Source organism: Anopheles gambiae, chromosome 2, assembly GCF_943734735.2.
Source record: "Anopheles gambiae chromosome 2, idAnoGambNW_F1_1, whole genome shotgun sequence".
Lineage (NCBI taxonomy): Eukaryota > Metazoa > Arthropoda > Insecta > Diptera > Culicidae > Anopheles > Anopheles gambiae.
This window is the reverse complement of record NC_064601.1, coordinates 39,256,553-39,400,731: the sequence shown is the minus strand read 5'-3', so window position 1 is coordinate 39,400,731 and position 144,179 is coordinate 39,256,553. Positions and strand designations below refer to the sequence as shown.

The window sequence follows — 144,179 nt, the reverse complement described above, 5'->3', positions numbered from 1 at the left end:
ATTGGCCGTACTTAAGAAAAAAATATCGTTATCCATGGTATCCGCTGCTAGTATGCCCCAAAAAAAGCATCAAAAAGACGTATAAATTAATCCCGCACGGATCATGTCAGCCGGTGGTACCATAAATGAAGCCATGTTTCTACTTAATTAACGATCGCACAAAACCTTGTCGATTGCGCGTAAATTAAAACATATTCTTTGCTCCCAACTGGGGGCGGCAACGAGATGCAGCAATTTATTTATGCAAAAAGCACTACAGCCACGGGTGGAAAGTGTGAAACGGGACGAGTTTTGGCGAGGAGTAAGTAACATATAAACAAAACAAAAAAATACCTGTGCCATATCAACTCGTCGCTTGCCTCGTTTTAATGCGACCAACGCTTACTTAGTTACGTGGCATACGAACGAGTCCTGGCAGCCAGCAGGCTACGGTTGTTTGCGGTTCCATCGCTCCTGGTAGCGCAAGTGCCGTTCCCGACGCATCTTTCTGGCACTCCCGTCACCCGTTGGACGGTTTTATTTCTTCATTCCATGGTGCACGGCGAAGCGAAATAGAACCGTAAAAAGCTGTATTCGCTTGCGTCGTATGATGCCAACCCGTTTGACATTGGTCGATCGTAGAATCATAAACGATGATTGCAGACAAACAGCGCAACGTGTGAGCGAAGGACACACCGGCACAGTGCGAGCGGCACAGATAAACACATCAAGAATTAACAAACAACCAAAAAAAAAGCAAACGCTCATGAGTTAACTGCACCGTCACAAAGACGGATGGCGGCGCACGACGGGTGTTGGGGATGTTGTTTTCTCACCATAATGCAGAGGAGCGGTAGCAGAGGAGATCGTTATTGTTTGCCAGCATAGCCGCCAGCACCTTCGCCTACCAAACCCATCCTACTTAGATCCCCAGCCACATCCCTTTGTCGAGAGTTGTTCGTTTATTTCCTGCTAAAAATACATAAATCCACCTAAATGCTGAACAAAAGCGTATGCAAAGCGCACCATCAACTGCGATGGCCGGGGCGAGCGTCGAGATCGGCATCAGAAATCGGACCAAATGACGCTAAAGGAAACAGAAAACCAAAACCATCAAAACATCAAACGAAGCAAGTGAGTGTGGCGGGAGGTGCTGGTGCGCGCGGGCAAGGCGCGAAGGGAAACGGAATACTTAAAACGATGCTATGAGCCGTTCTTGCCGGCTTGAAAATATCCCACCACAAACCGGGCCCACCATCCCACAGGGCCACCGAAACGCGGGGCGGGAAAAAAGTAGAAGCGTCACGCCGAATCGCGCACATGACGCGAACGCGGCAGCACAATGGAGGAATGGTATTATAATATTTCATCATTTATATATCATTATATATGTGCCCATCATCATAAAAAAGCGGGTTAGCGCTGTCCCCTGCACCACCCAACGGGCTGGACGACACATAATGATATGCTGTGCTCCGCTCGGTGCTGTGCGCCGCGCCCGATCGTTCAACACGCGGCCATCTCCCGGCTACTACTCTCGTGCGCGCCAAATGGTGGCCATCTTAGCGACCCCGACAGGCCATGAGGTCAGCCTGCCCCATTGCCGTCGCCATGTTGTGGGGTGGTTTATGTGATTCCTCCATTTCCCTTCTCCAATGTTGGCTGCACCTTGCTGCTGCTGCAGCCGGTCCGGCCCGGGTGCTTCAACCTGTCACTCAGTCACTGTTCCCGCTGCTGTCCGGGTTTGCTTGCATCAAAAACCGTAGCCATTTTGCCCCACCCGTCGGGAAGCGCGAGGGTGATTTATTTTCTTGCCGTTTCATCTCACCCCATTCAGTGGCATGTTTGTGTGTGTGTGTGTGTGTGTATGTAGAGTTTTTTTTTTTCGTTCGACGAACCACGCCTCGATCCAGTCGAAACTGCCGAACGTCGGACGGTACGGATCGAATCCGTTCGCTTGCGATCGCAGCACGGCCCTAGCGACGTGATGAACCGTTTGTGGGTCCCTCGTGTTTTAGCTTCATTTTCGTTTCTTTCGCTTCCCGTTTTTTTTTTGCTGCTAAGAAGCGTGTACTTTTCCGGCCCCCGCCGCACAAAGCAAGAGGAGGGCTCGAGCGAGGGTTTTTGTTGTTTGTCGACAGGCGTCGAGCACCGCCAGGGCCCGCTGTGTCCGAATGCCGAATTTGAGCGCGATGCGTTCCGATGGCGGGCAGCGACAACAATGCGCGACTGTCAACCGTAATGTCGCTGACATACCCGCAGTGGGCCTATTAAATAATTAAGCTCAATTGAAATCAATTAGGGAAGGCTTCGAGCGTCGTGTTCGTCGTTCGTCGTTCACTGTCACGCCGCAGGTTCCCGAAGTCCGACCGTACCGACGCGCCGAAAACGGCGGGTGGGCCGCTCCGGCTCAGCGCTTGCTGTCCCCGCGCGTTGTTTTATGGCGTACGCCGTGTACGCCGTGGTTCTGGGCCCCCGAAGCGCTCGATGCCGAAACATCCTTCAGCGGCGTCGGTGGGATCACGTTGCGCACCGGCGGGGGCTAGGGCTGGGCGGCCGGTGGGACAAATAGTTTCACATGTCTTCGGAAACACACTGCGATGGTGAAACACGACAATGGTTACGGGTCAGCTGACTTTGGTGGAGATAGGTTTTTTTACCCTCTCTTGTTGGTACCGTGGTGGTTGCGGAAGTGCAGGGGCACTGGTGGAACGGGGTGAAAAGAATTGCTCCTGTCAAGCGGTCGTGTTTCTGCGCGTGTGTGTGAATGGAGCGGTATGGTGTAAAGGGTGTAGTGAAATGGATGGACTCTTCAGAAGAGTTCAGCGTTCAGCGCTAGTTCCATGGCTGGTTCCTGCTACAATCCGCTTGTGATGCTCCACGAGAGAATAAACCGGCACAGTTTGTGTAGGAAGGGTGAGCAAACTTATGCACTTGTTGTTGAAGGTTGAGTTTCGATGTGATTTGTATGTATTATAATGAAACAAGAAAAGGAAAATTCAATAAACTAAATAAAAACATATGTGTTTTCAAACATAAACAAATTAGTGTTGAAGTCAATTTATTATTTATGGTTTGCAAGTAAAGTGAATCATGGCGACCATAATACTCGCCATAATTACTTCTGTAGTAGATTGACTCATTTTTTAAATATCTTAAAGAATAATACAATCACAATTCAAATTGCCTAGCTAATCTTGGATTGTCGCCAAATGATTAATTTGTGTTCTTTTGTTTTAATTCTCATACATTTCTTCAAAACTATAAATATTGCTTTAATAGAACATAACATTTCAGAGCATTTTTCAATTTCTGGTTTATTTCAATACACACTTATAGCTTAGCTGAATTGTAAGTCAATTATCAAAATTTACCTAGAAAGTATTTCAACATTTGAAAAGTAAAGCATTCGACTATTGTATTCCGATAGCCAGAGTCTTTATAAAATTATAAAAGTTCTTTTAATATAAATGTAATGAATTTGATTATAAATAACATATTTCGTCCTTACAGTCGATACGAAAACGAAGTAGTAGTCCGAATCTTAGTAAAATACACAAAATACGGAAAGCTTTATTCACTACGAACAAACAAAGTTTAGTTCATAGTTAACACAGGCTACCATTAAACCATGAATATTTTATCAATAAAGATGCTTTACATTAGTGAGTATTAGACTGTGCGTGTTCAAGCGAGCTCAAACTATGATGTTTACAATTAAAATATATTAATTGTACAGTAGAATGAAGCTTTCATAACGTTCCATCGTTTCTGCGCGATTGTTACGCAGTAGAAGGGGTGTTTGTGATAATACAAAACTTTACAGAATAAAATATAGCATCTCAATGTGTGAAATATATTCACTAACGTGCTGGATTGTGATATTAGTTGAGTATAAATTTGATGAGAAGCGTGCACCTTAATCGCCGGTCTGTCTGCAACTGTTTATTCGTTTGTCCTATAGTTCATTACATAATTCATTACAAACTTCATTCGTGTAGTTCGAGCAGTTCATGTCATGCAGTCCAAATTAGTGAAGTAGTTTAATTTATATGCTGTAGTTTAGTTCCTTCTACTACATGTGTGTTTTCTCATTTGAATACATATTAGAAATATTAACTGTATAAATACCAAATCCAACACAATGTTCACATTCATATCAAATTTTATGTAATGAAATTTGACAATTGGCGGTGCAATTCTAACTAACATTGTAAAACCTCCGAAAGATGCATCTATCAATTGGCGCAAATGGTTCAAGCTCACTGCTCGTAATATTTACGCTTATATCGTCACATCGGGTTGATAAATGAATTTTTACTATCTTAGTCATAAAGCTTATGTCAATTAAATGTAATGAAGAATGTGTATAAAGTGCTGAATTTATTTTTTGAAATCTCAACCATGAATCTCAAAATTACTTCTTGGTTAAATCCTTGCAAATATAACAAAAGTCAAAGTTGAGTAAAATTATGCTATAACTACCTTGATAGTGAGTCCGTTGAGGTATCTATCAGAATGGCAAAGGCATACCTCTATTATGTTGGTACATTTAATCCTTTTTGTGGAATTTTCGATAGGTGATTACAGCGTAAGACATCGCAGGTGAGCTTAGAATCTAATGAACCAACGTATTGGATCCTAATCCTTACTCTTGATAATCTTCCTATTGTTTTGCATATGTTGTTTTTCAGCTTGTTGTTTCCGTAGCGTTACATCTCAATCCTATTGGGGTTTTATTATATGCTGTATTACTGTCGTCTGTCTTTTGTATTCGGCTGTTCAACACCGATACAATACATGGAACAGGGAAAAAGCGCCAATGTGTAAACTTATAGAGCTTTGACGAATACGACAGGGCATATGAAGCATTCTGAGCTAATATCACGCCTCGCCACATCTTTGCTCACTCCGACCGGTTGCAAAACGCCATTTTCTCTGGATATCCCGTTGTGCGTCCATTACATTGGTTTCTTCCCAGGGACCGACCGACTGGAGTGTGCTACTTCACTGCTTGATGAACACAACACCCTATGACCATGATTGTAGGCTTACGTTTCGTTCACTTTCGCTCTATTGTGTCATTGCATTTTTAGACTACTAGCCGCTCGGGTCGCGGCATGTATGCGACTCTCCCACTGTATCTTTCAGCCGCTTCCACGCCGTGAAACGTCCATTCGGAATGGCCTGCATTACTGTTGCGGGCCGTTGTGGACCATTAAAATCTTCCATCATTCACAGTCGGTGTCCATGATTGCCCTACGCCGACGTCGCACAGGCCCGGTGCTTCGGTGGTAAGCGGCGAAGAAGCATTGCCAGTCCGTGTCCGGACGGACTAGATGGACGACATCTTACTTGCGTACTCGTCCAACAGCGATCCATCGCTCCGGCTGAGGTGGAGGGAGCGGTGACGATTGAGCTCGGTATAATAGATCTTTCCAAATAAATTAGGAACATTTTCTTCATCGTCCAGGCGCACACCCGGTGGCTAGCACTGGAGTAGTCCTGCTGTGGCTAACAAAACGGCCCCCGGGTAGGCCCTTGCTATCTCCCAGAGGTCGTCCAACATTTCGGGGTAAAAAACAATCTGACCACACCGCTATTGTCTTCCCGGGCAAGTCGGCAGTTGGTTTATTTTTTTTTGTGTCTATTTCAGCCCTGCGAACTTCATCGCAGCTGTCGGTTTAGTGAGACTGGCAGTTCGACGGTTCCGAGGGCCCCGGACTCACTGGTGGGTAAATTTCTTTTTGATTTTATTTCACGGTTTTCGCTACCGCACTCACCAGCAGTCGAAACGATGTGCTCTTGTGTGTGGGTGTGTGTGTGTTCATCAGAAGCGGTGAAAGAAACACCGACAATTAGTAGTGCCTAGTTGCCAGCATGGATTGCCCATAAATATCGCATATTTCACTTCCTTCTCCCGGCGATGTCCCGGGCAACTAGCGCAGCGCAGCGAATGGAAAAATGTGTACGTACACACATATACTTACATACGACCGCAGGGAGATACAACGTTGACAGTAATGGATGTAATTCATCACATTACACGCTCGAGGTAGCGTGCGAATGCTTCTATGAATTACGTACGTATGATGGTAGTATACATTTTAGTGACTGTATGGTATGGGAGTTAATTTTTGCTTGTTTTATATGGTAAGGAAAGTTCTATCAATTGCAAGAATTTGATTTTTAATGAGAAATGAAAAGTTTATCTGTGTTGAGCATATATTTATGTTGTGAATTGCATAATGCAGACATATCGTTTTCCAATTTTTTTTTTGCAGATGTTAAATGAGATTATGTTTACATACGCTTGGTTTACCATTAGCTAGCATCGATTTTTTTCAGTTGACCCTTTCATTTGTGGGATATATTTAAACAGTGAAATTTTCTGCATGAATAGAAAATGCAATCAAACAGAAGTGAAACGAAAAATCGATATTTGATGGTACATAATGAATAAAGATCAACATTTTCAACCAAATCAATTTAGTTGTTTGTGAGCATGTTTTCAGTAAATCGAAAACCTCATGCTAATAGCTGGTCAGAGTCAGATGAAAACCGCAGCTCGCTCATAGTGGCAAACGTCAGGCCATGGTCAGCAACCATGGGGCTGTGGGCATTTCAATTGCAAAACGATTGCACGGGGTGACACGATGTGTACGCAATTAAATTCTTCCCTTTATTGGATTATGACGTGTTGCCGGGTTGCGGGTTGAGTTAATCAGCTCAAACAGAATAACAAAAACAAATCGGTTTCCATTCGGAACCGATCGGAAGCGTGCACCGCCAAAACAAAACTAATAAAACGTTGCTAAAGGATCGCCATTTGGCACGGGTAGGCAAAGCGTTTGAGTGGTGCAACTAAAGAGCGGTGCGCCAGATGAAGCGGAACTCTGCTCCCTGTGGGAACCATTCGAAGGGACGGAAACGTAAACTGAAAGCGCAACAACAGCGATTCATAAATATTGTTCCACCAATTGGCACTCATAAACATGTCCGCGGTTTGGTACAATTGAGCCTGATTCACCCGAAATGGATTTTCGAACTCGTAATTAAATAGCTGATTGCTCTTTGCATCGGGTGTTTCCCGGTGCAACGGCAGACGTGGACGCCACGATTGAGGCTAACCGCAAAAATCATCAACACCAAAAGGTGTGTGTGTGTGTGTGTGTGTGTGTGTGTGCGCTGTGGAGGGCTGTGTGTGCGGGTGTGTGGCAGTTTTATCCATTGCACGGCGACACAGTTAAGCCGAACGGTTGTCGATAAATACCAGCGACACGTCCGGGGGGTTTTGCGGGAGCTTGTGTAAAGCTGGCCACCGGTGCATAAAATATGTTGCTGCAGGACCAGGGCCACCCTATCGTCATTGTTGTCCTGTTGCACGTTTGGGTTAAGCAAAACAAAGCACAAACAACAACCGTAGCCGAGCGTGTCCGGTGCAGCAGTGTGGCGAATTGTTTGCTCGGTGATGCTACGGTTTTAGTTTCGTACACTGCCAAATGTGCTGCTGACCCGTGGTCCATTTGGTGGCTGTGATTGCGTTTAGATGGGAGGAGGGCTGGGAGCGAGCGAAATACCGGAAAATCGTGCAACCAAATCGAACCATAAAAGGGCGGCTCAAGCTCTTCAATCGAACGAGGAATCGAAATAAATCGAGCTGAATGGTTTGGCATTATGATGATAATGATAATAATGATAATGGTTAGGTTAGAGTTGATGACAATCCGTTGCTGGTGCGTGTGTGTGTGTTTGTGCTTGTGTGAATAAATGCGTGCAGTGAGTGTGTTTGCAAAAGCTCCCTGTTTGTCACAAGTGGCGTTAGTTGCTTTTACATTTGAGCATAGAATTGAATTAATGCTGTGTAGACTGATGGGGAATGAAAACAATAGCTCAATGGTGTGTATCGATGAATGAGGGAATTGTAGAACATTCAATGCTTGAGGATATCGGTGATGATGTCAGTTTGTATGGTTTCATGTCACATATGACAATGGAACAAATATAATGGCATTATTTTCATGGTGACGTGATCTTTGCCTTACAAATTCATTTCAAAGAGATGTTGTTTGCTGATAAATATGATAAATGTTGCTAAAGCTAATTATGATTTTCGTTCTAAACTGCAAACATATTTTTCATTTGCTTTTCTGTAATTTTCAATTGCTTCCGAAACTTTCTATCAATAGATAGCTTCAAATGGTTCAAAATGATGATATTTTTTCAAATTCAGAAAAGTGCCTATATTAAATCATATTTCCCTTTCTATATAAGTTTTACTCATTAACTGAATCCTTGATACTTATATGAGTATTTGTAAGAATTCCAAAAAAACTGAATCACGATATAATCCTTTAATACTAGTGACATGTTTTCCATTTTTGTTTGTTACTGTTTTAATTTCTTTTTGAAGATGCTGTAGGTTCCTTAACGCGACGGAAACTCTCTATATGACTATGTGTCCCCAATAGCTTGATCTCTTCTTACGGACCACAGCTAATTGATTCCAGCTATCTGTTTTCACCACAGAAGATGAAAGCGTATACGTTAAATTTTAATTCCATTCAATACGGATAGGAATTTGACATGTTCGTTTCTGAAGTTCAAACTAGTGATGTGTAATCAGAGCCGTCTCCGGCTCTGAAAAACTGAAGTTGACTCTAAATTAACAATTAGTAAGCAACTCTAGTCGATTCTAAATAATTTACAACACATATGACTCTAGACTATCGAAGTCTGTAACAGAGAGAGTAAGCCTCTGAATATGCTGTTTCAAGTAAGTGTATGAACAACATAGGAGGATACATCCCCTCTCGTCAAATAGAAGAAGAAGAGGACTCTAAATTAAACCCGGATTTCACTACGCAATTTCAAACAAATCCGTAGTAATCAGGACCATTGTTAATGAAACTGGACTCCCCGGACTCCCTCGAAATTATACGGACTTCCTAGAAGAACCCATACGACTCCGTACGAGATTCCATTGGTCTGGGCTAACGAGCTGGATTTAAAACAAATAGCTTTTTTGAGTCGAAACTAGCCGCTTTAGAAGTTAGTTTTTAAGGTAAGTTACTAAATAAAGTGTTATTATTATTATTATAGTTATAGCATCTTCCATCAAGCCGTTTCACCCGGAGCCTTTTGAATTCAAATGTTCTCAATCGCAGGTGTACAGAGTTGTCTCAAGTCGTTCGGAGTTATCTGGAATTATTCAGAGTTATCCAAAGTCGATCGAAGCAATTCAGATTCAGGTTCAGGTGCATTCAGATTCTGAATATTCTCGGAAACGTGTTAAAAAAACATAAAATTATGACAATAATGATCTATTATGATTAAGATACAGCACTGTAAAAAGCATTGTTAAAATTAAAAACATTAATAGCATGTAAAATCTGAACAGTAACACTGTTATGGACCTATTTTGCATCTTCATCAGTATACTTAGAAAGCAATCTGAATCGATTTGAAACTTCTTCTTTGATTGATCTAACCCATAAACAAAGTGGTGAAATTGTCTTATCCAATTGAGATTGAATCTGTCTTTGGGTAATACCTGATCAGCTGAAACCACAGTTGTCGTGCACAGCAGATTGCGCCCATGGCACACAGCGTCCATCTTTGAGATTGCTCGAAATGGGATTTTCCAAACACGGGCACACTGCACGAACTCGATGACGGTGCAACATTAGACAGTTATTTATCATGCTTCATACTCCACGCCATCGCTTTATCTGCAAGCAATTTTCCTTAATCAACATTTCCTTCTCCACGGAATCGGAATCAGATGAAAGCAGTGTTCTGCATTTTTGCAACCATTTTCAGCCACCGCACCAAGCTGGCCTGCACGTATAGCTTGCCGTTCGTACAATCGTGCTTAAGCAGCACACTTTACCATCCCCCCCTACCCATCACAAAAGCACCAAGGTCACCGACCATACCTGACCGTATGGGAAGTGGCGTAGGGAGGATTGCCGTTTGTAATGGCAAGCCTGTTCGGGTGGCCTTCGCCCCAAAACAAAACTAAAACATTCACCTGGCAAAGGCAAAGCGGCAGCAGTGATGTTGTGGTGGCTGGGAAATAAATCTTTGAAGCAACGTATCAAAACGTGATACAAATAAATGATTTCCTTCTCATACCCGCCGGTACGGTTTTGCAGCACAGGAAGCACAGGAAACCGCTCCGGATGCCCTGGTGAGGTGTATCAGCCGGAGTAGTCGCACCGTAGTGCGGACAGCTTGCTGCCATCATCGTTTCCCGACTTTCCGTGTGTTTTCCCGGTGAATAAATGAACACAGAGCAGCACAAACGAGACGAACACATCTTGATTTCTTTCGATCGTTCGTTTCTCTTTTTCACCGGTCTGGTGGGGGTTTTGGTCGGTTCGGAGGGAAAGTTTTGCTTCGAGCAGGTTGCCTCACTTTGCTGTCGAGCCAGTCTGGTCGTCCGTTCGGGTGTCTTCCTGGGAAGATGTTCCCAGTCTGAGATATGGAAAATAGCAGGTGAGCTGCATCTTACCCCTTGGAAGCATTCTTTGCGCACCGGGGTCGTATTTATACGCCGTGTCTTGCTTTTTCCCCTAGCTGCCGGAGCAGCACTGTGGGGCCACCATTCGTTGGCCGGACGATCCAACACAAAACAGTGCTCGGAAATGCAAAATGCATCGGAAATTGCAATTGAAGTTCAATGGTGCGTAGTCTGCCCCGGGAGCGCTAGAAGTTTATCATTTCTTATGATAAAGGACACCATTTCCGGTGGAGCAATCACGGTCCATACACACAATCCGAATGTCATCCCGAGCTTACCGTGTGCCAGCGAGCGACAGTGCTTTGTGCCGTTTGCACCAAACCGTTTGCAGCCAGCCTGCCACTAGCGCGCGGATGTGCGGTAGTGGCGGTTGTGTGAACCAATAGGGAAGAAAGTGATGGATTTTTTTTGCTGTATTCCCGCTACTGTGGTGCTGTGCTGACGCTAACGAGGCTGCACTGAATGGATCGTCTTGTGTTCCGTGAACTTTGCAGCTATTTCAATAACTGCAGGCAGATTGCGAAGCTTCATCTTGTCTTATCGTGAAGTAAATGAACTTTCCGGGGGAAACACAGCCACTGATACACGCTGAGAGGATAATCGAGACCATTTCTCTTGCCTTTTTATAATGTCAGAGGAATGGAAATAAATGTGCTGTGCGTGGCACAAGCAGAAAACGTTTTAATAATTATTCATTTTGTTTAATTGAGGCAAACCATCACAGCAAAAAGCTTTATGGCAGCATTATCAATACCTTGATATACATTAAAATGTAGCGATAGTGAAACTTCAATTTTAAAAATTCCAGCAGACAAAGATGATCCACGAACAGATAACTCAATACGATACCATGGATCGAAATAATCAATCGTTTCGGCATTGGGGCATTTTTCACCCCTCCGCCAACAAGGAAAACTTTCCTTTGATTCGAAACAAACCTCATCCATTCTCATAGCCTCTCGCTCGGACGGGCGAGGTAATAGAACGGTCAAGCAAATGAACCGTATCGTCGAGCGCTCGTCAGTTTCTTCTTTTCCTCCCGGATAGTTGAAGCGTTTGCTTGCGCAGCTAATGATGCTCAACAAAATTTCATCCATTCGCTGACTTTTCCCGCCCCACAATTTCTCATCCGCTTTCGCCTGCCCAAGCCAACGGGCCAAAGCTTTCGATCATCGCCTGCATCATCAGCATCATCATCATCATCATCAGCTTCGGCTTTCGGAGCATGGTCCAGAGGCGTGCTTTTAAGTTTTTCGTTTACCATCACTCTATCTTACTGGGAACCGTTGTACCGTGCAGCCTCACAAGCTACACATTTCCAAAAGACTTTCATGTTGTGGGGGTAAAACTTTCTTCCATTCCCTGCTTCTATCGGGAAGATTTGACTGGCAGCACCGCTTACTAGCGGTGCGACTCCACTTCGCTGCGCGGCTGTGCGTTCCATCTTACCAATGATTTAACAAAGCACTAAATGCTCAAAGATGATGCTCTCCTTTTAGGCAAAAAAAAGTCCCGGCAAAGGGGCGCAATGAGACGACCGAATGCCTTACCCGTAAGAATGAGAAGTTCCTTAGGGCTGGGCTATTTTTGCCAACGGCATCGTCGCGGTCGTCCTGTGCGCGGTCCGGTGCAAAGTTCGACGTAGTGCGATGAATCCTGCCGGCTGGAATTGTCTGTGGGAGACCTGTGGTGGGGTAAAAAATTGAAGAACTATTTTATGGCCGAAGTATCATGCTGTGGCACTGAGGAACGAGGTCACTATCACGCTCTTTAGCAGCAGCATCAGCAGTAGCAGTAGCGCATGAGTAGGGCAATCGCGAGCTGGGTGTAGAAATTGGCTCCATCCACCATCCACCAGGAGAACCAGGATTCGAGCTGTTCTGGTTGTGGTAGTGTAGCGTGTTTATATCTTACACTCGAGAGCTGGCATACAGCCTCGGTATGGTTAGCGATGGTGCAGCGAAACACGGGTGGATGCTGTTGGGGCAATTATAATAAAAGTGAAATATATACGTTGGTGCTGCGGGACGCTTGAATATGCTGGCTGAACCTCCCCCGACTGTGTACCAAAAATCAGTCGGAGCAGATCCTTTTTTTACCCTCTTCTTTTCCAACTTACCAGCGTGTATGTGTCATGTTCGGTGTGGTGTGCTTGTAGATTGGAAGTTTTCAATTCCACTACGCTCTGATGCGTTCTCCAGGACTGCAACGGTGCAATGAGATGCACATTCATCATAAAGTATTCATGTTTATCGAGCACTCTTTCGATGCTGTGTGAGTGGTTTTTTTCTTTCTTGTTTTTTGTGTGTGCTCTTTGCTTCATTTTTGACTCGTTTTTCGTAACGATTTTCTACGCAAATTCACGCCCTCCCAAAATGAAGGCCAAGAAGTTGGTTCATAAATCAAACCGTGCACTGAAGACGAGGAGATTGCATTGGGTTGTGTTCGCTGTACCGCTGGACTGTGACACAGTTAGGAGGATGTACGTTTGCAAGTTTTGTCGGATAAATCATCACACGGCCGGATGGTTTGGTGCAGGTTTTGGGACAACTGTGTGCCGCGACGAGTGTCTTAGTCACAGGGTTAGTTTAGTTTAAGTTGCACCACTGTGCATCTGATACACATCGCATCAAGATAAGTTGACTTAGAATACTCTGTCGACGATGGGAGTTAACGATGGAAGTTTTATGGTAAATACAAACATTACGCTTGAGAATAAATAGGAAAATTCAATGAACTTGTCCTAGCGAAAAAATCAAACTACCCTTTGAGCATATTGAATAGCAAATGTAGTCAAGATTGAAACTAAAAACAAGCTTTACAGTTGAGTTGCTGTACGGGAAATGCAGAAAAGATACACATCACGCTAGACAGCATAGATGTTTCTGATGTAAAAATGAATCATCATCATGGATGATGCATTCACGCTGAAGCTCAACCGCCACCACTGACAGATGCTACGCTGCAAATAATTTACACGCTAACGGATGTGCTGAAAAGTATTGATCGAGCTTCACTAGTGGCGTGTGGTGTTAAACTAATTAGTTTTACATAGTAACGAGTTCCGAAGCAAATAACACTGTGTATCGGTGTTGTGTGTTGTAGCAAGTGTTCCCTTCGACTGCAGTGCAATGTTTTCTCTCTTTTCCTGCTATCGTTAGAACCGTGTGGATTGTTATATTACAAGGTTTCCACATGGAGTTATAATTGTTTCATAGCTTTTTATCGAAAATAAAACAATCTGTCGGTATGAGTTTTTGACTACAGTGTCAATAATAAAAATAATGGTAGTAAATATTCATAAACAGTAAATATTCATCTTGACATTGGAAATATGTTTTTATTTAAGTTCTTTTTAAATCTTGTTGTCAGTTCAGGGTTCTCCTTGAGTTCATGGGCATAAAAGAAAGCAAGCGTAGAGTTGATTTTACTCAACAGTATTCCGGGAATGATTCCAAACTAGGGTCTATGGTTGGATAACCTCTATGTGGCCTACCGCCATCCCTCCATGCTTTTGAACATTGACTTAAGGAGCTATGGAATTCTCTGTGCATCCCAATGGGGGAAAAGCTGTAAAAGGTTGAAATAACTGTTCTCCTAGTTTCCAAACCTGAAGGATATGCTTTACAGGCTAATAGAGATTGCTTTCGTTTCTATATAGTCTAATTTATTATACTTTTTTATCTTTATTTAAATTTTGTTTTGTACATAATTTATATTTAGTCAGTTTTAACCATGTTCCATTGTAGCTTGTTTGGCAATGGACGCATAAGATTTTGGGAACGTAGGTTTAATTTAGCCAAATAAATAAGTGTATAAACTATTTTAAAATTGTTCTTACACCTAATACAAAGCTCTGTCGAAATGAAGGTGATACGAGCTGCATCAACTATTCTGTTTTTAATATCGCAACCTGTTGTCTGCCTACGCTGTTGCTGTTAGCCACATTTGCAACCATCAAGCAACCGAAACACAATTTAATGTGCTTGATATTACCTTAGCCATCCCAGCTCACCGTGCGCAGGGCATCCGTCTAAAGTCTAGACCGATTAATTATATTTTAATTATCGTCGGCAAATAGCCTCATACCGAAAATGGCACCTCAGCACTGCCAAGATCTGCTCAGTCTTTCGCTTCCAGGTAAACGAGAGGAAAACTTTGCCAAACCAGTTCGCAAACACTAACCTTGTTTGCCACCGACCAAACTCCAAAACCCAAAACCAAAGCAAACCAGCACAGTAAGGGAAGCGATGGGGAGCGATGGGGCGAGTGAAAAGTTGTGCGATATTTATTTTGATAATTTTCACGTTTTTGCAAGCGGTTTTCGCGCACGGGTTCGGTTGGCTAACTTCCCGGCTAGCCCACAAGCTCGGTATAATTAATGCACTGCGCTAGTCGAGTTATTGCTCGCGCGAGTTTCGCGAGAAAGTCCAAGAAGCAGAAACTTTGCTGCAGCTCGCCAAGAAGCTCGCCCAATTGCTGCCGTGCCGTTCGTCTTTGTACCATGGTGACCGTAATTTTGTCATTAAATCTGCAGCGCTCGCTCCCTGGTCACGACATCGACGGATAAGTTCCTGTCGTCCTGTGTTCCGAACGATCGGGTACGTTCGGGGTTAGACCTCCCGCTCGTTCGACTAATGGGGTGTTGCTGCTGGTTTCCACGCAAAAGTCAAAATTGGCGAAGCGCTTTCGTCAGTGCTCGTCACTTGCCAGCCAGTCCATCTACCTGTTCCGGCTAAACCGAACCCAAAAGCAACCCAGAAAGCACCTGTCAGCACGTAACCTTCGTTTCTGTTTCCGTGCTGTCGTGGGCTGAGCGCTGATTTGTCACCATACGTGTGTGTGTGTGCTCGCGAGGGGCGTTTTTTGTCCTCTTCCGGCACTGAACTGTCGCGTCCTTTTAGTCACGGCGAGGCAGTGATGGGATGCTGATGATGCTGATGGCAAGTCGATTCGGCGCCAACGATGATGCTGTCATGCATGCGACGATGCACCGGAGGCGATAGCGACGTACCGGAACGACGTATCTCCCGTGCTGCCGGGCTGCCGTGCTGGGTGCACAGCGCTTCCCTGGCCCATGTGTGCATTTCCATAAATTTAAAGTTGTTGAATAAACCAAATCCGATGCACGTTCCAACGGAGCGCACCGGAACGGTCCGTGGCCTGGTTGTGTGTATGCAAAGTATCGTGAGTGTGTGCGTGTGTGTATGTTTTTTTTTCTATCGCTCTTTTTCCCCCATTCGGCGCCATTTTGAGTACGGTTAGAAGTATTGTCGTGTTATCTAGCGAACGCGCGTGCACTCACATTCTGGAAGGCCACTGGGTGGCCAAGGACCCGGATAGTGGAAGACGCGGGGACAATCTGCAATCGCGCGAGGTAACTCCCGAATGGCGCGTTGGACATGGAACGTGGGAATAGAACGCGACGCAGCACATATCAAAGCAATGTCGGCAAGCATGTGCCGGGTGGTGCTGGGCCGTGTGTGGATCCACACATCCGTGCGCGCATACACACACACACACTCTCGAGTAATGATGCGATGATGGTAGCGAATGTATTGCCATCGGGTTGACGGTTGGATCCGCTGCTGGAAGGTGCCACTACGCCTCCGCCAGTACTGCTGCCGCTGATGATGATGATAGATGATATACGAGTTGATTTGTTTATTCGGTTCTGTGCTTTTTAGGGACGTTTCCTATTTCCCGTACGGGGTGGACTCAGTGGCACAGACATAACACACACACACACGCGGAAGCCAAACGGTTTTTCCAGCAACCTTGAGTATGGTGCACGTTACGGGTTTCGGCTAGCAGTGAGGGCGGAAATCGGTGGGAGGGCTGTTTGCGTGTTGGCACACTGTTGATGCTTGTTGGCTTGCTAATGTTCTTTGCTTGCTTTGCTGTCTTCGGGCTGTCGGTTAACGCCTTCCCTTCTCGTTGACACTATTGTGGCAATATTTTTCGTTGGAAATTTCAGTAAGCTGAATGATTAGCGCCGAAGCGATGATGATTTACGAGACTGTCGCGATTGATGTTGTAACGCAGTTACATGTTTGCCAATGCCGCCGGCTAGGTTCAATGGCATGAAGTTTATCGTAGTGAGTTTTAAAATTATTTCACTTACCTCGTTTGTGTATTCTTATGTTTGCAATCAAGAGGTGGTTTGTGATGAAACGTTTTAAATGAATTTAGTGTACCGTTGTGATTGAAATTGTAGTCACTTGAAGCATATTTTGCCTTTGATGTTATAGAATAAAATTATGTTAGCATGACATATTAATTTACCAATAGAAATTTTGGAAAATAATGAGGTTGTTTAAAGTAAAATTTTGTCTATCGTTGAAATTTCGTCAACACGATTGACGATTGACATATTTTTTATTTTCAAATAATGTGTTTATAGTCTTTTTTCAAAACGATAGCAGGGTGAGCTTATCGTTTGTCGGGTTGCTATTGTTTTCTCTTGTTTTTCAGTGTACATTTTGGTAGGTAGTATCGTACTTCGGATCATCCCCGCTCGGTCGTGAAAGCATTTTTCCCTTCTTGCTTCAAATATCGTTGTTTTAAGTCATCACTATGTACCAAATTATGTGTTTATTATTATTATTATTTAGTTGGGACGGCTCGGCTATATTATTTTAACAAACAGTGTTATTTAAAACAAATGGTATTATATGAAAATTATGGCTTTTTGTTTTTGAAATGTACAACAAGGTAAAATATTTGCTTGAAATTTCAGTCAAAATTACATGGGTGGTATTGTGTGCAAAGTTTAGTAGAATATTATACGTTTCACGTTGATAGATTTTTTTTGATTACATGTAACCTAATGTACCTATTCTGGATACAAATGAGTTTATGATAAACTTTGATTGGAGTTGGTTTGTAGCTATAACTATGAGTGCCGCCGGTGGAGTACTGGCAGAATATTTTTAAATAATTTGGAATCTTGGAACAAGACAAACAAGACAATTGGCACTTCTATTCATTAAAGTTTATCAAGAAAATCATGGTAATATTAACCAATAAAAATATCAGAATTTGAAGTTGTCTGCCATCCAAATCAGCGCGGTACTAACGGTAACTTTCCCGAGAAACACAAATAATGCGTTGCGGAGACATTTTTTCAACTAGAATTTTTGCGTACCTCGAATATGAGGTTTTTCCAGACATATTTTTGTTAACAAATGGCTATTTTGAATTAAGTTTAGTTCTGTTATGCCCTTTATTACAAATTGAATTCAAACCGTACAGAAAATTTGATTATTTCTTTCGTTTCAGCGATTTCAAACTTTCAACAATAACGCCATTTCGTGCATTTGACAATTGTTGGAGAACATCGTACAGATTTGACATATTAACTGGAAAAAATAAAAATTCGTGTAACTCGAGTGCCTTGTAACCGGTGTGTCGTGGGGACTGTAATTATTTGACTGTATTTTAAAGGATGCATTTTGTCAATTACAACAGATACATCAAATGAAGTACGAATGTTCAACCAAATTCGTGTTCCAAACCAAAATCTTGCCAGATCTTCATTTCCCAATCGCTTTAATGTTTCTGTTAAGTTGAATTGAAACTCATCGCAAAAAAGCAGACATAAAATGAAGAGATACTTCCACGAATGCACACAACTATAAACTTGTGCTCAGTAAACCACTCTTGCATGCACTATCTGGAGTTATGAAGCGAAATGGAAGGATAAAGCTGCAACCGTACGAAGAATGGAGAACGCTACAGCAAAGTAATAAAATGAAATCGATGGTGCATGTTACACGTTGACCGCCATATTCCACTAAAAGCGTCTCAGTATTCCACCCCACCCCGTCGGGGGTTGCCCCTGAGTAAGGTGGATGATGTCGTGTTGAGATTGTCATGGTTTGTCGGTAGTAAAGTCCGTAGATCCGGGGAACAGGATGGGTCCGGTCCGGTAGGGTAAAACAGCAGTAAACAAAAACAGCTCCAAGAAAAACGATTTCGAAACCGATTCCTCCCCCACCCTTTCTTCCCGCTCTTCATGAGGGACGTTTCTAGTGTTCGTGTGCCGATGTGTGTGTGTGCACCCGTCGCATCAGCCAAACGCTTGTATGGCCACACATCCGCGTGTGTTTACGTAAGGGCCACTGTGTTGCTTCGGCCTGCGTACCCGCAAAGTATGCGGGACTTCAATTAATCTTAATCAATTTTAATTGATTGCATCTGTGTTGGTGAAGGCAACGGAGCACCGTGCACCGGGACAAGCACAGCGCGTGGTTTTGAATACCGGAGCGGTTGGGATTTTTTACGGTCATCGTTCAAACGGCCGGACGGACAACGTTCGCATCCGCTATTGTCGTGCTGTTGTTGCTGCTTCTGTTGCTGCTGTTCTGCTCTTGTGTCGTCTGCTTTGGACGACGAAGTTTGGACGATGGCTAACGGCCGACGGTTAAAGCTTGCAGTATTGTTTTTTCTCCTCCTCCGATTGCATCCATTACCTTACTCGGGAGTGAAAGGGTCCGTAAAAAGTACCATCATATTTGAGCAGTACTCTGTAAAGTCTAGCATGGATGCAGCTACGAAACATGGAACAGTGCAATGCAAGGAATGAAAGACACATCTTCTTGCGGTGCTATATTGACGTATATGCATTGTACTTTCATCTCGATTTCGTATGGAATTGCTTAATGGGCCATGGTGTGAGGATGGACTTCTGGAAGGATTAGCTCATTTATTTATCGTTCGGTGTTTTTCTATTTTGCAGTCGTAAATCTGATGAAATAATTGAATAATAATTTAGTTGAGGGTGGATCTGTGTTGTCATTTAATTGTAAATGAAATATTTAGATGCCGTCGGAAAAATGACGTTGAAGTTTTCTTGGTCAGAAATGGTTTTTAAAATGCAACAAAATGTAATGGAATTTATCGTATGTAGAATTGTAAAGCAGTACGGATGCAAAAAACAACGATAAAATAGCAATCCAACGGAGAAAACAACTGTGATGTCTTCCATTTTGTATTTTGATTAAATTTTTTTCATACATTTTCTCTAAAACGAATTTTAGAAGACACTGGACATCAATATCATAAATTCAACAAAACTTGGTTATTACTTTAATCAAACTAATCACATCAAACCATGTCAAAGAATTAACGCCATAACGCGTCAAAGCGATTATCTGCTTGTATTTTGTTTAATGTAGAATGTTACACATTTCAGTAAACATTGATAAAGGCACGTACAGTATTTATAACATATTTTAAAAAGTCTAGTCTATTTGTGTTTATGTTTTTTGGGTAATAGTGTTTCCAGAAAAATATTAACGATAGCATGTGCTTACAAGCGTTGTGATTTAAGGAAAGGTTTGTTACGAAATCACTAGAAAAATACTCGATCCGATATATTTGGAATTTCCTTCGTGTTTTTTCCGTCTTTTTCACAATTTTTCGTAATGTTATACTGAAATATTACTCATCCTTTTAAAAGAATTTGTATATTAGCCCTTCTTATTATTACGAACCCCTTATCAAACACCTTTCGATAGATTACTTTCGCGAAAGTAATTGTGGCCGCTTTACTGAACATTAATTTAAGCACTGGCCGTTTTCAAGCCAACGCTAACCGTCTGTTTGAGGCTTTCCTTTCGCGTGCTCCTTGCGTTTTGAAGAAACGTTCGCGTACACTGGCGCCCGGCCCGGCAGTTATGGCAACCGTCAGCAAAACGGATCCCTCTCGTTTTCCGCTCCCCAAACCCTTGGTCGGCCGGACGGGTGAAGAATTATGATTATTATCACTTTGGGCAATGATTATAGAGTACAAAGTCGTATCGTAAAGCATCGATTTGCAGCCAATGCGCCATTAGGGGAAGCCTTTTATTTTAGCTCCATTAGCGAACTGGTTCGGGGCGAGGAAGTGGCTTTGATCTCGATAGCCATTTTCCGTGCGGACGGTTTGGAAGAGAAAAAAACCGGTACGGGGAGAACGGAATGGACAAGGGGCAAGAATTTTTGCCAAAAGGGTTCTCTGAACGGTAATCAAGCAGGATGTTAGACATACCGACCAGGGGCACCACTCCCTAGCGTGTTCAGTGGGTTCACTATTCATCCATTCGTCGATGTTATTTTTTTTGGAAAAAGCGAGAAAAAAAGCAAACGGAACACGTAAGGATAAAAATACACTACATTAGCTCGGACAGGTTTGCCGCCGGTGCTCCGGTCTAGGTTCATTGGCTCGGGACGAAATTTAATCACGGCTCGGTGGTAATTCTTTTTATTAATGCATTGCCCGTGCCCTTGGTCGTCGAAAGCCAAAGTTTCCGATCCAAACGATATGCAGACAATTTCGGTATCGTATCGACCAGCAACACGGACGGTACACGTTCGAGGGATCATGGGGGACCAAAAAACAAAAAAAAACAGGAAAAAGTGGGAAAAACAAAAAAGTTGCCTACGTACGCTAGATCAAATCGCAGCGAGTATATGGCACCGGTGTTACTGAACATACAATTTACGTTCATTGAATTACGTTTGTGTGGGTCCTTGGTCAGGGCACTCGGAATGTATCGACGAAACCAAAAAGAAAACAGGCGAACCAAAGCGAAGCAGCAAACGATCGTGTTTAAAATTTTGCATTTTGCACGGTTGACACAGTGCGGTGCAATATGCAGTGCTACAAAATATAAACCGTCGCCACATAAATACTCCGGCTCGAGAGTGACTCCACCAGCCAAACGGTGGCAAACTTCGTGTAGCTGCGTCGGACTGTTTCTTGCAACAGCAGCCCAGCCCAGTGTGCGGGCTGGCTGGAAGTGCCGCTCGAAAACTCCCACCATTAATAAAGATTAGAAAGTAAATTTATTATCATTTTTATCAGTTTACCTATATTAAATTCTCCGACCCGTGTCAACGGCTCTCGGTTGCTGCAGGCTTCTCCGTACGGCGTAACTACGGCGACGCAGCTGAGAGAAAGCGCTCCAGAAGAAGCTTCAGCCGCGAACCGAGAAGGTGGCCGAAATCCTTCGAGATGAGCCTTTGGCTGGTGGGAAGCACACTCTGTGCCGACGGTGCGCGGCATTGTACCGACCAGCCCATGGAAGTGGGTTAGTTTTAGGGACAAAAACTTTTCACCGGCACAAAAAAGCATACCATCGTTTGTAAGGCAAAAAAAAGTAAAAGGCGAGGAAAAACTAATACAACTAACAACTTTCGTTTGGCGCGACGTCCTTCTAAAATGCCGTGGATATTGAACCTGACCTGTCCACCCTGCCGGCACTGCACCACTCACAATGAGGCGAGAAGCGGGATGTTTATCCTCCATGTGTCTCCTGTGTACAGCTACAGCAGCCCTGCTGTAGAAGGATCATCGCCACCGTGTGCAAGCTGTGCTCGGGTGCACGAGATAGGTAAAGCTACCGATTTTATAATGACACACCGGCAAAGGAAGCTCGCGCGCGTCCTTGGGGAAGTTTAGCGAGATGCTGGCTTGGGAATTGTTGGGGTCGGTCGATGAAAAACCAGGTCAGAGCAGAGCAGACGGCTGAAGGTGAAACGGCGGAGACTGGTGTTATTTTTAATATTCATAATTTGTGTTAATGGCATCAGCGCGAAGGCCGGTCACGGAAAATATTGCTAAGCCAGGCTAGACACTGTTTGTCCCCCTGTATCTCTGTGTGTGTGTGTGTTGGTCTGTTTTGTCGCTTTTTTGCCATGCTCTTATCATCATCAGTTCGTGTCGACATTGCTTTGAAGGACCTGCCGACCTGGTAAGACTGGTCGCGTAGCATTTAAGCTATCTGAATGGGAGTTTGGATGTTTCTGATTTAACCCACCCAACCCACGGAACCAGTTGGTACGCAAAAGTGAAGAGCAATTTCTTAGCACGCCTTCAGGCCCGGAGGGGGAGGATTGGCGCACTATGACCACGGTGATGAAGTACTTACTCATAATGGATGCCCATTTTGCCCCTATCGCTCAATTGTGAGGTTTGGTTGGGAGAGCAACACCTTGGGACCTGGTTTTTTCCGTGCCTTGCCGAATCTTGCAGGACAATAAAACTTTTCCAATCACCACCGGCCAGTCAACCGGATTACCGGGGAGCACTTTCTTCATTGAGGGAACGGACGGTAAGCGCGGTGTGAAAAGTTTTCCGGTCAACGATCGTTTCCGATGAAATTGCTTGAAAGTTTCTTTCGACCGGACCAGGGAACGGCTTGCGACGACCGAATGAAAGATTGGCCCGCCGAGGTGGCTCGTGCGCGTTGTGACGCGCCAATGACAACCGACAACCGACCTATGCTTATCGGGACGGCTGGCAGGCAATCTAGTGAGCTTAGGCATCGATTAAGCAGACACGGTAGGAAGGCGTACGATCTTATCGCTCGCCGCTCAGACCGGCTGTAGGAACGGCACGGGCGGTAAACAGTATCTTCGATTCGAACGTGTCACGGTAGCAATATCGTCTAGCATAAAGTGTACAATTTATAATCTCGGAAGGCTCATGCTAGGGCGCTACCTCCTACGACGGGCCCTCGCTCCAATTTCGACCCTGTGTTGTTTTGATTCGTTCGCTTCACATGCTCAATCGCTAGTCTAATCACATATCATTCCGAGCGACGAGGCACTGTGGGCGTGCGGGAACGAAGGGAAGCATGGTAGGAAATTTGCCCCAAGCGGCCAATCGTTTTGCAAAACGATTCCAATGCCTAGACAACGGACTAGAGCGCGCACTCATACACACACGCGTGAGCACACATGTTGGTATGTTGGAAGCATGGGGAATGGAGGGTTAATCTTATCGCCCATTTCTGCAACCAACTGAGGGTTACCGTTGTTTTGTGTTGTTTGTTTTCTTTCTTTTTGAAGCCTTATCATATTAATCGAACGTTCCTGTATTTTGTGCACCTGGTCGAATGGATTTGGGGGAAGTCGAAAAGATTTTCGGTATAAATAACAGGTCGAGCGTCTTGGAAGGGTTTCAGTAGTTTGACAGGAGTTTGTCCAGAGTGTGTTTGTGTGTGTGTGCGTTGATTCAAATTGAACTAGAAGGAGCAGAACGCCCAAAGCTTTAAAATGCGTATCCTTTCACTGGTGGCTTTCGGGCTCGTCTGCGCCCTAGCATCGGTTGGTGGTTACGAGACGGAGGTTGAAGATGAGGTGTAAGTGAAGCTGGTTGTGTGGTTTAAAAGTGATCAATTTAAAGGTTCTATCACAATTCAGAATTAAAGAGTTATGCTTTTCGATAAAATTTCAACAATTAGAAATGGTGCTAGTTCACTATTTGAGAAAAATAAAATCAAATTGCTTCGTCTAATCGGTTCTAACTCATTCAGTGATTGGGCTGAGTGAAACTTGGGTAGGGTTTTTGTTCTCCGTTTCGATTCACTCGTCGCGCGAGGAGGGAGTTAATACAATGATAATGAAACCTTTTTCACTTTATATTTCGTTTAAAGTAGTAGTTTCTAGAATGAATTGAATGTAGTAGTTTCTAGAATGGATATGAATTTTGTTCTTGTACTCACCCTTTGCCATTATTTTGTTATTGAGCTGTTTATTTTCTCAAAATTGAGGGATTGTGAAATGATTGATACAGAATAATCATTGCAATTGATACTGATATTTTTCTACAATAAATTGAGTTTTTATACATTCAGTCTTTGATATTTGCATAAGCGTGTAGAATTGGGAAATAGTTTAGCATGAAAAAACCCCTCAATTTTAAGCATTTGTTTTTAATCATGCAGCATTGAAACAACACTGGCGTTACACGTTCGACTCGAGCCCATGGGTACCCTTTGAACGACGTACTTAGATAAATTAAAAGCGATAAGATTAGACCAACGATCCTTTGTTATGGGGATATCAGTTGGAATGGGAGCAGAGGATGGATTAAAATGTTCACACCTGGTTGAACGTAGGTGTAATTAGTAATGAATTTTCTGGTCCCCTTTTGGATGCAGCAAATGTGTAGCATTTCAATCGGGATTACATGTTTTCAAAAGAGTTTGTAGATCCACACATGAATGAATGAGAAATTGTGAAAAATCTATTTTTTACATGTCATTCATTCCGTAAATAATATCATTGAAAAGATTCACAATGGCTGCAATGATACATGAAAAATCAATATGAAAAAAATGTTTGAAACAATACTTTTTAGTTGCTTAAATATTATATAAAAAACTACTAATTTGAAATAGTTGTGTGCTTATGTCGTGCAACTTAATGACATTATTTCATGAAAAATTAAGAGTAGTTATTTTTACAACAACTTATCAATTATGGAATATTTAATTTTAATTCACAAATGTTGTTGAAAGAAAGGTTTGAAATCATAAAGGGTAGCTTTTATTGGGTTTTGTTACCCAAATAATAGCGAGATTATTTCAGAAACATTCTCTTATCATTGCCATACGGAGAATCCATCTTCCCGGGCTGCGAATGTATCTGATTTAATGTTGCTGTCTGTATTACACGGTATTCCTCCTCGTTTCCAGGCAACGCAACACCGCTATGTCGGCGAACATGAACAACTACATCGACGTGGTGATGATTCAAGTTGGACCGTGGATGAACACGCATCTGGTTCCCATGGCGCTGCCCGATGTGGTCGAAGGATTTGAGCATGTACGTATAAATTGAAAAAGAATTGCCCTGTGCTTTAGTTTTGGCTGTTTCCGTGAAATTTTTTGCTTGCTGCTTCGATAACACGTTCACCTTCTGTTCCCGTGTAGCGCCCAATCCTGATCACCTACCATGGCGAGCTGGCACTTACCAACGGCGTGTTCCACACCATCCACAGTGTGGGCCGCAATGGAAATGCGATGATGCACTACGACCGTCAGTTGCTACGCGTCGCCGTCGGAGCCAACATTCGACAGCTCGGTGTAAGTATGGCGAGGAATGTGTACTGGTGGAATGTGCAACGAGGAAGAATTGTTCACCAGAATTTGGTTAACGTCTGGATTGGTAGTTGGGTCCGCTTCTTGGAAAGTCGCTCGGTAGGGCGTTGAATCAGTACAAAGTGCATGAGGGCTGACGAAAAATGTGTATGGTTGTTTGAACCAGGCATGTAGCTCGGAAATAGTATGTGCACATGTATGTTAAATGCGTATGTGCTGACCAGGTTAGGTAAATTACCATATTTTATTTTCTTGGTACACTTGCCAAAAACAAAATTAAAAGTAAAATCGTTTATTCTTTTTTGATTATCTGATTATTGATTACTACCTAACGAAGAGTCGCGTAAATTATGTTTGAACTAGGTTTTTTGTCGAACATATTTCCGTTTCACTTCGGTAGTTTTTTTCATGAGGAGTCATTTATTTCCGTGTGACGTTATAGAGTGAATGAAAAAGTGTATTAATTTACGTCCAACAATAATTTTATCAATCACCCAACTCGCTCTGGCTAAAATAAAAAAAAAAACAGTTTTCTCAGCATAACGGTAAAGTCATAATAACGATTCTCTGCGTAACGCAATGATTGATACATTTCTGAGAATGATTTTGATTGATAAAAATATGTTGAGTGATTGATAAAATATTGATGAAACAATGCATAACAAAAGCAGTATACTTAATTCTGGAAGGGAAAGGTTTACTTGACCTAGATTTTCCGTTCAACTGGATATGCAAATGTCGGATTCAAAAATATCTTAATTATTTTTTTATGGAATGAACTGCTGATTTGCCAACCATGCCTATAACGTGCTTGTTTTTGTTTTGTTTTTTTGCTTTGTTTTTAATGATAATATCGTGATAAATACCAAAATATAGTTAAATAGGACTAAAATACAATTACTCTAAGTATATCGTTCAAATTGAATAATATTTGTGATAAAATGTTGTAATCATTGGTAGCGATAATAACGAATGGTTTATCTCATTAATCCTAAGGAATTCCAAAAGTTTGAACACATATCAGAAAATAATGGATTTGTTTTTTTCCAACTGAACTGCACCAATTAACGATCTTGAGAAAATCTTTAGTAAAAATCTTAACAGGATAAACGTTTTTATTACTTCTAATTAGCGGTTTGGGACGTATTTTAGAGCACTTAAACCACTCTTGCCTACCAGCACTTTAAGGAAGTGTACTCTGTTATAAAATCAACGAAACGGAAACAATAATTTGGCCAATTCCTATAGATTTCAAACGACAGTGCTTTAAGCCGGGTTATGTCGGTCGAGGCTTTTGTAGTCTTTACTTTTAAAGGCCTTGGATATTTGTAGCACAGCCGGTTTATTTATGTGACAATATTGTATCATCCTTTTATCATTCATTGGAGTAGTCTTACTAAGTTGGGAAGGGCATGTTGTTTTGTCGCATGTTAAGTCATCTACCATGTTAAGACTCTACCAGGGGTCGAAAGTTTAATGATTCATGGTTGAAGACGTTAAGATGAAATAATTTGATTAACGAATGATTAGATTTTTTTATAGATTTTTCATAAGCTAGCAGTTATTCTTTTATTCTTGCTAAAGTGTTCTCAGCAAGGTTTGATTGATGAATTGGAACGAATCGCAGAAAACCTTCAATCCCACTGCTTTGCAACGAAAATATTTGTATGATAATACTGCAAGTAATAGTATGATAATCTCACGTCAAACAATACAAACCACAGGCAACCGGTATTGCAGTGAGGCGTAAAATAAGATTCAATATCGTCAACTCGCCGCCGACGTGGTCGTCAAGATGTACCAACGGTGTGCCTCGTTAAACAGGTCCTCCCGTGGTGTGCTAGCGAAATGAATTATTCAAAAAGCAAGAAATTATTCTTACGCCCCCAGAGGAGGCTAGTGCGGGTGTGCATTGACGACGCCACGCCACCAGGACCGCCCTAGACTATACCCAAGGTGGTGGAGCTTCCACTCATCCTCAATACCCGTCGTTTGGCAAGGGTTTTTGCAAGAGAATCCTGTGCGTGGCGAGGGTTAGTGCAAGATCTGGATCGGTAAAGCTTTTCGCTGTATGGAATAAATGGAAGCATCCACCGGAAGAAGGTGTATATGCGAGTGTGATTTATTCAACGAGCAGCAGCAGCACCAGCACCTAGCTCGCGGGAACATGGAACGAGTGACTCGTTAGAAGGGTACTCGCCTCGGGACTGAGAAATTGAGTCACCTGCACCGTGACACAACAGTTCGTCAAATGCGAATGAGACGAGACTTGCTATTTCCTTGTGCCAGATTCGTGGAAAATTCTTGCGGATAACGGGTTCGGGTCTTTATTGCTTGGCGATAGGAGCGAGCTTTTATGATGAAGCTGCAACCATAGCACGGTACCACTCGCCCTCCCCGGTGTGTTTGTGTGTGGTTCGCCGGAAGAGGAAGCTGAAGAATTTATATGTTTTTCTTATTTTCTCTGCACCGAACTCGGGCTTTCCTACATGCGGCGTGTGCCGTGTCTGGTGGGAATTTCCCCACTACCTTGCGTTGGCTCCCACTGTGTTGCATTGGCTGGAAAATGAATTTGTCTAAATTTATCATTCTAACGACTTTCCCACAAGACACAAACACATTGACGTGCGTGCGTTCAGGTGAGTATCGCAGATGTGGTGCGTGCTGATACCGTCCTCAAAGTACCTCCCGCTCCATGCTCTTCGGTGTCATGTCGGGGGGGGGGTGTAAAAGTGCGTTAAAGTACACCGCACGGAGGAAATTACGCACAGTGGGTTTGTTTTCCTTCTCTATTTTTTTAAATGAAAGTCCCCGTAAAGTGATGGCAAGTTTCCCCACACCGCGAAAAAGGGATGGACCGAAAGCGGAGAACCTTACCGTGCCGAAGTTTCTCCGTGCCGAAAGCCTGCTACTACTAGACGCGGTACCGTTTTACCACATTCGTCGTCTTGTGATTAAACAATGCTTGAAAATTTATTACCTCGGATATGCGATACCGAGAAACGAGTCACATTTAATTTGCTTTTCATCGCACGCGTGTGTGAGTGTGACTTTTTTTTTTTGGGTGTTGGCTGTTGTTGCCGTTTCTTTGCCTTTGAGGAAAGCCTTCCCTTGGCGCGACGGAACCGGTTGATGCGGTGGTGTGCTCCGGTATGGCCTACGGCGTTGTAAGAAAGCAGGGGGAAAATAGGGGATTGTGAAAGAAACAACAGTATGGGCAGAGAGGGAGATAGAGAGAGAGAGAGAAAGAGAGAGAGAGAGAGAGAGAGAGAGAGAGAGAGAGAGAAAACACGAGGGAAAGATGTTGTAAAAGGTGTCGAAAGTTGAGCAAGTCGGCAGGTGGAGGACGCAAACCAAAACGCCATTAAAACCTGATCCGAGCAAAACTGGCTGATTGTGCTAGAAGGAGGTGGAATGTTGAGTGCCCTGTGAGAAGGAGTGCCCCACGTGTTGGGGCAAGATGTACCCGAAATCTTCTCCATGCTCCTTCCCACTTTTATGCTGGTAGGAGGCGTTTGTACACCCATGCCGAGGTGTTGGCGAAAGGTGAGTGGATTATATTTTTTCCGTAAAGATACGGTTGACGCCCCGGCCGAATGGACAGATGTGGTTACGCGCCTGGTGCCGAAGAGTGGCGCACCGACGTTGGCTTATGCCCTCCAACACTCCCCCTTGGTCGCTTATCCTCTGCGCATGCAAAGGGTGCCAGCTTTCCGTGTTTATTACGCCACAGGTTTTGGGGGAGCAACCGGAAGACGGGGTAGGGCTTTCCTTCCCAACTTGTGCCAAACACTTTCGGGGCAATTATTGTTGTTGTTTGTGGGTTGGTGTTGTCGATTAAAGAGCGAATTGGAAGGTAAGGGTGGGGAAGTTTTGTTTATTCTTTCCCAAACGCCCACATTCTCCTTCGAGTGCGATGGCATGCAAGGGAAGAGCTGATTGTATGTGTGTGTATGTATGAGGGTGGGGGGGGGGGGGTGAAAGGGGGTGGGGGGAGATTGGAGGCAGGAATAACAAAAACGTGAATCCCACCAAGGTGTTTGCTCTTAACGCGAGTTTTTTCTCCGATCGCTGCAAGTTTCGCCGAAAGGAACGACCTGGGTTGACAGGGGAAAGGGAAAATCTTCTCGGTAGAGATTTGCTGGTGCTTCGGTGGAAGAAATTATTTTGCCCACTTTCGGAAAGTTTTGGACCACCATCTACCCTCGTGTGCACACCCAAACACCACCCATCGTATGTGAATACTTCATCTCCTTGCTTCTGCTTTGTTTTTCACCCCCCTTCCGTACTGGCTGCCAGTTCACCTACGACTACTCCGCACACATCATGGACCTGGGACCGACCGGTTTCGTCGACGTCGATGTAGCGACGATGACTTTCACCAGCGAGTTCATCATCGACTTGACGGATTTCTACATCTGGATGCAGGACTTCCGCCTAACCAACATGGGGTAAGTGTTCGCCCTGTTTGTTGTATCGTTTCTTTGGCTTTTTTCGTTTTTCCGCCCTTTCAGCACACTCTCATCTCTTTGATCACGTTTCACGTTTCTCATAACATTACGACGGGGGTTCCTTTCCCGTCTATCATCCTTTCCGTGGAATGGCTGTACCTTCGAGTTGAGAACGATCGGAGCGGTGTGTGAGTTATTTGATCGGCAAAGTTGCAGCAAAACATTTAATTATTAGCGGAGAAGTTTATTTTGAGTTACTTGGAAATGTATAAGTGTATGTGTATGCGTCTATGTGAATGTGTGTTTTCTTCTCACATTTGTAAAGTGATTCACTCTGGAAAGTTTTAAATTAACTGGCACTGAAACACGATGGAACGAGTTACTTTTTATTTACAGTACGATTGAATAACATTGAGTGCTGTTTTATGGAAGCGATGATACTCCTAAAACTTAAATATGTGTGTGTGGGCTTCTAGTACAGGCGTCTTACAACCTTCAGCCCAAGCAATCAATTTCACTCTAACTTTTATTTGCACCGATACATTTCATACATTTATTGTTTTCAATCGTGCGTTACACTGTTTGAGCCAATATCAATTTGTGAGTGAAATGAGTGTCTTGGTTTCCAATATTTGGCTCACCGGATATTGTCACCGTCACCGAATCAATAGTGATCGTTCAACTTCGGCATGTGCGTGCGTGTGTGCCATGTGTGGCAAAAGCTCCCGGCAACGGGTTGTTCACGTTTCCATACAGTTTGATGGAAAGTGTCTCGAGTGCAATTTTGTTTTGCCTGTTGAAACTGTTAAGCTGTTTCTTACATCCAACGTACTCGCTCTTCCGTTTGCGTATTGAGTTTTGGTTCACGGGGAGGGAAGCGGGAGGAAAATGGGAGTGACAGAAAATGGATGTTTTTTAACGACGCAATCTAACGCACCGGGTGAAATCCGGACGGTAGACTTGATTTGCCTCGAGCCAAACACTCAAGCCATACGATACGGGTGGTAGATTACCGAAGGAAAACCCCCCCAGACAGGACGGAGACGGCAGATGCTGTCACCGGGCTCCAGTAAAACCTGGACCTGGTTGTTCTACCATTACACTCATTGTCTTTTGCCTGAGCGTGAAAGAAAGGGAAACAAACATATCGTTCTCCGGTGCGGAAGCGATTTCTTTTCCCCAGAATCCCGGAATCGTGTGAATTTCATTTTCCCGAACAGCTAACGTAACAATCATCGTTTCCTCCTGATTGGATATCATTCAATCGTGAAATTGTCACTACGCTTTGCTGCTGCGTTGAAGCTAATTTCAAACAACGGCCGGATGGCCAGGGATGAGATGAAAGTAGCAGTAGCACCAAACAGGGGGTCAGGTTTTTATTTACCGATCCCTATCGGCTTCTGATGCTTCCCCAGCAGCTCGGCAGTCCATTGCGTTAAAGCTCCACCCCGTGCTGCACGCTGGTGGTGGTGGTGGGAAAATAATTTAATATTAAAATTCGCCTGCTTTATTTACTGGGCGATCATTTAATCCCACTGGAAAAAGCGTCGAGTTAAAGTGGCAGCACAGAGCAGGGACCTCTGTGCCTGTTTGGCTGCGCATAATGGAAGCCGCCAGCGTGTAGTATCGCCCCTTCCGATCGCTTCCGGGGCAGTGATTGTGTCACCAATGGGAAAACTTCCGGGAAACAGAATGAATAAACAAGCATAAAACTGTTAAGATAAGCAACGCAAATGTGCACAGAGCCACCCATTGGAGCGCACACACACACACGGGCTATATACAGAGCGATGACAGTGGAATCATGCGGAACCGTGGTTCCTAATGTTCGCTGTACACCGCGGTGCCTTTGTCGCCCTCGCGTGGCTTTGTGGGCTGCAATCGAATTAGTAAGATTTTTATTTCATCCACTTTTTGTGCTCGTTTGTGATATCAATCTCACTCCCGGGACGGGTCCGTGTGGTGTGGCCGTGGCCTTTTCAGCGCGAACAATAACACGCGCCCGTTCGCTGCATTGTTTGGTGCGAACGAGGAGCGCGAATCCTTTGGGCAAATACACATTGGCAGGAATGGCTGCCGTAACCCCGAGCCGGTACATGTGTATGGGGGTCATTATCGGGAATGTTTTGTATGCATAGCATGGCTGCCATACAATTTTATTTCCTCCCTAGTTACCCGAGTGATGAGCGCCATTGCCACGTATGCTCAGCGTTTTAAATGCCAACAAATTGATTAATCCCCTACAATGCGTTCCATTGTGATTGCAACGCATTACGCTGCAGGGGGGATGGAAGGGGCAAGTTTTATGATTGAATTAATTGGCTACGTGGGTTGCCACCGGTTGAAACCAATTATTGTACTTTAATTACTTTGGCAACTCACAGGTGAGAACGTGCTGGGGCGAAATGGTTTCAAATCCAAGTTGCTGATATAGATTAAAACAGATAAACTTAAAGAAGTGTTTAAACTATATTACTTAACAAAAAAGGGAGTGATGAGTCGAAAATAGTAAACTAATTATTAATTTTGTTTTAGAGCTTATTAAAGCTAATAACAGAATTATGTTAAAGGTTACTTATTAATTTATGTCGTGCTAAGATAGAATACAGTCAGTATTCATTGGTTGAGCTTAGATAGCATGCCAGTTGATCTGTTGATCTTCGATATGGACCTAGATCTGTTTTAGATAATCTTATTTTTTACCTAGTAAATACGAATCAAGTTTGTCTTACAGGGTTTCCCACGATTTTTTGGTCAGTTCCCATGATTTTTTGGTGAGTTCCCACGAATTTTTGGTCGTATCCCATGGATTTTTAGTTCGTTCCCATAATTTATTGGTATTTTCCGAATGGATATCAATACAATTGGACCAAAAAAATCTGGGAAACGGCCAAAAAATCGTGGGAACGCACTAAAAAAATATGGGAACCAACCAAAAATTGATGAGATCCAACCAATAAATCGTGGGAAACCCTGTAAAAGTTTGTTTATATGAGCTTTTTAATATTGTCGTCTTTTGCATAGTATGTCAAATTAGAAAATGTACAACTAACAAATTGCGATTGTTTATTTTGCCTTTTACTAGATTCAATTTACATTACAAATAACATGATTTCTAATGACCATTGAAAGAGTCTTGCATAATGAACGAAAAATCAGAATTTTTGATCATCACACAAAATAAAAAATATATAATCAAAACATAACAGCCTTAGAAAAAATGAGCAATAAAGCCTTAACACTTTAAGCGCCGCGTCATATGAAATCGCACGACGGCTTTGTTCACCGCTCAGCTCTGTATCTGACGCTCACCAATTCTCTTGATAACGAATGAGGTAGGAAAGAGAGAACGAGAACGACATGTGCTACGCCGCTTATCGAAATGAAACAAAAGAGTGATAATAGTCGCACGAACAATTGTCGCTCTCATCGCTCTCTTGTCATGCGCTACGTGCTCACTCCCAAACTGTGACGTCAGGCCGGCGATCAAAGTGTTAAAAAAAGAAAATATTAACTCAAAAACTGCCATCATTCGAAGAAGGCATTATAAGTAATTAGTTGTGAAAATTGTGTACTTAAATTTTATGTTCATTTCTCAACTTTAAGAACTTTAAAGATTATTTACAAGACTCTTTAGATAACATTCTGAATACATTCAGAGCATGAGGTAATGTTGCATATGTCGTGCATGCATGTTAATTGTATGCCATTTAACATCATGATCAGCAATAAAGTGTTTTTTTTTCGATTTATTTATCTCGCATTTAAGAAAAACGCTTTTACCAAAAGCCGAACAAAGGCTCATGAACAAAACCACGCCATCGCATCGATCGCCCGGCAGTGATGAGTGTAAACTTTGATTGTTTAATTTTGTTCGTACAACCGCATCCATAATTCACGCTCCTGTCAATAATGATCCCGGGCCCGGGCTGCTGCCGGCTGATCCTGTGGCCAATTGCTTTGGACAGTCATTATGAGCGGCATCATAAAATATTAAGCGTGGGATAACATATTTATAGTGGCCACAGACAGCCACATATGTCACCGAGCTCGGTAAAAAGCGGTCAGTTGATCTGGTCCTGCCTGTTAAAGCCATCCGAGCCCGCTAACGAGTGGCCGCTTTAATCGCCGTACGAAAACCCCGGACCGGGCGTGTGAGCTGGAGGGATGCCGATGCTTGCAAATAATGTACGGACACAGACACAATGCGTCACACTTGACACTGGCAGTGCGGGCACAATCACACAAAGCCGAGTGGTTGTTGTGCTTTTGAACGGGCTTTAGCATGCTGTTAACCTGATTGAATGGGCATAATTGAAGTGAAACCCTCTTTTTTGTAGCACTTAAGTGATCGCACCGCAACGAGAATCGGAACAATATAAAGCAACTTTTCTAGACAAACCTCTGCAATGGTTTCAAAACGTTATGTTTCATAAACTAACCGCTCAAGTGCGATCGTGTTTATTGCGTGTTAAATGGAGATTTATTTAAAGTGCGCTTAAACGTAGCTGGCACTTCCCCAGTCACGGTTCCCAGTGGAGGAACTATTCCCATTTTGGTTATCTGTATGTGTGTGTTTTTTTTTGTCGCTCGCTTAACTGACGTTCGAGATCGAGATAAAAAAGTTTTCCAGCCAAAACTGCACCGTTCAGCACGTGTTAGTTTGGTAGCGGGCGAGACCGGAAGTTACTGCGTCCGAGCGCTGGAAGGGGGGGGGGGGGACTGATGCTGGTTTGGGTGGCATAAAAAACTGTGCCCCCCAAAACTCGTTCGCCTTGCAAAAGTTTCCGTATTATCGACAGGCGGAATCTCGCAAGTGATGGAAGTGCCCATTGCTGGACAAACGTGATCTTTAGCCACTCCGGTCGGACTGGATATTATCGGGGAAGTTTATTTTATTGTTCGTTTTATTTACTTTTCATTGGCATCGGTGGAAAGTGGAAGAGCAACACGAATACGGAAGTGAAGCTGCTTGTCGCTTTTAGTGTGCGAAAATATGCTACCGATCACGGAATGTGTTGTTCGATGTGTTGTGGTGGTAAAAATAATACCACTCACTCATACATACATCCAAACATACATACACGTATACAAACGAAAAAACAAACACACACATACATGCATCTCTTATCCTCTTTTGAGAGCATGTACAACAGTACAAATACGGGCACGAAGTGATGTCGATTTTTTCGTCATAAATTTTTATCCTTTCCTCGCTGCGGGCCAGAAGTGCTGTGCTGTCGTACGTAGGGCAGATTGAAAAGCTCTGCTTGGTTGGAATTCGAGCAATTCGTTCGATAGTGTTCGTCTAGGGGCACGTCTGTCAATCAGTGGACGAGGAAGCATTCCGCGCGTACGGGGTTCGTTCCCAACGAGTGATAAAACTGCCGGGGCCAAATAGCAAATGGGTAGCATAAAGGACAAATCATCGTCGCAATCGCCATCGTCATCTTTTCGTCTTCACCTTTACCGCAGTACATCATTCGGGCCAGATCGGTCCGTCAAATTGCAAACGGTTTCGCCCAGCTTGTCGCCGTTGATCCCTGTTGAGGGCGTGTTTTGTCGGGCCTCGAGCTGCAGCGTTTCCGTTTGCTCGCAGGGTTGTACAAAAAGCTTTCCATTGCTTGACGTTTGGATTAAAACAAAATGCTCCACAAATGGGTTGTCGCTGCCGTTGGTTCGCAGCTAGCAATTTCCAGCTCCATCCATTCATTCGTGTCACTGTTTCGACACTGACAGTGTGATTACTTCAGCTTGTCATCGATTATTGGGCGACCGACCTACCTACCGAAAGGAGCTAACACTGTTCTGTTACGATGCGTTCCATTGCAGCAACCTAAACATTCGCTTCCGCGGTAACATTCTCGTCGACTGGATGGCCAACATTTTCGTCAACATCATCACGACCGTTTTCCGCAACACGATCACGAACGTGGTGTCGAACGGTATTCACGACTTTATTCAGGCAACGCTGGACGAGATGAATGGACGGCTGCGTGGTCGCGCAATGACCGAGCAGGAAGCGGCTGTGCTGATTGAAAATCTGAAGAAAATGCTTACCAACTAGAATCGTACCGGGGAGGGGAAAGGGAATGTGTCGCTTCTATGCACGTCAGTTGCTTCGTGGTACATTTCGGGTTGGTTAAATGAATGGTTGAGATGACTGTTTGTGTTTTTATTTTCTTGTTAATAAAATTGTTGCAGTAGTACTTATGCTTCCCCCGTACGTTGCCAATGTATAGTTTCCGTAGACATGTGAAAGGTAAGTATGGTTTATTTTTATTGGGGAGGTGTTATGAATTAAAAAAATTGTCTGAAGCTTTTATAATTAGACCAAATTTGAATCAGCTAGAAGGGCAGAGTTTGTGCTACACTTATTTCGTTTTAATAGCAAAGGCAGAGTTAGAGCCTTTGATGCCCTTTGCTAAGCGCCTAAAGGTATGCAAGATTGTGTTACTCATTTGTGTTTTCTTGACATTTGTTGTTTTACGACCTTTTAAATGTTCTAAAAATTGTAATGTTACAATGAATTGATTAAAAAAAATTGTATGGATACACCGCTTCGTCTCACGCAGCACACACTGGAGACCGTTGTAATGATATGTACCGGAATCGTTTGGCACTCTTTTGAACATTAGACCGTTGGAAAATATCTCATAAGAATTTTAATATAGTTTGACAACGGATCACAATGTGTGTATACATTAAAATATTAACAAACACAGTGAATATGAGAGTCAGAGCTTGTGCAAGTAATTCGAACGTATTACCCCCGGGAGGTTATGCAATGCAGTGCTAGCTTTTGATAGATCTAAGGGTGCTGTTAGAACTGCATTGGAGCCATTTGGCAGACGATGTGCCTTCTGAACTTACCTTTTCTGAAGCAAAACACGTCGTGTTGATGATCATTGTTCTGTCATCTCGTATTAAGCTCACAGTGCAACGAACATTTATTATTAAAATACTTTATTTACAGGTTTGGTTTTGATTTTTCAGCTTCCCTTCGTAGGTGTAAGATGCAGTAATGTGGAAGGTGTTTGCTTTCCGGTGTATCGTCAATATTGTATAAAAAGGAAATAGAATATACTTTCGGTAAATAAATAAACTTAACTGCAATTTTTCTACCGTGACACTTTCATTCCGACCATGATTTCTTTTCATTTGCTCTTACTTACAAATGTTTTCCTAAGATTTGTTTTTTTTTCTCTATTCATTTTTTTAATTTAAATTTACGTTCCTATCTTTCCACCTGCTTTGTATTCGCAAATCCGAACTATAGTTTACAGGAAAATACATACAGACAGGCTATTCACGACACGTTCTGTTCGACAGTGCAATCAGCTCCTTAGAAATCTCTGCCATTTGTGTTTAGGACAAACGTTCTTGTGTAATAATGTTGGTACCTCATCTTTGGCAAAGGGAAACGGTTTCGAATTTACTGCTTAAGCGGCACTCTTTTGCTATCATTCCTTTCAGAACATAAAATTTGTGTATACTGTCATAAATGGAAAAGAAAATAGGTCCACTTTAAAAATGTTTTCCCCAATATGAGAGGTTTTGCTTTCCAATTTGCATGTTTCACGCGAGAAAGTGAAGCCTTTCGCTTGAAGTTTGTTGTTACGAGCAAAACGCGTTTCCCATTGCGCCGTTTGCGTGGTTTTCATTTTGCTTTACCCTGATTACCATTTCGAAATGGATCCATTTGCTGGATCAGCATTGCAACGAGGGCGTACCGGTTCGGTTTTTGCGTGACAGACAGCTGTCAGACGAGTCGTTTCGGGATACACTTTTGGCAGGTTGGATGGCAAGAATGAGTTTGGCATGTGTGCCGCAACGATGCTCGCAACACTGTGAACCGCTCAGCCAAGGTCCAATCGGTAGCAGTGCTGGAGTTGTCTCAACACAGTTGCAGTGGTCTGGACTGCTGGGAGCTTTTTTTTGGTTGATCACGCGGTACAGATTACACTAATGATGATTTGACGCTACCTGTGATGTCAACCTATCTGTTACACTTACCTTACAGAATGTGAGTTGTGTGTGTGCCAAAGGAGTTATAGTTTTCAGTAAAAAATAAGGGTTTCAAAAACAAATCTCTTGGCAAACGTTTCCTGAATAACCTCCCCGACGGGGTCCACAAGCAAACCACCAACTACCATTGGCTGTGAGTGCTCGATGAATTTTCCTACAAATTTCAACTAGAACCCCTACACTTCTGCACGCTTCGCATCATTACTTGATTTACTTATCATACATAAATACACCCACCAATAGTCGCAACATTTATACAGTTCTGTCACAAAGATTCGTGCAGCAAACGGGCAACACACAACGGCTTGTTTGCTGACGAAGTGCCATCGACATCGTTCCACTTGGCTTCCTTGCCGCTGTCGAACCCTGTCGTCGCTTATTAGATTGTAATTAACAATTTCAAATTGCACACAAACGATTGTTTTCCTTACACGCACACACACACACAAACATTTACACGTTGTACGTGTCATGTGCGTGTGTACTTCCTCTGGGTCACTGGTCACTTAAAACGGGTTTCAATTATTGCCTTCTGCTCGATGCACCATGGGCCACCATTTGGCATGCTGACCATCGCACCATTTTCCATTAGTGGTTTGTAAGAACTATTTTAATACATTTCCCTTCGCTCCTCCCCTCACACCGTCCACTGGATGGCCTGTTTCATTCGCGCTAATTACGTCCTACGAACTAGAGTTTTTTTCCCTTTTAGTTACAGTTTGGCTTACGATAAAATTCGAACAATGACAATACAACAAAACTGCACCACCGCACACTGTAACGCATGGCGCGGGCTCTGCAGTAGCATGTTGTGCTGTACGATCTTTAACCTACTCTAGTGGGAGGTGACCCCTCTGCCAACCTGTGAGACAAAAAAACAGACACACACGCGCGCACACACACCCGCAGCTTATCCCACTAAAGCTTCCTCACGGTACAGCTTCCAAAGACCGCGCGGCTCTGATGATGCTTTCTTCACGCCGGGCGCCATGCCCCCCTTTCGCGCAGGTACGCAATGACCCGTCACATCTCGTGATGCAAACACACACACACATACACCCACCGAACAGTGGAACCAGTCTTGTTTTGGACAAACGATAAGCTCCCGGTTGTTGACGGTTGCTCGCAAATGCTAAGCGTCATCCCCTGCAGGATCATGCCCCGCGCCAACCACCTAGCAATGTCTCACTCGTTAGATTGTGCTTGGCAGAGGGCGGACTGTGTTTTGCCGTGCCCGTCCACGGATTAGTCCGGCAATGTTCCGGTCGTGCGCGACACATTTCATTTGCGCTCGAAACGTGTGCCGCCGGTCAAGAAGGTTTTGCCGTTTTTTTGTTGGTTTGCTTGTTTTGTGTGCTTGCTTGGTTGGTGCGAGCGAACGAAGTTTAATTAGCTTTCGCAAACTTGTCTCACAGATACACCAGATCTTTGTCCAGCGCGCTCGTCTCACCGACCGGTGGACGGTGGAGCGGTAGTGTGGCTGCGGCGGCGGCGGTGGTAGTGGTGGTGGTGGTGGTGTGATGCTTCCTTAGCAGGATTATGCTGTAGTTCTAGAAACAGTACGTTCGATTCGGTGGACACATGACGATGGTGTCCTCCAGTTCACTGATCGTTGGTTCCTTGTTTTTTAGGATGGATTGCGGGTGTGGCGGTGGTTGCTGATGATGCTGCTGCTGCTGCTGCTGCTGCTGCCCCGGATGGGTCGAGGAGGAGGAGCAGATTGAGGAGGCGGATGACAACTGCTGGGACGGGTGTTGCTGCTGATGCTGCTGCTGCGCGACGCCGTGGCTCTGCCCCGTGCCGGTTCCTGGCGGACCAGACGTGGCGATAAGCGCCGGCTGCGAAGGAACCGGATGTCATCCGTAGTAGTACTGCGCGTTGGTCGCTCCTCTACTGAGGCTGCGGGGTGTGTTCCCATCGTGATCGCTCGACAGGCGGCGTAGCGTTTGCGTGCCAATTACCGAGCCGCCGAGGAAGCCGGGCGGAAGCTGTTGCGATGGCTGGTGCGGCCTCGGCAGGGTCGTCATGGCTGCCAGTGGCGTCCTTATCGTACCTGTTTCCAGTGGAGAAAGGGGAATTTAGTTGCACTCGGGGGTAGAAACAGAAGGAAAGCAGAAGGAAATAAAAGCGAACAATCTCGTTAGGGTAAAACAAAAAAAAAGGTACACATTATTTCCACCATCTTCAAAATCGATTGTTTCCCCATTTGTAGCCTGGTAGTGTGCTTAGCTCTTTAAACCCCGGTTTGCTTTTTGTGCACACCCTTTTGCGTCCTCCATTTTTTTTTTATGGGGAATGTTTTATTTTGCAGCCAACATTCCAGCGTTTCCAAATTCCCAACCCTTTTTAAACCAACATTCTTCGGGAATTTCGGGAGACAGAAAATCCCCGAAGGCAAGGATGTGCTGGAGCCTGGAGCATGCTCGTAAACTGTCATGCCTATTCACCTTTCGGGAAAGGCAACCAGCCCGCTAATGCCAAGCCCTTGTGCATCGAGCATGAATTTTTAGCTAATTAAAGCATCACGCCCCAAACACGCGATGTTTGTTTCAGTGTTGTCACACACACAACAACAACAAAAAAACAGGAAAGGGAATATTTTCCTCCAAAACGACTTCCACGCTGCTGATCTAATTAAACAGCTATGCTCGCTAAACAGGAAAAAAGTACGTCGCCAAAAGTGCTCGCAAAGAGTCGACAACACAAACACGGCACTGCAAAACAATGCTTAGCAGCTCCGCAGCCGCTCGAGGCGCACGGACGGGGTGAGAATGAATTAAAATATTATTCTAAGCGAGCGATGAAAAATTAAAGTCAAAGACAGCCCACCCGCCCGAAGAGCGGTCAAAAGTGGTGTGTCGGTGCGTGTGGGCGTGTATGTTTACCGGTAGCACACAGAAAAAAGGAAAGCAAGAAGGTAAAATTAGTATTACAAGCATCGTAACACCGGTAGCGAAGGTCTTTAAAGTATGTTTGAGTAGCGTGGGAGCGAGTTTTATTGTTGGCGTTGAAAGGTCGGGCCACACCGGACGACCCAACCAAGAAAAGCTGGTTGGGCCAGGGTAAGCTTACTCAAGGCGGCTTTCGGTGCCCATTTTCCGGCCGTGTAGGTTAGCAAAATTGTTAAACATCACTTTTGGCTGTGCTCGAGTTAAAGTCGAACTTTGAAGGGTTGGAGGGTGCATTAAGTGTGCTTGTAGCAGAAAATGATGTACATAATTTATCGACAGCCGTAGGCAAATTCGTTACAGCGTTGCGTTACACCGGTTGTGTAGTGGTTGTTGTGTTAGTTTTAATCGGATGAGCGGTGTAGTCGGATGTAACTTTGTTGAACATGGTCCAAGGTATAGTTGAGTATTGTGCGAGAATGTTGGCTTAGTGCTAGAGAGATGAACTAGCTCAAAGCTTCTTAACACACCTGAGGGGTGGAAAAGGGCAGATCGACATCGATGTAACATGTCGATGTTTTAGAATCAATGAATGGTACCTTTTCTTCAAGCTTTACAATTTACACATTGATTGTTGGTTAGCTTTTTATCGGAAGTTAAAGATATATGCTCTTTCCATCAGTTCCGTACGGTTCGGTGATTAATTATGATATTTAAATTGTTTTGAAGAGAGATGCAATGGATACATATTTTAATGATTTTTTTATTCAGGTAGAACGGCCTAAAAGGGCCTTATTGCTATATTTTAATGATAAAATAAATAAAAATCATAGAAGAAGTGTAAACAAAAGTGACAGTATGGTAAAAGCATTCGAGTAAAATGTCTTGATTAGGCTCTAACCAAGGAAAAATACGCCTGTATGATTCAAATACGCCTCTTTGTTGATTGCAATTCAATTTAAAAACCATTTTCTAAGCATTCATCTTCACGTAACATTGATCAGGATCTTCAGAAATGAACCATTTTGCTATTAAAACCGAATCAACGTGAATCACATGTGAAAAAAAAATAGCAAAACCTTCAAACCATTTCCCCAACAAGCCCACCAACACAACCATCATCAAAGTAAATGAAATGCATGTCAATTGCTAAAACAAACCCTCCCGCTGTAACCCACGCACATGCCCCCAGCAACGGGGCAATGGGGCAATGGGGCAATGCTGGAATGGTAAATGGCTATTGCCGGAACGAACGCACTCACCTATGCTGGAGCCCAGCTGTGACGGCATGATGTTGATGGGCCCGCCGAGATACCCGGGCGGCTGGGAGGTGCTCATGATCGTGCCCATCGAGCACGGCGGCACCAGCATCGTGGTGGACGTATGGGAAATGTTCGACGGTCCGAGATTGCCGTACGGGCCGGGCGACGGCGTGTACGGTCCGTAGCTCTGCCGGGTGGCAATACAGTCGTTCCGTGTCCGTGTGGGCGCGTTGGTCGTCGGGCGGCAATCGTTGAACAGGCGGCCGGTACAGGCAGCCGGAAGCGTAAGCGCATGCAGCGAACATGTGAACGGTAGACAGGTTTGATTAGACTATGGCAACCTTGACGGTGCCACACAACAGCTGATTCGTAAAGTGTGGTGGCACCACGCACCGCATCGTACTTACATCGCTTCGCGAGACGCTCGGCACCGGGAGCGGCGTCTGCAGATCGATATCGGCATCGATTTCCGATATGTCGTCGGTGAAACCGTTCGGCAGCGTCGTTTCGCCGGTGTTGGAAGTTTGGAATTTATCGTCCCCGTCCTTCGCTGTGCGGCGCCGCTGCACCACCAGCCGGCCGATCACGATCGACACGCAGAGCAGGATGGCGACGGTGACGGCCACGATAAGGTAAAGGTAGAATTTTTCCTGGTTTTCTGTTTTCCGGCGTGCGGCGTGCGTTGCGGCGGATGCGAGTTGCGCCCGATTGTCGTCAATATTTTACGTCCCGAGCAAGCACAGATGCCACCCACCGCCACGATGAAGTACAGCGGAACAAATGGTACCGGTAGGAAAGGTGGAGAGAAATAAATAATACACAACAGTTAGTGTGAGTTTTCATGGAAGCCGCGGTAGCTGGAGAAAGTGGAAAAGTTGTTAATGGAACTGAAAAGGAACTTTTCGACTGAAACGTTTTCAAATGAGACATCTTCTAAACAGCTTAAATGTAAAATTAAATCAATGTTAGATAAATCTCACATCACGCGCACATCGAACATCAAAACGCTTCCTTTTTCCAATCATCTCTTACATTTTCATCGTCTGCTGATGGAAATAAATAGCAATAGAATGTTTATGACTGGTCGTATTTCCTTTTTGAAATCGTTTATCGTACGCACATGAACAGGCGGATGAAGTAAAGTTATCGCTAACGCACTCAACCATTTAATCAAATAAACTGCGCCAGCCGCCGCCATCGTTCGCTCGTTGCGCTGTTGTGTACAGGTGTTTTATTACAACGGTTGATTAATGTCGGGAAGCAGTGCAAAGGGATGTTTCACGAGGTTCGATTTTTCCACTACTTTCCAGTCGGAAATGTTTTCGATTTTCTGCAGTATAAATAGTGCTCCATAATGGCTTCTCGTTCCTTAATTAATTTTCAGCATCACAAGTCATACAAGTGCTTAGAGGTATGAGCTCCATTTTATCATATGTTTGTAGATTGAAGATTGAATCCCTTTGAACAACGGCTAGCAAAACGAGTTTACATCCTCATCTCCCATGCGTTTAAAGGTTTAATGTTCTACAATTTTAAGAAAGCATTCGGAATGGTATCTGAAATGTGCTTTAAAGTCGTCACGAAATGATTCCGTGCACAATCACACCGTCGCTTGGCTGTAGAAATTCAATCTTATCAGCAAGTACTTACGCTCCACAAATAGACGAATCTCCCACCAAGCAAACAAAAGCGGATAATCGTTTCGATCGCTGTTGGACGGCTTCGGCTCAATGTGGCGTGGGCTATCGCCGTCGTCGGCCACACCAAAGCCTCCGTTGCTAGCCTCGTTTCGCTCGGCCACACCGGGATGCTGCCTGGCGCCCGGCAGCGTCCCCACAGGACCGGTGGACGAAGGCGTCGATGGTGGTTTGGAAAAGACGACTAATTTCTTATCCGTTCGAACCCGAAACGTCGAACTCGGTTCATTATGTGTTTCGGGGAAAGCGATGGGATTTCGTTGATTGGCACGGTTTCGCCCCTGGTCAGCCGTCCCGTTGCTGGGAGCGACTTCGATCGATCGTCCTTCTTGCAGATGCATGCAGGGGATATGTTGATGTTACAAAATGGTAAGAGGGCTATAATTCTACCGTCAACATACGGGTGCGTGCGTGATTTTAGGTGTGTCCATTCCATCGAGTGAATGAGAATAGGTTTGACGAGCAAGCGCGCGCGCGAGCGCACGTATTTCATTTTCGCTGTGAATTGCGTGCCAGAGCATAATATATAGTACGGTGAAACAAATAAGCAGCAGATTGTGTGTTTGTGTGTAAATGTGTGAGGTGCAGATTCAATTTACTACTGATTTCCCTCTGTACTAGGAAATTCGGATGTACTTGCTATTAGAAGCGACACTGCGGGAAGGTGTATAATATAAGCAAATGCACTGTTTACAACACGCCGTAGCAAATTCCCCGAATTGATCCCGCTAAGGTGTTCAATCCGTTCAGTTTCAATGATCCAAAACGTGACGAGAATAAAAGTGAGCAGACTTTGCGAGAAAGTAGAACAATTTCACATTGATGCACACTCCTGGCGGGTGCGGTTGGCGAAAAACAAGTGAGGTGGAAATTTTTAATTAATCTCCTCGCCTTAATTGCATCATGCAACCGAACGAGTTTGGTGAAACCGAACTGCAAAAAAAAAGTTGCCAAGCTGCCCCAAACCATCAGCCAACACCTCGTATATGCTGTGCTTTTTGTGTTGTATGTCTTTTTGCGCAAGCTCTTTCGCTGGCTGGTTCAAGACAGACTTCATTCCAGTGCGTTTCGTTGTTTCTTTCCCCCGTTGTTGTTTCCGGGAATAGGCAAAACGGAGAAACAACTTCACACCGTGGCTGATTATTTTCGGTGAAACTGGATCCCGAGCAAGCGCCAGGTACGGGCGTTGCTGTGGGAAGGCAAAACACTTAGTAGAATACATAACGGCATTACGTAACCTGTCACGTAGTACATCTTCAAATTAGCCTGGATTTTCCTCTCCGAAAGAAGATCCTCCCGGACGGCAGTGTGCGGTAGGGTCGAGCGCGCAACCGATGCCCGAGCACTAATTGGTTTATGCTCTCGCTGGGCACGGTCGGTTTTGGAAGCATGTTAATTTACTGCGACGGTATGCAGCCGGTCGGGGACGGGTTAAGTGTGCGGAAAAAGTACACACTGAAGAATACGGGACCGCGTTCGCGGTGCGAGTACGTGCGGAGCGGGAAGAGTGCTAGAGTGTGTTGGTTGGCCATCTGGTTGGAGTAGTAGTAACGGGCGCACGTGGTGAGGGTTCTTACTTCGAGGGCTCTTGATGCGAAGTTGACCGGCAGCATTGTTGCTGGTCAGCCGAAGTACGTGACCCAGTGCTGAATGAGTGTAGACAACGGGGCAAAGGTAGAAAAACGGCACTCCCAACAAGCTGGATCCGGGTTTTTGTTTTTCATCTATTTATTGCATACACGATTCAGTGAAACGGGGCAAAGGTAGAAAAACGGCACTCCCAACAAGCTGGATCCGGGTTTTTGTTTTTCATCTATTTATTGCATACACGATTCAGTGAAACGATGTTTTGTGCACTACATATTTTAGATAAAGGAATGTAATATTATGGAATTGTTAAATATGTTGGATGGTCCCTGGCTGCATCCCATCCATTTAGACACTCGATCTGCAGGTCTTGCTTCACCTGATCCAGCCATCGAGCTCGCTGTGCTTCACTGCGCCTTATGCTGAATTGGGGATCATGGCGGGGCATGAGTCCGTCATTTTCATGGGATGCCTCATCGTATCCTGCCAGTCTTGGAAAACCGTCAGGATGCTCAGTTCGTGGTTCATCTTTCTCTTTCGAACTCCATGCTCGAACACACCCTCAAAGATGCTCAAACACTCCCAAATCGTTTTCATCTTCGAATGTTCCAAGACTCGTGTCCATTGAGGCCCTCCGGGCGAATCAATGTGCGATATATCTCTCATTTCGTGCGGCCACAAAGTCTTCTGCATCTTAGCCAAGTGCATATCAATATTTATTCACATATTACCATAGTTGCTTTCAATGCTTCAATTTACCGCTGTATCTAATGTCTATCAAACAGCTTGTATCTATTGACGTACATGATTGACGTTGCCGAGTGTTGTGCTAATGACATACAGCCTACAGCCAAACGAAGCTTTATGAACGGAAATAAAAAATCTTATTGGTATCATACCGCACTTCTAGCTTAAGTGCTTTGCAAATAGTCAAATGATTGATTTGTTCTGGCAGTTGGATATTTTGCATCAGGTACAATCACCATTGATGTTTTATTGACGTAGTGGTTGGTAGCTTCCACTGTAAGATTTTCATTTCATAAACAGTTTTGTATCATATATGTTCTGCAAAACATCAACCCTTATTGGTTTGTTATAGCTTTTATCTACTCAGTATTTCACTGCGCATGTTTCTTGTAATTTTAAGGAGCTTAATTGATTACTTCCGTCGACTGTTTTCCAACTGTCTTAAATTACTTTTTCATTGAACAGTGCAGCCTCTTTTCATGTTCTGCTTCCCTGAGCAGTCATTAATCGTTTCACGGTGCCGCTGTGAAGCAAAGACACCCCCCCCCCCCCCCCCCCCCCCAAGTAAAAGAAGCTATTAATCTCAGCTTTTTCCGGAGCAATTGAGCAGATGGTTTTACTAACAGCTTCACCACTGCTCGGATAATGTATGTATCATTAGCTCCATTTGCCGCTGTCGGAAGGTGACTTATGCTTTCGCCAATAGTACGCTTTCCAGCTTCCCAGCCGGCCGCAAAGAAGAAATGGCCGGCTGGCTCTTGTGCTTCAACTACACTCTCGGCTAGCAGTTGCACGGCCGGTGGGGAATTTTAAAGCAAATGTCAAACACCGGTCACTGGCATCATTGTCACACAGGCACACAGGATGGTGGTACGAGGGTAGTAGAGTTGATTGTACTGGGAATGGGCATTCGCTTACTTTCTCTCCCTTTCTCTCTCTCCGTCAGCCGTATGGTACATCCCGACAATGTGGCCAGCCGTTCCCTCTGGCTCATGTCGTTTTTTTTGTTGTTTTGTGCATCTCTAACAGTCGCCAGCATCAGCGGGTGCGGGAATTAAACACAAACTTGCCTACGAAAATGGCCGAGGACGAGAGCTCAATGAATGTGTGGGGGAGATAGCCACACTGGCCCATTGCAGGAAGCTGGCAGGATAAATGGTTTTCCGGCCGCCTGTTTTCAGTCCCAAACCAGCCCCGGCACTGCCGCTTTGGCCGGGGTCTACTGCATGTATTTTTTTTTCTTCTTCTGCTTGTTATTCTGTGCTTTGTTTGCCACCGGCAACACACACTGGTGCGGGGTGGCACAGGATGAGACAATTTATTTTGGCCACCGGCTACAGCAGCGGCAGCACCAGCGACTTTAACGGCTTGCTGGGGAATTTGCTGCACCTAGCGGAATGGTTATTTTTCAGCTGTATAATAGCCTGCCCGAACTGTTGTGGTTGTTGCTTGACAGTTGCTATGTGCATGTGTATCTGTGTCTGCGGCACTGTGCTTGTTTGGCCCATTTTCTAAGCTTCCTGTTTGGCGTCCCGAGCCGAGAACAACGTTCGCTCGTTTGCTTGCAGTGGACAGCATTAATGCAATCGGGCCAGCGGGTGGTGGGTTTCTGCCCGTTTTCCACGCCCCAGTCCAACTCAATCACTGTATTGTTGCTAGTATTGGCTTCACTCAAAGATCTACATTCGAGATTTCTTTGCCGTGGGCGATACAATGACGAAAGCGAACGGTGGAAACTGGAAGTAATTCAGAAGAAACACTTTCAAGAGGTGTTCTCCGCACGGCAACTATTCTACCGAAGAAGTCGTGTAGCGTGTAGAGTAAAGTACAGTGGGGAAACTAAATTACCGTCAGCCAGGCTGGCTCGGTCACAGGCTTCGGGAATCACTGCAGTCTCTGAATTGAAAATGCAATTCGCATGGTTCGTGGTGGATGTTGGTCAACTACGAACGCTAACAGGCTAACCGGTGCAATTGTGCGGTGAGACCAATTCCTTTGCGAAATAAGCCACCCGTAATAAGATCCAAGGCCGAAAATTTTATATTTAATTCAAAAATAAGATTCTACAAATCAGCTTGCGCATCTAACGCAGATTTAGAATTATAACGAATGTATTAAAATGCTAATGGAGACGCCTGGTGTTTTGTGCGAAGCAAGTGGCGCTCACGTTTCATCTTCAGTGCAAGAAGCGATAGTTGAATTTTACTGAAATAAAAGTGTAGAAAAAGCTTCACACCAATCTTATTAAGAAGCGTGATGAAATAATAAGTGTCAAATAAACTGCCATCTTCGAAGAATGCGACATATACAAGGAATTCAATTAGATTCCATAAAAAAAAGGCGTTTCCGAGAATTGTTTACTTCAATGCGCACGTCATACGCGTTTCGAATCGCTTTTACGTCATTTGAAGAGTGGCTCTACTGCGAATGATTTTCCAGGGCTTGTTTTGTGAGTACTGTAACGACAGCTGTGCCTCGAGAGATGAGTTTTATTTTTATCTTAGGCAAATGCAATAAATTTAACGAATCTTCTGTTTGAAATTGAATATCCTAAAACAAATAAAAAACATAATATTCTTTATTTGAATGACGAACTGGTCTCAACATCATCACTGCTTCCTCTAGAGGCTTTGATTGTATGCTATTTAAATTCAAAATAAAATTGTACTTTCCGGAAATTTGAAGCGATTTTCGCCATAGTGTATTATACAATTTTATGCAAATGAGTAGAAACATAGCGTGATATCACATCTCAGTGCAATGCACATTTTGAACACAGCAGTTGGTGGAACAGCCAATGGCTCCAATTCGTTCGACGATGGTACAAAACTCCACCGTCACCATCAAAGCGCATCGACAGCCTAAACCATTCCACTTACCTCCGAACGAAAAGTCACTATCGTCCATAATGTCGTGGATGGAGCGGGGCGGTGAAGCGGGCGTACTGCTGCTGCTCGATGTGCCGACGTAGCCGGGCACATCGGAAACGCGACCGTTCGTTGGGCCACCCTGCAGCTTCGGTGCCGGTCCGGGCGGTGCCGCGTCCGACTCGCGGAAAAACTGATCCTCATCGTACAGCTCGTCCTGGTCCTGCTCGAGGTCACTCTGCAGCGGTTCGTCCGGTTCCGGTGCAGCCTCGAAGCGATCCTTCAGCACCTTCCTAGGCACTGTGTATGCGGTACCGAGAATAAACGAACGATAAGTGCACCGTGCATGATCGTATGTCTATGTGTATGTTGTGTTTCATTTAATCGTACTGTGCGATTGCAACTGCTCCCGGTTTTTGCAGGGGAAACTGTATGAAGTTTCATCAGCTAGTTTTAGCACCATCATCCATCCTCCCCCCCCCCCCCCAATAAAACCAGAGCAGTGCAACGAATCAACCATCTGGTGCTGACCGTGTCCAGTGTTAATACTAACCGCATGTGTAAACAACTTTTAAATACATCCTCGAGTCGGGCCGGCACGGTTTGCCGAATGTGGTACTGTCCGCCGAGAGTGTGCACTTCCGCCGTCCGTGACACTTTTGCATCACCGTTTCCGTGGCGTACGAGGCGAGACAATCTGCAGATAGGGAAGGGAAGGAAAGCGTGAGCCAGACAGCGAGAAAGCGAACGATCGAGTTAAGGAAACGGTTGGCTAGGCCGCCATTTTATGGCTATTCCGCTGGGATGTGTTACCGCTACCCGAAACACAGTTGCACATTTATTGTATCGGATTGCGGGAAACCAGCTCGATGCGTCCCATGTACCTTCCACCACCCTTTGGTTTCTATGTTTTTTTTTTTCTTCTGTTTCGCTCTTCTCGAAAGCAGATAACGATGGAAGTACCTGACCGGAGGCTATCGGGTACACGGTAGTGTCGGTGGCAGCAGTGTTTCGTTTCCGATTAGCTTTGGTGTGAAAACGGTCCCCAGGGGGAAAAGGTTTTCCAGTGTCTTGTTTTATACCGGTTTGAGCTTGGTTTGTGAAAAACAGGTTTGGGACCCATTTTGGCTGTCGGCCGCTGTAATGCGGCTGCCTTTATCCGGGTAGCATCCTTTTTCGGGCGGCAAACCCCCCCACACACCTCGAACGCCGCCCACGCTAGATTAGTGTGCGGGAATCTTGCACAATGTTTCGACTTTTGAAATAGGACACCGGAAAAAGTGAGTTTCGTTGCTGGTGCCCAGAGTGCCCACCAGTGGCGTGGCGATACTTACTTTCCTCCTTTACACCCTGCGGCTGCGCGCACTGAAGACTCTCGTACTCGGTTCGGCCGTAGTTTGCGCTGTAGATTGCTATCCGGGAGTATGGGTTGCAAATTAATTGAATTACATCGTTTTCGCAAGCGATTTTGCTCCGGAACTCGTCTGTAATTGAAGACGTGAGGATGTGGTTAGCGTGTAGTGTGCGAACAGTGCGAACGCACCGAAAAAAAGAAGAGGAAAAATACAATGGCACAAGGTTCCGGTGGTGCGAGTGTGTGAGTATGAGCAAGCGAGTGAAGCACTAATTAGGTGGCAGCGCTTGGAGAATGATTTTCCATTGTGCACAGGAATTAATTAATTGATTCGTCAAATTTACGGTGCTGCGGGATTTTCTGGGAAAAGTAGAATGTTTTTGTCCTAATGAGCAAGCTTTTGAATTCCTCAGAAATAGTGAACAGTAATTTAACTATGGAGGCCGGTCTCGTAGTACAGTCGTCAACTCGTACGACTTAACAACATGCCCGTCATGGGTTCAATCCCCAAATAGACCGCGCCGCCATACGTAGGACTGACTATCCTACTATGGGGGGGAATCAATTAGTCACTGAAAGCCAAAGCCCACAAGTGGGTACAGGCAGGCCTTGACCGACATCGGTTGTTGAGCCAACGAAGAAGAAGAAGAATTTAACTATGGTTGTAAATCAGATGCTGGAAGCAATACATCGAAACACAATAATTAATTGTTCAGGTGATTTAAACACATGATGTTTGTGGTAGTGATAATAAACTTTAAGCTTTACTGTGGGCTAAAACATAGCTTCCACTAATTATTTATTCACATGCTTCAGCATACAAGCTTCCATCTTCAATCCATCCAGACAATAATCCTATTACCACCGCATCATTCTTGGAGACATAGTTGCTGCCAAACGATGGACTACACGCTCCATTTTACAGTGGAGGTGTAATTATTTAAATTCCCAATGGACCACGCCCCATGACTGGTGGTGACGGGCTTTCGCATGAATTTTGCATCAGCTGGCTGCAGCCCGACCCGTGGTGCGGTGAAGAAGGAACATCCCATTTCAGTGCCGGAGACATTTATGAGCCCGACCTGATGACAACTGATAAGAGCATCTTGCTCCAGTTTCGGGACGAACAAACGTACGATGAACGGTCGCGGCAAAAGCGATTAATGGTGGCAAGTTCAGCGAAGCAAAAGGCGCACGACATATGAGCTGGTGACAAGTACCGAGCACCCAAGGTGGTCGGTGTTGATGTTGGTCAGCATAAATCTGATCGGCGTTCCATTGTGCTTGAGCAGTTTGTAACAGTGGTAAGATTGTGCCTGAAGGGCCAGCACGATTTGACCTAAATATCAGACTCCCGTTCTTACCCCCACACTAGCAAACACACACACACACGCATCCAGGGAACGGGGCGCGCCGTCATCCGGCATCATCCTCCTTTGGCATGCCGTCCAGATTTTATCGTGTGTGAAATTTATTGAGCAAACGATGGCGCAAAATAGGTGTACTTACACGGTCGGCACTTGTAGGCCACCTCGACGAACTTCCGCTGGCCCGGGCACGGATCGCCGCCGAACGTTTTGGGCGAGGCGAGAAACTTGCAGTGGCGCTTCTTTTGGCACGCTTCCACGACGGTCTGAAGCAGCGAGTACTGTAATGAGTGGAAAGGAAATAGAATTAATGTGGGACGAACAGCGCACAGTTTGTGTGAAAGCGAACGGAATGGGTTGTTTCTTTTTTTCTTCGCATTTCTGGTATTGCGTTCAAGAGAGCACAATTCGGATGCATTAGTTGCAGCACGGCGCAACGCCAAACATGGTGCTAGCAGAAAGCAGCAACGTCGCAGTACTAACGACTGCTACTCTCGTTGCGGTTATTTCGAAATTGAAATTTATGTCACATTAAATCTGCCATTGCTTATAAGGTTCCTTTTTCTGTGCGCTGCGCATCGGCGAAGTTACCTTTTCTTTCATTTTGAGTTATCGTTTCGGTTCACAGCACATTAGCCTGTGTTGCAAATTGTTTTAAAGCTGCAACGAGAAGTGAGGTCGAACTGGATCGGTCGAATCTCATAAAATACCACAGGTGATATTGTCATCCGGGTCATTGGGCCGGTCTGGTGGTACAGTCGTCAACTCGTACGACGTAACAACATGCCCGTCATGGGTTCAAGTCCCGAATAGACCGTGCCCCCATACGTAGGACTGACTGTCCTGCTATGGTAACAATAAGTCACTGAAAGCCAACCTCACTTCATTAGTAGATACAGGCAGGCCTTGACCGACAGCGGTTGTTGTGCCAAAGAAGAAGATATTGTCATCGTTTGGTACCTAAATGCATTTCAGTTGAACGGATCGTAAGAAATAAAAATCAAGTTGAATGAGCTGTATTTAATTTATTTCATAGGTTAACATAATTGAACCGATCATAACTCTGGAGTCTTAATTATCAATGATGGCTGCCCTATAAACGGCTCATCTCAGTTTTCTTAGGCGGGATATACAGTAGGTGTATGATTAGCATCTGACAGCTTGCCAGTTTGAAAATCAAAGTGGCATAGCTTTGTCTCAATTATATCTTTACAGAAAAAAACAGCAACTATCGCTGGAACAACCAATCATATTGGTTTGCTTATGTACACTGCTTGACTTATAACTTCAAAAGCGATTGAAGTTTTATTAGCCACATATGCCGCTAAGAGATTTAATTGAAGATAAGACATTCATTTGAGGGAACAATAGCATCGAATGTTGAAAGCATTGAAAACATATTGATTGACCGCAGTCTGACCATCCTTGACTTAGTATGAGTTATATTACGAATTGTCTATTGAATCATACATTAACCTACCAAAACATATGTTTATAGTCTTTCTATCCATGTCTGAAAAAAAAAAGACTTTCTCGAGTGCTTTTTTTACAAACACGCACATATACCAAAAACCGTTACAGATTGGAAAACTTCGTTGGTCCCGTTTTGTGTTTTTTTTTTGCTTTTTCTAATGGACTGAATTCCAAATGCTTTGCATGACTACATCTTCTTTCCATTCAGTACTAAGTGCAATATAAGATTTTGTTAATTTGTTTTGAGTGAATTCAAATACAGTCAAAATGGTGGTTAGGTTCCTTGATAAAAAAGGGAATTTTTTTATCACTAACAAGAACTTTTGTTTTGTTTTGTTTGGACCTTCTTGCAAAATTTGACATGAAATGGCTACGAAACAAGTATTTTGGACGCCTTTCCATTGTGAGCTAAATATAAATGTGTTAAAAAAAGTTCTTTTTTTCGTTTGACTAAACATGCTACTTACAAAGCGACAAAGAATTCAACACGGAAATGTTATTAACACTGCTCTCGGCGATTTCATATTTCCTGGAAACTGTTACGCCTTTTGTTCGTGGATATTTTCAGTCTTTCAAACCACACGTAGAATTCTTCTAAAGCAATGCTTAAGATAAGTGAATTGCGTTAAAGTATTAGCAAATGTACCACCTGTTTTCAATTGATATTTGCAAAACCCGGTAGCTTGCAACCGATTACTCAATCAGGTGAATCTAAGCTGGTACTGTCTGTGCACAACCAAACCATCAGGACCGTATCATCAAGAATCATTGCCGGCAGCCTGTGTAGACAGCAACATGGAAACACCAGCCACAAAATGCTACGAAATCACTGTACATTTGCTCAATATTCTTCGCCACACCTTTGCGTTACATTTCTACTACAACGCTCCCCGTGTCTTGCGTGTGACGAAAGTGTTGGGGTGCGGAGCGTGTTTTGGTCGCACCTTGGGAGAGGGAGGCTCGCGCGACAACGATTTCACATGACACAATTTCCGTTGACTCACGTACAGCCCAAACAGCATGTTTTCGGTATGTTTTGTTTGCCAGTGCTTTGCCCGCCTTGGCTTTACGGTTTCGTCATTTGTCGCTACAATAAACCTCACACGATCACGTTTTCCGCCAACAACGCGGGCAATGCCGTGTGGCGGTGACGATGTTGTTTGCACCGGTTCTGGAGGGTTCCCCTCTGCCTTCCTGCCTGACGTGGCCGCTGCTGAAGCTAGTGTTTGGATTTGCAAATCACCCACACACCACTCGGTACATTCCGCAAGGTATATCCTGGAGCAAGTCGGCCCTACTTCTTCGGCATGCGAAAACGGTTTCACTAGCAGCCTGCCGACACGGAAACAAGCAAACGGCAATTTAAAGTAACATCTTGGGCTCTGAGCCTGCCCGACTTTGTGCGAAAAAGTAGAGCAACCAACAATTATTTGGCAATAAACAACATGGCCGTGTGTGCGGAGCGCAGTTGCTTTCAATCGCAACGGCAACTTAAGCGGGGAATGATGATGCGGCAGCACCGGGCCCGGGTCCTGTACGTTACGTTAGCGAATCGAGCGAACGCTACCACCCCGAGCTGTTCCATTGGCGCGGCGGATTATCCGTGCCACTTGCTGTGCTCTTTTCCGCCGACCATCGCCGACCCAGCTGTTGACAAGATAGTACTAATTGAGATAAATGTTTTTCTCCAGGCGTTAAACGAAATGTTACGGTGTGCAGTCGGCGTGGTACGGGGGCTTCGGCGTACCCCGGGCTTTCCAACGAAACCATAATTCTACTAGACGCAACGGCCTAGGCCACCATTACAGCAAGCGTTTTGGTTTGGCCGGAATGCTGCAAGCTAATGTTCGGCCCGCTTTCTTTACTTGGTATCAACGGCGATACTCGCTATTGCGAGAGGAAATAATGCGAAAGGATAATAATGCTTTAGGATGAACTTTTCGCAGAAAGTGCTACAACATTGGGCATGATGAAGGTTACTGGTATTGCCGACGAAAAAAAACATGCAGAGAATAAACTGTTTGCTGAATAGCACTGTATAATTAACTGTGACAGTCTCAATCTTCTTTGCATGATATACAGCCAATTTCGGAGAACAAACTTGACGAGCAACGATGTTTCACAACCATTATTCCAAACGTGTCGTAATGAGTTATGTCCGGCACATGTTTCTTTATTTTAATTTAAACTGAGTAGCAAAACAAAGAGCAAAGTATTTGCCTATTGGCAATAGCAATCTTCTTAAGTCGCTATTGTTGTTTTAGGCTGTAACAGTGATGTGCTCTCTGGAGCGCACCCGCGACCCGGATCGGACTCCGACTATTGTTTGTACGATTCCGACTCCGGGAAAAAGAAAACCACTAGTTCCACCAGGAGTCGGATTCGTCCGAGTTTGAGTCGTTCGGAGTCGTCCGTAGTCGTTCGGAGTCGTCCGGAGTCGGCCTGAATTGGAGTCAGCCGAAGTCAACTGGCCGTCCGGTGCAATGTGCTTGTGATCAGGCATTTCATTTTGTTGGGTTTTGTTGTCTTTCACTTTGCGCGTGTACTTTATACTCAGACCTTTGTTTCTATGGCTTATTCTGGATGGCTCCAAACGACTCCGGGCGACTTCTGACGACTCCGGACAACTTCGGACGGCTCTCGATGATTCCGACTCCAGGAGACTTCTGACAACTCCGAACGACTCCAGACGACTTCATGCGATTCCGGACGGCTCCTGATGATTCCGAACGATTCCGGATAATGCTGGGCAGACCTACCTTCCAGAGTCGATTCCAATTTTTACCAATTTTACCCAGGACTAGGCTGAATTTAATGATGTTAATTTTAATAAAAGTATTACTTACAAAATGATCTTACAAAAATGAAATGATTAATTATATAGAAATAGTTCAATATATAATAGTAAATATACAATAGTAAACTTCAAATTTTAAACTTTAAAAAGCTAAATCAATTTAAAAAAATTAGGTGACTTAAACAATTGAGATTTGTATGTAGTTCTTTTAGGTTCAATTCTAGCTAAAATAAAGTATTGATTGCCCGCAATTTGTAAAGTACTGAAGAATTATTTACTGTACTGAAAAGTACTGAAGACCGATTTACTTTTAATATTATATTCATTATAATCATACTTCGTTGTGCAAGACATTAGCTTAAAAATAAGATATTAATATACGGCTTCCTCAATTTCCAACAGCTTTCGAAAATGAACATGTCTTATGCTAATCATCTTCGCATACACCTCGTATTACAGCTCCAGTGGGTGAATGTAATTTTTCTGTAAGCTTTTAATGCGATTATTGATCTTTTTTTCCTTCTTTCCTTAAGCAGTTTCCTCGACCGAAATAATAACTGCGCTTTTTCCCACCAAAGCATTCAGCCTTTGCTGCTTCCATTACTTTTTGCTTGCCTGGCACTTTTTTTTCTCCTTCAAGTACTTGGTTGCTTAAGCGAAGCAAAGAATAGGTGTTAATATGGAGAAAATTACTCCTTTCCGTTTCTTACACCGCCCGCTTCCGTTCCCAGCTGCCAACGACTTAGGCCGTCAATGATTTTCTTTATCTAGGGTGCATAACCTCCTCAGCGTCTCGTTATAGATGCAGAAAAGCTCTCTCTTTCTCTCTCCTTTCTGCTTCCCACACACACACACACACACACACACACACACACACGCACACATATAGACGCATTGCTCACTCAGCTCACTCGCACACGGTTCCAGCGGCATCGAAACAAAGTCGGCTCGGGAGCCACCAACCAACCAAGAAGCTGTGCATAATTTAACAGTTTCTGAAAGCGCATTAACGCTGTTGTGATTTGACCAAAGTTTGTGCATTTTCCGGCAGTGCCCAGCTCCAACCCGGTGCTGTGAAGAGTTTTTCTCCCTTCGCTGTCCGAACCACTTACGCGGTTCGGGGTGTTAGATTATATGCCACCCAGCTACTTCCCCCCCCCCCCCCCCCCACACACACACACACACACACACAAACACACCAGCACACAAAACTTCCACCACAAAATGGCCGGATGTTGGTGGGAACGGTGGGTGAGACGGGAGCGGTGGGAGTGTTCATTTGGTGCAACTGGCTGCGCCCAAGACCGTGGTCCGTGTTTGGGGACGGAATTCATGATTTTCATATCTGTGGACAGACATACCGGATGCTTCATGTCCGGATCCGGGAAATGACAACGTTTTGGACTCTATCTGTCTCTCTGTCTCACTGTCTCTTTCTTCCCGTTGCATTTTCTCTCGGCTGTAGCTGTGGCGACGGTTTCGGTATCACATCGCTTGCGATGGGGTCGATTTTTCCATTTCAAGGGTTGACTTTTTACTTGTCCCGGTCTGTTGTTGTTGCTGCTGCTGCTGCTGTAGCTCCGAGCCAGCTGTCAGACACAGAACGGATTTGTCTAACGAGGTACTAAATGGGTATAAAGTACCATGCTCCACCGGAAGGCTCTGGATTGCATTAGAGCCAAATGTGCATGCTTGCCAGTGGTCCGAGTGGTGTTTTGTGTCCGACCGGCAGGGATTGTGGTGAAACAGCATGCACCAAGGCTAATATTCTACCGGAGATTACACACATCGTTGCTGTTCAATTAGATGGATAAAAGTTGTTTGTAAAATGTGTGCCCGTACGTCGGTGTACAACGTTTCAAGGTAAGCGTAAATCAACGAGTGTACGTCATAAAACTTTCACTACGCTGCGTGCAAATGATGGTGTGTACAAAGTAATTTCTAAAAAAAAAAACAAAGAACAAGCTCAACAAGTTTTGAACAGCAGTAGTACCGTGTTGATTCAATTATTCCACTAACGAGCTTTTTTGTTTCATAATGTATTTCAGTTGATGCAATCGTTTATTCAATATAATCGTGGCTCACGTTTGCGCCACAAGGCGTGGCCGCCAGCGAGACGCGAGCGAAACGAAACAAACGAAACAACCGCACGGACAACAGTTCTAATTGAAACGGCGAAAGATCGGAAATGGAGACAGAATAACGTTAACGAACAACATTTTCCGTTTCGCGTTTGCGCTTCCCACTGGCAGCTTTAATGACTATGTTCGAAAAAGATTATCGCTTACGTGTGGGTCGCGGCACGGCGCAGCAGTGGGATGGAAGCAAGCGTCTTTGCATGATGTTTGATCCAGTCGGCCAATTACATGACACCATGCCTGCCATTTGCTAAAGAATGTGTGGAAAGCTTTCGCTACATTTGACTACGTTTCACCACATCAACACTCCAGTTCGGTGTTCTGTGTCGTGTGTTTGCGTTGTTTGATTTTGCTACAACAAAGTAGAAATGGTTTCGAAAGAAACCGGAAACCTGTTACGCTGGAGAGCGCTTTATAAATTAACGAAAATGACAAACGGGAGCAAAGCGGGCAGCATCCGGGAGGGGAGACGTTGGTGTCGCTCGGCATTGAATGTGTGTTATGCAAACCGAAAAGCAGCTGGGGATGAGGAACGACTCTGCCAGCCAGCCAGCCAGCCATGTGCTGCAAGGAGAGAAGGAATCAAATTATGTTGGCATCACCGAGCGACCGACCGAATGCTTCAACTGGAGCGCAAGAATTGGAGCAGCGCCTCGCTAGTACAAACGACACAGCCTGGAGAATGGAAAGCCAAATTCCTAGAAGGGCGGTTGAATGAATGGCACACCACACTGTCTCATCTTCTCGCTCACCGGCGGCGTTCGCGTTGGGAACGCTCACACTTGCGCACGGTTCGGCAGATCGAAATTGTCCAATTTGGTATTCATCAAAGTAGAACATCACGTCCCACTGTCCTGTCCGCAAGTGCCGGGAAAGTGGTTGATCGTATGTCTTCTTTTTTTGTCTCCCACTGCTCGTAGAAATCATCACCTAGCCGTGGCATCGTAGCCGAATATTTATCCGATTAAAATGCGCTTTCTCGAGTTTGTGCAGTGTGTGTGTGCGCGCGGTGTCCCATCCGTGCGATGCGAAGCTTTGCAAGTGAAAAGCAAAATTTGATGCAATGAAAACGAATACGGAGGAAACAAAAAACGAAACAAAAAAAACAGATGAAAATAAAAAAAAGAACGCGATCAAACCGGGCTGCGATGACGCATGCGAGAGAAAAGTAAGCGTCTGGTACATCGTTATACCGGCCCGGAACGGGAAATGATGGCACAACTCGACGTGGCGGAGTGGAAATGGATGGTGTGAACCACGGTTGGATTTTTCTTCCAGCATTCCCAGCGATGCAAGCTTCTCATATATCGCACAAAACTGCCAGTGCAACGGGAGTTTGGGGGTTGTGCAAAACTGGGATCTAATGCGATGATTGTGAGTCAAACGAATCGGTCGCCGGCACGTCCGAAGAACACAATCTTGTCATAAATCGGACACTTCCGTTTCGCCGGCAACCGATCCGTCGGCGTGTGTGTGTGCGCGCGATAGGACGGATTTTTTTACGAGACCCGGGTAAAACGAACACGATAATAAAATCCTTGCACCCTGGTTTTTTTTTGGAGATGGTATTGGACATAGCTTTTGCCAGAAAGCTTGTCCAGGATGCTCACGAAATCGTACCAAGTTGCTGAGGGAGCAAAGCGTTTCCACGAAGATCGTCAAATAAAAACGGAACGTGAGGGCGAGGAAAAAATTGAATAATTTCCATAGAATGCAATGATGCATCTGGTGTATGTGTGACTGTGTGTGTGTGCGTGGGTGAGCTTATCGTTCTTGATTCCTTTTGCACTCTCTCTCTCTCTCTCTCTCTCTCTCTCTCTCTCTCTCTCTCTCTCTCTTTATTGCTCCCATACACACTCTATCTCTCTCTTCTCTCTCTCTCTTCTCTCTCTTTCTCTCTCTGCTTCTTTTGATTTCTATCTGAGCTTCCCAGGGGTGCCACTTGCGCGGATGGATAAATGCTGAATCGTGACGATAATTTGATTTGGATTATTGGATTGAAGTTGATTTAATAATATTATGTACGGATGACGCCATGGTGGATTCTCGCCTCCCCCCCGCCTCTTCCTTCCCTGTCCTACTTCGTATTCCTGCAGCAAGTGTGATATTTTGTGTGACGTGCTTAGAAGTTTTGTCTGTTCCATTTCACATCGGTGTTTTTTTGGGGAGCGCTCTGTCGGTTTGCGAAATAGCACGAGCTTTCGGACGGATAGAATTTTGCAACTAAATTCAATTCGATTCGACAGCTTGCCGGGCGCAATGTTTTTCGTGTGGACCTACACTCGTCGCTTGTTGATCTTTTTCACTCGAGGGTTGGGGGGGAGGTGAGCTGAGGGTGTGATTCAACAATCTTTTACCGTTTGAATACTGGCCATGATTGGGTGACGATAGTTGATGCAAGTGTGCTTTCTTTGTAGACACAAATTGTGTGCCCGCTTTATGCAGAAACACAACCAATCGATTGACGCGCTGGATGTTGAACACTGGAAGTTTGTTAATTATGGGCCTACTATCTGAATACGCTGTAGTTCAGGGAATCGTTAAGATTGAATGCAAAAGTATACTTCACATGAAAATCACTTTAGGGATGCTTTTCATACTTCCCTGGATGCACGATCGAAACGCAATAGGGTCAAATTTGTGGCTACCGCAAGCAGCTTACAGCGCACACCTGGGAAAGCTCAGTATCGACGAAACCCATAGCAAGTTGTTTCTCGCTTCGATCGATTGTAGTGCAAGTACCAAAGTCCAGAAGTACCAGAAGTAGTTTGCCCGCAAAGCGTGCTGCACTTGGCCCCAAGTGTTGGCACAATTTCCTCCCCTCCGCGCTGCAACTTTAGTAGTGCCGCTTAGTAAAGCATTTTGCATGTGAAGCACAAAACTGTTACTGGATTGAGTCATAATCCCTCGTCCTAAATCTGCTTCCTGGTTGGATTACGATGCTTAGCAGTTACGAATTTATGTGCGCACTTTTCCATCGATATTTCACTGCCTGGCGTTTCCCCGGCAGCCGTTATACCGGTGTGTTAGTGTGTGTGTGTGAGAGTTAGTGTTTGTGATGGACCGCTGCAGGGGTATGGCGATGGGAGAAATAAATTGAAATATCGAAACTCTGCTTAGTATCACTGGCATCGCGGGTACTGGATCTACCGGGCGTGTACCGTCGATCAATCGTAACCGATTGGGAGAAAATGGGTAAACCGAATTTACGCTCCCGCCCTCACAGTGTGTGTGTGTGTGTGTGTGTAAGATGGATAGGAACTGATGCAGTGTGGAAGAACGGTTGATAAAAGTGTTGCATATTTATGGTTTACGGAGCTCGGGTGTGGTTTTTTTGTCTGCTCCTCCCGTAACCGAAAGAAACGATTTTGATGTTGGTTGCCGCGACGGCTTGAATGCGTTACGCTTTTTTGAAGGTTTCTTTGCAACCCAAGCACACACACCACACACACGCTCACCATGGGCAGCCAACAATCTCGACGGATTGGTGGTTGTGGCAGTGGCAAAACAGATATCCTGCACGGGTTTTATCCGCTTTTTGCAAACAGGATCAACATAAATTTTGTGCAAACCTAGAATCGGACCGTTTGCAGGCGCAGCACGGTGCGCCGTGACGGCGGTACGCATGCAAAAATGTAAGATATTTGTTGAATTTGTTGAATGGGCACGGTAACGCTTTTCAGCGCCAGCTTCTTGGAAGAGTTGAACTGTGGCGAAGGATTTATATGAGGTCCGTGCGCGTGATCTGCTATAAAAGAAGCCTGTCTCGTAATAAATGTGTAAAGGGGGTGGAAAAAAAAGATGAATAAAGCTCCGTTCCATCGTTCGGTGAAGGCAGCATAGCGTTCTAGAAAGTGGCTCAATGTATTCGGTAAAAAGGTAACGATGTAATATATTGTAAATAGGTCATCATTTCGTCAGAATCAGTCGAGATGTGGAGGTTTTTTGTTCCTTTTTGTATCGGCCTTGTTATGATGTTTGGTAATCTTTTTTTTGTTTTACATTATGCATCTTTGAAAAATCTCTTTTGCGTAATCTAAATGATGCTGAGTAAAAAAGTGCTTAAAGCTATACGCAATCAAAAGAAAATTCTCACTTGTTGAGTGTGGCATGTAGAATGTGTCTTTTCAAATAAAAATTAATTTGATTTTGAACTCTATTCCTTTTCAATTATATTATATATTAATTATATTATATTAATTATTATATTATGTTCAAAGCAGCATACATCATCAATTTGATGAAAATTATGAATTCAGTTGAAAATTTCGAATAGACTATCATGAAATTGTTATTCCAGCAATGAACAAATTCTTGAAAAATACTGTTATAATGAAAATCTCTTGTTAAATGTTAAAAATTAAACACATTAAACTTATAAATGCTTACAGAAACTCATTCACAACATGTCCAAAAACGATGTCCTACTTTGAAATAAGTCTCCTGAACACATCAGTTCATGTAAATACATCGCAAAAACATTCAATAATTTAAACAAAATTTACACTTTCATCTTTTGTCTGGATATGCTTTAAATGCTTTTGGCGCTATCTTGCAAAGACCATTTTTCTCTAACCACTCACACCTGCCCAACCGTACACTACACCCACTTACTGCAAAGCTCCATATGCAAAGCACGTTGCGCCCATTAAAGGTGTGAGGTAGCTTCGTTTTAGCATACATATTTCGCTCATCCCGCGAAAACAACCGCGGCTGGTGCCTTTGGGCAAACGATGCGAATTGCATTAGCAAAACTAGCGCTGGAGAGGTACAAAAGCAAACGGCTTACGTTAGCAAATCCTTACCGAAATAAAGCATAAAATTTTAATACACAGATTTAGACGATCTTCTTCACGCTGGGTGGTTTGGTTCGGTTTATCTGCTACAGCGTATGTTGTGTGTATGTGTGGCCATGTGGTTAAAAAATAAAGATTTTCAAAATGAAAATGGAAAGAGTTGCGCGTTCTCCGGGGATGGGCTTTAGTTAGCCTGGTAAGGACAATACGGTGTGATAACAGTTTGCTACTAGGGCGAGCAATCTGTACCGAGATGTTCGCGTGTGCAAAACTGCCAGCCGGTATCTTTCAATTGCTACATTTACTTTGCAGGTAACCACATTTCATGCACCGCGCAGAGATTTCACCAGAGAATCGTTCAAGCGCTACAGCTCTTCCGTGGTATTTTACGCAAGACCATGGGGTGTTTTCATCCCGGGGACGTTGCATTGTACGTAAACATTTCACAAACCCCATAGCCCGGAAGGAAGGCGCTCGGTTTGTGCTTTTGGTTCGTGCGTTCGTGCCACCGGCGGGCATTCATCTTTGCGACGGAGCCGCCCTTTGGTGACGGTGAAGTAGCTGTGTCTGCGCTATTCTCTGTTACAGTTCAAGTCCAGCACCAACACAGTACGCCCACCGTGCGGATTCGCGAATGGAAGCTTTGTTACAGCACCGGAAGCGACTGGCTCAAACCCTTTCTGTCTAGGTAGCGCAGGCAAGCACAGCACAGCAAAGGCAAAGGAAGATAACATCAATAAAAAAAAGCTGCCAGCCACTCCAGGACGGTTCTGGTGGTTGAAGCTGTCGTCTTTCGATTGTCAATACAGTTTGCCTACTGTAGCGTATGTTTGTGTGTATGTGCTAACATCCCTGTGTTTAAAGGAAAACTGCTCCAACGCCGTAAGGACAGACGAACTCTTCTCGCCAGTGCTTTCCTTCAGTTACTTTTTGCATTTGTTCTACTGGCCTGGGTTGTCCTGCAGTTGGACGGACTGTAATAAACAAATCGATAAGAGAAGGATGCTACCGAGCTAGACACAAGCCCTAGTCGAGCGATTGTGGAAAGGTCAACCAACAGTAGCAATAGTTCGTTTGAAGGGATGTCGCTCGAACCGAAAGGAAGCTGCAAAGTAGTTCAAACAGTTTGCCACGGTTTACCGTTGACCTCGGGCATGACAAGCACCGCTACCTCTACCGTCACCCTCACTTTGACACCAAACCACCACGCGACAAATCCGGTTCGCGGTGACTTTATCTAAACCTGCTTCCCTAGTAAAAAAGTTATGACATTGCAACAAAGCTAGCTGGAAGAAAGAAAGAGAAAAAAAAAACCCGTCCAGCTACAGAAATGTGTTGCTAAGATGCCAGGAACGTGCACTTTGTATGGCATCCGTGCTGGCTTGTGTGTATGAGCTCGTTCCATTGCTGTGTTCCGGTACATGCACGGTACCGTACGGGGGAACCATTCACTTCCGGAACTGCAAGTGTTTCAATTCTCTACACGATGTAGTGTTCAACTGTAACTACACAGTTTCGTTTTATTTCTATTTCTCTCTCTCTCTCTCTCTCTCTCTCTCTCTCTCTCTATCTCACTCTCTATCTCACTCTCTATCACATATACACACGCAAACACTTGTCTCCTCGTTTTCTGGTATATTTAAAATGGACGACACACACACACACTTACCAAACACCGTCGTTGAAAATGGTTTCGAAAGGAATAAAAAGGATTTGAAACATTAGCTTTTATGCACCCGTACAGAGTCATTCAATTTTCCACCTCGGCTGCTTGGGTCCGGATGTGGTTAGTTGATTTCGGGACCATTTTCCTTTCCGCTTTCAATTTTGCATCGTACGGGGAAAGTGGTGTGCAGCCAGTAGGTAGTAATGTCGTCGAATGGCGATTATGTAAGGATAGTCACGGCGTACCACTCAAGACGTGGCAGGAAGCAAATGCCGGAGCGAAAAAAGACAAACATGAAACTGCTAAGAAAATCGAAACCACCACTTAACCGGAGGCACACTACACAATTTGACCTTGCCATAAACAGCGCGTTGATAGAAAATAACAGTTTAGTTCAGCCCAAATTTACTGCTGCAACCGCTTACACAGTGGTGGTGGTTGACAGTTGAACGGCGCCCTTTTGTGTAGCGTTGGAAATTCCAATTTTCCACCCGCCGCTATATGGTTAATTTTTCAATCAGCAGCTGATGAATAGACTATGCTTAAGCGAAGCAAATTATCCGACAGCATCCCGAACTCGGGTGAATGGTGGACGATTTATGCATACGAATTTCCATTAATTGCGCTACGATGTGCAGCGTCAAACGAGCATTATCATTAAGACGCGATACCGGGGATAGGATATTCGTGCTGTACCGAATGCAATTTCATTCAAAACACTCAACATTCGCGTAACGTCTATTAGAATCACATTACGGATGCAAATTGAATTTTATGCCGTAGGTGAGAGTAATTTCCGTATCCGGAGGGAGGGAAAGGGAGTCGTTTGAATTCGTGCAAATTAGAAGAAACTCAATTGCGTTCGATAAGATGTTAATGTTCGTGTAAAGTAATTCCAGTCTGATATTTTTATTCATTGGGTATTTTGCTATATGATAGTAGTAGCAAAAGTGTAGAGGAAGTATTTGCAGTGGGTTCAAAATCATTTGATTTGTGAGTCTTTCTCTTTGTGGAACAGAACTTTTTGAAACACATCTGGTTTTATGGTAACATATCTGGGTTATCAACGAAGCTGAGCAATACATGAAGTAGTGTTTGTAGCATTTCTATTTCCTTAGTTATACTTTTAATTACGCAATTCCATTTTTCTGTATCTTATGTAGTATTTAGTTAATTTCATGTTTATATCTCTCTCACTCATGGGATTATATTGCCAGATGCCAGATGTTTTGAAAACACTTACCTTATCAAACAAACCTAAGGGTAAAAACTATATTTCTTTTACTCCCCGTTTCGGTCTAGCTCTTGACTCAAACTTTTTTGTCTCAGACACTCCAACTGTTACGATTGAAGTTACAAAACACCAGTATAAAATAATACTTTATAATAAGAAGTAAAGCTTGCATATTCTGTTCTTTTAATATTTAATTTGGCCAGGTTACAGGGCAGCGTTAATAAATTTCAAAGATCCCCTTTACTTTTAAGAATACGCCAAAATGAATGGCCTCGAAACCTTATTAAAATAACATACTTATGACGATTCTTTAAGAGACCAAACATTAAAACAAAACCTGTACTGGTCCTGACACCATACATTCCATATTATGGATCAAGAACTGCACATGCCATAATGCTGGACCTGTATCTGATTCTGAATCTATACCGGACCTGGAACCGATCATAAACCCATAAAGGTGCAGTAATCAACACTGGTAAAAGCGATCCAAGAACTGATCATGAACCCAAACCGACCATGGCACTAATCATGATCACATACCGGTCCTGTAATCAATCATGAACTCATACTGGTTCTGAAACTTGTCATGAACCCACACCGGTCCTGGAACCAATCATGAATCCACACTGGTAATGGACCCAATCATGAACCAATACCTGCCCTGGAATCGATCATGAACCCATACTTGCACTGAAACCTATCATGAACCCACCCCGGTCCTGAAACCTTTCATGAACCCATACTTGTCCTTGAATCAATCATGTACCCATATCGGTCCTGGAACCTGTAATGAACCTACATCTGCCTTGGAACCTATATTAAACCCTTGAGGGTGCTCGAACCCATCATGAACCCATACCGATCATGGAACTGATGCTAAACCCATACCAAACTCGGAACTTACATTAAAGTCATACCTACCCTGAAACCGCTCATGAATCCATGCTGGTTCTGGAACTGATATTAAACCCAAACTCGACCTGGAACTGATACTGAACCCATACCGGTTCTGTAACCGATCATGAAACCATAGCGATCCAGAAACAGCTCCCGATTTCACATATTTCCCTGAACAGTACATGAAACTTTTCCCTATTCAGATTCGTAACGATACTTGAACCGATACATTTCTATTTTCTGTCGACAAATCATACTTGGTAATAAATGTGTAGCGTAAGAATATTGTTGGAACTACGCGTACGAAATAGTGTACGAAATTAAATGGAAAATGTATAGTGATTTGCCTTGAGTCCTGCAAAGACCCAGCAATGTTTTCGTTACATTTTCATTACAATGTGAATTAAATTGTATAAAATACGCCAAGCTCATGAAACTGTTTCAATTTCAAATAATACATAATATTTACAGAATATGCACAATTATCCTAAAGTGTACAATAACCCCGATGTATCCAGCCCAATATGAATATCACCTACGCATGAAGCTTTATTGTGAACTTTCTTATTATTTTTCGCAATTGAACTGAATTGAGTTGGCATTAGGTCAAACAAATTCTGCATTATTTCACACAAACTCACACGAGCAAAAGCCATTGTTGCGACAAATTTCTCTCATAAACCCAATGTATTGTAAAATTCAAGCGTGTTATAAAATGAATTGAACTGTTTACTGGATGGTAGAGATGACGGAGTGTTTCATTCGTACATCTGTCGGTAACCTTGTATTGTCAGTCAGCTTCAAGTGAGTGTGTGTGTGTATGTGTAGCGAGCGTTAAATCGAAACGTTCATCTTCTTCCACGTCAAGCTGCTGTGCCATGCTGTGGTGGGTTACAGTTTTCCCCTTTTTCCAGCCCGCCCCGATTTTACTCGAGCAACTCGGGCTCGACGCACACGGCGATGACGACACGTTGACGAAATTTAGTAATACTCTCTTAAGGCAGCGAAACCCGGCCCAGCTTCTTCGCCCGTCCATCATCGTCCGTCGGACCGATCCAACGGGCGGGCCGCCAACCGCCGAGGTTTGACAATCAGTCACCGGGAGTCGAAAGAAGGACGACCGCTCTCATGTGGCCCGTATCAAATTGTGCGAACCCGGTGCTTTGAAGTGAGACAAAAGGCAGCAGGACGGCACTCGACGGAGCAGGTAAGCGAAGCGAAGAGAGGTCCTTAAATTTAACAACCTTTCGAGATTCGCGATCCCTCCCGTCCGCTGGGCTGGGTCCTTTTTCTTTCGGGCGCAACCCGATTTGAGCCGCGTACGAGCACATTAATCTTCTTCAGCGTGGCCATCGTTGCCGAGGAAAACAGGGGAGGGGGCTGCAGCAGCGTGTAGAGTGTGTAGCTGACACAGGTTTCACTGCAATCCCTCGTTACATCGTGCATTCGGGTTGCCACGGGTCTCGGAGAAAAGCTACCTCCGCACCCATCAGCGTCACAGTTCCCGTGTTCCGTTTCAACGATCCCTGACTGATGTCCTTTTTTCAAGGGGTCCCAGTAGGGTCGGACGGCCGGTGACAGGCGGTGGGTGTAGGGAACGAAACCTGGCTGAGAGAAATGTAAAACTCGCATTCGGTGAAAGAAAAGCCCGGGTGCAAGTTAAGAAACAGGTCGCCTTTTAGTGGTGCCCGAAAAGTACCCCAAAAGGGAAAGATAAAAGTGTCACATTTGCTGATAGTTACATAATTCATGGCGTATGGTTTGGGGGGTGGTCCTCGCCAAAGCTCACTTTTTAAGCATTTATATATGTATGTGTGCGTGCGTGTGTGTGTAAAGTTGTTAGTAAATCTCCGGAATTGGTTCAGTTGACATCGTCCCATTTCATTTCTTTCACATTTCGTTGCACGCCCATCATGCCTCGCTCGCTTCGTCAGGAGGTTGAAGGTTTCGTATCGATTTTGTGACAGTTCCAAGAAAGCCAATGCCAAATTGTACCTGCGAATGTTTCATTTCGGCCCACTATCTTTCTTGTCAAGCCACTTAGTAACGAAGAATTCGCAAGAAATGGGGAAAATTTGTTTAATAAGAAATAATGATTTGTATGACAAAATTTCAAAGAAAATGTCATTCTCTTTAGTTATTAAGTCATGAATCGGCATTAGCTTGACCGATCATGATATTTGTGCCAAATAAGTACAAATTTGATATTTTCGTTTGGTGATATTATTACAATATTAATTTGTAATAATAAACGTCCGGTAGCTTGAGGCGTTGGATTTAATAACCAATGACCTTCAATTAACTCTGATTAAATAGCTATATTATTTTCAATCATGACACTAAAATAACCGTTTTGCATGATTGCTTTGGACAGTATTTCACTCAAAATACAATAAATTAGATGAGCAAAGGACGCCATAGTGACTTATGTTGAGCAAGACTTAATGTCGCTCCGCAAAGCGCTACTACAAAGTGTGCTGATGCACTGGTAACACGTGTAACACGAGCGAAACGTCTACCGGCAAATAGTATGCAGCACATTTTTCAAAATTACACCATTTTCAAGTTAACACTCTAACACCACTACTGTCGCCGGTGTAATCTGTGCATCGTACATCTACAGCAGCATTTCAACGCCTTCTTGGAGGTCAAATGCTGGCAGACTTGGAAGTGGAACCGGAACCGGAAAAACAAAGTGACCGAGGGCAGGGAAAATATTTTGCCCAACTGTAGTCGACAAACTCGAGCGGCAGCCCGAGACCACACAATGCACCGGTACTGGACAAATGTGGAGTTTTATTGGTAGGAATACATTCATCTAGCAAACCGCGCTCACTTCTTCTAGGTCGGCACAGGCGGCTGCCTGGGAAGCAAGCTGGCGTCATTCGCTACCCGTTGAGTGTGCACGTGTGTGTATGTGTGTGTGAAAAACACTAAACAGTCATTTATATGCATGAAATATGTAGCATTGTCGTATAAAAATGTAGAAAAAATATCCTCACCATCGTAAAACTGCCTTCTCTGCAAGGCGATGTACTTGCTTACAAAGCCCTCATTCACAACCCACACACATACACACACACATGCACACACTCACACACTTCATAGGACACATACATACGCTCACATAGATTGCATACAGCAGCAGCTTTACCATACGGAAAAGCCACTCCTCTTCCCATACGCTTTGGAAACCGAGCAAGTGCCGTTGGAAAGGCTTTCCCTTCTAATATTGCTCTACTCCTGGTGGGACAATTTCCAGCGCCACCAACCAACGCGCTAGCAAAAGCCTCCCAAAATACGCATGAAAATGAAGATGACATAAAATTGCACGTTAAGTTAGGGAGTGTGTATCTCACAACAGATCGACGAAACCAAAAACACCCCGTATGGTGAATCCGGCTGTGATGGGCGATGACGGCTCGAAAGTACCAAATTCTTCAGCCCTTCGGTAAAGGGTGTTTGGTTTATTTTCTCTTTTCGTTTTTTTTTCTTTCACTTGAACAGATCTTACTCTGCTGTACATTCTTTTTGCCCTCATCCTCCGTTCAGCCGGAGCTAGTTCATTAGATGTACCACCAATGCAGAGCGAATGGTTGGGCGCAAAACGAGGAAAGCTATTTGGCTGCACAATAAAATCGACATTAGAATAAACCGAAGCACAGCGGTAGTGCCAGCAGCAGCAGCAGCTGTAGAAAGTACTGCCTTTATGTATTACAATACGGGTGGTATTGCTATTTTTTGCGCAGGCTTTTCTTTCTGCAACTGCTGTGAATCGCATATGGCGAGGAATGCATAGCAAATGAAAAGAAGCTCGGTAAGAAACTTACACACACACTGCGCTCCATTCATGGCGCATGGGTCAGTTTTTTTTCTCGCATGTCTGTCCATCTCCGGTGCGAACAGTTGGCAGCCTTTCAAGCGTCACGTCACTTACAAGTGATATCGTTGGTCATTTTGAAATATCTTTTCAGCATTCATCATATTGCGTTGCTTCTTGCTGGTTCGCCCCGATCTCGCCCCAGCATGAAGCCAAACAGCTCCCCAGCAGATAGGCAGCTAGGGGCATGATACAAACAAAAAGTGCCCCGTAATGCGGTGGTCAGTTTGAAGAGGGTACGCTGGGCTTGGGATATCGGGTTTGTGAGGCTCTAAAAACGGAAGAAGAAAAAAAAAGAACAACAACTTGACGCTGGGGAGCCGAGCCGTGGGTCAGTTTTATGGACTCTTCGACTGTATTATTTGCGCTTGAATAAAACATCGGCGTAAAGCTGCAGCGCTGCGGTAGTATTTTCGGCAGCGCTTACCGGGTGAATTGTTCAATCGAATTTCGTTTCCGCCCAATTGGGATTGTATTGCGAAGAAGAATGGGACGGTATAATGATACGTCAAGTCAATGATGAGTTCCTTGTAAATATGACAACTTGAAGGGTGTAAATAAAGCGGAAGATTATGGGGAGGCTCTTACTGTTAGGTCCGGGGCCAGGTGCACATTAAATCATTAGAGCTCATGTTAGGATTGATTTCAAAAATACTCAGTCTAAAAATCTGAGTTTCTAACGAAGTAAAATTACCATTGATTAGTAGATATTTCATACGATATTATATAAGAGTTCAATAATCCTTCGATGTATTTTTATGTTGTACATTTTGTACATAAGTATTTCGAGGTTATTATGTTCAAACTTACATCCTCTTACAGACTACAAAGTAAACTGTAGGGCACTTTTCTTACACTGTAGCTTTAAAATGTATCGAAAAAATATGAAAAGTATCAGTGGTAAGAAATGCTGTCTCAAACATTGTGAACGTTTTTTTTAATCCTGCTCCACAAATCACCGATAACAATTCAACGGCAAAACTTGTTGAGAACGACCATCTTCAAAATGGGACAACCCCAAATTTGAAGGCAATGCAAGAAAGTGTTCGGTATTTTTTTCCGTCCTACTACAAAACAGACAATAAAAGCTTACGATGGTTCATTGCTCCTGCTCAGCAAATATGCGTCCTTCGGGGGCCCTTGCATCGTCTTTCCTCAAAAAAGCAAACACAGGGGAGCGAATGAACGAGAAGAAGTAAAAATAAAACGCTCTGTCCGTTACACATGTACCGTGAGCGAATGGTCGAGGTGTGCAGTAGTTTGTTTGCGTTATTCAAAAAGCTGTTTGTTTGTCTGTTTGTTTGATTCTTTCTTTTTTTTTATTCACTCTTTGTATATGTGCTTTGGAAGGGCGAAAAGCTTTCGCCTTGAGTGCAATCAAGCGCTGCATGGAACGGCATGAAACCGAGTGCCAGAATGGAAACGGTACGATGAAAAATTCAATATTCTCACTTGCTTCACACGCCCAGCGGTCGCGTTATGCCACATCGGGTTTTGTTGAAGCTGACAGAGTGAGATATGCCGGCATGGTTCGGACAGGCGGAGGTGATTGTAATTTTCGTGTTGCTGTAGGGCTGGGTGAGCAGGAGAGAGCGGAATGGCAATGGCAACGGGAACAATATAATAATGTAAGTTTTTGCTGTGTGCTATGTGGGGCCAGGAGTGAGGGAGTGAAAAGCGTGGGAAAAGCTTCCACGATGGTATAATATTGCTTCCGTTTGGAAGGAGTACCGAAAGAAGGAGGGAAAAAACACACAGAAGGTTTATACATTTTTTGCATTTACATTTCTATTTCCGTCATCCCGGTGGTTGATATGTTGGTTAATGGTGATGACGATTTTATTTTTAATTTCTGAAAAGTGAAGCTTGTTTTTTTGAAGCTTTAATCCTCAGGAGAACGCAAGGACGCAGATAATTACAATTGCAGCATAATTTAATATAATGTATTTGTTTTTGTTTGTGTGTTGGTAGTGAGCTTGACAAAAATGGTGTTGATTTGTTTTTTTGTAGCTTGTTTAAATAAAGAATAAAAACACTGTTATTATACAACATACCAGCAACACAAAGCATTCGACTTCACACATACAAACAGCAAGGGGGGGGGGGGGGGGGCAAAACAACTTTTGTTTTACGTGCATTCCATTCACAAAGCTTCGGACAGAGCTAAAAACACCGACAGAGAATAGCGAACGCTGGTGAATGGGTAAGTTTGTGCTTTTGTTAGCCAGTATCGTTCTACTTTTCACGTGTATGGACGTGTTTTCACCCTGCTCGCTCCCTGTTTCCAAGGACGCACGATCGTCTGTCTTGCGATTCGTCAGCAATCAGTACGAATGAGATGTTGTTCTCCGATGCAGCGTGGTATGTGCGTTGCAAAGCCGGCATCGTCTGTAAAAACACGCTCCTATCGCAATGTGCAGCGTGCAATCATCTTACCCCAAACCACGCGAGATTAATCGAGATGCAAGATACAGCAGCAGAGGCCGGAAAAAATAAACTTTCATCCTCCCACACTCGGTGGGCACGTGTAGAAAGTGAATGGTACGGTACACAACGCTTTCCCGACATTGACATCCCAGGCGATACTTTTTAATGCACACAGAAGCAGAGAAGCACAGAAACCAACGAAACTGGCAGGCACAATATACTAGAAGGCACTACAGTCGTCAGGAAGCTTGCGTGCCTGCATACGGAAGCAGGCGTACGGCGACAGAATACGTAGAGCGTATTTGTGTGTCATCTGCGCCGGTTTGGTAATCGCTGGCACAGGAAGACCGCTCCAGGGAGATAGATTGTGCGATAGTGGGTAGGTTGTCGACACGGCAGCCTGCATCGGTTCGGCGGGGAAGTGGGCCGCTAGAGTGACAGCAGAGGTAGTTGAACGGTGGTGAAGCAAATTTAGAAATCGCTTCACTTTACCGACCGTCGAACGAACGAAGGATTCCTACACCCCCGGGGTTGGGTGGCCGGGGCGTTAATACCGAAAAGGATTCTAATTTAATCAGAGTAATGAATTCCATTTTTGTGCCGTGCCATTTTTCTAGCCCCGTAGTTGAAACCCACCCGACAACGACGACGATGCTCGGGCGCATAGTCGTGGAAGATAGCTCCCGGTGGTTTCTACCGGAGCTCGAGAGCACAAACGTTTAATTAACATTATTGCGCCCCGGTGTTATTTTCCGAACTGCGCGCAACGGAATGAGCTGTTTATACGGGAATGGATTTTCTATGAGTGGGAAGGGTGTGGCGCATTGGCGGCGGGTGGACGGCCACACCGAGTGGATGCAATGGCTCGAACTAGTTTTGCCAAGTGTGCCGAGAGTGGAAAATGATGGTAAACGACGCTTTTGCCCCTCGGGAATTAGGAAGCGACAGAGTTAGAAAAGGAGAAGGAAAGAGAAGGAATGAGAAATATGCACAGGAGCGAACGGTTTGGGGCTGTCTTGCCTTTGATAGCTTGTGGCTTTTACCGGTATGTGAAGGCCGGATTTTCCGGGTGAAATTCCTTTGCGCGGGAGGACGGAGAATTTCCGCGCTTCTGTGGCCTACTTCTCTTCCCCGCGCCGGCGGCCGGTGGACTACTACCTCCGGCTTATCGCTTGCACCGGTGGGATTGTGCTTTTACCGCTCCCGTTTTGTGCCAAAGTATTCCGGTGTTTGCGGATGAGTGTGAAGGTGAAATTAAAGCAAATGTGAAATAAAGACAGTGAAAAAAGACAGAGAGGGCGAAAATAATCGCCTTTGCCAGCGTCCACAACTGAAATGAAAGTAATGCTCGGTGACGCAAATTGTGGAAGGTATGTTGAGGTAAAAAGTTTTCCCTTCTTGGCCTCGAGTTTCAATTCCACCGCGATCGGTGAATGCGGCCACCGGCACTCGGCAACGCGGTCTTCCCGAGTGCGGTCAATTTCGCTCCGAGAGATGATAATCAATTTTCTAATTTACAATCAATAAACTGCCGAGCGTGGGCGCATGAAGTGGAGTTTAAATGAGCAGCCAGCTGCGTGCGGCTGCTGTTGCGGCGGCTGTCCGTGCAGGAAAGGTGCAGGAGCACTGTTATTAAATATTTTCGGCTCGGGGAAATAGCTAATTTCGTTAATCAGGTGAGCTTAGATTTGATCAGAGTTCATTATTAGATTGGGCAAAAATAGCACCGCCCGTGCAAGGGGTGCAGATGCTTTTGGTTTAATTACAGATATTGCACGAAGCTGCACCCTGCTATCTTACACAAAAATACACAGCATAGATATAATATACGATGTTTTATTTCGATCATTTCGAAGATTTTCCGCAACTGTGAAAGTGATTCCCACTTTGAATGGTAAAGAACACTTGGTGCAGAACACAGTGAATCAAGTGGTCTTAGTTTCATTACGCGGGAAATTTGCGCACTCGCCAGATTGTCGATGAAGTGGTAGTTTGAAATATTAATTCCTCCTCCGATCCACGTTCACCCGGATCCAGCGTTCCTCAAGCACCACGTACCAGCGGGTGCAACACTTCAAAGTATCAATGATGGTTCCGAGCTTCGGTTCGCACACTTCAAAAAGAATAATCTCCACTTGTTCGTGCTTCTGCGTTTTTTGCCAACTGACACTTGACGAAGGTGCTTGGGTAGCGCAGCGCTCAATCTCACGAAAGCTCACGTTCAACGACCCGTTGGATTCGGATGGTGGGCACCATTCAGTCACGCAAATTTCGAACCGTTCGGCTACAAGTGACTTTAATGACTTTGGCTGGCGGGACTCATTAGGGGAAATAATTACTTTAATAGATTGAAAAGGTAATTGACTTAAAATTATCAGCCAGACACGCTCGATGTAAGCGAGCGTGTTTGAGGAGAGCGTACACTTGGTTACACTGTCACCCAGGGGGTGGTTATTTTGATGTTAGATATTGACGAGATTTTGCAGAACTAATTTTATATTTCCTTTAAGTACCTCCTTGCTGTATTGCTTTTCTACATACAAGGAGTAGATTACGTTTTAAAAGATGACCCTATATAGTTTATTTTTTTATTATTCAGAAAGAACGGCTTCGGCCGTATTGCTAACCCTATATAGTTCTATGTAAACAAACTTTGAATTAGTTGTCAAACAAAGTTAGTAACCATAAAACTACTATTATTATTTAATAATTTTTGTATTAGTCATGGTTTTCCTCTAGTGCATCATCCTGTTTTAAACGACTACAAAGCGCGAGGAGGATGAGCAAGCAAAATAAATGATACTCAACGGAGTTGCCCGCGGTTGGGCTACTTGCTACAATCATGAAATTATAGATTACATGGTCAGGTGAAAAATGATATTCGCTTCGAAAGCGGACCGAAAAGGACGGCAAAACAGTATGTACATTTTTTTCTGGCTGTCATAAAATGCTTTCGATTTTATGTTGCTTTACCTGTTGCGTAGATGCGTTTTATAAATGTGTTAATCGTGAACGATTGCTGTTAATTCAGTGCAGTTCTTGTAGAATATTTAAAAAAAATAACACAAAATTGTTAACAAGCATTTTATTAGAACAAAACTTTATAAAATATGCACACCTCGATGGAGCTTAATATGTTTTTTTCAGTGCGCTTTGACAAGAAAGTTTGTTATTTATCACCAATTTTTACTTGATCAACATATTCATGCCGATAAATTGAGCAAAATTCCCTGCCTGTAGGTAAAAGTTTTGATGCATTACACCAAACGACCAATTTTTCATTTGAAAATTGTGCCGTCCTTCCGGTGACTTTTCGTTTCATCGGTCGAGTGGTGGTGCTGGTTCTAAACGTGCTTGGTCAGCAAGGGTCGCTGCTGGCGAGTGAGTGATTGACTCGGCAAACGACAGGCTATAAATTTATTAATTGAATTGAGGTACCCGTTGTGGTTATTAATATTTTATAGTTCATTTAAAATGCTCTGCAGTATATTTCCAGCGCCAACCAAACCGCAACACGAAAGCTTATGAATTTTCGCCAGATGGGAGGGTCGGACGGGATTGGGACGGGGCTTGGAACAAGGTTACAGTTCGTGATGCTTGTCTAGGCGTAAGGGCGCTGGGTTTGACGCTGGTGGAGCAATTATGCCACGACCAGTGAACAAGTTTAGTTGTGCTAAATTGAACAGCTGGTGGTACAATTTGTGTTAAATTTCGGTTGTTTCGTACAATCAGGAGCTTCATTATTGTTGCTTAATTTTATTGTTTTAAACAGATAATTTCTAAAGGATAATAATCATCAGAAGTGCGTATTTTCTATGAACAAACGATGGATCATGTGCGTATAACTGTATATGTATATGTGTGACTCCTTTTCTTACAACATTCGTCCGTCTTGAATGATATGCGTGATGAAACGTCTCGCAGCGATAATGTGGGCTGCATGTGCATGACTAACAACATGTCACTTTTTACAGCATTTTACGATGTGAAATGTCCTTTCGTTTATGAACCGACCTATCATGATGCGTCGTAAAAGGAGCGGTGCAAAACTTGATCAAAGTTTCAGTGACCCGGTGGGATGGTTGCGCATAAATGGTACGGCGGAGTGAGGGAATGAGAAACAGCGAAAGAGCGCGAGGGGAGCGAAAGAGAAGAACGCAACCGAGACAGAAAGGGTGTTGGAAAAGTGTTGGACGAGTCATATCGTCAAGGGTATAAGTAATTTAGGGAGATTTTTACTGATATTCTTGGGGATTGCGTGTGTAGCGAGTTCTACGCTCGTTTGTGACCCTTGCCTCGGGTATATGTGTTGTCATGTGTATGTGTGTGTTAGTGTGTGTGTTTCCATTTTGCCCGTTTTATGGCGTTGACTGTTGTTTGACGGAGGACGATAAACAAAACCATCTGGCTGTAAAACACTAAATGAAAATCTGTTCGGTGTGATTGCCAGAGATTATTTAATTTACCATAGTGCAAAAGGGTGCGCGCGAAGGGACATGCAGTGGCACCGAAGAAATTATTTATTTTGATGGTGCTGAAAGCTTTAATGTGGAAAATTTAAATTTTCTCAAGACGTATTTTGAAGTAAATCGCTAAAGCCGTTCATTCAAAGCTACGTTCATTTTGGCGTATCTTTTGTTTAAGCCTTTTAAATCGATTTTATAATAAATTATGTTAAATTTTTATGTTTAATAATAATATTATAATTTGAACAGTTCCATGTTTTGTACTTTTGTTCGCTCCATCTTTAATAAGGAAAACAAACAAAACGGTAAAAAAATATTAGCTTTTTAAAAGTTGGTTTCGTTTCAATTTGTTTCATACTACAGAGCCAATAGTATGATTTAAGAACAATTGCTTTTGTAATAAAGCATACTCTCAGTAACATACGACACACATTGACCTATTCATTTTACATGGAAACGGAGCAATCTGGAATCATATTGAGGTAGCTACTGCTGGAGCATTAAAAAATGACTATCACATCCATTTCTAGCGCACGCTGGCAGCCTGAGATGGCTAGGATGAAGAAATGAAAGAAATTTTCTCGATTAGACGCGCACTGCTGCTGACAGATGTTCTCAATTTCAGAAGTTATCACGGCTCGATCGATTTGCTAGCCGCTGGAACTGGAGAGAGAAAATAAATTGTCCTGGCACGACTGACACGTGGCAGGGCTGTCTCCTGGGACGAAGCAAAATTGCCTCAGTAGCGAACTTTAAACGTTTGTCGTTAAGCCAGTGTACGAAAATTATGTGGCTGAATTGAACTCATGCCATTGGCTATTTCTCATCGTCAAGCTAGCTGAATTGCTTTTTAGTGAAGGGATTTCATTCGGAAAATGTTCAACAGGAATCGTGTTGCCATTGTTGATAGAACCGCTGAAATGCTTGCGATTTAACATTAAGGCCGGGCTACATTGATCGTACTCGCAAGTGTAATTTTGATTTTCACTAGCGCATCTGGCGGCGGCTGACCGAAGCATTTTGCCAAACAATTTGGGGATGCTCCAGATAATACGTTATTTTTTCATGTTTTTCACTTTAACTGGACTGGAAAAGCTTTGTAATTGATAGATCAATATGTTGTGCAAGTATTTCAGTCGTTTTCGCATCAAAAAACGGTGAAAAAACTAATTAATTTTGAGATTCAACACGACCATTCCCCGGACGACAAAAAAAGCTTCCACCAGCCGCCGCCAGATGCGCTAGTGAAAATCAAAATTACGCGTGCGAGTACGATCAATGTAGCCCGGCCTTTAATATTTTTTCATGAAATCCATAAAGCAAAAGTGTAATACCTTTACGTAGATGAAACGGCTTTTATCTATTTCTATAAAAAATTAAAACTGCATGAATCACTGACGTTTTTGAAAAAAAAAAAATAAATACGAAAAATTCAAACCGCAACATCTATTTGCAACGTAATCGTTCTGTTTTGAATGGATGAAAACTCAGAAAAACATACTTAATTTTTTCGTCCAGTTCGTTTATTCCACATTTGTGACAACGTTCGATTGTAGCAGCTGTACTCAGAACAGCAACACGAACGATTTTTTAGTTTTTGTCATACTTTCATATGTCACGTAATAACTATTGCAAAAATGGTGAATGGAATTGAATAGAAAAAACAACTCGGTAAAAGTCATTTATCAAAGGCGTGGATGCAAAATGTTCATTCGTTCGGAATCAGCATACTTCAGAAAAGAGGAGTGCTGAAATAAAAACTATTTTATTATGCGAGGCGGTAAAATGTTTGAATTCATGTTTCTTATAGAATGTGATTTTTTTACAAATCGTTAGTCTTCATCTGTACGAATTGGTGACAGACTGGATCTATAGATAAAACATGCCGCTGAATTATTTTTTATGATTCCGTTTTATAAATATTTATTTTCAAAACTTTGTATATGTTATAACTGTTGGTGTATGAGAAGAGCTTTGTACTGTTTCTGTGAGGTTAAAAAAAAATCAAGAACAAAAAAACTATTACTGTAATGGAGAAGCCTGGTGTTTCAAGCGCAATTATTTGTATGGAGACGCCTAGCCATTTACATCATAACATAGATGTTTCTATACTTTTACAGTTTTAACAATCGCTGCGTTGCACATTTCCACAAGACGATAATTCAGTTCTGTGCGATACTCGGAGCCGATCGGACGTGTTTACGAGAGACTCTACTGAGGGCAATACACAGTGTTATCAGCTATCGTTAGTTTGAAGCAACGACCTTCGTTGCTGTTTTTTTTTCTGGGTGAGAGAAAGAGACACTCACCTGGAAACTGGAAGATTGAAGAGTATAGAATTTCTCTCGCTTAAACAGCGCTGCCTCTCGTGGCGCGCACAAGCAAGTGCTGAAACAGGTTTTTTTTTCTCTTTCTAATTGATATTGTAAGTAGAAACACTTTATCTAATTTTTCAAACGATTTAACACCATGGGAGGACCAGGCACTGCCTGGGGGGAATATCCCACAACTCCACCGAATATTAGAGGTAGACAAGCACCTATATGGATGGATGGAGAAGATAGACTGGGAGAATTATTATACCTTGTTCTGAGTCCCAACGAGAAGTCTGTTTTACCGAAAAATCCATTCATAATTGAAAAAAGTCTAACCAACCACGCCGGGAATATTGAACCCTGCAAGCCAATCGACAAAGGTTCGAAATATCTGGTGAAGACCAGAAGCCGAGCTCAATTTGAAAAGCTTCAAAGCTTAACAAAACTCATCGACGGTACCAGTGTCAATATTATAGCGCACCCATACTTAAACAGTGTTCAGTGCGTTATCGTATGTAATAGCTTAGAAGGTCTTTCAGACGATGATATCCTATCTGAAATGAAGGAACAAAAAGTAGTGTCAGTGAAGCGTTTTTTGCGTAAGGAAAATGGTGAAATTAAACCAACTAACTCTTTCCTTTTAAAAATAGACGCTGTTCAAGTCCCACATGAAATACGGGTAGGATGTTTGGTTGTAAAAACCCGAACATATTATCCTCGACCAATGATTTGTACACAATGTCTCATCATAGGCCACACTAAAAATAGATGCAATCATGAAACTTGTTGCGCAAATTGCGGTGAAAAAGAACACGGAGTCTGCTCTTCTCCCATCAAATGCAAAAACTGTTCGGGTAGCCATGTTTCACTTAGTAGATCCTGCCCAACGTACATAGACGAACAAATGATAATCAAAATTAAAATCGACAACAGCATCTCTTATACAGAGGCCAAATCCGTCTTTGAAAACAAAAGAGCCCATTCGGTAAACGAGAGAATACAAAACGCACAACAAGAATCTGTGAAAGATCAAATTATAGCGGATTTGAAAAAAAAAGTAGCCCAACTCGAAGAAAAAATGGACATCTTTTTGAAAGCTAATGACAAACTGCAAAAAGATAATGACAAGCTCAAACACATGTATCTGCAAACAATCAAACCAAAAACTAATACTAACACTACATCCGAACCCATCGACAGCTCAGATAACGAAAATACTGCACCGACGCGATCCCACGCACACATCGTAAACCTTGCAAGCAACCTTAACACGCAGATAGATACTGATAACGGAGACAATGCCTACGATAAACCGATACAAAAACGCAAAGTTGACTCATACTCATCCACAGACGAACAACACAGCGATAAAACTATACCGAATACGGACGAAAACAGCTCTGAATTTGTTAAACCGAAAGCAACTAGACGCCCGAAAAATCGCAAAACGGACTAATTTGAAATTTATATCTGATCAGCCTTTGATAATAATGATTTGCTATTTCTTCATATGACTTTCAATTCGATTCAAAAAATAATAATATAGATATTTCTCCATATATTATTTCTTGGAATATCAGAGGCATGAACAAAAATATTGACGAACTTAAAATATTAATCAACAAACATAATCCCTCTTTTATCGCTCTTCAAGAAACAAACCATATGCCTAATACTCTACACCATAGTCCACTGAACAATTACACGTGGAGATTTCATAACAAACCAACACTTCAACACAGCGTGTGTCTAGGTGTTAGAAAGAACATTTCGCACACACAGCTTAACATCTCATCCGACCTTCCACTAATAGCTATCTCTACAAAAGTACCATTTGATATTACCATAGTTTCTGCATACTTCCCTAATAAAATGCACCCCACAAACGAACTTTCTTTATACTTAACACAAACTCTTAACCAAATAAATGGCCCAATACTACTTGTAGGCGATTTAAATGCTTCTAACACGTATTGGAGTAATACACGAACTAACACTAGAGGAAAAATTCTCCATAACCTTTTTGACCTGAACAATTTACAAGTAATAAAAAACTCGTCACCCACTCGCATATCTCCAAGCGACGGCACAGGATCATGCATTGATCATTGCGTTGTGTCGTCTTGTTCCACTGAACAATTCAGCTTGGTAGTAGAGGAGGATTTACACGGTAGTGATCACTTCCCCATCCTCATTTTTGATAAGAATGGGGATACGCGGCCAAAGTTGCGACCACGTTGGAAATATAATGAGGCTGATTGGTCTAGTTATCGTTTCCTTATCGACAGGGCTATTGATGGGTCAACACTGCTTTCGGTTGATAGTTTTTGCAGTATTATTCTTATGGCAGCAGAACTAAGCATCCCACGAACGTCAGGCAAAATTCCCAAAAAGTCGGTACCATGGTGGAATGACTCGGTTGAAAAAGCAATAACAGCACGAAGAAAAGCTCTACGGAAATTGAGGAAAGCCAGCACTATCAGTAACAACCCGAATACTTCATACCTAGCTTTGAAGTACCAAGAAGCAAACCAGATAGCCAAAAATGAAATAGAAAAAGCAAAAAAAGTAAGTTGGGAAAAATTCGTCACAAGCATTGACCCATCTCTTTCATGCAAAGAAGTTTGGAGTATGGTGAAAAATTTGACAGGAAATAGTCAGTTCTCATTTCCAACACTGTTGAACAACAACGAACCAATCACTTCTCCATCCTGCATTGCAGAACATTTTGCACAACATTTCTATGAGGCATCTGCAACTTCTAAATACTCAGCTACCTTCATTCAACGCCACAAATCTAAAACTATATCATCCATATCATTTGTTGATACAAAAAATCAATCGTATAACAAACCATTTTCCACAGAAGAACTAATCTGGGCTTTGAGAAAATGTAGAGGAAACTCTGCGGGTATAGACGATATCGGCTATCCACTCCTCAAGCAGCTTCCTGAGCGTGCATTACACTGCCTTCTAGAAATATATAACAACATATGGAGGACAGGTGAAATTCCAAATAATTGGAAAACTAGTCTGATCGTCCCAATTCCAAAGGCAGAAAAAGACAGCTTAAGTGTAGACAGTTATCGACCAATCTCTTTGCTGTGTTGTATGAGTAAAGTCCTGGAACGTTTAGTCAATCGACGACTAATTCAGGAGCTAGAGAGCAGAAATCTGTTAAGTGACAAACAGCACGCTTACAGAATCGGCCGTGGTACAGAGACTTATTTTGCTTGTTTAGAAAACGTTCTCACTGAGGCTAAAAATAAAAATTATCACACTGATTGTGCAGTTGTTGACCTATCAAAGGCCTTCGATCGTACCTGGCGTCCGGCGATCCTTGAGCAATTGAAGAAATGGGGATTTGGAGGAAGTTTACCGCGCTTTATAAAAAATTTCCTAACAGACCGGACCTGTAAAGTACTGATTGGATCATATACCTCTAACATCAAGGTTTTGGAGAACGGTGTCCCTCAAGGTGCTATATTATCACCTACGCTTTTTCTAATAAACATGGAGTCTTTATTACAAACGATACCTACTAATATAGACACATTCATTTATGCTGATGACATTATACTAATTACTTCGGACAAATCTGAAACAAAAAATAGAACCAAACTACAAAAAGCGCTCATTAAACTTCATCATTGGTGCTGCTTGACAGGTCATGATCTATCAACAACAAAAAGTAAAATTCTACATATATGCAATAAATCACACAAACGAACACTTAAACCTATAAAAATTAAATACGATATAATTCCAAACGCAAGAGCAGTCAAAATTTTAGGAGTTATCATTGACTCAAGGTTAAAATTTCGACAACACCTTCTCTACGTTAAAAAAATGATCAAAAGCAGATTAAATATTCTGCATATGTTAGGTTGTGGAAATAAGAGATCGGCAAGACGCACACTTCTCACTATTTTTAACAGTTGGTTTGTTCCAAAATTATTGTACGGCATTGAATTCATTACCATGGGCGATGCCAACTTTGGCTGCAAGCTAGCCCCAATGTACCACTCTGCTCTGAAAAAAATTACAGGTGCTTTTATCACTAGCCCAAACACCGCAGTACTTTGTGAAAGTGGACAATTACCTCTCGACCATGTTGTAGTCCTTAAAATAGTAAACCTAGCTGGCAGACTCATTGAAAAAGGAATCGAAGCAAATTCTTTTGTAGATAGAGCCAACAAGGTGTTAAAACAACTAACAGGTCACAGCATGCCCAACATAGCTAGACTCACAAGCTGTTCGACTAGACCTTGGTACGACAAAATCCCCACAATCGACTGGACATTGCAAAAACTAAGCAATCACGAACAACAAATAGTACAAAACTATCAAATGCTCATCGCCAACAAATATAAAATATATAACAAAATTTATACTGATGGCTCGGTCTACAACAGTTCTGCGGGCTGTGGCATAACATCGCCAAATGCTCGCTGTAGCATTAAGCTTCCGGAGAACACATCAATATTCTCAGCAGAGGCTATTGCTATTATGATAGCAACTGAAGAAGCGACCGTAAATGACAGACCTAACGTTATTTTCACAGATAGCGCTAGTGTTCTGAAGGCATTAGAGAAAGGATCCTTACGAAACCCCTACATACAAACTATCGAATCACTATCAAAAGACAGGTCAATCGAATTCTGTTGGATACCAGGGCATAAAGGAATCGCAGGAAACGAAGTAGCTGACCGTCTTGCGAATGAAGGTAGGATGATCAAAGATCATGTAGATGGAACTATCTCTAGAAGCGATGCATCCTTGTGGTGGAAAGGGGTAATAAATCAGAGCTGGCAAAACATTTGGAACAAATCACCCATTACCAACCTTAAAAAAATAAAACAAACCACGGCACCTTGGAACGATCCACTAGATCACAGTGATCAAAGAGTGGTAACAAGGTTGAGAATTGGACACACCCGACTTACACATACATACAAACTAAAAAAGGAATCACCGTTAATCTGCCCATTTTGTGGGTGTGATACAACGGTGGAACACATTTTAATTAATTGTTTTGGATATTCCGCAGAAAGGCAGAAACACAGACTTGGAGATCATTTGGATATTGTACTTTCCAACAATTACAAGGAAATTGAAAAACTTTTGAATTTTTTAAAGGAAACCAATCTCTACAAACAAGTGTAGCAAATATGGATAAAAATATTTATAAAAACATAATTGAAATGAAAAAAGCACTAGAATTAACAAACATTTTCAACTTTCACCAGTACCATAATAACTCTTGTAATTTTTTTTTCTCTTTTTCTTGAACTTTTAATTTATTCTTTTTTTTGTATCTCAAATAGTATTAGCGATTTCTGAATTTTAAATTACGAGAGGCGAATGCTAAAAAGCCTCGTAAAAAAATAAAACAACAACAACAACAACAAGACGATAATTTTCTCACGCTTCGGTTTTGTATCTGTTACTCAATGATTTACTGCAGAACGAATGAGGGAGTAAAAAATGAACAAATACGGCATATGGTACAGCGCTTGGCGAAATGAAACAAACGAGCAAAAACAATTGTCTTGTCACCCACTTGCTACCTTTGTGCACACTCACTTATTGTACATCACACTGGGTTAAAAGTGTGACTAACTTATTTTAATTTGACTATTTTTTTCGAATAATTAAAAAGTTGCTTCATTTAACGGTTTCGATCAGATATAACAGATTTAACAGATATGACGAATTCGTTCCTTTATTTTTAAATTGCACGGTGAACCTTTTAAATAGTGTAAAATTATTAGATTAATAATTTAAAGGTAAGATAGGAGGTTTGAAATAAAGTTATGTTATTTAAAATCAGTAAAAACAATCTTGACACCTTTAACTGAATGCTCCAAAATATTACAAATAATCAAAATAGTACTTCTGAAGTACTTCCAATACTCAAGTTACAGTAATTTTCTTACTGTAAACTAAAAATTCAATATAATTGTAATGAAATATTTTATTAATTTTTACAAAATTCAACAATACAAGTACAAGCCAATATGATTTTGGTTTTTTTTATCATTTTTACATTTTGTATCAAATTAGGGACAATCTATTGAAATGCACTGAAAGTTGAGGCTTATGTTCAACAACACAAACGTAATAATAATACAACAAACACTGTAGACCTTATTGTGGCAAGGAAAATCCAATAGACTAATGAAATATTAAAGTAAAGTTTGTTATCTATGCTGATTACAGTAAGTATAATGTAGTTTGCTGATCTTCCCTCCCTTTTTCTACCGCATGATAAAATATTAATTTATGCAATGTCTGCTAGTTATTCACTTTGGCAATAAAACGCACCCCAACATAAGGAACACAGCATATTAATAATCTCGATCTCCAACTATATGCTCTACTAGACTTGCCGTGTCAAATACACACACTACCTGCTATGAGCCCCAAGAGAAGAAAACCTTCTTGCAACATTTTTGGGACTGGTGTGACGGTGGTAGTAAATTTTAGTGTCCATAGTAATAACCAGCTTCGGCAACAGTGGCAGCACAACACTACGCACCATAGCAAACATACTTTCCACACCTGTGAACCCAAATGCAAACCACTCGTAGCATCGTGTGTACGGGTGAAAATAATGCCTTCCATCCATAGCACGCGTCCTGGGCAGCGCATGACAGCAGTCATTCGTCATTGGCGGTCTGGCAAAAAGGGACGCAAACGATACTTAAGTATCTCATGGCCCTAATGAAATGATGAAAATTTGCGGCGAGCTAGCCACCATTGAGCATTGCGGTACGCTGGAAAAAAAGGTCACCATAAACATGGGTGACACACCTGTTGTTTTGTTTTAATTTCCCGTAGCTTAAACGGAGAAATACTTAACAAAGTAGAAGCAAATGAAATTCTTCTATGCTGAAGCATCGGCGCAAGAAGAGCAGGACCGGAATAAATGTCATCTGGTTTTCCTGTTAGCTCCTTTCGCAAGTAAAAGCTTGCGAGGAGTAGTCGTGACGGCTCACTGTCACACGGTTGGTCACGCAGATTGTTATTACGTTTCGGATCCGGCGGTACTTTGCAGCTGAGATCCATTACACCGGTCCCGGGGTGGATCAGAAGTCCCGGTTCCGGTGACCGCGCTTCTTGAGCTATAAAATCTAGCAAAGTTTATTTCAGGCGAAAAGTTTTGCTCTGGTTTGGACGACAGCGCCACTTCTAGTTGGCTATTATCGTCCGCACTGCCCTCGAGCGTAATAATAGGATTATACACAGCCCTGCAGACGCCATCAGCAAAAGCCAGGGCGGGTATGACTCTCGCTTAGCAGAAGATGCGGATTTCACTGCTGTTTTCTTCCGTCTTTTGTGTGCCGTTCCTCAATGGGGACGGGTATGGCTGTTTGGAAGAAAGATTCCTTTCCTGCCGGAGTGAAGTACGGGAAAAACCACAAATCCTGACGCGGTATTGGGCGGATACACCGACGACGACGACGACGTCGCCACTAGCAAGAGTGAGCTAATGTTTCAGAAAAGGATTATGACAGCTTTCGTCCACTTGGATGCCACTTTGCACCCGGCACTTTACAGAGCATGTCTTGAGGTCCGAAGTGTCGATTCGTTGCTAGATGGTAGAGTCTTTTTGTAGCTCTTAGGATAGTATTATAATTCAGTAGGACGCGGTACGGATATGAGTGAGTGTGAGAGACACGGAGAGATTGTTTCATATAGTTAGAGGCAGAGTTAAAGCATTGGATAGTCCATTTACGTATGTTTCTTTTGGATGATGAAGCTTTACATTTCTAGGATGAGAGTGGGTTAGTTTATTAAAGCTAATTCTATATTGTGATAAAAACAGATCAGTTACAGACACTGCCAGCATCACTTAATGAATGAGTTGTACCAGTTTCGGGAATCAGTAATGCTCAAAGGAATTAACGCAAAATTATTGTCCCTCTTTAATTCATGAGATTAGCATATCATAGTTATTCTGATATGGATCTTTTAAGACTTTTGGAACGTGTTCGGAAGTTTAAAAAATGCTACATCGCAAATGCAATCTCAGGGTACGAAAACAATGTCGGAAAACTAACAACTACGGACATGCTATGTTCGGGGTTAAAGCTCTTTCAAGCATGTTTTGGATAGTGCTTGCTCATTCATGGCCGTAGCTGTATTTTGGTACATGCACATAGAAGCAAAGAAGAAAGTAGAGAATGCACTGTTAAAACACAAATTAGAATCACACTTGTTCGTCTAAAAGCAAACACACATAGCTGTGTGAGAACGATTGTCTACATTTAGGCGCAAAAGAATTTCTTGCAGCAAAACTTTCGTCCGCCTGTTGGCCTACTGCATGCAAAGTCTAGCGTCAACGTTGTATTGATGCATCCTTCTCAAGCGTTGCTAAAGCTACACAAGCATGCGTCCGTGTGAATGTGTGTGTGTGTGTCCGGGTGTGCTAGTGTATGCTAGTGTGCTGGCGTACATGCTAACCATGTCGCCTCCAAACGACGTCGTCTACCGTAAGCACATTATCATGTACGCAGAGCAAGATGACGATGATGAATGCTGATAGAACGCTGTGAACACGCCAAAGCACTAATCCTCCCAGAGACATCCTTTTTGGGGCGGAGAAGGCTGCTGCCACTCCGCAGATAGTATCCAGTGGGGAAATCCCGCAGATAATGAAGCGACCGGTCGTAGGTGCGGCTGTGACAAAGATGCTTTATTTTATCATGCATTACCCAGGGTGATTAAAGCACAACATCCGGGCGCTGGTATGATGTATCAATCTGAGGGTGTTAGGCGTGCTATCTGCGAGAAGGATATTAGCCCCGAACATGGAAACCATTGCCACTAGCTTTTGGTTGGGGGAGGTCGAGAATCATCCTATTTCTCGGATCGTGTTGTAAGGTTGCAAGAGCTGATGTTTGATTAAGTACGAAATAAGAGCATGTTGTTGGTGTTGTCGCTAGTGTAGTTGCTTCTTTAACAACTTGTACAACATTACTCCAAAGCTTGGTAGTTTATGAATATTGTTGGCTAATATAAATAAAGTCCCAAAAATGGATATCAATTTCGATAAAATATATTGAGCTCCCCTCTAATGTTCTGCTTGAATGGCTTTGTTTATTAAAAACAACAATAAAACATGATATTAGCTCACCGTAAAACAGCAAACTGGCGATATTAAAAACATCCCCCTCCCCTCCAGAACATAAAGTTTACATTTCATAAAAAAGCCATCGTCATAATTAATTCGCCGCAAACGCATCTAACCGTATCTTGGGCGCTTTTATTACTTCCTTAGTGAGCAATTCTTCACCTCTGCCACTTACCACCCAGCGCGTGCGCCAGTGATCCACGCGCCAAAAAAAAAAGACGATCCAACAAAGCGACCGGTTCGGGCCAACAGCTTCCATGTGCCGCAAACAGGAATAAAAGTTTGCCCGCACCACACTCATTAAAAAACAATTCACTAAGAAGTGAAACCCATTATCGAATATTAGCGCAAAAGCAGTGGCAACATAATTCATTGCGCTCGCTGCGACAGATTGGCACAAAAAGTGAGCCCAATAATAAAAATGGGACCCGCGCGTATAAAAAAAAAGCTTGCACTTACAATCTTGCACAACAACCGGCCCCGGCACCGGGACAGAGAAAGCGAAGGCACGGCCGCTGCGGAACTTAACCACAGTTAGATGAGTTTGCCGTCTTTCTCCGCTCTGCGATTGGGAGGGCGTTGGGTTGGGGTGAAGATAAAAAAAAGAACTTGATCGCTCGGGGGGGAAGTAGAATGGGAATGTTTGTGTTTGCAAGAGCGAAGAAGAGCCTTTCTGTTCGCTTTACTTTTTACAGAGGTGATAGCAGCGCTAGTCCGTCCCGACGGAGTGGGAGTACGCTGCTGTCGCCAAGGTTCAACGAGGTCAAAATAAATTAAATTTCATCCGAAAAGTGCTTCTTGTTGCGGTATAATTTGCCAAACGCACGAAGATTGAAGAAGCAAAACGCAATTTGTCCATTATCTGCTCGTTCGGATCGGAAATGCTTATCATGGTGGAAAAATTCACTCCCCTTAACCCGCAGCATCGGCTTGGTTTGCGGCGCGTCCACACAGGACGCACCCACACATACGCGCGAATCCGTTTGCGGAACCTGGACCTGCAAAGCGCCCAAGCGCGGCAGTAGAATAAATTATGCATTCTGACATTGGCAGTGTTTGCTAATTAGCATAAATTATGATTTATCGCGCTCCGTGTTAATTGCCTTCATTTACGACGGATTGGTGCTGGGATTCTTTTTCCTGCGAGATTTCTGCATCCACGCCCGTGTTGTGGTCACCGGGCGCGGCAGTGTAGAATGGGTGAGTGAATTTGTTTACTTGCTGAGGGAAGGCATCTGTTTTTTTCTGTGTTCCGTTTTGTGAGTGTGTCTTTTTTTTTAACTCTCACCAACAACAGTTTGGTTTGAGAGCGGGAACAAACAATAGCGAAGGTGGCGCCAGTGTCGGTGGTTTTATTCATCTTTCCACTTACTAGCGGTCAAAGTTTTACCTTGACCACACCACACTGGACACCACTGTCGACTGTTCCTGCGCAGTACGGTTTACGGGCACTGCAACAATGTTCGGCTCGAAAGTTTCATTTCTTTCACCTTACGCCTCGCCAGCATAAAATGGTATGAATAGTATCAGCAGAGAAAAGTGTTTGAAAACAATCCGTTCCCACTTACCTGCAAGGCGTTTGGCCAGGTGCAGCTTTCCGGTGCCTTTATCTCTATTTCCGTCCCCGGTATGCTGATATCGAGCGCATCTTCCGTGCTTGCCGGGCACAAGTTCCGTTCGTTTGCATCTGTGAAAAAGGGCAGATGTTTAAATGTGTTAAAAGGAATCTTTTGAAACTGTTATGAATAGGTTACTGTATTTGCATGTACGCTTTCAAACAGTGCATTATAAGGAGATGCATTTAAACACTACCCTCGATGCACCTCATTTACGCAACAAAAACGCGGTATGCGCGTACATCCATCAACCATCACCACCTGTGGATCATTTAAAAACCCAACAAAAACCCGCCCGATACACTGAAAGATAAACTGTACACTGTAATGAAACGCTCTGTCGAATTGAATTATTTACTAATTGGATTACACGAGCATAATATTTGCCTCGGGTTGAACAACAGCACACGGGGCATAAAAGTGCGAGACAAAGCAAACAATAACGAACGAGAACGGTGGCCCATTCGATACGAGAGGAGAGGCTGCGGCAGACTGAGGCCGATCGAAAAAACCACAAAATTTCCCCGAGCAATACCATAAAGCTGGGTAATATTTTATGTGCGTAGCGATGCAATATATGTGAGAATGTGAGCGTACGCGCGCTCGTGTGTGTGTGAGTAGATCCTGCTGGCTGTAGCGCTAAAAGAATCACGGAGCATTAAAAGAAGAAAAAAAAAAGAATAAATAAAACACGCCAGCAAAAGCCATGCCAGCGCGTTTGCTTTCCGGACCGCTGCATCGTTGCTTTATGGCCATAATTTGTTAATGCTTCTCAATTAGTTTCCGCACGTACGGTTTCCGGATCGGTTTTCGATTCCGTGCCGTCGGCTGGGGCTTTGACGCTGATGCCGCCGCCGCCGCCAACGACGACGAACCGGCCGAAGGAAATCTACGGCCTCAAGGAGAAAAACACCACCGCCCGGATAGAGCAGTGCCCTAACCGCAACGGCAGGCATATAAATCAAAACCAGTAAATCCGATAACGAGCGCGTCTTGTGCTGGCTGGGCTAAGTTGGGTTTTTTTTTTGTGGCTGTGAGAGACGGCTTCGACCGAAAGCTCCTTCGCAAAGGACCACGCTCCTGGCACAACTCAAAACAACACGCCCCAGAGCGCTCGTCGAATCCGCACAAAAGCATTTGCTCGCCTTAATCAACCGAAAGCCCCGCCAGTGAAACACAATCCCATCGATACGTAAATGGTGATAAATGTTCCTTTAAAAAGATTGCAGCAAATTAATTTCCCACGTAGAGTCGATTTTCCGCTAGACTTTTCTTCCGAGCCGGTACGAAATTGGAGCACCATCAGGAAAGAAACTAACAATGGTGGGGCAGTGCAAGCAACGAGAAGCAGCGCACGACTGGTGGAGGAAAACTGACGAAACCAATCGCGAAGTGAAGACCAATAATTAGTAGGATTATTTAATTATTATATTACGCCCATTGGCTTCTGTGCACCGCGGCCAAACCGAGCAGCGAGAAGGGTTGGGAGAAAAATAGCACTTTTATGACTATTGTTTTTATGAAATCCTTCCCTCACTTTGTGTGGGACAGATGTTGAGAGCTGCTGAAAATGGCAGAAAATGTAACGCATTAATTCCGCAAGTTTAATGTGCAAATTTACAACTTTCCTGAGGTTTGGTGGATGCTTTTCGGTTATATTATTATATTCTTCGCGGACGTTATCTTTGTTAATAGTAATATTTTATATTACAAAACAAAACAAAATAATTAGACTTAAAAGCTGTCCAAGTACTGAATAAAGAAAAAATGAATATAAATCATCATGAGCTCCAAGCGCCAAATCATAATTAAGCAGCCAAAGCTCAAGAGAGTAATATAATTCAAATTAGCCAACATCAAAGTATCCTTAGTTCCTGCCGATTACTTATCAGCTTAAAATGAGTTTCCAGCCACCGTCACTCCTCCTTGATCATCAAAGCATTGAATTTCCGTCGAATCGTATGAAGTGAGTTGTTTTTCCCGAAAAAATACCCCCGAAAATCTTGCGATTGAAACACTCGAACTCATAAAATCTTTCCCATTGCGAAAAAGTCGCTGTCCATGGCACACGCGGCACTGCTTGGAATCAAGAGGGCACCTAGCCCCGGTGACTGATTTATTGAAATGTCGATGAAAACACTTTCCCTGAAATCGAAAGCCACCAGCATTCGGGTGGAAAGATTCGCGGTGATGAACTGCCAGCCATGCCACGGGTAAGGCTTCCTTCGGCAGTGCGGTTACGCTTTGGTGATAATGACAATTCGACTAGCGGCACCCTGCTCGGAGGTCAACATGCTAAGCACTTTTATTTTAAGAGGCGCACAGAAGAAGAAGAAGATGTAGAAGAAGCCGATGCTGTAGCCGTTGAATAGCACTCCGCAAAGAGCGGTTCGTCGTTAGCAGTCATCGAACTTTGCTACTTTGCGCTCGAATAAGTTTTTAATTAATTTCCCATTATTCATTCAGTGTTTTGCGATTGTTTTTAAGGCGTGGAAATTGGGAACGCTGCCCGTAACACCGGCACACCCACCGTGCACCGTGGGAGAGGTGCTGGTTGATTACATCGGGGTGGTTTTCAATTTCCACCATCACCACCGTCAGCGCTAGCTGAGGAAATTGAATGGGCTTTCGAGCCTTAACGAGTTGCGGTACGGGTTTGGTGAAACAATAGAAGTATGTTTATGCTGACGGATTCTTTTTTGTGCCGTTGTGGAGCGATTGAAATGATGGAAACTAAACAATAACTAAGCCACTGAATAGGATTGGATGAAATTGATTGATTGCGCATGAGAAAACACGAAACTGGCCGATAACGTTACACTCAATGAGGCGTTATGTTTGCAACCCTTTTTGTTTTGCTTTCAATATTGTGTTTTTATGTACTACTTTGATTTATTTCGTATAGCTTCATTCATAGTAAAGTGAAAAAAGTTGAATAAAGGGCAGCAGTTATTTCATCGATTGTGTGCCGATTAACGTCCAAAGTAATGATGAATCGGAGCAATTGTAGGCAACACTTAAGCATAGATTGAAATTTAAATATTAAAATGAAACATTTGTAACGTTTTCTCCCCTTTTCTTTCTTTTTTCTGAAACGTATAAAATGTTTGCTTCCGTTACACCCACTATCCCACCCGAAAGGAAGAGAGAAGTACTAACATCATTATCAACACTGCACGACATTTGCCCAATTGCAATTTGTTAGATCATATCTACTTACCGCCGCTCCGCCCGTACTGCGCTATCTCGATCGAGATGCTCGTGCCGCGGGGACAACTTAATGTGACAAGCTCTCGATCACAGCCGGCCCGTTGATATGTGCGCAACGTTCCCGAAAGTAGCGCTGCAAATAGAGATAGCAAGAAAAAAAAAAAGATTGAGATGGAGAGAGAAGAGAAAAAAAAACATATGATGAAAAGACGGAACAATTGCACGAGGATGGAATAAATATCAAGATGTGACGCGGGCGGGAGCGATAGACCGATGATGTGGGAGAGAGTGAAACAGAGAGAGAGAGGGGGGGAGAGAAAAAAACAGTCCAAGGACAAAGGACTAGAATAAACTGCACGTTTGTCATCCCGTCGGAAGAGTGTAGTGTGAAATGCGTCCCATATTGTACGCATCGTACAAAACCCACGGAACGTGAGAAAATAGTACGTGTTTCAGCCGGATGGGAGAAGAACGAACGAAAGCTTGACTACGTGTGCACTTTTTGTGATGGAAATCTTCATATTATCACATTAATTTGTCTGCTGACACTTTCGTTTCCCGAAGGTTGCTTAGGATGACCGGGCTCATGGTTTTGATGTTGTAAATTTAAGTCAATCAAAACGAAGGGTGGTGTGTGTTATATATGAACTTACATAAATAGTCGAAAGATAAATATTTTGTATAAATTGTATTCACTAACTGTTTGGGAATGCATTAAAAATTGTTGTCATACTCTACTTTACTGTGTCACTGCTGCATGTTTTCAATCAATTCGTTGTACAACGTCAAAATAAGCAAGACTGGGATTTAACTGGAAAACCACTAGAAAGCAACTAAAAAAGTTGATTGTTACATTATGGATACAAAGGCCTTAAACTCTTTTGCTTGGCCATTCCTAAACGTCAGCATGATATGCCATATTCTCAGTGTGAATGTGCTGCACATTCACGAACCACAAATCCAGAACGATAAGCTTGCCGAACGCACTGTACCGTATACAACTATGTCTATACTGAGCAGTTGCAAACAATGTTACATCTGGCCAGATGGAAAATCTGAATTCTGGGCAAATGTTTCCCGGAATACCTTCTCAATTGCATTCCTATTCGTTGCCTTTCTTTGTCCGGTGCAGTTGCACAGATCGTTACCTTCATTATGTCCGTTTGGTGTGCATATTTTACAGAAGCTTGGTCTAGCTTGGACCATTTGCGCACGGTTGATTTCTAGCACAAACGCAAATGCCCATCATAGCAAGGAAAGTGGGCCACATATTGCATTCCAAATATTTTGCGCCCAGTTGTGCAGAATCGTGAAACGTTTATTGTTTAAATACGGTTGCCAAGGAAGACGAAATAGTCGTCAAATAAATGATTTGCATCATAGCGTTACGCCGTTTGGGGCAGACAATATTTATTAAATTTTAATACAGCCGTTGCAATAACTGCTATATATGTGTGCTAATAAAGACGTATTGAAAACAATGAAACTAGTATTGTATGTTAAAAAAAGTAAAACAATGCCGTACTTTAACAACCATTGCTAAAGCTGCAGGAAATTATTTCCAGCACATCAAACTGTACCACTCACTGAAAATAATGAAGTATGGCTTAATTGCCGTCAAATGCTAGCAATAAGCTTCTTGCAACACCATCAATATTCAATCGACCGGTACGAAGGGCACTCAATTCAAAAAACGCTCATTGTCGAAACAAAACTTGTAAGCCGATTAAGGGCGTAACCGTAACGCAAGCGAAAAAACACCTTCTTAACAAGCGATTTTGACTACGAGCTGCTAGAAAGGTTGCTAAATTTGGTTCACTTTTGGACAGCAATGGATGCGAAGGGATTTTAGTATTTTCCAAGTGTGCGTTAATTAGCTTTTATCATACTTCGGTCAGCGTTGCTGTGTTGTATCCAGTCTGTTTTTGGCAATGACGTCATTGAACAATGCCTGTGAGAATTGTTGAAACGAACCTTTTCGCAAAAGCTTACCGATGCTATCTAAAGCTCCCAGTCCCAGATGGTTTCGTTTCACCTTTTGCTACGAGAATCGCCGATATATTGCGCAGTTTGCTCGTGAAATTAAATTTTCTCGTTTGAACGCACTGACACTGCATGATAAACAGAAGTACGGTGCCAAAATACGGTACGATTTCGCTTACAACCTTGTAAGTGAAGAAGGAAGGCTATCAATGGGTCTGAAAAAGTACATCTTATTTCCTTCCATTCGTCTGTGTTGTTGTTTTTTTTTCGACCACTGTTCACTGCGTAAGTTTTCGCTTCAGCGCTGATAAATCACTGACAACGAGCCAGACGACGCTGTAAATTATATGCTCCATTTCGTGTAACTCCTATCGCCGCACTGCTGACCTGAGTGAAGTGTAGCGACGGTTTTTGCACGAGATGATGGCCAAGGTGCTAAACGTGATACATGCGAAAGGAGGAAGAAAAAATCCTCCCAGCCGAGAGCAGCCAAGCAGACACAGCAAGCGAGATGCAAAAACAACACAACAACAGCAGTAAAGAAAGCAGTGGATGACAAAAAGAAAAAGAAACACTAGCGATTTGACAAGTACATGGACCGATGAAGAGGGGCGGGTGCACGTTCACTTGTTTCTACATTGCGGAAGGTTGCCGGGTTCCCCGAAAACCTGAATTGAAAGCGACGTTCAACGGAAAGGGAAATGGGAAGGACGGAAAATGCTTTAAAAATGGTGAAAAACTTCTGAAAGTCATCTCGGAACCTTTCTAAACAGTAATAGCTGTGTCATCTCGCCAAACACGGCCAAACCAAACGCGGCCCCACCATAACGCTGGTGAGAAAATTCGCCACCTTTTTACCCAGCGCCATCGTTCCGGCCGCCGCTGCTTCGCCTTTCCCCTTCCCCGGGGCGGTTGATTGGATGAAAAGAACGAAAAGTTGACCGAAGTATTCCAATATAAATTGTTTCGCAAACAGCACGGCACAGCAAAAGTAGCTCCAACCAACACTTTTGCTACCACTTGAAGGTTCTGTGTTTTTTTTTCTCTCGTGCGAGTCGGCTGGTGTTCGGTTGGTTGGTTGATTGGGTGTGAAAGTAAATTTATATACGATAATGCGTCCTTGTCCAGTGCTTGGGCAATTACTTTTACGAAACAGGGCTTGAAAGTTGTTATGGTAAATGGTATCTTTTTACCACCGCCCATTTTGGGCTGAGTGTTATGTAGGCGCTGTGGTTGGCGTTTTGCATATCTTTCACAGAGTTTGGTAAGATTAGAAAAGGAATGCAGGACTTTCGAACAATCACCGTCTTAGATATATATCATGAAACTAATGCAGCTTTATACATTTTACGTTTACCGCAGAACAAATGTAGACATTTTACTTCATCAATATACCAGAGAGCCAGAAAGGTAACATAGTATTTGCTGCTTGTGCAATAGTTGGCAGAGTAGTAAAATGGCATCTGAGCTGTGCAGAGGCTATCCTGTATTATTAACATAAAAGTCTTAATCTGAAAATCAGGCTAAACATCTCTAAAGTTCTTCTTCTTCTTCTTCTTCTTCTTCTTCTTCTTCTTCTTCTTTGGCACAACAACCGCTGCCGGGCAAGGCCTGCCTGTACCCACTGGTGAAGTGAGCTTGGCTTTCAGTGACTTCTTGTTACCATAGCAGGAGACTCAGTTCTACATATGGTGACACGGTCTATTCGGGGCTTGAACCCATGACGGGCATGTTGTTAAGTCGTACGATTTGATGACTGTCACCAGACCGACCATCTAAAGTATCTAAAGCTGTGATTTTGAAATTAAATTTCAGCTCAATGGAATAGTATCAAACGACGTGTTATAGTTCCTGACGTTGATAAGATTATCTTACATACAGCTACAGATACAAAGCACAGTAGAACGAATTAAACAAACGAATCGTTCCAGTTTACTTTATTTTATACTTTGTATGATGTATAAGGATTATTTTTGGCAAGGTTCTTATAAAAGGCACGTTGTCTCCTGTAAAGCTTTTCAGCCCGTGCCGAGTCCGGTAACGTGATCAAATGAATTCTCGTCAGCCATAACTGCGTGCATAGTTTACGGTAATTGGAGCGAAGTATCAAAATACTGATTATTCTTTCGAGAATTCCTTAGTGACGCATTTTGTGCGAAAAGATGTGTCAACTTACTGTAGCGTGTGGTTGCATACCGTTTACGATATACTCAGTTTCATATTACACACGAATCGGCAAGCTATCACGTCTCAGTTTAAATGCCCAAAAGTAGCATCACCTTACATAGAGCCTGGTAAGTGTGCAAACTATTGCATGTAATTCCGATAAAAAAAAGACCAAAGTACCGACAAACCCCACAAATGCTTAATCATTGCTTAACACATTTCTCGTATTACTTGTTTCATCTCGTTAATTGGAAAACCATCTTCATTATACCTTCATAGGAATCGGTGCTTGAGTACTTTTAGGAAACACGAACAACTGTGACCGTATCTCAACAGTTCTTTATTTATCCCCAGTTCATGTAAACGAATTCAAAAGAAAATTTGGTGTTTTATAAAGAGATCAACTTATTTTTTTAATACGACCACTCTAAGTCAAATGCAAAGCTAACAGCAAGTATAATATCGAACAAAGTGGTAAACAGTGGACTGAACGCAAACAATTTCGTTCAAACTCCCTCGAAACATCCAACACTTACGAGCAGCAAAAAACTTGAGAAACTATGAACTTAGCGATGGTGTCAATAATTTCAAAATATGTTTTCCGTTCCTCAGTAAATAATATTCTGCATGTGACACGATGTGTGCACAATTTTGAATGTGCGAGCGCTCCGGAAAAAAACATAAACGATAACAGCTCACATAAAAACACTCGCCGCTAAGAGCGCATTCAATAAACGAATACCGGCAGTCTTAACAACTGGCGCAAAATGGAAAAAGGAGATATTCCATTTCTGCATTCCACATGCCGCTAGCGGTAGGTGATAAAACAAATACTTTTTTGCTTAACGGTAGCGCTGCTGCTGCTGCCTCTGCTGCTGCTACTCGGCCTTTTCTACCGCCTTCAACAAGCTACTTATTTATTCTCGTCCAACGGTGAGCGCACCGTCAGCTTGGAATAATATTGCTTGCTTAACAGCTGTTGCAGAAGTTCGCCCTGAACTTTGCTCACTTTTGTCTCACCGGCTGAAACGGCCCCGGAGAACGGTTGAGCATTCGTCTTTCGCAAAACGTCGTGCTTATTGCATTTCGACACTCACCGAAACTGTGCAGCTCTGCATCATATGGTTCGTTAATAATTGTTTAGCATTTTAAAGGAAGGAAGGACGATCATTGCTGCAAGCAGTTAAACACACTAACGGGTTTGATTTACAATCAATAAATTTGAACACTCTTCACAAACAGATAAATAACGGCGCGTGATAAGATGAATAATAAGCAAAGCATTTGCCAGACCGATACCAATACGATCGGAGTGCGTGTGTCTGTGTGTGGGACGGTAATTTTATATCCCACCCAAAAACGGTTGATTTATACGTTTTCCTTCGGCTTGGGCACGGTTTTTACGCAAGTCGGAAGATTTGGTCGGAACTTTTTACGGATATGTATCAATTTAACAAACGTCTTTGCCGCCAAAAACATCCGCTTTTCGCAATTTGCACGTACAAAAAAAAACCGAACCCATTCCGATCGCGGCAGGAGGATGTTCACGCGCTTCACGCGTATGCGAGGTGCCGATTATGCAATGGAAAATTGGTGAGAGAGATAGGGAGAGAGAGAGAGAGCAAGCGAGAGAGGAGTAAATTGAGGCATAAATCAAACATTGAAAAATCGCTGAAAACTCTGGCCAGCGATCGCAGCATGACGATGGTCTACGGATGGGTGTAGCAATGGAAACGCTTCCTTCTCAAACTGTGTGCCGTACAGCGGAAAGCCCATTTCCGTTTGGCCCCTGTGTCGGTCCGTCGCGTTGGGTGCGGGTTCTTTGTTTTCTCAACGCACGCCCCTTTTGATTGGTGGGAACGAAAATCAGTGTGAAAAATCGGTTTCCGGGTTTCCGTTTCGTTTCTGGCGCCCAGGAAATGTTTGGCAACGTTGGTTCATTTGCTACGGATCGAGCAAATCCCATCGTTTTGGTCCGAGCTGTGGTTAGAAATATGTGTAGCATGTGTCTACCTTTTTGTTTTCATAGCATCACCGGGCCTCTCTCGGGTGAACGGACGTGCATGTTAAAGAGGTTGAAATTTGGAACGTATCCCTAATCCGATCACTGCAATACGCTAAGCCGTCGTAAAAGACGGTTCGAACGTTCGACGCGTTCGACATGCGATTAGCATTAGCCGGATTGGGTGGCATATTGTGTCACTGAACCGAGCATAAACCGACGGCTCACGGGTTGCGCTTATGTAAAGAGGCGTGACACAATTCCGGGTAAGATTTATGGATATTTGTTAAGTCTTCTGCTCCCTGCCATGCTTCACCCAATCACCAATCATCAAATTCTCAGTAATGTGAGCGATAATTTGGTTTCTCTTTCCCGAATGCCCGCATGATGGGCGAATTTTTTAGCAGCTTATTTGACGCTCAATGCGGTGCTTGTACGGCTCACATCACTCGATTTTCCTTTTAGTGGCTTAGTCACATTGACACTTTAAAAGACAAAGCAATGCTTCACAACTTTGCTTCAGTTCTGAAAGGTTCTGCGTTTTTTTTTTCTTATTCTTCTTTTGCTACCCTCTACATTCCTTTCTTTTTCCTTCGAATTGAAACTACAATTTTGGTGATGAATTCCTGCTCAGTATCGGCATCGGGGTATGAGAATGGAATTCGCTGCACGGAACCGAAACCCCGAACCGCTGCCCCATAACGCCTGGCAGCAATGGCGACGGCGGCAGCAGCGAAAGATAAATTTAAATCACTTTGATGCTTTTGTTCAACGAGCATAAACGTTGCCCTAGATTGTTACGTCTTCGATTTTCCCGGCGATGAAGCGAACGGAAGACAATTTCCCCTTCGACAGGGAGAGACAAAGAGAGAGAGAGAGTGATAGAGCAAGGGTGGAAACGGTGGTAGGGTGGTGCGTTTGGAAGCTCCCGCTGACACGGTACATTGTTTTCCGTGGTACGATGCTCCAAACGGCATGCCAGCAGCATACGAAGCGTTGCTTGATGCGCGAAAATCATCAATTTTGTTTCGTCTCATTTTCACACGCATCCGTTCGCGTTCGTTTGCGCGTTCAAGACGCGAATGAACCCGACCCGGCCATGGATCATCCTGCCGACTCGGTAAGAGAAGGTGTGGTGTGTTTGTGTGTCTTCACGGGCTCCTTTTTGTTGGTCGTGTAAAAAACTATTACCAACCAACTTTTACGCGCGTTGCGCTCGGATGAACTAAATGCGTAACAATTCTGCTCATGAATCATTCATCCTGAAGTTGGCAAAACTATTACATGCTTCATTAATGGCTTCAATATCCGGCACGGGGCCCGGGCGTGCGCCGAACAGCTGTTAGAAGATGTTTTTGGCATGGCACAATTGTTCACCACCATCGACTTTGCTCAGCAGCGGTGCGCGCTGAACGCGGATTTTGAAGATCGAACGCGCTGCCAGCTCCAAGAATCAATACAGCATCCCACTCAATTGGGTACAAATTAAATTTAACATTGTGCTGTATGAACACGAAACGTCTAAAGACAGCCCAGATTGATGCGTCTCAAAATGCTATTCACGTTTGAGTACGCTCGTTACGGGCTCCTTTCAGATGCATGAGCACACTCATTCACTTTAAGTATTGTGCTGGCTACGTTAATAAAAATAAAATCACTGAATCGATCAAAATGAACCCGAAAATCCTTCGCAAAAATGCAGAGCGCACATCCAGCACAGTTTGAAGAAACCGAATGAAATGGAACGGAAAAGTTAGTTCAAATGAAGGATTCTTTCTCATTTTCCACACCACTATCATTTCTCTTCCAATCGTACTAACCCTCCGCTGGCCTCGCAGCACATTCCTCACTCCTTTGGTGTGGTTTTTGTCCCTCCCAGGCCAAACGCAAACCACTTTTGCGATGGAAAGTTTTGCGTTTCGGCTTGATTTTCCCATTTGTTGGGATTTCGATGTGAGCTGGTAGATTACAACCGATGACGAACCTTCGTCTAGTTCAGTGGTGGCATGATGTTGAACTTGGCCACACGCGGGGCGGGATGGTCGAGAGCGGAAAGCCATTCTGATCGGGTTTTCACAGTGCATTCAAATTTGAATGAAAGTTTTTAATTCAGTTATCGTCCCGTTTGACGAGGGTGAACATTGATCGGTAAATATTGTTCGTGAGCTGCTACGATATACATCAACACATACTAACGAAGGAGCGTGTCTTTCTTGTTGTTGTTATTATTGAATGTGCCGGATTGGTTGCCGTAATTTATTTCCTATTTTTGAATGATATTTTATTGGACAAAAAGTTCTCTCTCGACCAAATCCAAAAAAGTCCACAACGACATTGTATGAAGGAAGCGTAAGCTTCTGCCATTCCGACCGCTATTTATGCTATTTAACACGTTTTCAACAATTCTAATGTAGGTCACACAATCCTCTGACCTCCTCACTTAGCTATGCAAAGCACATTCCCTTCCACGTCCTTCTCGCGCTAAATTACCTTTCAATCTTATGTAAGCTTTTGATCTCACGGCAAACGAAGACTGTACTCCAGGTGGCTGCAGTGCTAAAACAGGGGGTTCGTCTTAAACGAGCAGTTCTGTTCCGTAACAAAGAATGTCCCTCTCTCTGGCAACAACCGATTCCATGCCGAAGTGCTGTTACGTATGCAGGACGCTAATCCAGCACGAATGAAGTGCTGAGTGTGTAGTGGTGAAAAATGCAATTGAAAAGTAGTACTACTGGGTGTGCGAGAATGTGTTACCAGGTTTTTTTTTTTGTTATCAGTATAGGATCTTCGAGCAAAAATCGAGCAGCAGAAGCAGCAGCAGTGCTACATGGTTCTAACTGAAGGCATCATACCGGCGCCAGGTAAAGTGGAATTTAATTTGGCAATCCGTCACCTCGGGTGGCGTCTCCGCTTTCCGATCCTCGATTCTCGAAAACCGTTCAATCGGTTTGGCTGTAAAACTGGAAATGACGGTATGAATTGTGCATCGTGCAGTGCACTCCTTCTACCTGCTGCTTTGTGCTTGCTTTGCCGTGCTCGACGTTCCATTGCATCCCGGCTAGGGTCGGGCACTTGTTTGCCGAGCGAGTGCTGTTGATCATTTCGTGCAGGATTTTTCTTTCCCGTGGTGCGTTTGAAAACTTTGAAATACTCCTCCCTCCCCCTCGCCCTCCAACCACGACAGTGGCAATGGAAACGCTTTTCATGCCAAACTGCTGCTGCTGCTGCTACTGTAATATAATGTGCAGCACGTGCGGCAAAGTGCAGAGTCTCTTTTTTCCAAGACAAGAACGCACCAGTTGAGACAGGGGGAAGCAGCAGAGAAGCTATTACACCAGCTGCATTCTAGGGATGCAGGTTTTTTTGCTCATTTGGTCCTCCTCTTCGAGTGTGCCTATGCGCTTTGCTACTAAGACATGGCCCAAATGTACAGAGATTGTGCGAGCGGTAAAGCTGCCCCCGCTCGAGGATTTACGTGTGAGGCGTATTTGGGAAAGTACAGGCAGCCCACGAAAGGTTATCGAGCACGAAACTCGTTGCAATGTGTTTCCACGGACAGCTTTGGGCTGAGCGTACGATTCGAAGTGGGATTTCTCTTCAACCTGCCAGCTGCAAAATGGGGAATACGCTCCCTGCGCAACGGCAAATGCATTCAATCGTTTCGACAGCACGGCTCGTGCAATGATTCTGTTGCCATGTGTTTGGGATACTCATACACACATGTACACAAACACACGCATACATAGAACCGGCTCACTTATCGATATCGGTACAAATTCGATAAGCAATAGTTTTTTCTTTGGCTTTCTTTTTTTCGGGTTACAAAATCCCACCCATAGACACAGCAATGAACTCTCGTCTGTCAAAGAGATTTTTTCACAGTTTTGCACGATGTGGTGGGGATTTTTTTCTTCTGCTCTTGTTTGTGCATATCTACGAGCTCGTAGCTCGTTATTGACAATTTTACATCTCCTGCAAAGCGAACGGGACAAACCCCGGGCGAAGAACGCTTGGCGCCACGGTGCACGGTGGAATGCTGGAAGGGAGGTCATAAGATCCGCAGCAGCTAGAAGAGACGATGTACTTTCGAGCGGGCTTAAGTGTAAAGCACATAGGGTTATCTGCCGGCATCGGGATAAGTGGAAATAAATTATTCATTCGATTTTGCAGTAACACTTGTGCCGTTGGCGTACCCTGCCCTAGCCTAGAAAAGCTAGCGGTTAGCGCGGCAAAAGGGGAAGCGAGGGAGTGAATGCTTCACAGCTGGGGTGTGTGTGATAGATTTACGCTTAAAGCTCATATCACGAAAGCTGCCGGTGGATTGTCTTTTCGCATTCTAATGCATAAATAAATCGTAATGGTTGCATTGTATTAGACGTAACCACCGCTCCCATGCTGTGTCATGATTGCTACCCCTGATGCTGTTCGGTGACATTGGGTTGTGACGGGATCGGGCGAATAGGGGAACACCCGGCAGCGGTACAATTTGAATATTGATGGGTTTCATTACAATATTGAAAGAAAATGATAATTTTATAAGGAAGATGAAGAATCTATATGTTTGTTCTGCTCCTTCGTAGCCTAAAAACTTGATTTTTTGTTGCTTTGCATTTGTAGTAATTGGGATGTGCAACTGGAGCGATAATAAGGGTAAGGAGATGTTTATATACAAATCTCACTTTATTTATGAATGAGCTATTAAGAGATCTTTTAGGAGGCTTGATTGGAAGTGTAGTGAAAATATTTTATTTAGAAGGAAAAGAATTTTATGCATTGGTCTCCAACTTGTGATCCGTGATATTAGCAAACGTGGTCCGCGAAAGAATTCATTTTTGCAAAAGAAAAGCTTATTACATGTACATATCGTGAATGTTTATTTTTTCCAAAATCACGATTACATTTTCAACTCACATGTCTAGAATAAGATTTAAACATATTTTTATCAAAAACTTTGAGCTAACTCTACAAAATGTATGCCCTCAAAGGATGTTGGCTGCGGCAAATGTATTTTCAAAGTCAAACATTTACATTTTCGATCAAATGTATTTTAGGTCGACGATCCTAAAAAGGTTGGAGAGCATTGCCTTAAGGAATACGTTAAATCACTTCTTAAGAAAGCGTCAGAATAGACTAACTCTATTAACCAAGCGCTTAACAGATTGAATGAGCTAAGAAGAAGCGCTTTTGCTAGTAGAGTTTAATAATTGTATTAGTCAATCAATGCCTCATTCCAAGTAAAGAGCCAATCAATAACATTGTTTGATCAACAAATTTGAGTTCGACGACAATAATCTTAACACGTCTCGGAATGTATTTCGTCATTTTTTTAAAAATCAATCTATATAGCCTTATAAGATTGTATATACCGTTTGAATTGGTTATATTTGTTCAACTTAAAAAATGGGTCACTTACAACCAAACCATAAATAAAGATACACTTTTTCCTCTTCTCCATTTACATCTAACTCCACGGCACCTAAGAAATAAGAACTTCAAATAGGATCGTGACACAATAACCATTACGACCATCCCCCATAGCCTGGAAGCTAATAATAATGACACGCCTCATGACGACCACTTCCTCGCGGCCAACCGGAAAGTTCTCCACATTTCCTCCGTCGGGTTCGTATTCCAGACAGACGGGAAGCGCCCACCCAAAACCCCACTCCAACCCGAGGTGGCGAGGGAAAATATTTGTTTTCGAAATTGAAATAAATGTTCGTTATTTTTCTCACCACGCTACGTCGCTATTCATTACCATGACCATGACCATCGCCACCGCTGCTGGTTACGATTGCTTTGTGACTTTGCGGGAACGCTTACACACACACACACTCACTAAGAAAAACAAAAAAGAACTCCATGTTTACTCTACTTGCTCTTTTTACGGGTGATAATGTTTTTCTACCACATCCCAGACCGTGTGATACCCGCCCTGTTCTACAACGCCATTCTCCGTACCGCTCAGCAGCAGAAGCAGTTTGGAAAATTTGCGAAATTACCACCGGATAACTTATGTGGTCATAAAATTGTCGGCTCAGTTATCTTCGAGCTTCCTTTCCTCTGCCCCTGTAGAACTTTCCCTCCCCGGGGGGAAGATGGAGATCGATCCACCCAAGCTCCATTTCGGTTGGGTTTGCCGGTACGGAGGGGCTGGCGACGAGTGATTGGTACGCAAGTAATTATCGACGTTCATTTTCGGACGTCGGAGGAAAAAGTTTGTCTCTGGTGGCCTGCCGCTGCCCATCCTACAGCCACGCTCAAGGACGGCTTCACTCACACTCGCTGCGCTCTGTGCAAACAGCACGGTCAAAACTTTCACTTGCCACCACTTTGGTCAGCGCTTAACGGTAATGGTAAACATAATTTCTGCGATAGGGCAAGCCGGCGAGAAGTAATAAAAATTATTATCCCCGGCTGACTAGCGCCTTTTACCTTCCGCCTCGTGGCAGCGCCCTTGCTTTTGGCAATGGAGGAGCGCTGTGTACCTAGCGCTGTTTAACCAGCACCTAGCAAAGTGTGGTAGCTGATCGAGCAGTTGCTTTAGGCGTGCTTTTTATTAGCTTAATTGAACAGCTCACAGGGAGGAAATGATGCACTCCGTCTCTAATGGGTTGGAAAATGAACAGATTAGAACGGTACACGACGGTAGATGTGTTTGCGCAGAGTGATGGGAAAGAAATGGTTTGCTACCATTAGTCTAGAAACAATTCCAAAATTTGGAGTGACGATTGTTTATTTAAATTACGATTCTTTTCGACAGCATTTAGATAAAATGGATAATCATTGCAATCGTATTACTTTTGCTTGAACCGCTTGTTCAACTTTAAAATCGGTTATCGCTCAGAGAATAATGTTGTCTCGTAAAAGAAGACAAACAAAATGTGTTTGAAGAAAAAAATCTTAAATTATTTTCATTAAACCTGATTTACAACCAAAAAGCTACGGAACAGCTACTGGTTCGCTTGATTGATGCATTAAGATTTGAAAATTTGTCAACACTGTGCTCGCGTCATTATTTTCTTTACAGCGTCATCAACTACTTGGTGGCGAGGGCAATGTACACTCACACAGTAATAAATACCACAGACACTGCAATATATTTTTCTTTGCAATCAATTCTCGATGCTGTTCATCATTAACTTCGATGTGTAAGCACTCCAATGAAAACCCATCGATCGAATGATTAATTTTCCATCCGACAAAGAAAAATGAAACGTTCGCTGATTCTCGGTGGTGTTAGGTGCAGGCACGGTTATGAATAGAGTTTCTCGGACGGGCAAAACGGGGCGTTGCCTCAAAGTGGGATGGAATCCCGTTGTTGCAAAAATGGCTTTCAGAATCCAATGTGTTGGATGATTGTTTACCGAGCCAAGCTACCCAGGAAGAAATGCTCACTAATGGCATAGCAAGCGTCGTTACAGACAAAGAACCAGCGGACGCTAAAGTAAGATGAATAGTTGAAGTATCATTGAGCACTGTGCGAGTGGCGATGGCTAAACAATCAATCAATATCATTATGAAGCTATAAAATGTGCTATTCCACAACGAGCGGTTTAAATTTCTTTAGAAAAGTGAGTTTGCATGGTAGGGAAGAGAGGAATCGCTGTGAAGCAAGTTTTGCAAACAAGCTCACATTACACCGCTCTGTTGCTTGTTGCGAGATGGAAGAAGCGTTGTTGAATAATGATGGACGTATTTATCTAATGTCGGTTGCAGAATAGTTGCAAATGGCTCGATATCGGGTATGAAGATATTAATGATGGTCGCGCAACACAAATGAAGAATTTGCACGGTGGTGAGAAACTATTTCAAAAATTATTACCTCCACCCAAAAGCAACTGTGTCACGTGTCCAAAACGATCCCAAATGATTGTTGAATGTGACGTTCGTAATGGGTCAGCCCATGCCGTCAGTGAATCGTGCCACAGGCCAAAGGAACCTTTGGCAGCAAATAGATTCTCGCTGGCAATCTTTCAGATGAAGGGTGCGACACAGCAAAAGTGCGAAACAACTGGCAAAGGCACGGTTTTAATCGAGTGAACTAAATAATGGGTGCGGGCTTAAAAATAGATCGCAAGGGCCGATGTCACATGAGAAGGTGTAGGTGTTTACAGTGATGGGAAATGGGGGAGGGCGCAAGCTGTGGGAAAATGGTATGGAATGCATACAGTGATGAGTGTAAGTTCGAGATTTAAACTCAAAATTTGCTCAATTACTATGTCTTCATCTTTAGAAAATGTTCAGGATTCTTGAACTAGCGATGCATTGGATAAACTTTCAAGTTCGAAGTATCTTCTTTCCCTAGGCAACGCTGACAACAATCAATTTCAACTTTGCAATTTCAAAAAACTAACTTCTTCTAATTCCCATTCCCAATTTCATTTCCAACTTGCATACACTCGCTGTTTACTTTACAACTTCATCCCACCACACACACACACACACGCCACCCATGGTCTGGTGGTGTTTACGTTTGTTTACGTTTCAGCATCATCACACTCCCGACGGAGCCGTGGAAGAAGAATGGAAAGAAACGTTGCCCTCACGCTATTTTCGTACTCGCCTGTCCGCTAACTCGTGTCACTTCGGTTCATGCTGTGCTATTTTCGGTACGACCGGCCAGCACCGTGCACACTGTGCCCGCTCTCATTGGTTGCCCGCTGTAAGTTATACGCTCGGGGAACACTTGGGTAATTTTGTGACGATGCGTCCCCGGTTCGGTGCTTCTAAACTGCAAGGCAAAGGGATAGGGCATCATCATCAGCAGCAGCAGCAGCCGCAGCAGTAGAAGCAGCATGTACGTCTGGTGACTAATGTTGAACTTGTTTTGAAAGCAGAATCATGCAAAGTCAAAGCAAACTCTTTTGGTAAAGGTAGGTCGAAGGGCGTGCGTAAGCAGGAGTTTGGGTTATTTTTTACATTTTTATCATCTGTTGCAAAATATCACATTTAGTTGATATGTTTTATGTCATTTTCACAGGGAGATCTAAGCAGCATGAAACGTTTCAAGAGCAAAACAAGCCAAAAATGTAGAGTGAGTGTTTTTTCTTTGTTTGGTGTCATGTTTTCATTTATGATTTTATATGTGAATTAATTTTAAACAAAAAATCTAGTTATATTTAATCTTTAATATGTTACTGCCCTGAGTTTAAAAATATGCTTCTTGTTCCAAGACATCATGCAAGCAATTTGCTAAACGAAACAACTAAGCTCCCGTCGTATAATTGTTATGACATAATTTATGAAATATGTTTGCCGAAATCCTTTATGCTTTTTTTAACGATAGCCAATTTGGAGCCAATATAAGTAGCGTAAACTGTGTCCTACCTTCGCTCCTGGCTCATATCTCTAGCACGCTACTATGCAGTCAATGCGGCAGCACCACGCTATGATCGCTCTCAGCAGCCGCAAGACCAAGTTATGGGTCGTGAATTTTACGATAGGCAACACGTCGTTCGTTCTTGTGTCTTTTTTTTCTTCTTGTTCAATTCAATTTTGTTTTTTAAAGCATTATTCTCATTCCATTAAAGTGATTTTACATTTCCCGTGCCGCCGGTGCAGCGAAACAAAATTTATGATCACCTTCTATGAGGCTACCTTAAGTTTTTTCCGTCACCGTGATGGTACGAGTACGTTTTAAGAGTGTTAGGTCGCTGAAGGTCGCTTACGAGGTGATTTAGAGCGTGTTTACCTTTGGTGCAAATCGTGCCACCACGCGAGTACAGGAGCTTTTTCTCCCACAGCTCTGCAGATTCATTAACACTGATGAGCCTGCATGAACGTCACGACACAACGAACGGCAGTAGGTAAAAGCTTTGCATTTCGGAATATAAATCTTGAGAATTGCAAAATAGATGAAAATTCTCCCGATTGGGGTCATAAATCCAGCCAATCATCCTAGTGGTTTGAAGAAACTGACATTTATTGCAATTTAAGCTATATGTCTACATTTTAATGGCACCAGTTCATTAATTAAACATATTTTAATAATAGTTTCATACCACTAAACAAATAGCTTTCGATTGTATGTTTCATTAATGGAAGCAAAACATAAACAACACAAAAAGAAACAAAAATGACTCGAATGGCTCGCTGATACGTTTAACGGGACCTCTCCCAGCGACTTCCGGCGACAGATTGAAGCTGACTGGATGAACACACATTCCAATAAAAATAGCCGATAGTTCGTTGCGAACGGCAGATTTCATCCCACGCCTCGCCGTGCTAACGAGAAGCGACAGTTGTGCTATTCGGTGGAAAACTATTTCTGTGATTGTTTCCTTCGCCTTTTGTTTCCCCCCTGCTCTTGGCCGGTGGCAGGGGCTTTGGGGTCGGAAATCGTCGGACAATTTTTGATATTTTTTGCCCGAATTGTTCCTCGAGCGTAAATGCCGAGGATTGTTTTTATGGTCCCACTTTCCACGAATTTCCATACACCACCAACCCACCACTTGGGATGGATGGAAGGGCTCGGATGGTTGCTGGATGCAAAAGTTTTTCCACCTTCGTCCCCACCCGGGCGCTTCCTGTATTTGAATGCACGGTTTAAGCCGTCATTCCCATTAGTGCATTCCTTTGCAATGTTTTTGCTACTTTTACGATCTGATTTCGGTAAAAGTATGCCGTTTATTATATGCCCTCTCTGGCCAGAAACGTTTCGGATTATGTTGCCATCCCCCCCCCCCCCCCCCCCCACCTGATGGTAGACATGAAACTTTAAGTAATGCCTCCTTCTTTTTGGGCCATGTTTTTGGTTGATGTTTGGAAAAACCAGAAAAAATACGAAGTTTCACTATTTATTGCCTTTCGTATGAATTCCAGTGGTTTTAGGAAGGTCTTAAAATAAAATTGAAAAAGATTTATAGGGTTGGAAAATAGTTTGTAAAATACTATGGGATTTGCCTGCAGAGGTTCGTTAGATGTATCAAACCTGCATCACTTTTTTCGTTTTAGAATATTTTTTCCAATTTATTTATTCCTACCTTTCTTATTGTCTTCGCTAAAACTTTCCCGAAAACAATGACTGTTGTTTTAAATGTGTCCCGGTATAAAGTCTGCCAAAAGTTATCGGACGTGCGACACATTTTGTCGAATAAAATAATAATCTGTAATCCTATTGTTAGTCAGCGTAAGTCGTCGAAGCTTGTACGGTTGAATTATACGAACAGGATAATCCGGCGCCCGGTTTACGAGCCGCCACTTGACAGGGCTTAGAACCAATGTTTGCTCCTGGCAGCACTCACACCGCTTTAACGACCCCGGGGAAGACTCCGGGGGTGCAAGAAAACTAGCAGCTAGCAGAATGTTCTACGAATCAGTCCGATGATGTTTCATTGGAGCTATTGCGACCGGTATTAGTAAGTTTCCATCGTTCCCTGTCTGCGCGGAACCTCCCGCCCCATTTCCCGCCTCGCTAGCATACGGTGCGGAAATAAAGCGCCATCGGTTCAGGGAATCTTCACTTCCTGCTTCACTTCAGCAACGGCTTTTTGCACGACGCTCCAAAATGAAACGTTCGGAGCCCCTGCGCTGAACGCTGGCACGACAACGGGAGCGAGAGTCCATTTACATAATTCAGTTACATGGTAAAATGTGTGGCGGCAGTAGATTTAATCCATAATCCTTTATCGGACGGAGTGCAGTGGGTGTTGCCGTTTTCGGAATGGCATCGTAAATTTAATCAATCCTCCACCACCCCCACGTACTGTCCGGCCATCGAGTTTGGTCCACTGTTGAGATCGCTGGGATCACACCCCAAAACTATACTTTTCATCGGGAGTGCTGCGAGCAGCTCCGTTCGCTCTTCTTTTGACTTCAAGGGGGGGATGATAGGCAGAAAGAAAAAAATAAACGAAACCAGGAAAGGGGAAAGAAAAACTGATTGGGTCAGCTAGTTGTTTGGTGGGGCCTTGGAGAGAAGGACAAAATCTTGCTTCAGCTAGTTAAAAGCTTAAGAATTTGCTCCCCAAAAAAAGGAGGGACAGTGGGACCAGCTTCTCTACTGTTTTATGGTTGCGTCCAGTTCAAACATAATAAAAAGTCATCTTTCGAATCCAGGCACATGGAAGATATATCATGCAGACATGGTGCAATCTTTCCACACGCTTTCCCACTGGAAAGCGTTTCCCCATGTACTTAGGATTCGTATGGTACCGCCAGTTTTAGAACCGAAAAAAGGACACCATCTGATCTAGTGCGATTGGCGTTGGCCATGGCTAGAGTCCTAGAGTCGTTCTCTCGTCTCTACTCGGCAAAAAGGGTTGTACCATTGGTCACCGTTGGATGAGTAATGTTCCCATCGGCTCTTATACACCAAGACCGGAAAAGGGATTTTAACTGTTTCTGTGTTTTAAAGCATGGGAAGGTTTGTGCCTAAATTTGCCTACAAAAAAAAGGGAATGTTATCCTAGCTTGGTTGTACTGAAAACTTTGTTGAAAAAGCAACTTTTACGTACATTTTATTGAATTTAGAGCTAAGCATCATTTAAAACTGTGTATTAATTTGAGCATTTTTTTCGATCGTTCCAGTTGATGTGTTTAGAAATTCAGAATGATTCGAATTTCAGAATGATTCGTTTCAGAAAAATTCAGAATGATTCGTTAAACCCATATTTGATTATAAACTATACAAATATTCATGCATCAAAGAAACATCCGTTCAAATTGTACATATTTGATGATTACTTCGAAGAACGTAACGTTGCAATATTTACAAAACAGCGATTTGATGCGATGAATTTTGCATTATTTTGCACCAAAATTTCGTATTATCGGCATACCATCACCATCAGTACAAACATAGATAAGCGTATCATATAGCCTCAGCAACACGCCCGGAGCCTTTAACAAGCTTCTCTATTTCGTGCCCTACGCAAACAAAGCCTCGGAGAAAGCGTCACAACACACGGAGGAACTTTTTATTTGTTGCTGTTTAAGCATATTTCCACAGTCAAAGCTCAAAGGATACACATGTTCGTGAAAGTGTGCCATGTTTGCACAAGAGCTCGGTCCGGCTCGCATAATAGTTAACAAACATTCTATGAAATTGAAAGCAGAGAGAACACAAATACACACACAGAAGCACACACACACTCATCAGTTCTCAAGTGCGTATGGGAAAAGAACGTTGTGGTTCGTATCGGGCCAAAAATCAGTCAAATTGAAGCAAATATTCGTTCGCATTTCGCAGGAATGACTGCTAAATGAATTATATGTGAAGAGAAAGTTCCCTTTCCCGTTCAGTTTCTATATTGGTTGTGGAAAAACAGTCGGCAAACACAAACACACATACACACACATACCAGAATATGCATTAGATCGGACCCGGTTTGCCGAGGCCCGGGTAAATGACTTTTTCATCCGTAAAACTTTTCTGCCCCTAAAAATTGGAAAGGATTTTGGTCAGCTTGTTGAAATAATTTTGCACACGCAGCAACAACAGCAACGGTCACCGTTTGTGTCCATGTTAGCTCCACACCCTCCGCTCTCCCATTCTTGAGCGCTGAAATGAGAGTTTGTGTGTAAGTTTTACGACGCCGCCCTTTGAAAGTCCTGCTTCAACAAGTTACAGTCCTGCGGGGTTCGGGTTAGCCAAACTTGGTTAGTTTAGGATAGAAAGCATTGCTTTTATCATACACAGTGCCAGGGTGAGGGTGGAGCATCAAATTCCTTGCAATTTGCAGCGTGTCCAGTGGTGACCGATGGACAAAGCTGGCCAGATTGGGTGACGGTGTCTTTTTTGGTAGCGGCGAATGGGGACTCTCTATGCATAAAATTAAAGTCAATTTAAATCTTCCAACTTGTCGTCGGTAATTTCTTCAACGCTCTGACCACCGTAACCGATGGGTGTTTTGTGTCAGCTGTGGAAAATAATTAACCTCACTTAGGTAAAGTTCTCGATCCAATCTGGCAGTAAGCACTTAGTCCGAGTCCAACCGAATAAATGGCGCTGATTAAATGAATGAATATGCCAACAAAGAGAAGGCATTTGAAATAATTATAAAGTTTGTCAGGTAAAACATTCGGACTGAGCAAAGTGCACATTCAAACACGGCAAACACAACGAACGAGTGAAAAACAAATGCCACAAATAGTGTTTACAAATGGAAATTAAATGCTGTTCGTAATTACCATATACAACCAGTGAAATAGGTAGGATATTGTTGAGCAAACATCGCTTACAGTAAATGGGACGAGGCAATGAAATTCAATGTTTCCTTGTGTAGTTCGATCGCCTTATCTACTGCAGCAGCAGCCCGGCTGGTAAGCCGGCATATAATTGATAGGTATATAATGGATTGACGGCTCAAGGGATATGCGTCGGGTCAGGTTCGGGAACTGCGTGTGATGCTGGGTGTGCTCGGTGTGTTGGAACGACGCAACGCGTCATCAAATATAATGATGATAATGACGGTGATGTATCGTCCGATCCATCATTCATGTATTGATGTCGTAATAAATCATGCCCATTGCCTACGTCGTCGAACGTCATCGATTGTTGCATTCAACGGGCGATGGCGGCCCAATCGAACGCCGGACATTCGTTCTGAAGTTGTGGTCCACTTTGGGAAGGGCTTGCTGAGCTTGGGAGTAAATTCCAATCATGGTACCGAGTGTTTGCAAAATGGGTTAAAATTGCGTTACAATAAGGTGTGTCTGTGTGTAGCTGTATACGTTCAATGGGAAAGAACAAAGTGTTGTTGTGGGGAAACCATTTCTACAGCAATTGCCATTTCGTGGAAAATATTACAGTGGAAATTGAACTAGTCGATTGAATTCTGATTTTGCATGATGTTCTGTTTCTGACAAACAGTGCATCAGGTGACCATTTAATCAGAACAATGACTGAACGGGCATAAGGAAATATTTACCTAACGGGTCCACGCGGAATATTTGCGTATCGGGTTCGGCGCACAGCAATGATGGCGACGTGATGAGCATCATTAGCGTAATAATCCAGCTGCAGCAGTTTGCTGACAATGGTTTAACCTGTCTTAATTCCATTACGGCTTGTGTTTTGTGTGTATTTCGGTGGGACGAACAGTGTTGCGAACGTTGGTACACTTGCATTTCAATGCGGTTTTGAACTAATTTACAACAACGAAACGATTAACACTTTCCCAAACAAACCGACCAGCACGACTGATGCTACACATTGCACTATCGAAAGTATAACACGCGCAATGCACAAAGCCAAAGCGCACGGACACCATTTATTTGTGCAACGGTTGGGCTGCACAGCACAGAACGTGGCCAATTGCACTATTCACTTCCAATTATCACTTCCTACCGCTTCCACACGATCGGATGCTGAAGCAATACATCTTAGCCGGTGCACACTGGGGTACGGTTTTGCTTCCATCTCCAATCAACGCACGATTGTGTTGCACATTTCACACATTATGGTTTCCTCCACACCTTTCGCACCACCGTTCAAGCACTGCACTTTAATCCTTTTTGACCGCAACAAAATTTGTTTTGCGCTGGTCAACTTTACCCTCAGATTACGGAGTGACAAATCCACGCGGTGGGATTAAGATTATTTTTAAACGATCGACTTTCATTGTATTATGACAGCGTTCGTTCCAACGGCCCTTCAAGGTACGGTCACTGCACTGGCCTCCCTCATAGCCGGGTGCCGGGTGCTCGTTTGCATACTACTTCACTCCAGCAAACCCGAACGGCATCGAATTAATTTCCCATTCGGTGAAATGGCACGCTGCCGCTGCCGTTAACAGTGGACACGCTCGGAGCGATGGGTTTTAATTTTCCGTTTTTTAATGCTTCTTGATCACTTCCACCACATTAAATGTCATTTTCAGCATTCAGCACCGTAACGAAATGGCATCTACGAGGCGCGAAATCGCATCAACTCTCCGGAACCGGGCGATGATTAAAAGTCCCAGGCGATGTTGCTGCTACTGCTCCTGCCTGACCGGCTTTGGACCGTCCGGAGCCTGGGAGCTGATTGCTGGAATTAACGGATTTTTGTGTGTCACAATTATCTATAATTACTTCTTCACCGTAATGGTAATGATTTGACATTTAATGATCGATTTTTATGCAACGAAATGTTTCACTTTCATAAAATGGCTGGTGACGTTTTCATTACCAGGCTGGGTGTGGCCCTGTGAAGTGCTTTAGGTTTCACTGTCAGTGTTTTGATGCATTTGGAACGGCTTTATCATAATTTCGTTTGTCGATGCACTAATTTCCACTAAACAAAATTATTAAGGTATCGTATATTGCCATTGTAGTATAACCATTCCTGAAAACAGAACAAAAATAATTATTTGTAATTAGTTGCTATTTGTGTTATACACTAAAATAAGATAAAATTTGAGTTTATACCATTCCATTAGTTATCGAACGTATAGTCTATAATGTTTCTTTTGGAATTTCAATGGTATCAGATGTAAAGATGGTTTATATGGTCGCATATTGCTTGAAAATATGTATTTTCTTTTTTTAGAGTACAATGTGCTCCCCAACTTGTCTATTTTTTAAATGGAAAACGCTACCTACATTTAATCAAAATGTATGTAAATGTGTGTTCGAATGTTTTTTTTATATTTTATTCATACTTTTCATTCGATGCGTTTAAAGCTTCCAAAACACCTAACCCGTAAAAGCACTGAGGAGGCAAATTTGTCCCTTTCTTGTAACCATCGCCAAGCCGGTTTGTTTTCTTACCGTAAGATGAAGATCATTAAAAGTTTGGCGTTGTTTGTGATCAAGGTTGAATTAGACGAAACGAAACGGTAAAAAAGGCTGGCCTGCGAATACATTTCGCTTCATACTATGAACGTGAAGACAAAACAACCAACCGTCCTAGTGTTCGAGGGAAAACAATATTACCACATTCGATCATGGAAGATATTACGCAAAGGAAGCGCAAAGAAACGCGCCTAACGAATGGTCATTCCGGATTCTCTTACAGGGTTTCCCACGATTTATTGGTCAGTTCCCATGATTTTTTGGTGCGTTCTCACGATTTTTTGGTCGTATCCCATAGATTTTTGGTTCGTTCCCATAATTTATTGGTATTTTCCGATTGGACATCAATACAATTGCACCAAAAAATTCTGGGAAACGACCAAAAAATCGTGGGAACGCACCAAACAAACATGGGAACCCACCAAAAATTGATGGGAACCAACCAATAAATCGTGAGAAACCCTGTATTGTTTTTGTCTAAGAAAACAACTTGAGCAACATGAACACGAAAACCACCATAACAACCGAGATGATGGAGCGGTTAATGGTTTTCTGACTGCCAACACCTACAAGCTCTTGGTGTTTTGTTTGTTTGCGATATTGCGAGCACGGTGTACGAAGGGTCCTGGTTCAACCGGTAAATACAGGAGGAGCTTGACTAACCGAATTATTTGCCTACACCGTACACTCAAACAAGACAAGCACGATTCAAGCATGCCTACCAACAGAGCATGTGGCTTTTTGATTGATTTTCTACGTCTATTTGTTCAACGAAGTACGATCAACAGTAAACTTTATTGCTTTAATACCACAAGCTATGTAAGAAACTCGTTTGCATAAAAAGTTGTCTAGTTTTGAGAAGATAGTTTGTGATAAAGAGAGTGATAAAGATGTTCTTAAGTTCTGTTTCTTCTGACATTATTTTAAAAATATTCCATTGGTAACAGTGACCAGAAAATTACTGTTTGAAACTTGTAACAAATCCTGCACTGTCAACGAACGTCCACAGAGGCAGTACCAAAACACATTCGGCTTATTGTGCTCTACCCATCGCGTCTTATCAGAATACATCTGTACACCCCCGAAACGCAAATGTCTTTTGCAAATTAGTTAATCCAAGAGGAAAGAAGCCACAAATTTGATAAAGAAGAAAACCGCACCATGAATAAAAAAAAGTGAATATGGCGAAACAGCAGAGCATGAGGGATATGTGCATGTAAGGCGCCATGTTTTCAATTTTCTTATTATTACATTACTTCCCATGCGTTTGACCTTCAGCGCGCCAAGCCATCGTGCCCAGTTTGCGCATGTTGTACAGAGACTACAGCAAAACGCACAACACCAAAAATGTGCAAAAAACGGGCCGAGCCAAAAAGTTCATCGCACCCATGCTGCCCGCAAAAAGAGCGTATTTGTTCGTGTACGCTGTGGTGGGTGCTGAACGCGCTGCGTATGATGAATTAGTCTTTTGGGAGCTCATGAAGATATCCCCTGGATGCGTGGCAACCATATTCTTGCTCCAGTACCGTGCCCATGCTCTACTCCAAGCTCGTGGCGCACAGTGTGGGTGAGTCGGAATATTATTTTCGCACAAATGATAGCGAATTTACACACACAAATGTATAAAAAGCATGCGTATGTGCGTATGTGTAGCACTTAAGCATTTGCATGCCTAATGCCTGGATAGCAGCATATCAGCCGCTGCCTGTATCATGTCACAAATTTAGCATTGCTGATTTGATCATACATGAGCATGGCGCACACAAAGAGCATGCCGCATAGCATCGCTAGAACTTTTAGGAATAAAAGTATAATTCCTATTCCGTGTACGTTAATGTGTTTTTTTTTTCTTCTCTCGACAGTCGCTGAACAACACATAGCAAGTGCTCGGATACAGCAAACAGCTACAAACGGCCGTTTGTAATCGTATGTTGGGATTCGTTTGACGTGGCGGGCACATCACTTGTCGTTCAGGGGCAGAATGTTCGTTGCAGTACGATTCTGCGCTGAGTTTCTCCAGAACAGTTGGTGGTATTTTAATGTGACGTAAATCAACTATGCTGTCCCGTGATGACATTAGCGCTGTCAGAACGGTTGCCGGAAAGTCAATATGATTTCTGTAACATTTACCAAGTTTGTGATTTTGAATGTTCACGTGCAGCTCGCCAGTATGAGTTGAGATTGATAAGGGCTAGAACGAATTAACAAATTCATGATTAACAGTAAAAATATCATGTTCGTATACTTACATACTTCTTGTACAATGTAGTTAAAGTTTTAAATTCATTGTAAGTTTGAGGCAATAGAAATCCATGCGTTCAATATCCTTCTTGTTAATTATCAGTTTTTCTTTTATATATCCTGAATGGATGCTATAAAATGCAAATAAAACATCACTTTCGGTGTTCCAATTCCATCCACCTAAGTGCTTCCCCAAAAAGCAATGTCAATCAGCGCATAGAGCTTTCCGGAAAAGCAATAAACTGATCATAGAAAACGCTATAGTTCTTTTTCGATCGTTTCCAATTAAAATCAAATCAAAGGAAACGAATAGCGTACTTTCAAATGGTGCATTAGTACGGGATGTAGCCAATATCATCAAACATCAAATGAAATTGGATTACCAATAATGTCACTAATCAGAAGCAAAATGAATCAATGCATACGAGGAAAGTACTGCGACCAATGTATTGTTCATTAATAGAAATCATAATTTAAAAAATTCCCTTCTGCATTGACTTGTTTTGCGTGAAAATTGAACAATAAGAGCGTTGTGCACCGTTAGCTAATTGCATTGTCGTAGATCATGATAATATGATTGATAATCAGTCAATATTTTTGTTTGTGGTGGTTTATGTTCTTTTACGAATAACAGTCTTTCATTGTTTTCTGCGCGAACAAAGAAATGATATGAAACAATATGGAAACCATGGAGCTTCAAAAAGGTTGCTGCTAAATGATAACAAGCTAACAGGCTTATTTACTTTTTATACAACATGTTTGTGGTTTGAAATCGTAACACTTTATTATAATAAATAATCACCACATACCAGCACACCGAGCTCAAGCTGTTTGCAAACGTACACCCATCCAGGCGCATACGTCTCACCATAATATGCTACCAATCTGTGATGAATGTTTAATGAGTTACGCAGCGAGCTCTTTTTTGATGGCTGCTTATCATTTATTGATTGACATTAATTAACCTACCCGATGCGATTTCCGCCACGCCCCGGCGTTTCTAGTGGGAGGGTGCACTTTTCTAGTGCACTCCTCGAGCTTGTCACGGTACGGTACCATTCAGGAGGTAACAATACACAAAAACCTGTGTGTGGAGTTCCACCCATGAAATAAAGGCCCTTTTGCATTTGGTAGGTAGAGAGCATTCTTCACACAACCAGGGGTTGGCAAATACTGTATTCAGATTTGAAATGTTAATGGCTGCAAATGACCAGCAGCAATGTGTAGCAGTGTAATTAAATTGTTATTAGTGTGTGGAGCGCCGCATGAGTCTGGCCTGGCCTGGTCGGCGGAATTGGCACGGGCGATGCATTTTACGAAACGGCTTTAGTCCTGTAAGTGGGCCTCCACACGTTACGGGCTAGCGTACCGTACCGTTCCTTTTACCGTACGCTACACGAGCCCGGTAAATGGGTTATATCGTTATTTGCAGAACGAACAAGAAAACGAACAAGTAACTAAGCGCTAAATGTATTTGAAAGTCAGTCTTAGTTTTCAACATCAAAGTTAATTTCTTAAAGCAATAAAACTAAATGGAACTGATTGATTAAATAGAAGAAATTGCGCCGATAGTATAAACTAGCGTGATTTTTTTTATATTTTTCATACTGGATGGAGAATTGCAATGCTTTTCAAATCATGAAACTAACGTCGTTTTTAGTTCGGGGAAAAAAAGAACAATAGTTTGCGTGTTAAAAGTAACACTTTTAAATAAAGTGATAAAGAGTAGAATAAAATTAGTAAAATTGAATAAAACTAACAACTTTTTAACCGAAATCAACAAGGTAATATGATAAATCGATTACTTTCTACATTTAAGTTGGTACACTAGAGTACATATTAGTATTCTTGTACGGTCTCCTGGTACAGTCGTTAACTCACATGACTTAACAACATGCGCGTCATGGGCTCAAGACCCGTATGGACCGTATTCAAGTCACAGATCGCCAAGCCAAGCGTGGTAAAGGTATGCCTTGATCGGCATCGGATTCAGGCCAAAAAGGATCAAATAATATGAAAATAATCATAGACCACGGCATTGATTTAATAGACAAGAACTTTAGAAACGTCTGCATTATTGTCCGAAATCCTCGAAAATAGTTCAGTGAAACTTATTATTACGTGTTTTTTCCTTTAAGAACCAATTATTCGAAATAAATAAAAAAAGTATTTAAAGCTTTGATGAAACCAATAAAAAGCGAAACAAAAGAACCCTGCCCAGTTTCCGAGTTTACACAGCAGTCGATTTTTGCGTTTCCTAATCCGGTCTTAGTGCCCCGTGGCTGAATCGAGCTTTCATCACAAATAAAGATAATGTGGTGATGAGAACCTGACGTAAAACCAAACGACTTTGCGTTGCGGCCGACAGTTTGAAGCCCGTCGGGCCAATCGGATCAGAACAAAAGGAGGGAAGAATTGCGTCCTGCTACAACCCTGATGTCCCTGCACGTGTTTTGCCTCGCTTCTTGCCCCATTTCGCTCATAATGATACCATCTCGCTTGCGTTGATACGACGCTTGCCTCATTTTAGCGTGAAATGAACGTGAAAATCGTGCGTGACTTTGATGGTAACGAGAAATGAGATGCTTGCGAGCGCTCCGCTCCCGAGTCGGCGTGGGTATTGGTTTTGAGCGCAGCGAAATTGGATAGTGAATCTTTGGCATTTCGGGGCTAAGCTTTGGCGCCGGCGAGCGTTTTGTTGCGAGCTGGTTGAGGATGTCGAAGCTTTGATAGCATCTGAAAGCTTAATGCGGTCTTGGGGGAAATATGTTATTCCTTTCACGAAGGCAAAACGGGCAGCAAATATCAGACGCGTGAGAATTCTGGCACTGAGACACGTATTGGAAACACGGGTCAGCGAACTTTATAGTTGGTAAAGTTGAACTATGATATAAATAAAAGGAGGGTGGGGTACTAGCAGCCTTTCTGTCAGAGAATCAGTAAGTATTCATCCTCTGGAATGGGGTAAGAAAACTATAATATTCCTGAAACGTTGCAAAAAACAGCTCAACAAGTTACAATCGATTAGTGATTGACGGTAATTGACATGTAAGCAAGGAGTAATTCAAAAGCGATACATTTTTCGATATCAAAGCTCCTTCTCTAGCTGATTGTTGATGTATTTTCTAAAACAATGCACGTATATGTAAAACACTGGTATAAACTCTTTAAAAAATTCCTTTGTCCTAAAAAATGCAATCATTTAATTTAGCAAATATGTCTGGAAGGGAAACGAACCTCGTTCAACCTTGTACCAACCAGCGCATCTTTTCACAAGCCATGCAAGAATTTTTCATAAAATTTAATTTGTGGAAAAGTACTACGAACGAAATTGTGTACATAAACGAAAACAAATTGCCCAACAATTTCGAAATACAAAAACCGTAACCTTACCCAAACGCTTTGCTATTATTTCGTGGCCCATTGACAGTTAAGCATTATTTGAGGTTTACCGGAACTCTGTCACAAAAGCGTGAACAATGAAAGGTCCACTGCCCAGCAGAGAAGCTCTTACTTCAATCAAATTAACGAACGGGAGACGATTTTAAAAGTTGATGAAAATTTGATTACTTTCAGAATTGATCATCGCCTCCGGGGGAGGTCGGCTCAAGATGGGAAGGTAATCCGTTTGCATTGTGGAAGATAAAATCCCCAGCTTATCTCTCCCGCGCTGGGAAGCACGGAATCACAGGAAACGATTGGAAGGAAAATTACCGCCTTTTTTGTGTGTGGATAGTTGCCATCCATAGTGTAGCGAATTGTAGCGCCAGTTTGTGTTAGGATAAAAGATGACATTTATTATGTACATTACTGCTTATGGAGATATTCTCTGGGCCAAAGGGCCTTGAAACAATGACACTGAGCTGGGTGTCTGGGCAGCCCAGAAGTCAGTGGACAAACACTTCCCGCATATCGCATAATTGCTCTTCGCCAACGGGAGCTTCATTACTTCCAGCATTGATCGCAGGACCCAGCTACAAACTCGTAATCCAACAAGACCCCGATTTGTGACCGTCGCGCAACCCGGACGGACCGCAAGCACAAGCCTAGCCGGTGACAAAGATAAAATGAAGTTCGAAGTCAGCCATGCTTCACTAATTAAGTTAATTACTGTTTTTCTCTCATTTTCGTGTCCTGTCCCGTTCGCGAAATGCTTTCTGCGCGATACGTTTCGAGGTTTTTGCCTAGTGTTCGTGTAAAGCGGACGGAAGTTTGGACCGTGCCGGATTCAATGATGTTTGTCGGTGGTTGCTGGTATCCTCACGATTCAAATCAAGGACACACGCTCACGTTCCCTAAACTGTCCCTGGGCTGTGAAGTTTCAACTTCAAACAAGTGCTACACGACACGGAAATGTAATTTTGGTAATAGGCGACATTTCTAGCGCTCGCTTCACTTTCTTCTGAATGGTGTCAGTGGGTCGAGTGCGGTATGGAAAACATACTTCAAACTTTCTCCCCTAATTGCATTTCGTTTCTTTTTTAAGTATAAGAAACGTAGCGGGAATCGTTCTCATGGGAAATACATTGCAATTTTATTTTACATTGACTCTCGTGTTATAATAAATGTGTTATTTAATATAGTAGCCCCAATCCAAACTTATCGAATATAAAATGAAATAAAAAAAAACACTCTCCACAGAGCAAAGTATTTTTCACTTTGAAATAATTTTACGGTTCAAATCTCGGAGCAATTACCAACAACGTTCATTATTTACTCAGTGTTATCTTGGATGTTAACCCCTGCACAGTAAACGATTCGCCCTCCCTCAAGATGATGGTCCATCCCATTACAAACCATTAACATTCTGCGTTACTAATCTCTTCCGCACGATTTATCTGTGTGTCGACCGGTTCACTTTCAAATCGTTTCAGCTGCCCTTCCAGCAGTTGCTGCAGGGAATAAATTGTTGTGCCAAACAGCTCCAGACACTCACACACATACACACACAGCCACACGAACAGCAAGCGAAACATTCCGCAAAGACACACGAGAAAACACGCACGCACAACTAACCCTGAAGGCAAAAACGTGCACAGCAAGCAAAATTGGCCACAAATCCTCACAGCCCAGAACGAACGGATGAACCGACCGGTTGGTGGCGTGTGCTTTCGCTCCCCTTCTCCCCCCTCTCTCCCTAAATAGCACCACCGATCCTATCTCGCGAAGCTCTTCTCAGTTAATTTAAAAGGTTAATACTGAAGCAAGTGTCCTTTTTGACTTCTCTAACGAAACACCCGTCTGTCATCTTATTGTTTTGCTGTGCCACATCACCGCCACAGCTTTTCGAAAGGCGACCCCCACCGCCGTATCGAACGGGCAAGCGGCGCCCGAATGTCTTGAGATGGTTTGGGGAGAAAAGAAAAACACACACATACACAAACAAAGTACACTGTAGGGAGGGTTCGGTGCGGGTGAGGAGTGTTTTAATTTTGCACCACACGCTCGTGTTCACCTCTTTGCCGGTCCCGGTGAGTAAAGCAGCAGCACCACCATTATTCGGTGATGAGAAATGTGGCCCCCACCGCCCGTGTGACTTGTGTGTTTTGTGTGAATAGACGCGTCTGTCTTACTGTCCAGTGTCATTGATCCACCGGTTTTAAAGTTAATTAAAACAGTTTAATTTATTCGAGCAACGTCTTGCAGAAAACGGTCCGTAACCGCCGAAAAAGGATGAAAACCGTACGCCCGTGAGCCGTTCCAGGGCGCATAAACTTCGTGAATGCGACCCCTTGACAACTCCGGTCCGTGCGCCAACCGAACGAAATCGGACTAGCCCCTGTTGGCCTACCTACCTCCGCCCGCCTTTGACGGCGTGCTCGTTTTTTAACCTTCGTCACGTTTTCTGGCTGTGGGAAAAATTTGAATTTAAAAGTAGCAAAAGCCACACCGTCCCAGAATAAATGAATAGAACGGTTTCAAACCGGGTAGGACGAAAAGATAAAACAAAGAAAAATACCAGCAATATGTGCGTTGGGGAGGGGGGAAGTTCGAATGGGTTGGTAGTGCTGTGTAGAGTAAACAGCGCGATGAATCAGCTGGTAGCTAAGAAGGCAAACCAAATAGGAAAGGCCGTTTGAACGACGCTTCAAGAAACCGGAACGACCGATTGGTTCTCTCTCTCTCTCTCTCACTCTCTCTCTCTCTCACTCTCTCTCTCTCTTTGTCTGTCTTAAGAAAAAAGTTAGCGATCAAGATCGGTTGCAAACAAAAGGGATGATTGTTTGTTGTTGTATTTTCCTTCTTATGCTGGGTTGGTGACTGTTCAACCCGAAGCATACTGCCGTTGTCAACGTAACTTTCTGGTTTATGTTTTCAGCTGGCAGTTTTTGCATAGCTCATGCTCCACTAACCTAACGAAGCTAAGTTTGCTGCGGCGTGGCAGGTACGATGGCACCTTGGGTTAAGTTACTTATTTTCCCAGAGACAGGAAAAACGCCACTACCGAGAAGGGTTTAATGGAAGAAATATGACCGATTAAGCGTTCTATTGATTTTCTTTCCATTGGTTCCGTTGCCTTTTCTTTTCAACAGAGATAGCTATGTCGAACTTGCAAAAAATTTACCAAGCCCGCGGAACAGTAAGAAAAAGTGTAACGGTCAGCAAAAATAAATAAAAAAGCGTCTTTAAGGAGTCATTGCTGTATTATAAATATCGTTACAGCAGTCCTTTGGAAGAAAGTTGCATCCTCATCCCCAATCCTCCTCTTTTTTTGGGCGTGTATTAATATCGCTTTTTGGTTTCGATTCTGCTAATGGATTTAAAGATTTAGAATTACTGAATAAAAGATTAATTGTAGCAAGAAGAGCATTAAATTTCGATTTATACGAAAAAAACTCCTACTTTCCTGCTCAGCGGTTCACCATGCAGTGCAATGAATCCTCGTAAGTTTATGATTAAATTTGGTATATGTTGGTCGATCCAGGTTGGGGTTCTAAATTAAAAATGGGATTATTAATAAGTTTAAAATTAAATTTTAAGAAATTAATAAGTTTTGGTTTTGTCATTTGCTGAAATCTTCAACTCAGAAGTCAAATTCAAACAGATTTGTCTGCTGAGTTCTGTTTGAAATTGAATATGTTTAAAGTTTATTTATACACTTTCAGTCCAAGCCAGTGTAGTAGTAAAAAATAAATATTTTGTAATAGTTCTAAAAAACAGAATGGAGCCCTGAAAACAAAACCGATTGGTAAGCAAAAGAAAATTCATAATTTGTCTACCATGACACCCCGGTCGCCTTTATCATCACAAACTCAACCCAATACAACCAGCCTGTCCACACTTCCCATTCCCCCTCCCCCCCCTCCCCCCTCACCCCACTCAAAGCGATCTGACACGAGATCCGAACCGAGGGAAAATAAATTGAGCACCGTGGATGCCGGATGCGGATGCTGATTTATTTTGCGTTCGTGACATTATGCCCGCCGGAAGTACAACAAAAGAGTGATTCGCGCAATTTTGACCGGTACCGGCGAGTATCGCGAAACGTGAGATGGGATGGCCACCAACCACCCGTGAAGGGCGCCTCCTATCTTTGCCTACAATAACCCTTGGACACCGAAGGGTCACCGTGCTGCAAGAGAAGGTGCTTGCAGGGTTTCGCTTCTGCCGATCTCGTCACCCACGGGTCGCGCGGCCTGGCGAGACGGCATGCTTGAGCACGTTATGGCACAAATTTATTCCCCGAACGTAGGCACTCTGCAATTCTAATGTTTTAAGCCATTAATGGGTCGGTCGTGCTTGTTGCCGGGGCCGGGGAATCCTGATCCGGAAAATGAATGGTGGCGAATATTTTCTGCGAATCGCCATCCGTCTTCGGGCGCGGTACGGTGTCGAGCGTCACGGTGTGTTCGAATTCATTAAAACTTGTCTTGATGTGCAATGGTTTAGTTTGAGAAATGGTTTGCTCTCTTTTTCAACGGTGAATTGTGAATTGCTGACGAGTGAGCTTAACAATGTATATTTTTTCTACATGTGTCTAACGAAACTGTTTAGTTTGCCTCTTAGTGGTGAGAGGTTCGTGTTAATGAGCAAAGGTTTCGTAATAAGTTAGAAATATTATACTTAAGTACCGGCTTGTTGTTACAATCATCAATGTCAATTAGCAATTACGGAATAGCAAATAACGCAAAGCAAATTGATTGCAATCAGTTCATGTAAAGGCAGATAATTGATTAATTGAGTAAATATTGATCAGGCATAAATAACCAACACATAACATCCTTGATAATGTTGAATAATTACGGAATATGCTGGAGCTTGGTACAGCTGACATAACGGCGTGCCAATGTTGATACCATCTGCGTAAGAAAGAAACATAAACTCGTTTCAGTGTGTCGCGATACCTTTCAATTTAGCTTGGAAGCCATGTTTTAAAATTGTTATGAATGTCGTTGGGGAATTGGTTTCCGTTTACCACAATGAGACTAAAATGCTTTACAGACAGACAATAGATAATCCCATTCCAACAAAGAGATCCTAAGTCTCGCAGATGATCTTAAACACGCAAACAAAAGACCATATGGATGCTTGCAGACGAATTCCAAAACTCCCCACAAATGCGCTTATTCTATCATTCCCATTGGTAGCGCCGCTTTGTTTGCTCCGACAAACGGAAATAGCACCAGCGTGTATTTAACCTACCTTTAACTTAATCGTCAAGCGTGAAGAATTCGTCGCGCAGTTTTTTTTTCAACCCACTGGAAGCAAGCAGCGGAGCTTCTATTTTCATTTTGCTAACCGATTTGGGTTAAAACATGCTCCAATGTTCTCCAATGTCTAGCGTTACGGAACGACAAACGCCTGCCTGCCTGCCGACAAACGCCTGCTAGAATGCTGGTTTCAAAAACGATGATAAAAGAAAATAGCACCAACAAAATGGCGCCACCTGACAACTCGTCAGGGCAGGGGTGCTGCTTCCTGCTTCACCCTCATCATCGGGGTCCTCGCTCTGTCGTTCCGTAATAGACGATACGGTAGAACGCAAGAAACAGCGCTGAGCGCTTCGGTGTAGAAGACAGCCGTTTAGGCATTTATGTCACGGATAAGCCTCTATTGCCGAACAAGGAACATCAATCTAGCGCGTGGTGCTAGAAAGCTCGTGCGTTCACAATGCCGTCCGTACCGTGGGGCACCCTCAGCCCGATTTCTTCCGCCCCGTTACGGTGGTTCAAAGGCAAGACAACATAAAAATGAAAATCCTAAAGCCTACAACAACGCCAGCCAGGCTCGAGAGCGCTCTGGTCTCTATTCAAGTTGTGTGCATTTATGATGATTCCTCATATCTGGAACACTAACCTGGAAATCGCTTCCTGTCGCTCGATCGGAACCGCACCGAAGAACCTTCCCCGTAGCAGCTCTCGCCGTAGCCTGTTTCTCTCCCCCCGGGGAATGAAGAGTGTCGGCTAGACCCTTTTGGTACTATCGAATAGCAAACGACTGCGGGGTGAATGGCTAGAATGGTTTCACTCAGTTGTGTCTATCGGCATCGGCGTCGGTAGCCGTTTGGGACATCAGGAGCACGACTGCTGGCGGACACCGTAACAACACCACCAACAACAAAAGAAACCCCTCCCTCCCCAGACGGGAGACGGTCCCGACAATAAGGAGCCGCTTCCAAGAAAGATGCGAAATGAAGCCGTTCTTAACTGATCGCCCGCTGGTCCTCGCCCTAACCTCGGACAAGCGTCACACGGTGCGGGCCAGCCACCGGGAGCTCAATGGCAGGTTTATGATGCTTGTATGAATAAAGATTCTGCTCTCGTTTGAAGCACAATAAAAGTCATTATTATCTGTATTCATATCGTTCTCGAGAGACCGACCTGTCACGGGCCCCGACATGAGCCCAGCGGAGAGGAGGATCTATCAGCTCAATCGTTTTCAGTTTTCGGGAAGTCGACTGTTTGTGGTTCGGTTTCCTCTCCGTCCGGAACCGCTCGACCGACTGGACAAGCATCCGAGACGAACTTCTTGGCTGGGGCGAGCCTCTCCTGCTGCCATTGTGCAGTCCTTCTGCAACCGAACGAGACACCATTAACTCGGTGGCGATATCTTGTGTGCGATAGGGTGTCGGGAGAAATAAACCGACAGGAGAAGAAGTTTCAACCAATGGAGAGAGAGAAAAAAAGAAGTAAAAGACGTAGTGCAACTTTTGAACGGCCCTTTTCCTGTTCCTGCCAACCTCTTTTTTCTGCTAACGATCCGAACGGATGCCTCTTAGCTACAGCAGGTCGTTTTCCTTCCGTAGCGGTTAATGTTTTGTGAAGGAGAGGTGCACACTTCTGAGGGCAGTGGTGAGAGAGAATCGATTCGCTTCGAACAATGCACTTATAGAGCCGTATCTTTCAACGATTTGTGCATCTGTTTAGGCCTTTCTCGAGTCGAAAGCGTTGTACAAAATCAACACAAACACACTGACACACACCAGTCTGCCAATTGATAGACTTCGACCCGGAAAGCACTGTGCACGATTTATCGCCAAATGGCTGTTCGTTCAGGCGGGCTGACAGCAACAACAACAAACATGGCCCGGATTGTGCTTTAAACAGCTCGCAGCCACTGCACCACCGTTGGATAGGAGAAACAAAACAAACAACTGATTTGCATGTTGGCTAGCTTTCCGCTCGACGAATGCGAACGCTGGTGCCCGGCATCAGCTTCTTCACTCCTTGCCAAAGCTGACGACGTGTGAGTTGACACAGCTCGCCGCTCCACAGCGTCTTCGTTGACTAGAAACATACAGCGTGCTTACGGAAGGGAAACCATACACAACGACCTAAGGCATGTTCAAGCTGTGGTTCTAGTGAAGATGTTGTTCGATTTGTTCGATGCAAACGCTGACGGCTTTCAGTAACACATCGTGCACAGACGGATCAAATCCGCTTCAAAACCTCTATCACAGCCCGATGTGTCCACATCCAGCCCCGGAGGCTCGGAATGAATTTAATCTCGTCCAACTAAATAGATAATGCAGAACGTTTCGATTGAACGAAATCCGATCTGTTCCGGACTGGGCACAGACGCTGTTCAGTATCAGCGCCGGCTGGTATGCCCTAGAGCAGGCCGCCGGAATAGTACCTAGGCGGGAATCACTTCCTTGGAGGTTCAAAGTTTACCCTTCCCCCTGAGGGACTGTCTCAGCCATTTCGCCAGCGATGAATGTTTCGCTTTTCCCAGTTGGGTTGGTCAAGATTCAATGTAGCCCTCCAGGGGGGAAGAACTTGTTGTCGACGCTTCGAGCTGGCACACCGCAAACAGCTCCGAGAGCCGAGTACGCCGCCGGGATGGGTGTGGTACTAGGATGCTAAACCACACCGTCTTCAAGCGGACTTCTTCAACTCCATTACCGTTTCAATTAAAGTTTATGGTACGACTTACGGCTATCTTCAACAGTTGGTCCCCGTCTGGATGCTTTCCTGCGTTGGGCGAGCGGAAAGTTGTCTCATTTTATAATTGCACGTTTTGTTCCGGCACTGATGGACAACAGTATGCGGGATATATGAGCCGTCGTCTACCAATGTGTGTGTGAGAAGGAATTGTAACATTATCGGGTGGGGTATTCGCTATATTAAATCCTGGTAAAGTTATTTTTTATTATTCGTTAAATTCAATGTTTTGTTGTGGCCCTTTAATGCCTGTATTGCTTGTTGTTGTTAAACGACACCGTGATTTAATTGCATATGACTCTCCAAGGACTTTACATTCTGCATTGTGTGCTGCTAAAAAACTCATTCTTCAAAAACTTGAAGTGATACTCCATCTCATTTAAAATCGAACCAAGAAACATAAACATAACAAACGAACATTAATCGTATTCCGAGGGATCCAATCTTAAAGTGGTAAACTGTCTCAACATTTTCTCGAATTTCTCCGTTAACAAACCAACAAAGTTTATCTTGCCTTCTGCTCGAAACTTTGGCATTAATTTTCTTTTGATCCCTCAAGTTGCTCAAGGCATGTGTTCATATTTAACTACATATAACCACAGACCGCGCGCGTGGTTTGTACCTGCTGCTTGGTACACGGTGGAGACGCCTCAGCAGTAACTCAGCAACTCGGGTGAAGAAAAATCATTCAAATCCCAACAAACCCGGCCCTGTCTAGACATCAAGTCAATCAAAGGAAATTTGTTTCAAGAGATCTGCCAACTGAACCGTATGTGTTCGTGTGCCCGCTCACGCTTGTGAGTGGGCCGAGCCACAGAAATCCAAAAACTTGCTCGCAACATTTCTGGCTAGCGACTCGTGAGCACGCACGTGTACATTTGACACGGGGAAAAGTCTAGGCAGCAAGCTATCAAACGTCGGAATACGTACTGAGCAATTCGAACGTCTTTTCCTTTTGCCCGCACATTCGCATTGATCCGCATATTGGGCAAGGCTTGGCTCCTTACCGACGGGACCGCATCGACTCCCTAGCCCTCATCGGCAGTAAAACTGCAAAATGAAACCCATTAGCTAAAGGGGATCCGCCACGGGTGTTGTGCGATGGGCGCCGTACCGTCTTGCAACTGTTTGCCTACGTGTCGCTCCGGCAGCAGCAGCAGCAGCAGCATCATCATTATCATTCGCATCATGATCCTTCCACGTCATCAGCAAAACCCTCTAACCGCGTGTGTCGTGTTGCCGGTGGAAGCATTATTGCGCCATTACGGTTATCGTCGGCTTTACGAAACGCGTCCCTGAGCTTCCCACTCGATTTCTTCTCACCCCTGTCCCATAACCCTATCCACAGGTTGGATTTTCTTATCCTTCCGTTCCAAGCTGTCGGGTTTAGCCGGATAGCCGTCGCAGCAAACCCTCGAGTAAAAAGGTAAACTCAATTTTTCAAACCTTATCCGGCTCGTTTAAGGGGATGGAATATAAATATGGAATGTTTTTTTAATTACATTTATAATCAACATACGCATCACCATCATCATCATCATCATCATCATCATCATGATCCTTACCTTGCGCAGAGTGGGATGCACGGGACGGGACGGTGAGTAGCATGGTTTTAGCCTAATACTACCATTAGTGGTACAGCAAGCGTACATGCGTTATCCCTTTGAGCTGTACGAGTCGGCAACGCATCGTGAGATAAGGTAAAGCTAATCAAAAAACGTCAATCTTATAATACACGATACACGCTGCTGCCAAACCGAGGCAGGGTTGTTTAAGAAGTAATTACATTTTGATTAAACGCATGCTAGCGGGAAAACAGGGCTTGCGTAAAGCCGTACCAGCCCACAAGCGTGCGGGGAAACGGTTACAAAGAAATCAATTTCTCACCACAGCGGACAGGATTTCAGGGAAAACGTTCATTCCAGCGAATGTTCGTTAGAGCAAATCAATTTTGGGAATTTTTGCCAAATTTCCCAACCATCCGAAATTATGGCAAATGGAAATTCTGCTTAAAATGTTCAATTACTGACAAAAAACTCCTTCAAAACGCAGTGAGTGGATTTTTTTAAGAAGAACGTTATGCTCTTTTTAAATTTACCCTCCAAAGTCAACACCATGATACATTTCATCGAATCGATTTCCCTTCACTTGAAAGAGAGAGAGAGAGATAGAGAGAGAAAGAGAGAGAGAGACAGAGATAAAAAGCGCAAAATGCAATCAAACGAATACACAAGCGAACTTAACTCCCGTACACAAACAATTGCATCTCGAACGAGCAAACATATCAAACGCACCAGAACATCAAAGGGATCGCGTGCGGGTAATGTTAGCGCGATTCGTCACTTTTATGTTACTTGTCAAAAGAAGCACACTGATAGAACCGTGTTGATTTTAGCCTTAATTTAAACTGCATGCCGGTTACGAGTATTTAATCACACTGTTGGCACTTTTTTTACTAAGAGATTGAATGCTCTTTCTTTTAAAGGATTTCATTTCTTTACACACACTCGGACGTCTGTTTTCGTTTCATATTTCACCATTAACACTCAACGCTATCACACATTATCTTGTGTTAATCTATTGCTGCCGTTCGCCAAATTAATAATCCAATTTTGGACGCTCGTTCTATTATTTGGTCGTTATCGGGGTTGTTTTTATTGATGCTGCCTGCACAGGCTGCGCTCCAACCATCTGTTTCCATACACCATTCAACACACACACACACTCACACATACATACATAGCACTCGGAAGTCCCATACATCCTGCAGGATGGAGAGTACGTTTCGATTCCGCCCTGGATCCGTTTGCGGTTTTTTGGCGTAGCTGGAACGCACCGAGCGCCCGCGGGCCTGCACACAATCAAACACAGCCACTGCGAGCCACTGGAGTACCTTTTTCGCGGCAAGCACTACTAACAACCACCAGGGACCACCATGCTACAGGATGCGCATGTATGTGTGTGTGTGTCCTGCTGCTGTTGTTGTTGTTGTGGTGAATAGACCCAATTTTGTTTACCACAAAACTCGGTGCCTCGCTTCCGGAAAAAAAGGGATGGTTGATGAAAATTCACTTTTATTTTATTTTCTTTTTGCACCCAGGGTTCGGGGCCGGCTGTGGCCCCTGCGGGTCAAGCCGAGCAAACGGAGAGGGGATTGGCACGGCTGGCAAGACGCTGGCGGAATTCCTTCTGCTTCATTTATTTTTAGCACACAGTGCAATATTCACGCGACGCTGCGCGGTTGGCGGATGTGATCGTGGCTGAAGTTGCTGAGAGCACAGCTACAGCATTCCGTTTTTGTTGTTGTTGTTGCTGTTGTTGTGTTATATGTTTTGTTTTTGCAAAACACGCACGCACGCACGCACGGAAGCATGAACATACTCATAGGAAGCATGTTTGAAAAATGCTCAAACATCACATACACACAATGAGGGGGGGGGGGGGGGGGGGGGGCAGGCAACAACTTTTACTTTACGCGTTTGCACTTTATCCCATTGGCACACTCGAATGTAGCGACAGATGGCTGCAGTACAGCATATTTCTTGACTCTTGACTCGTTATTATTTTTCAGACAAACGAACTTCACTCCTCACTCCTCTCCACCTCGTTAATCTTCCCACCGAGCACCACCAAACCACTGCCCTATCCTTGACAGTGATATTTTCGTGTGCTATTTGCTATTTTTCTTCCAACTTACGCGTTCGAACGTATGCACCAGACAGTAGTATCAGCCCATGATCAGCGTACGCGTACGATCATCTCGTGCCCACTCGCCCTAAGGCTCACTCTCACTCTCACACACACACAAACGCTTCGTCTAACCGAATCCACCGAATGTGCCGCGAACGTCCGCGAAATCGCGTTGCCGTCTTCGAGCCGAACCGTCGCACGTTCACAGCAAGACTGACGCCGGGTCGAGATTCCTTCGCTGGCAGAGCGATGCTCAAATCACAGCAACATTGCAATCTCCGTTACCATGCGTTACCTGCCATACACACGGAGCATCAGCCAGCAGCATTGTGGGAGCACAACATTCCTGTCGCTCTTGGTGGAGGAAAATCGGGGTTTTTCCTTTCACGTGCCTCTCTCACTCTCTTTTTTCGCTCTCGGGCGCTCTCGCCTTGGATTGGCTGCTCCGTGCATATTTTCCCCATTTTCTCAAACGGTAGCTGTGTGTGTGTGCGCTGTACGGGTTTGTTGTGGGTCAGGATTCTCTCGCTTGGAACAGCTTGGGGTAGGAAATCGGCATCGCATTTGCTCTCCACTGTGGCTCTCGCACACCTTTCGCAGCAGGAACGATGCTGGCCATTTTCTGCCAGCATACTGACAGCATTTTGGTTTTTTTTTTCGGGAAAAACGCGCGCTCAATTTTTGCTCTCCCGTAGTTCGCACAGGTTGAGCACGCTTTTGCGACTACGCTCCAGCTGTCAGCGTTGCCTACAGGAATTGGGTGTAAGTGTGATTGTTTTCATTCGCTTTCACCGATTTCGATGCGCTGGCCGTAGGTGGTAAGGAGCGCACCCATTTCCGGTGTGCTCTCTTCCCCCGTCCAAAGGCAGGCGAAAAAACAGGGACACAATCATTACAAATCCGGACGGGTTGATAGATGCACATGCATTTTTGAATGCGAAATTTTCGCACCCACAGGGAATGATAAAGTTTATGATGATAAGCGGGATTGGATTTAAGCGTCCCACACCTTTTAGTGTTGTTGGTAGAGATTCCCCCATTGAGCCGGTGCAATGAATCGGCATATAAAAGCTCGTGTGTTGTTAATGGTATTCGCTACATTGTAATGCAGATGGTGCTACACACATAACAAATATAGGGAAAAAACGGATGCTTATGGTTTTAATCGGATTTATGGAAAAAACATTATTAGTATTTGTTTTATCATTTCATGAATGGAAGGTGGCAGATAAAATAAACTCATGACAAAACGTTTAAAAAATAACATTTCTTTACTTAGAAACATAGACTGAAAAGCAAAAACATATCCACACAAATAGGTTCAACGATCAACACTAAAAACACACGAAGCAGCTAAAGAACGATCCTGTCGAACAAAATTAAAATGTAATGTAAAATGTAAAATGAGGCAATGTTCATAAATCTATTTAAAACCCATCACAAACGCGCTACCAAATCAAAGACGCAGAGCCCGCTGAAACGGTTTTGAAACAAAATAATGAACCACGCTGAAAAACGATTCATGCGTTCACTTAAATCAGCCCACAAAAGCGGCTTTTACTCCCTCGCCGCAACACCGCCTCCCACCCGTAGGCTAACGCTCGACGCGTTGACAGTGCGAGCGAAGATTTTACTGTTTTTCATTAATATTTATGTTCATCTTCCACTACGGCTATGCTGCCGTCGAAGATATGCTGACTGCAAAACATCATCCTTCCCAACACATGGTTCACACACGTCAAGCTGTCGCTCGGTGAACAAGAGCCCACAGCCGTCATCGTCATTGGCCGCAAAATCCTTTACACAGCCCAGCATACGCTCGTCGGCGCGGCCTTGACCGGCGCCAGCTTCAAGGAAAGCAATGAAAGAAGGAAGCAGGAAAAATTGGTTCTTTCTAAATTTCCGTCTCCCATGGGTATGGGAGATGGAATGTTTCTAAGCGCAGGGAGAACACAGCTTCCGTTGCGTGAGTGGTCCACTCAAGTGTACCCACGCAGGGTACGTAGTCCTTTCGGAGAAAATAAAAACACTGCTCGCCTAAATGTCCATCATAACAAGCACATTTCCATTCCGAAACGTTCCATGATTGTTCCACTGCTCTGCTCCCAGACGATGGCAGTTTGGTGCTGCCGGAGCTGCCGCTCAAAATCGGAACCCATTTGCAGCGCGTCATTTGCCAGCTTCGGGGAACGGGGTCTTTAGGACTAGTCGTGCATCGCCAGCACCACACAATACAACCCAGCTTCTGCAGCAGCAGCAGCAGCACAATCGAAACACTCTACTGCAGCCACTTCCCTCAACAAAATGGTTACGATGTAGTTGCACGGTGCCGCAACTCTGTCTGCCGGGTGCAGTGCAAATGCAACAAATACCGCTACACCCACCGACAAAGGCAGACTGCCGGGAGAGAATCCTGCCAGGCGAAACAAATGGATCGCATAAACGTGCGTAACTGCATTCCAGCTCATGGTTCCGAGTGGGTGCGGGTGAATAAATGAATGTTACATTTTTACTGTTGTTGCACAGGACAAAACCTTAAAGACACAATTTGACACTGGAATGCAAGGGTTTCAATGGTATTACAATTGCAATTAACATCTGTAGGAGTCCGCGAAACAATGGTAAATCCATTGACATTCGAAAATGAGATCGAAATGGTTCTATCGAATTCCGAGAACATTGTATAGGCTAAAGTCCAACTGCTTGTGGCTCTGATTATGCTACCGCTCGTGACACATGTCGTACACTTCAGACGCCGCATTATTCACACAAGCCCGTTCTTGCCTGCCCTATACCGCCCTACCGATGGTTCGTTCCGTTCGTCTCATCCACCGGTCCTTGAATGTATGCATCTCGTAAAGGGGTTTCGTTCCAGATGCATCACATGCACATCTCGCTCGCCCTTCTCCGACTTGCCCAAAGTGCATCAGACAATCACTCATCGCACAGGGCCAGTGCTTCAAAGCAACGATCCTACCAAAACCACAATGTCTGGCAACGACCAACCTGTCCTCGGTGACTGTGTTCACCTCCTCCAACCCCAAAAAAGGGAGTAACCGATGCAGGCCGCGATAGCACGAAACACCACGAAGTGAATCAGAGATATCCGATTAATGTGCAACGGGTATGAAGCATCGTGTACGGGAGTGGGCATGCGTGTGTGTGTGTGTGTGTATGTGGAATGCATGTTCGTTGCAGCGGGCAGAGACGCCACAGAGCTAGGCCATGCTTTGCACGCTGCACTTCGACAGAGCGGGTGAAACCCAAAACGACCGCGAGGTTACCATAGCACTCGAGGAACTTGGCAATGAACCTTCGACCCTCGGCTTGTCGATGTCTTTCTCGCCCAACACGATACCGATGTGATGCGCTTCTCAGAAAGGAAGGACGTGAGAGCGTGGGACAGAGAGAGGAAGAGAGGTAAAGAAAAAAACAACAAACTAAACCATCAGCCACCGCCAAACATCGACGGGTGACGGGCAAAGTGATCCACTTCAACATCGGTGGTAACCCGAACCACCACGGTCGCAGAACGGTGTGTTTGCGGAAGTGGCGCTGGTTGCGGGGAAAGTGCGCTCGAAAGTGTCACGCCAGCATCGTCGGGCCTTCGCGTCGGGAGCGTGATTTTCCAGCAAATCCAGTGCCCGGGAGTTTTACGAGCGCGAGCGAAAAGTTGTCCAGAAGCTGCCGACGATGACGGGCTGCCGGCAACGCAAGGGTTCCGTCCGTGGCGTGCAGCCCTAATGCCTGGGCCCATGGGCCCAGATGCCGCACACATGTGCTCTTAATCATTCGCAGACCGTACCACGGCTTTATGGCCTCGCCTAGCCTCGATGCGTGTCTGCGGCAGCCGTGTGGTACCGGGTATGCAGCGCAAGAAAAGAATTGTTCTATTTTTGGACCCAGACCCGAGACCGCGACCGATTCCGCACTTAAGCAGCGGTACGGTTCGTGGGCGAATGAGTTCCGGAGGGGCGCCGCTTCTCGGGCCTACTCGCTGGAAAAAGGGTCCCGCCACGGTGACGGTTCCTTTGAACGGTGCGCCTACGGAGGGCGCATGTAAAGAAGCCGGGCTGGACCCGGACCGGAATGTCGTTCTTGTCAAATAAGTAGTTTTATGGTCTGCTTACATCGGTTCAGCATTTAGCTTTAATAGATTTTTCATTGGCTCATTTTTCTTCCATTCACGGGCGGCAAGGAAGGAAGAAAAGCAGCTACAAAAAAAAAACGAACGCGCCACCAAAGAATGTCACCCGAAATGACGCGGGAGGATCCGTTGAGCACGTTCTTAATAGACGCCAGATTGTCAGACATCGGAGCTGAAATGGCTTTGGTGAGCCTCGTAATTGGGCACGCTTCTCTAATTAGACGATGTTCTTGTGGCTTGCTCGTGTTCGCGAGGGCCGACTCGAGTGCGAGACACTCACCTCGTTCGATCTCCCATCGAACGTGGGACGTGATTTCCGCAGCGATTGAAGGTGACGTATATGTCGATAGGGCAGATAAAATTCAAAGCATGCCCATTTCCATCGCCACCTCCGAAAACGCTTTGCAGCAGCACGGGTTTAAAGTACGTCAACCTTCGCACGGGCCCCGAGTGGACGTTTCTAATTGCAGTGAAATACCCCGTTCGGCAGCTACCGATGCACGCTAGGCGCAGCAGTTCCTGAGTCAAGCATCTTGAACTGAGCTGCCTAATTGAAGGACCCACACTTATCAGCACCAGCCGATCAAGCTGATGAAGATGGGGAAATCGTCCCTTTGTTGTCGGACATGTGTGAGGTGTCGCTTTTATCAGATCGGTGGTACCGGAAATAGCTCTTCTTGCGACCGGGTGGCCAAGGTTTGATGTGAATTTTATTTTTGCACGTAAATTGCAGCTTATTTTAGAACCGTTTAATGGAAGGGCAGAGTGACCGTTGTCAGCAGGGGTGAATATTTGCAATGAGATAGGTAGGCTTGATCTAACACGATAGACATGATAATAATAGAGAGGAATTCCAGCAATAGATCAAGAGAAAACGTTTATAGAAAACGTTAAACGTTTCTTGTTGGTGTGAAATACGCAATCCGAGAATGGATTTGAGGAATTGTTAGCTGGAAGCTGAGTCTTCCAGACAGCTTGACCTTTTCTCTGTCGACCTATGTCTGTCTGGTCAAATGACATATTCTGACATAGCTAGCTGATTATACTAATGCTAAGGTCTTCAAACTAAATGTGTGCCTCATACGTGGTTTTTTAAGTGATCGAAGGAAAGTAATGTGAAATGTGTATTGCTAGCATTATAAATACTATTGCTCTCCAGATATATTTACGCTTTCAACGTTCAAATTAGTGATGGGTAAAGTTGGAAAAAATCCGGAGTCGACTCCGATCCGACTCCGATAAATTCGGAATCGACTCCGGAAGGTAGGTCCTCGCTGCAATATCCGGAGTCGTTGGAATCGTCCGGAGCCGTACGGAGTCGCCTGGAGTCGCCCGGAGTCGCCCGGAGTCGGAGTCATCCGGAGTCTTTCGTAGTCGTTCGGAGTCGTCCGGAGTCGCCCGGAGTCGGATTCGTCTCGAGTCGTTCGGAGTCGTTCGGAGTCGTTCGGAGTCGTCCGGAGTCGTCGGAGTCGTTCGGAGTCGTCCGGAGTCGCCCGGAGTCGGAGTCATCCGGAGTCGCTCAGAGTCGTTCGGAGTCGTTCGGAGTCGTTCGGAGTCGCCCGGAGTCGCCCGGAGTCAGAGTCGTCCGAAGTCGTTCGGAGTCGTTCGGAGTTCGGAGGAGTCGTCCGGAGTCGTCCGGAATCGTCCGGAGTCGCCCGGAGTCGGAGTCGTTCGGAGTCGTTTGGAGTCGTCCGGAGTCGTTCGGAGTCGCCCGGAATCGGAGTCATCCGGAGTCGTTTGGAGTCGTTCGGAGTCGTGGACTCCGGACGACTCCGGTCGACTCCAGACGATTCCAAACGACTCCGACTCCGGGCGGATCTAGTGGTTCCATTTTGAACATTTGAACATTATTCTGATGCGTTATCAAACGTGTATTTCTTTGTGTTGATTCCAAATACCTCGGATATGACGGCATGATCAAAATTACACAATTTAAACGAACGATACAGCTTGTAACATTATTGTGGCTAGACAAGAAGATGAAGAGCCAGCATTAAGCCATCCGCGGTAAACATATGCGTGAGATCGTGAACGGTTCCGAGAGTTTGTGCTGAAGGCAAATTTCTTTTGCATCGCCAATTAAGCAAGTAAATTGATAATCACCATTCACAAAGCTATTGTAAACATTTCGACAGCTGACTGATTGCTTAACATTTAAGTAAAACCGATGTATTACCAAATTCACCCCCAACTGCTCATTTGTTAAACGTATGATAGGGTAGAAACAACGTGACATTCAACGCTGGTTGCGTTACGCTGATATCCTCGGCACTTATTAATCGCGTGAATAAATGAACAAAAGATATACTACAGCGGAATGAAGCTCGTGGTTTTTACAATTTAATTTACTTTTTATCATTTCGTTTAGTATCTTTCATTCGAACAGTATTAATAATCATATCCCACCAGCTTCTCATAAGGATAAACTCTATTTAAAAGCATTATGCAAAAGCAATTCCACCCTAAAGCATTAGCCGGCTCGTACCAATTCGTTTTGTGGCGGGAAAGTTAAACCAACAATCTCCGATCGTTCCTGTAGCGAAGTGGAACAGTTTTTTTAAACCTTCCACCCTACTAGCTACTGGTACACACCCCACCGACACCTTCCGGAAATCCTTCCGAACTGTTCGAGAAAACGGACCAAACTGGGCAACGAGGGTGCAAACGATCCGCTGGGAGGCGAATGGCGCAAGCAACATACCACCCATCGTGACGTTCCGCCCAGGGAAAAACGGCGAAATCATTCATCCGTTCGATTCCCCGGGATCGGTTTTCCGGAAGCTCATGTTCAATTATGAAAACACACTCGTGAGGCGCGGAGGGGGGAGGTAAATTCTAGCCCTCCGGAGCTCCGGTGAGAGAATGAAAAATACAAAAAAAAAAATATACGTCACACCACCCACACTGTCGAAGTTGCTTGACCAACAAGCTTGCCAACATTGCGCTTGTTATCGGTTTCCGCGACCGGAGGAAGAAGCAGGGACAATGTTCCAGCGGCAGCGGTAACAACAAAAAATGTTACGGACAGTGGCATAAAGGGAACCGATGAATGGTTTCTCCACAGATGGATGGGCCGGACGTTCCGCCAGGCCCAGCCAGGATCGGTCGGTTCCAGGTCAGTGGATGACTGACTTCTTTTTTCTCGCCTCCCACAGCCCTTTACCTTTCCACCCTCGACCTTGCACAGCGTCCAAGTACCTTTGTACACTTTTCACGCGCACACACACACATACACGCTTACACAGGGTTCGTTTGCTTCAATACCCACCCAAGAACACTCACATAAACAGCGCGTGTTCCACTCACACTCAACACTTGCTCACTTTTTCGAATCCCTTCCTTCGTAACAGCGTCGAGTGTCCTTTGAAGTCTGTGTTCCGACCCTTTGGCAGCCCATGTTACACTCCTTGCTGCCAGCATCCTCGTCCCTAACAGCCATCCTCTGGCTGATTGTCGGATGAGAAAAATCGTCCAGTTTTAACGGTATCCCTTTCGTTCACAGCCACGCCAGCACGCCAGCCACGGCGCAGCAAAATCGTCCACCGAGAAACGCTAAAACATACGCTACATCGCTGGGCGTCAGTGTGATCCATCCCTGTCCCACCTCGCGGCACGCTCTCCAAACGCAAGGGCGGAAAAGTATCGCTTCAACACAACGATTCTTTGTAATGGCCCATTATAGGGCTGTTGCGTGGGCCGTTTGTGGGTTTGTGGTGGGGTGTGACAGACGGCTCCACCCGGTGACAACGACCGTGCCGAGCTGGACGCTGCAATGAACTTGCCTGCCCTCCGGTACAGCCACCGTTCGCAGCGGAGGACCCCGCACAGAGGGTTAATATTGTTTGGAATTGAGTTTCGTACGTTAACCTATTTGCATACCGGTGGTGTATACGGTGGCTGCGACCTGACGACCGTCGTCCGCACGGAGATGATACATCCTGACGGCTTCAAACAACAAATCCCCACCGGGGAACACACGTCCCGCTACCCTCGCACGCTGATGTAACGTAGAATGGGTCTAAATTAATCACGGAACGGTGGATCCCGCTCCGGTGCCACTGTTCGGTGGCCATCCATCGACAATCTCCCATCCCGGCCTGACTGGGCCGCGGGATGGACCATTGGGCAGAATCGTTAGCTTTGCATGGCTCGGCAAATTATCCCTTTTCCTGTACCGTGTCGGGCAGGAGGTCGAGTGATAGCGCTCCCGGGTACGGCAGATACGGCTGTGCCGACAGCAATACACAGACCGAGCCCTACATGAGCGCGGGCGCAAGGTGTACTTACTAAACACGGAAGAGATTTCACTCGGGTTGTTTATTAATTGCCTGCACTAGCGCACTCACACGCATACACGGACGCTCGTTCGCAGTTCGGCCTAGGCGGCCGAATGCAGGAACAAGGATGCCGGCGTCATCCAAGCTGACGCTAACTTTGCTGTCGGTTGTGCTAGTGATCTAGGCAAGCAGGAAAGTGGCCGGAAATTGGTAGTTGGGTGAAAAAACACGCACCGTACCGTACGCTGGTCCTGCCGCTGGCAACCGGAATTGCTTAATTTACGGTTAGTTTAAAGAGTGCGTTTGTTCTGGTGCAGAGATGAAACACGTCACACAGCAGGGAACAGAGCTGGCAGCAGCAGTTTAGTGTGAAGCTTGCAACAATGTACGTGTCTGTCTATCTGTCTGTAGTTCAAAGTAAACAAAACTTAATTTAGCCCTGGTAGGGCTGTCACTTATTACTTTCTTTTGGTTTTAGCAGGAAGAGTAAACAAGTAATTTAAAAAATATAATACACTACCGCGTTGTTTGGATAATTTGAGTAGCGTAAACTGGAAGTCCGGGAAAACACAACAGGAAAATTGCTTGATTTTTAGTTTTGACATAAGTCTATTCTTGATAACATGCTATGTATCTCCTTTGCAAACCACCCAACTCCCATATTGTTCGGTACCCTTTAGCCAAACATCCAAAATAACTTTTTATATCATTTGAAATGAAAACACAACGATGGAAAAACACGATGAAAAAACTGAGTTGCTACTCCAAAGCAGATGATACTCGAGCGAACGCTGATTCCCCGAAGCGCACCATTCGCGCTACTACCGAGGGCTATTTAATGGGCAAACACGAAACAAAAACCACATACATGCATTAAATCTCCATCGAATGGTGAGATGCTCGTGTAAATATAATACACCAACACGCGCCTGTCCCGCGCCGCAGAGCCCTTCAACAGGCATTACCATCCCCCTCCGGCCGGCAACCGTATCGATGCACTCAGCCCGGCCCGACCCGACCCCGGGGGCCGTTCTCGTCGGCATGCTATGATTGATTGTTTCGATGATTGATATCCCTGCTAGGGAAAAAAGGGAAGACACCGACTTTGCCGACTGGAACGGTTAGTATGGCCCCGGGGTTCTGCTCCAACAAGAACGATCGATTCTTGCTCGACGTTGCAGCTGAGATCAGTCGGTTTTGTTGTATTTATATGTGTGTGCGTCCAGTTTTTTTTTATTTATTCACTTCTTACCCAAAAATCGTCATCTTTCATCCCATAGATGAAACTTTACCTTTTAGGTCGTGTGTAAAACCGGGACCGGCTCAAGCCATCAAACCAATCTACGATGCGATGGTTTTGATGATATGAGAGATGCATGTTTATTTTTTCTGCCAGTAAACTGTCAACCAATGCCGATGACTGCATGAAACAACCCTTGGTGAGGAAACATTGGAGTCAAGGGTCTCGGTGTTTTGGGTTATGTTTAAGGGGAAGACATAGTAAATACGATGGTACATACGATGGTACTGATTTGAAAATGAAATTGTGTTTTGCAATAACGATTCAGTAGAAATGTATGAGGTTGTTATTGCTTCTAAAATGTACAGTCAATGCACACGACTTAACCACATACCCGGCAGCAGTTCATGCCTTGTTTGGAGCCTGCTCTTCATAAATAGCATTGACTATCCCGCTTATGATTAATCAGTAAGTCACTAATAGCCAAGTCGATTAGTGGTACAGCCAAGACTTGACCGACAACGGTTGTTATGCATATGAAGAAGAGGACATGTAATTATTTACATAAATGTATTTATGTGTTTATTTAAATTAAAAGTTTGACTCGATGGTATTGTTAATTTCTTCCTTCACCTTAAGAATAGCTCA

At 43.8% G+C, this 144,179-nt stretch overlaps 2 protein-coding genes across 6 annotated transcripts; one reads left to right on the top strand and one right to left on the bottom strand.

Moving 5' to 3' along the window:
• The first annotated feature begins 23,446 nt into the window (after positions 1-23,446).
• On the top strand, positions 23,447-36,054 carry LOC3290867 (mite allergen Der f 7). Its single transcript, XM_562422.4, has 5 exons — positions 23,447-23,634; positions 24,973-25,102; positions 25,210-25,362; positions 29,677-29,828; positions 35,661-36,054. The coding sequence occupies exons 1-5, from the start codon at positions 23,549-23,551 to the stop codon at positions 35,893-35,895; spliced, it is 756 nt and encodes a 251-aa protein (XP_562422.3). The 5' UTR covers positions 23,447-23,548; the 3' UTR covers positions 35,896-36,054.
• A 3,141-nt stretch (positions 36,055-39,195) lies between these two features.
• LOC5667469 (protein eva-1) lies at positions 39,196-134,150 on the bottom strand. 5 transcript variants are annotated; one of them, XM_061644865.1, is made up of 12 exons: positions 133,875-134,150; positions 131,743-131,883; positions 114,707-116,103; positions 93,693-93,815; positions 90,425-90,543; positions 51,768-51,906; positions 50,239-50,388; positions 49,458-49,601; positions 48,917-49,204; positions 42,414-42,664; positions 42,007-42,337; positions 39,196-39,909 (listed from the first exon to the last, which is right to left on the bottom strand). In XM_061644865.1, exons 3-12 carry the CDS (start codon positions 114,903-114,905, stop codon positions 39,713-39,715), a joined length of 1,941 nt encoding a protein of 646 aa, XP_061500849.1. In that variant the 5' UTR covers positions 114,906-116,103; positions 131,743-131,883; positions 133,875-134,150; the 3' UTR covers positions 39,196-39,712. The 5 variants fall into 5 exon arrangements, with proteins under 5 accessions (XP_061500849.1, XP_061500850.1, XP_061500847.1 ...); XM_061644866.1 differs by having other exon boundaries at positions 131,743-131,845; XM_061644863.1 differs by lacking the exon at positions 131,743-131,883.
• Between the last annotated feature and the right edge of the window lie 10,029 nt (positions 134,151-144,179).

Bases quoted from the DNA above. Each gene is read 5' to 3' on its own strand.
- LOC5667469 (XM_061644865.1), bottom strand. From the start codon at position 114,905: ATGCAAGTGTACCAACGTTCGCAACACTGTTCGTCCCACCGAAATACA. The intron at 90,544-93,692 runs GTAAGTAGATAT...CCTTTTTCACAG, and splicing joins GCAGTACGGGCGGAGCGGCG to ATGCAAACGAACGGAACTTG. The intron at 49,205-49,457 runs GTTAGTATTAAC...CCGCATACACAG, and splicing joins AAAAGTTGTTTACACATGCG to TGCCTAGGAAGGTGCTGAAG.
- LOC3290867 (XM_562422.4), top strand. From the start codon at position 23,549: ATGCGTATCCTTTCACTGGTGGCTTTCGGGCTCGTCTGCGCCCTAGCA. The intron at 25,363-29,676 runs GTAAGTATGGCG...ACTGGCTGCCAG, and splicing joins CCAACATTCGACAGCTCGGT to TTCACCTACGACTACTCCGC. The intron at 29,829-35,660 runs GTAAGTGTTCGC...GTTCCATTGCAG, and splicing joins TTCCGCCTAACCAACATGGG to CAACCTAAACATTCGCTTCC.